A 144,179-nucleotide genomic window follows, 5' to 3' on the forward strand; every position below is an offset into this window, starting at 1 on the left:
AACTTTTCTCTTACATTTCATCAATTTTCTTGTATAGTTTCATTTGCACCTTTGAATCTGTCTTCGTAATATCTTCATTAAACAAAAACGGCTTTTTTCAGGGCCAAAATATTTATTCTGTAATGTTTAAGAGGAAGAAATTAAAAGGAAATAAATTTAGAATTTTTATTTATTTATAAAATTCTCCTTTTCATTATTGTGAAAAGACGACACACAAGTTCGTTATTGTTAAATCTAAATAATTTATTTTAAGATTATCTTTAAATATTTTTGAAAACTCTTATTTCCTTCATTTTGTACTTTCACAATTTTCTTTGTTAGCTTAATTCGTCTTTTTAAATGCTTACAAAATAAAAATAAAGATATTCTTCAAAACCAAAATACTTTATTCAATTTTGATTTGAATTAGGCCATTATAAGGAAATGAATTAAGGTGAGTCATAATTGTATTTTAAATAACTGTGCTAGGATGCATTGTTCTAATTGTAAAGAGGGAAATGAGAAAGTCTGAGTAGCAAACCTGGGAGGATTGCTACACAATCTTCCGGCGAGCGTTAGCGAGAGAGGAATTCAATCCTTTAATGGTATATTTCTAATCGCAATTGAAAATTTTCTATGAAAAATCTTTTAGCTCTATATCTTTATAATATTTTGAAGTCTTACTTTGATTAATTTTTTTACCAAAATAGAACAGTGAAAACACGATAATAATAGCAATGCTCTAAATAAATTGGAATTTTAATAGCATATATAATATACTTAACTTTCAAGGCATATCCAATAATTCTTTTCTTATAATTACATTATATCTAAATTTCATAATAAAATGTTTGATTTTCGATAAAAAATATAATTTCCTATTTTTTACTACACTAATAAAGCAGGGGCTAAAAAATTTTTTTATTTTATTATTTTTTAGTTTTCAGTTTATAATATATATTAAAATTTATGATCTCAAATATTATGAAATCTGAAAATAGAAATTTTGAATTTTGAAAATAAACTTAAATTAAATTAATTGGTAGTCAAAAACTGTAAAACAATCCTATACAGTACATTCTCGAGTATCCGGCCTAATGTGTGGGAGTATCCAGCCTAATGTGTGGCCCGGATAACAAAAAGACCTGATAGACCGGGGATCTATAAATTCATTTCTTTGCTCACCAATACCAGAAGACAAAGTTTTTATACCAAAACTCACTGTTATAATATGTATTTTCTTACTTCTTATTGTATACTAAGCCCTCCATTTCTCTCAATGTGAACGCAGCCGTGGCCCGGTAAATCATAGAAGCAGTTGCCGGTAATTTGTCGGGTTAAATTAGAATGCTTTGTACTGGTAGTTTATATATGCTTATATACTGCACACTGTCAGCGGGCTTGTAAAGTGCCATAAGTCACAACAACAACATATACTGCACTGCAAGTTTCAAGAATTTATTATAGAAAAAGTAAGTTAAAGGATATAAACTGCTCATAATTTAACATAAATTCTGTAATGCCCAACTTAAATACTGGAAACATAAACAAAACATTAACGTAAACCTTAGGTCTAATTCTTAAGAAAATTGGTTCAAACTGATTTTATTTTTCACTGATAAATTATTATACGTATATGAAAAGGTAATCCTAAGATAAAGTTTTTAGGTTTTTAATAGATGAATCTTTAATAGAAAAATCTTTAATGGATGACTTAATGGATGCATTGCCTTCCTCATTTAATTACGATAAAAGAAAACTAGGCCGGATACTACGTAAGCCGGATAGTCGCGAACCGTATACTTGGGAGTGTACTGTATTATAATATCAGTGGGAATCAGTAGCTGTACAACATTTAAAAAGTCAAATATAGTATGAGAAAGGGAGTGAGAAATAAATCAGACAATTTTTACAATTATGGGAAATTATAAAAAGCATTTAATAATAAGCAAATAAATTTTGAAATTCGAAACGTGCAAATAATTTGCGAACGTAGTGCCTCTTCAGGGAACTATTGTATAATACTTCTTTGCGGACTTATTTTGAGGTTTGGTCTTTAACCAAATGATTAAACAAAAATAATCCAGAAAAAATAGATATTTCTACAATTCTTCCAAATGGATTTGATAAATTTTTTCTTATAAAAAAAAGTATATGGATTGATTAAAGTCCAGAGCTTCAAAAAGATGATAGTTATAGTCAAAAATGTGGTATCTATGTGCAGTAAAATATCTGCACATAGATATTAAGCTAAGCGATGAGATAATTATAGTGCCCTCTGCATTATTACCTAACATCGAAACTCGGAGTTAGATTCATTGTCAAGAAAATCGTGAGACGAGAAAAAAAAAGATAATTTAGAAACTTATTGAGAAATATCGATTTAACACAAAAAGATATTATGTGCATTTTAAATAGAACGCATAGAATTATAACTGTCTCATATCGTAGTGTATAACCAATTTACTAAGATTTAGGTTTTGCTGCAAAACTGTAGTGCCATATAAGGTTATTTTTAAAAATTGTTCTACCATTTTAAATTTTATATTCTTATTTTTTCTTTCGCAGAATTTTCAATAATCAACGGAAAAAAAAGTAATAAAAATGATAGTGGAATACAGAAAATGAATCAAAAACATTTAACTGGCTCTCTGTGAACAGCGAAATGATAAATAGGAGGATCAATTGTTCGTAGTTAAGTGTTCATGATTACATATATTTATTATATGAATACAAAAATATTTCGAAAGACTGCTTATTGTTAATTTGGACAGTCCGAACTATTTATTAATCTGTATAACATGTATATCTATATCTATTTATCAATCTCTTTCTCTCTTTTTATATATACATATATGTGTAAAATATACCTTGAGAAAACAGTACTGGAATTTTTTATGATTTTTATTTTTCATATTTCAAAAGAAATAATCCAATTTTTATGTATTAGATTCAAGACTTCGTGTTCTAGCCATAGCTTGTACGGTGCAACATACCGAAGGCAGAAATCAGGGAAGAGAGGCGTGAGAAAGTATTCTGAACTTATATGGTTTCAGAAAAGAATTTGTCGATACATCGGTTTGGTTTCCGTGGGAAAAATACAGTCCACTCAGAAGTTAAAAGCAAAGAAGCCGAAGCTGGAGTGATTAGGAAATTAACTTTATATTGTAAATTAATTAAAAATTATTACACACACACAAAATTCAAAATGCAGAAAGATATAGTTTAAGTATTTTAAGTGAGTAAGACTTTTTTTTTTTAACTTGCATTTAGAAAAAAATCAGAATTATATCTTATTTTTGCTAAGTTTTTAAGGTTTTAATTTTCGAAATTTTAGGCTTGAAATTCGCACAATTTTATCTAACTTCAAATCTTTCCTTATTGTCGCTATGCGATTTTCTTATTACATATGAAAATCGTGATATCATGGATACTGTTACTGTTGTTGGCACAACCGTTAATAATAATTTTTTTTTTTGTAAAAATACATTTATTCCTGTGTGAAAACAATTTTGAAATAAATGTGTCAAATAAAGAAAAAGTTAAAAAAAAAAACAGAGTCTAATCTTCGATGATGTTCCATATTTTTAATTACAAATAGCAAACGATTTTTTTCATTCTTATTCAAAATTCAATCAATTGTACGCTATTTTAATATATAATTACATTTTTCAATTTTGATTTTTAATTTATAGAGAATTCATTTTGAAAAATTTTGTCACGTCAATTGTTTCTTGAAATAAATTTTCTCACAGAAACGATTAATATCGAATATAACATATTTTCGCCTCACTCTAATAATGAACACCCCAGTTTTGTGTTGCAATAACAGATTATTACCGTATACTTTTTTTCCCATGAGAAAACGGAACAAATATTGCAATATCTTATCTCCCAATTTAAACGCCAAGCGAAGCAAAAGCATTACCGTGCAATTTTGCAAAAATAAATTAAAATTTACGATTTTCACATCTGAAAAAGTGGTGGAGAACTTGAAGCAATTTACTGCCAGACATGCTCGGAGTTTAATCAAAGACTCGGGAGTGGCTTCACAGTATCTTCTAAAGAAATGCGTGGGCGGAATTTTAATGAGTTTTATGAACTCTGAACCTTTTCGTGATTCCAGAACGTGTCAGTTTTCGAACATGCTCATTACAGCGTGTTCGCTTTCACTTCTCCATTGATTAATCTTTGGCTACAGCTAAATCGTACGGCCCATTCATGTCGATTATCCATGCATGCAAAAGTGGCCGTTGCACGATATTGCTAAAAAATGAGAATACTTGTTATGGCTGAATGATATGAAATGTGTCAAGAGGCAAAGGAAATAGAGTAGCAAGTGTTTTGATAGATACTTTGTTGTGTCTTTTAAAAGTATAAAAGTTACTACTTTTTTTAATCCTTCAAAAGTTGATGTGTTAATACGAAGTAATTTTTTTCATGAAGTAATTTTTTTTATACTTAGAATCTTTGTCTGCTATTTCACGAAGAAAATTTTATTTATTTGCTAATTGATATATCATATTGCCGGGAACTAAAATATTTTCATATCTAACTGTGTTATTTTCTTAAAAAATTAGAGTGGGAATACCAGTTGTATTATAATTTGTTATCCGAATACAGTTGTTAAGATCCAGATACTTTTAAAAATCGAAGAAAACTAATTGTTAAGCAATAAATTACTTTTAAAGAATAAAAGAAATCGAATGAAATACTGAAAGTGGTTCATGGAAAAAAAAAGTAAATAAGATAGTTTAAAATATCAATAATACTCTCTTTAATTAAGGATAGCAATAATAAAGAAAATTTCTTCTATATATGGAAACATATATTTTAATTCACAAAACTAGACTTCTTAATTAATTAATGCGAAACCTTCAGTAAAGAAAGTACATTTTTACAGCATATTAGTTATTTAGGAATTTTCAAATAATTAATATGATGTTTTTATATATACATATTTACTATCATTTTTTCCATGACATACTATATGATGTCTATAGGATATTTTCATATCACAATATATTTTTTAATAATAGAAATATCTTCGTTATGTATGATAAATTCATTTAATATCTAGCGGCCAAAGTTTTTTAACATCACTAGCTGAAATGCCTGGCGTTGCCTGTGATTAGAACCCTTTCATTAGAAATTTTTAATAGAAAAACTAAGACTCTATAAAATATTATAATCTTTCTACTGTCTACATTCTATTTCTCTTGTTCTTCTGTCTTTTTGCGTATTATATCTGTCTGTTTGACATACAATTATAAAAAAATACTTTTATGATACTGAAATATATTTTGATTAACTTTTATTGTCTGAAATAGTTTTAGATTAAAATTAGAATATCAATTGAAGCAGATGATTTAAAAAAACCCCAATAACTGATTTTCTCCACAAATTGAAATGTTTCTTTATTAATTCTGCAAGTTTTTCTCACAAATGCGAAATAATAAGAATGATTTAAAGATCGTTTCGAGATACCAATTAATTAAATAGTTAAGTCTTTATTAATAAAAAAAAAATTAAAAACTCACCAAATTAATAGGTTTTTTTTTTTGCTACAGATTGTTAATCCTCTCTGCTTCTCAAGTTTCCGTTGCAAATTTTGCTCGTGTGTTTTGGGAACAGCTCTTCATATGTATTCTTGTTCATTAACTATAAAAATTATTTCATTTGTTAACGAAATATTTACTTTTCGATTCTTCGTTTCAATTTCAGTGGTGCACTTATACTTTCTTTTGGTCATCGTTAAATCACTACTTTAACCCAAACAAACAAAAATAATACTATCAACAAATATTCGTATATAACATGAAAGAGAAATTTTAAAAAATAATTATAGGAATATTTAAAATCTTAACGTTTTCTAGCAAAGGAATACTTATGAATTTCCTCATTTCAGAATCGACTGTGCTAAATTATTTTGAAAAAACAATTAATATCAATCAAAAAAATTCCATAGAAATTATTTGAAAATTATTGAAAAATTTTGAATTATTTGATATTGTAAAAATATATTATCTAGAATAATTTTCTCCGAAGTTATCATATAAAATAAGCAAATATTTCTCATAACCTAAAATCGCTGCTGTCGTTGAACATCTGTTTCATGTGCTTTCAAAATCTTTACTTTGAATAATTTCTAAAGAAAGGGTAAAATAATATTAATATTCTGACTATCCATAAAGACATACTTCTTCATAATTAATTATATCGTAAAATTTCTGCTTACAAAAAAAAACAAACGAGAAAACATTAAACAATAGAAATTCTTGTTCTACTTTTGCTTTCATAAAACATGAAAATAAAAAATGAATTGCTTCTTTTATACAAATTATGTCCCGCAATAATATTGAAATCACTGCATGACCTTAACTTACCGTGTTCTTCCTTTTAGAAAACAGAAGACAATTTATTCATATTTCACTCCAAATTCCCAGACGGAAGATGCGCCTTATGTCGGCGAGTCTTGCTTTGTTATAAGCGATTCCAATCTACCATCCATTGTTCACAATCATTATCACACCCGTGTTTATTGAAATGCAAATTGAAGGGATATGTCTAATCCTTTCTTTCACCCACAGCTTAGCTGTTTGTACCCAAGAAATGGGTGTTTCAGTCAGTCTTGGGTAAACGAGAATTTCTCAGCATCCATTAGGATAAAGCCATTTGTCAACTCCCTGACGTCATTGATGCTTCCAGACGGAGATTCATAATGTAACAAAACAGGAGATTTGCAAAATACGGTATGTGGAGGAGGTGAAAAGAAATAAATATACTGACACCCAATCTATTGTTTTTGAAATAAAAAAATGAATGGGATTCTAAGGCAAAATACAATGATATCCTGAAGTTACTTTATTGGTGAAAAATGCGTACGTTTGAATATGACTTTGCATATAAAATGTTTTGCATTTGCGAAATTTAATTAATTAAAGCTAAACATTAGAAGAAAAATATACAATACAAAATATAATTTTTATGCATACCATACAAAATAGAAGATACATAAATAAAAATGTATTTTGAAATCAGTGGCGGAGGCAGACATTTTACGACCCTAAGCAGTGCACATTCGAGTTCAGCCTCTCTTCACATTTCAATACATTTATAAATTAATCAACACGTTTTTGACTTACCTTAAACAAACATTTTTATTTAAGTAGTTTTGTAAATTTTATTTTGTTATATTTTTCTTTCTTTGTTTTTATTTAGTTATTAATTATACCTCATGAATACGCGGCATCTACGTTTATATATTTGCATTTATTTAAGAGACACTTTATGTTTAAAAGTAATGTAATAAATAAATATATGTAATGAAAAAAAATCTGACTTATTATATTTGATATATAACTAATATTATTCTAACATATTATAGTTCACAGAATTTGTAATTTTTATAAAGTTATTTGGCAACGAGGTTAATAATATTTTTTTAATTGTCTTGCCTGCGGCCCCTCTCAGCCCATCGGCCTCAGGCAGCTGCCTACTTGGAAATCCGCCACTGTTCAAAACGCAGTTATATCCATGCTTCATGAAATTTAACTAATTCCTTGAAGACTTTACGATTTCTCTTTTCCACACAAAATTTCTCTAAAGCACGTTAATAGGGTTTTTGGCCCTGTGGCCACAATATATAGGAGATTTCATAGCCTCTTAATTTTTTTACTCATTTTTTAAAGCCTAAAACCTCTTGCTAAATTCAGAATTCTCTCTCTCTCTCTCTCTCTTTTTTTTTTGTAGATGTTGGTCTATAGGGCCAGTTTTCACTCAAGTGATTTGTTTAATGCCGCTCTGAATGCAAATTCATAAGCTTTAAAATCTTCGATATATGAATCTAACAGTTCATTGATATTATTATATTAATCAAAGATCAACTTTGAAATATAATTGACTGAAGTGATTGACAACTTATGTAAATGACAGTCTCTGAAATATTTTTAAAAAATTCTAATTTAAATGAATGCTGATAAATTTTTGAAGAAGGCTGGGCAATTTTTTTTCTTCTGAAATCTGTATTTATATCAAACTTTAAAAGTGAAAATATTTGAACTGCAAGAGAAAAATAGAGAATTCAGTAACACTGAATTCACACAATTCGATGCATTACTGCAGTCCAAGTTCACTAAAAACTGATGTAGTAAATAGTTTTAATATTTAATTACAGTCTGATGGGATAAAATGAACAAATGATTTGGTCAGACTTAATCGTAAGGGAAGGAAGTAATAGGCAAAAACCAAAATTATAAATAAATAAAATAATTTTTTTTTTGGAAAAATGGAGATAATTTTAAAAACTGAAAAAAAAACTAAAAAAAGAAGATATAAATTTAATTATGCTTCTCTGTCAGTTTTATTATTTTTACATCGATTCTATCCATTCCTAGGATTTAAATTGAAGTTACCATAATCTATGTATAGAAAAAAAATTGAAAAATCAAAATTCTTGGATGTTGTATATTTTTATAAATTTAAATTTTATTAATTTTTCTGTATGCGAATTAATTAGTGAAGCTATCTGGTAAATAATAAAACTTGTTAGCGCCTGGTCCAATATAAAACATAATGAGCTAAAGAAATGGTTGATTGAATGACAAATGATTATTATAATTTCTCAAAAAAAAATTGTAAAGATAAAGCAAACTACTTAAGTGATGAAAAGATACAAATCATAAAAAAATATCCGCAATTAAGGTAAAATTTTAAATACAACGGAAGAAAACCTAATAACTTTAAGAAATTCTGTTAATTTAGGATGGAATTTTTCGCTCATGAAGTCTTTAAGATTTAAAATTAACATAAGAAAAATACGTTGAACGTAATTAAAGCTGTGGTATTTAGTTAAAATATAAACAATTAAGTTGGCAGATGGAGACTGCCTTCCCATAAAGGAGGTATAGTCTTTGCGTGTGATTGATTGATGAGGACAAATGAACTTGATATCAAAGTTCCGCCAGTATGAATTAGTGAAGCTTAATAACATTTTACAAGTTTCAAAATCTCTTGCCATTTCAAATAAAAGAACCATTTGATGTGGTTACAAGTATTAGTTACAGGAGAAGTGAATGGGAAAGACAAAAGGCCAAAAAGCATGAGATACCAACTTTGCCATGTTATCGAAGCTTGATATCAAGCTCATTACTGTATGTTGAGTATCAAAACTGTTTAAGATTCCCTTGTCGTTTAATACATTCTATAAAATTAGCGGAAAAAAGAGAAAGGGTTTATTTATAAGAAGAAAGTAATCGTCAAAATCGTCTATCAGAATATTTTTACTGTGTGGGAAGCGGATTGCCATTTCGTTCGATGAATATTCGGCGAATCTTAATTCGTGATCTCTAATACGACTTGTAACCCAACATAAAATTTTTTTGAAAACCTTTTTCCCTCAGTAGCAACCGTTGTTGAATGATACATGAAAAACAATACGAGAATAAATGAAATTAGATATCGTAAAACGTTCATATTATCTGCGCACGTTTTACGGGACTCTTGAAAATATATTGGAAACAGTGGCAGATTTCTGACAAGGTAGCAGACGAAGCTGCTGTGAAAAGGCAGCGGTAGGTTGGTGAATTAAAAAGATGTTATTTACATAAATAAATTTGTAAAAAAAAAATAAATACAAATTCTATGAATGATAAAATAATGTGACGAATCAATTAATTAAAATTTTAACATCAATCATTTCGAAGCATATTATTGCAACAAAAAAACATCTTCAATCTGTTTGAAATTCAAAGAATAAGCTTTTTAGTTATTACATTTTTTTCATATAATCTTCTTTTAATTTTAATAAATCGTTAAATTTAAGTGTTATTTACAACCATAGTTTTCACTATTTCGTGGCATTTTACACACGCGTAGCGATAACATTAAACACTATTGAGCAGAAATTACCTTCTGCTATATATTTGAGAACGAATTTTAAGAACAAAGTAAAGATGGTCAAATGAAGTTCCAAACATCATAATGCTACGATATTCTGGACTTGAAAAATGAAGCTCATATCCTGTTTTTCTCGAATCTCTTTTATAAATCTTACAACATAACGCATATCTCATTATAAATCAGATTCCCTGAATCAAATTAATAAATGATAATTCTTTATAGTATGATTTGTATTCCAGAGTCAGTCATAAAAATGGAGTTTTGATCCGTTCTATCATCGTAAATTAGTATTGTCCTTGGAATTAGAGTTTGGAATAATATCTACCATTTTTTTAAGAAATGTGTAAACATACTATGGGCAATCTCAATAAGTACTACCGAATTTATGAACTTGTCTTTTTTTCCACCTAAATTGCTTTCTAAGAGATAGCATGTAATTTCAAAATGCTTAAAACAGAATTTTTTTAATGCAGCTAATTTTGGAGTTTTCTTTGATTTTTCATTATTTGAGAAACATATTGGGTGATAATGAGGACAATCGGCAAAGGTTTTAGAGCTTAGAGACTACATATAAGTTAATTTCGAAACTATTACACCTTCAAACCAGGATTGTTATATTTAAATAGGGCATTTCAAGATTTCATCAAAACAGAGATTAACTAATTATTTGTAATATGTTGCAAACATATATTTATCCTTTAGACCGGAATGAAAATATAAAGAATTGTGCAAAAATCTTCAAGAAATCCTAATCATAGAAGCCAAAATATTGATTATATTAACAAAAACAAAAACGCCTTTCTGAGAAAAGATACAAAATAAATAATTTCTAAGCTATAATTCAAATAGAAAAAAATCTTATATTCTTGATGAGATCTACTTTCCTGAAACACCTCTGTTAAAAGAATGATTTGCTAGCCAACCAAAATAGATATGCCATCATAAAATAACGAATCCTTAATGAATGACCTCATAATTTATCTATATATAAATTAAATGTTTGAACCTTATGCAATTCTATATCGATTCAAACGAAATTTAGTACGTTTCATAGCACCTAGAAAGATTAACTGAACTGTTAAAAGGTTCTACGTCTTTTAAAGGTTTTACGTATAAAAGTTCTACGTATATTCTGTTAAAGGTTCTACGTATTTAATTCTTTTCTGTTATAGCTTCTGAACAAAGCATGAACAATTTTTTTACACCATCCTAAATTTTTAAAAAATAAATTTATATTGACAGTATTTTTATTATCATAAATTTTTATCTGACTTATAGTCTATTTTTCAAAATTAATTTATCTTTTATCTATTTTATTTTGTTGTACGTCTGTAAATTGTAAACTTAAACTTTGTTTCAAGTACATTCGTTTTGACTTTTCTTACATTACATTAAAAATAAACAAGTCCAGACAAAGTTACAAGTACAGCCGCTAATAAATCATAAAATAGGGTCCATCACTCATTTTGAAATTGATCTTGTTTTCAAAGGCTTTAAACTAATAAAGTTGATTTCTAAAAATCTCTATTAATACGTAAAGATGATTATGAATATAGCATTAAAATTATTAATTTTAATATTATATTACGTTCTCTTAATCAGTTAATGAATAACTAATATTTCATTATATTACAAATAAATAATTAATTACATTTTATTTAATGGTGGTTTTAATTATTCAATTTAAGCCTAAATTTTCTCCCTGTTTTTGGAACTCCTAATATTTTATAATTCTTTGCATTTTTTTTTGGTGCAGTTATTATTTTGGCAACCAGATTAGTAAGATTTTTTACTCAACCTTCTTGAGTCTCTTTCGCTTCCGATTGCAGAGGTCTTAGGCAGCTTCCTAGTCTACTTGTTGAAATTCATCACTACATGGTGTCTAAGATTTTATACAAAGGTGTAAGCTGATTTAAACTGTAGCGAAAATATCTAAAGCTGTTTTTAATTTTGGCACATCTTATTACATGGATTAAAAAGAAACAGGCGCAATGTAATTTGGATCAAAATATTTTAATAATAATAAAAACTACTTCTGTTTTAAGATATCTGATTGGGTTGCCAAGTCAGTTTTGTCTATGAATCACAATTTTGTTTTATTGATTTCTTTGAAAGATCAGTTATTTACATTTTCAAATCTGTGTTTGTTTTGTTTCTACGATTATTATATCAGAAAATATAGATGTTTCTTTAAGTCAACATTTAAGAAAACGAAACCGGAAGTAGCTCGAAAATAATCGGAAGTTAGTTTTTTTGCACTTTAATATCATTAATATTCACTGATTAAAACTCACTAAAGGTTCTGTTGTAAAATGTGAAAATCAAATGGCCATGTTCAAAAGCGAGTAGTCACTCAATAGATAGCTTTAAAATATCTATTAAAAGTCTCGGGTGTAAAGGAAAGCTTACAGACAATGTCATAATTAAATTACAAAACTATTGGCATTGCAATAAGATCCTATGTTGGTAATTTATAGTAGATTCAAAGTGCAACACTTGCTGCATTTGCTCATGTTTGTTCCAGTGTGGTGAATAGCTTATAAGCCAGTTAACAGCTACGATGCACGAGCAATTGCACCTGAGCAATTGCTTTTGTATCGTGGTCATGTTACTGGGCTGCGAACCACAAGGTCCCAGATTCTATCCTCGTTCATACCAATACACCACATTGGTAACCCGGACGTGATCCTTCAGCCGTCGTACAGCTGTTGTGGAGCCATCTAGCCACACCAAACCAAAGTCGTCAGACTCACTTGACGCAGCAACAGCATCAGCAACCACCACTCACCCACACACGCTCGCCATAATGCTTGGCGCTACTCAAATGGGTACAGGCGCATTAGAATCAACAGCTAAATACATCACCACTCAACAGCCATATCGTTCGTCTCACCTCCGACTCACTGGAGGGAGAGTTTGTGGTGAATAGCTTATAAGCCAGTTAACAAAGACGCTACCTGAGCAATTGCTTTTGTATTGTGGTCATGTTACTGGGTTACCCAGGTTCTATCCACGCTCATTCCAATAGGCCACACCAGTAATAAAAAGCCAATGCGTAGACAACGCCCAAAGGAAAAGGATTCTTGGTGTAAATATCAACGTGTACTTTGAGAAGGCAAAAAAATATAAAGACTCAAGTACAGGACTCCCAAAAAATATTATGAATATTAGTAAGCCTACTTATATTAAATTATGTGACCAAAACCTTGTGAAAAAAGACTTTCAAGGGAAAACACAAAATGTTAATGGAAGTTTCAACAATCTATTATGGACGATTATTCCCAACAATACGTTTAGTGAGTTAAAAACTTTGCGTTTAGGGACTAATATAGCTGTAATATTATTCAATTATGGGTTTTTTTTTGCATAACAGAAATTTTTAATGAATTTGGTATTATTCCAAGTCATTACATGCTAACACAATACAAAAGCTTCGACAAGGAGCGAGTTGTTGCTGCAAGAAGACATTATTTGCTTGTTACAAAATTATCTAGAAAAATAAAATGGGCTATTAGAAAGAAAAAAAATGAATCAAACGGAGAATAAGGAAGGTATTTTCTACAAAAGTGGTGAATTTTAAGTGTTTAAAATGAGATATTACTTTAGATGTATACTAGTAAAATCTTTAAATGCATTTTTAAAAAAATGTGTTTTTTGTCAAAATTTTACTATGTAAAACATAGTTACACAAAAATTTAGGGATATATTTTCTTGAAATTTTGTCTATATATTACCGTAAGTGTTATGAAGGCAATGAACTACGGATTTAAGTCTAATATTAATAGTCTTTGATTTTTAGCACTTTATTGCCAATAGTATTTTTTCACAGTATTTTTACCATAAAAATGCTCGAACACCCATAACTTTTTTCATTTGTATATTTTTCTTAGTTTTTAGTTCATTGCCTTTATAAGTACAATAACTATTTTGTGTAGAAAAATAATTCAAATTGGAAAATTTGAATTTAATGTAGAGTGTTTTTGCGTTTGGCTCGAATTTCATCAAATTTTACCTAAAATACCTCATTTTAATTAATTAAATTATTTTTAAATTTTTCTAATTAATGTTATTCATTGTTTTGAGTCATAATCATCAAGAAAATCTACTAAAATTGATAATCAAAAGATTTTTTTTAAAATGTGCCTCATAAACCAGGCAGATACCTTAAGAGAACGAAATTATGACTTTTGGATGAATTTTTCCAAGCAGAAAGATCTTACGCAGTGAATAAGATGAACACATTTTTAGATTTATCTGTTTGGTCTTGGCCTGCATCCTGTTAGAAGAATTCTATTGCAATTCTTTTTTTTTAACCGTTTGTCATTTTGAACCGCAATACTTTAATTTGAAACTTGAGCATATATTGTTCTCATGATTAGCTCAATTTTTTTATTACATTATCCGTGGTTAACTATGCCATTTAATTTCGCTAATAATCAAGGTTTGCTTCATTGTTGAAAATAATGTAAACTGTATCTCTCATGTCACCCCTACTCAGAGCCTGACTAATGCAGGGGCATACGGGGCAATTGCCCTGAGCCCCCACATCAGAGGGGGTCCCCAAATCGAATAGAAAGTTTATTTTACATTTTCTTCTTCTTCAGTAATGAATCGGCTTTTCATTACTAAAGTAGTGAAGCAGAGGGGGACCGTGAAAGTAGCTTTTGCCCTGGGCCCCAGTTAGGCTAAGTCGGGCCCTGCCCCTACTTAGGCGAAATCAACGCTTCCTGGCGCATGCGCAACAATACAGACATTTCCTTATTTGAGAAATACAACATATAATAAGATAATAGATAAAGTTCAGCAAGAAGTATTTGCAACACATTCTTTAAACGAATTTTAAAATCTAACTTCAACTCACATTTCAACTTAATTAGCAACTTAAGACAGTCTCACCATCAAACATACAGTAAAATATTTCTTGAGACTGGAATGAAACAATAAGATTGTAATAATATAGTAATAGATAATAGCTTAAACTTTATACTGTTTAGAATATTAACCCTTTATTTGGCATGGTTGCTGAGAAACAATGTTTCGCTGTTGTAGGATCTACAACTCGAAATGCTATACATGGGTATTATAAGCATGCATAAGTTAGATTAAAATAAATAAACATAAATTTCCAAGAACTGATTAAATAATTAATTTTAAAAAATTCAATGAACACATGAATATATTATACTATCTTTTATGCGCTTCCGAAAGATGTTTTAGACAACTTTTCGTCATTGCTAGACAACTTTTCGTTAATTTATTGAGATATTTAGTACTGACCATGAACTGTAACTAACGTTTTATGATGTCAGGGAACTTTCAAGGAAAGTATGATATTTTTTCAGTAGAATTCTTTAAAGCTCTGCTTTTTTTTTTCCTTCTTGAAAATAGTTTGCTTATATAGCATGCAATAGTATATGTTTAATATTGAATTAATGGAAATAACTTAAAAGCAAACAAACTAGCTTTTCCCAATGTAAAGGTAATTTTGATGTGATGTTCCGCTAAAAATTTGTTATTTTTTCTGTTCCGCAATTTTGATTCTTTTCAGTGGTTATCAGTAGAAAAACTAGAAAATTCTTAAAATTATTTTTACAATGTTCGCTGTTTGAAGATTATTTTTTTCTTATTTTTATTTAATTTAAATTTATTAAATTTATTTTTCATTTATCTTTTAAGGTAATTTAGTTCAATTAATTTTCAAGACTTTATCTGAATTTTAAAGAAAAGCATTTTTTCCTAAATTAAAGAAAATTAATTTATTATAATTATTTATTTAAAAAATATGTGATTATGAAAAAATACCTCTCGGCGCTGATACATAAAATTTTGGTGTAAAGGATATTATATCTCACTCTATACTTTTATCTTTGCTTTAATTAAATTGAGTATTTCTGGAATGACTACAAAAAAGATAGAAGTTAAAGATGATAGGATAAAAGGTTGGATAAGAACTTGAGAATAATAATTAATAAATTATAAAAAGTTGAAGAGGAATTGTTTATTGAGAACGTTTGTTAAATTCTATGCATTTATCTTGATTTATAAAATCCAGACAAATAGACATATCTACTAACAACCGAAAGATCTAAATTCTGATTCTGAACTTTGATTCTGATCAATTTTAGCATTAAAGCCATATATCAAATTTAATGAATTATTTCGTTCCTTTTTTGATTTATCGAGTTCGTATACAAAGAAAAGGACCACCATCTGTTTTCTTGCCACTCTTTCCTATTCTTTTTATTTCCGTAATTGGGGTGTTGAAAATGATATTTATCAAAAAAAAAAAAAAATCGACACTTTTGATGAATTATTTTGTTTATACAGAATTTTTGAAAGGATAGGAGTAGAATTAAAATATTTATTTTTACTGAACGATAATAGAGATACCATACATTACATCACTGGATTAAGAAAAGGTTGAAGTTTTATCCCAAATATTCTACACTTAAATGACAAATATTGAAGTCCATTTATTATTAAATGTCAAATAACTGATCCTTGATTAGTGAATTTACTGTTAAATCATATCGATCTTGCAGATCCTAAAAAGTAGCAGACATACCTTTAAGCAACACCATGCTGACATTCTAAGCCATTCCTTTGCCTAATGAATTTCCAAAAGTTACATTCGAATGGAATTCGAATACGCTCAATATTTTCATTCCAGAACTTTTAATTTGCACATGCAGTCATCTGCGAATTTCTTATAAAATATAACTCACAACTTACAACAATACACGCTGCAAAGCAACAATGAATTCACCTTTTGCATACTGTAAAAGTGAATTCATTGTTGTGCATACAATTATTTTGGTGTATGCAAAATACTCAAAAGTGCACTTTTTTTGCATATAGAAAACAATTTTTCCTGGGGTCATCATTTTCTCGTAAACGAACAATACCTACAGCTTTTACAGAGATTATCCAAATGCTAAAAAATGAAGCTTTCAGATTTCCTGCAACTTCCATGTATCGTGTCCATCTACTTTGTCTCTTATCTATTGTCGTCTATTAGATACAAATACTTTAAATCTGCACCTATTTTTTCAATAACTTTATATATGCTTCATATGCAAGAAGATAAAAATGCAAACTTCATAATAAAAAGTATGTTTGACAAAAAATGAAAGAAATTGTGAATTTACAGTTGCATTCGAAGGGTAAAAAAACCACACAAATAATAAAATAAATTACATTTCTACATTTAATTGTAACTTTGATTGTTATGTATTAAAATAAGGTTAAGAGTTCACCACCAAATCGTGTTAAACCGACATACCGTACGACACAGTAATATTTCTGTGTTCTGCTACAGATAAAGCATATTTTATGGAATAATTGTGAAATGATGTCAGTATGTCGAACATCGATAAACCAAAATGGTAATTCTTAAACAATGCAATATCGAGCAATTCGAAGCGTACAAAACGCAGGGAGTAGCACTTTTTCTCGGGTTTTTGGCTCTTACAATACTTCCATTGTTCTTCTGAAAGGAAATTCTAGAAGGTTTTGTGAAATTTCGAAAGTCGGGACACTTCCTTGCGGAAAATGATTTATTCCAGGTTTTGTAGCTTGCCTCGACCTCATACGGAGGGGATGAGTAACTTATTCGCGTTGAAAATTCAGATGCTGCGGCAAAAAAGAAAAATACGTGTTGTACGTTTTTACTGCAGTTCGGAAAGTGTTCGGGTCAAGGTTTTTTAACTTTCCAGATATCTTATTCAGTTTTACGTCTTATTATACGCAACTCGATGCGTTCCATATCCATTTTTCACTGGAATAATCAGTTTTACAGATTTTTAAATTAAAATATAAAAATCTCATTCAGATTTAAGTAAAAAAATGGCTGCGTATTCCATATGTTATTTAAGTTTTTAGTTATGCCTGATTAATTATGTAATGATTAATCGTTTCGTTTGAGTATACTAGTGAAGTGAAATTAATAGAATTTCTATTCCCTCACAAATGGAGTATAAATACGATTAATTGGTGAGTGTTTTTGATAATCAATTACTTCTGCAAACTGTCTAATTTCTTTTTCTGCGGTACATTACATAACTTTAAAATCTGAAAATATTGACCTGGAAAGGGAAATTTAAATTTCAATCTTGGATTGTGGATAGGAGGAATATAGGCGAAATCCAAATTGTTTCTGAAAATCTAAGACAATAAAGAAATTATTTGTGAAAATTTCAAAAAAAAAAAAAAAAAAGAAAGGAAAATACAAAATAAAGTATCATAAAATATTTTTATTATTATTTTATTTTTTCATTAATATTTTCTTTTCTTCAAGATTATATATAATTTATTTACTTTGATAACACTAATTATTCTAATTGTAGTAAAAACCGAAAGGCCTAATTCTTCAGAAGCTAACACTATAAAGTTTAAATTTTCTTTATATACCATTTTTGGCCAAAAAGTTGCATCTCTTATATTTATCCTTGCTTTTAGCTTTTTTGCTATTTATAATTAAAAGAAGATCTTCTATTCTCTAGCTGTCAACGATGCATTGTGTATATCAATATGACAACTCTCATGTGCACATCAAAAAATATCTTTGTAACTTTGTTTTAGTTAAACTTCCTTCCTTCAGTTTTATGTATTTTCATACTTTAACTGTAACTAAATAGAATTACTATTAATTTTAATAAATTAAAATGTTTTCGTATTTCCCGAAAAATTATTTTCACCACATACATTCTTTTTCAATACAATTCTTATTCTTTTTTAATATGAATAATTTCTTGGAAAAAAAACTTGGGACAATCTTAGATATTTAATTCTAATTCCTGGATAAGAACTGAGAATCGGGATTATATCGGCGAATTCGTAACATCTGGGCACGATATTTGTATAACAAAAGTTAGGAAGGAAAATTGAATACATCTATTTTTAAAATACTAACCATTTTTAAAATGAAATCTCTAGTATATATATATATATATATATATATATATATATATATATATATATATATATATATATATATATATATATATATATATATATATATATATATATATATATATATAAACTGATAACTTAGGTTAATATATGAATTATTGAAATTCAGGCATTTTTCAATTCAAGACTGTTCTAACCAATCCTAATTCTAGTTATCTTAAATTTTATTTTAAAAGTTAAAACTGAAAATTTTTAAACTCAAATTGAATTTATAATTATTTTCAGCACAAACACTATGTCATAGGATTTCGCGAACTTCTAAACATCCACTTTTTATAAATCGAATCCGTAGCGATCCTCTTCAAACTTAAATGCATTGGATTTTTACTGATGATATGAACATCATAGATGCGTTTTAAAAGAGGTTTTAAGGGCAAAAAAAGCTTTTTAAAAAACATATATTATTAAATATAAGAAATATCTGCCCAAGTGATAATTAACCACTTCTAAATGAGTGGGTACACAAACTGAATTTAACCATCATCGCGAAAAAGAGTTCTGATTAGGCGGTTGTGATCTGATATACAGCATGAAAACGGAAAATGAGGCCGCAGATAAAAGCAACGCGACCGATGTATTTTGTGTAAAAAGATGGTTCTCTATGTAAGTCGCTGCACTTTGGAAAGGCATTTGTTTGGTATCTATGTTTATTATTATTTGAGGTGAGTTGCTTGTTTGCGTAATGTGCTATTTTTTTGTCGTATTGCATGATGAAGATTTTAATTCCACATCATATTACTGCAAATTCTTAAAAACGCATATATATTTAAGATCTTATCACAATTCGTCAAACATCGCCTCGCGATCTACAGTTTCAAAAACCCTGCTCTATAATTATTGCAGAGGAATTAATTCACGAAACTTTAACATCATGATTATCATAACTACTTATGTCATCCAACATCACTATCCCCTGACACAAAATTGCGTAATGTTTAATTTGGACAGAAATTTATCTTCTTCATATTGCCACTTAGATGAAGTTAGAGTAACGTATGTTAGCTAAATACACCTCGCTAATCTCAACTAGAGACTTTATTCAAGGAACTAAACCTTAAATCTGTTTTTATTCACAAGACAAAATAACTCGAATCTTCTAAATTTCACAAGATACAGAAATTAAAAGAACATTCTAGAACAAACGAGAAATAACAGAATGTAAATTAATAACAAAACAATTTTTAGGCAACTTGCCTGCACTCAGATACGAAATTGTCGCTTTCAGTTCATAGCATTCTACCACTGAGCTATTCAGTCCGCGCCAAGTTAGAACAAGTTTCGTTACAATATTGAAGATTTCGTGTGTATTTCTTTTAAATCAGATAAAATAATTTTATAAAAAAATCGGAATTCCAAAGTTTATGAAATGACAAGGAAATGGAATTTATGTTCGAGAAATATATCGGTGATGAATTTCTTACAGATTGCATAACAATATTTTGTTTAGAAAAGTTTAAGTTTGTTAATGAAATTTTACAATTTTATGTGAAAGGTATTTTTTTATCAACTTTTCAATAACACAGTATTGTGATTACCGGATGCAAAAACTGCGGCATGACGTCTGAAACATAGCAATTAAAACACGCCTTTTTTATAGCCCTGATTAATAAATAGAATGTTCTTACTGTATCTTGAAATTCAGCGTTACAATTATTTATCTCCCCATATTATTTTTCTAGAAAACTCGGAAGATTAGTGAAGTATAAAAAAAATATAAATTGAATATTATAAAAAAAATAATAAATAAATTTCTTGAGGAAAAAAGGTGTCAAGTCAAATTAACTGATTAGTAAAGGATCTTTAACTAATCAATTAATCAGAAAGATTTCAATTCATTCAAGAAAAAAGAAGTAAGTTCATTTGTATTTTTAATTTTCAGTACAAAGAGGAAGTAAAATCATTTGCAACTCATCAGTCAACATTTGACAAATGTATTTTTATTCATAAAATATAAAAACGGAAGTAATTATGGTATAATTCACGTAGAAATAATGAATAAAGGCTGTAAAATTTTATAAATACTAAGAAAAAAAGTATAAAATGCCAAATTATTATTCATATCATTCAAATGAAATTTGATAAGTTCGAATAATTAATTTTATATTTTGTTTGACTTCAAAATCTGGTTCAGCAATTCGAAAAAACTTTTGCTTTTATTTCCTGAAGCAACCGAAAACAAGAATACCATTTCCTGCATTAATTTGTCTAAATGTGATTTAGGTGCAATCTCCGTGAAAAGAGTTTCGGATGAGAGAAAGGAAATGGAGAAGTTAGTCATTCCTGTTAAGTAAACAAACAGCAGACTGATTCTCTCATTTTTTTTTCTCTTTTTTTTTCTCAAAAGTACATTAGAACTTGGTTAATTCGAAAGTTAACGGCAGCATGGTCAATTTATCCAAAGAGTCAAATTAAGGAAAATATCGAATAACATTGGTGCACGAAATAACATTTTTTTAAAAAAAATTCATTTCTTTATTATTTCAGTTCATTTTAAGGAAAACTTTTGATACCTTCTACTAAACACACAGAACACCATTTCTGTGTGTTGTCGCTAGATAGTATAGACTGGTAAATCTATTATTACCTAACATGGAATAAATAAACTTGGATGGGTCAAACTACGCATTAAAACCAATTTTTTTTTAAAATTTAGTTAAAATTTAATAGATTAATAAGTGAAATTCTAATTTTTTTCCCATGATAATTCACTGAAATAATATTGCATTCAACTGATTTTAATTCTAATTTAAAATTAAAAAATCGAATGATATCCATTTTGGTTCATGTAATAAAAGTATTTTTAAGCATAAGTTACCAGATAATTTTTTACTATTATAATGAAATTGAAATTATTTATTCGTTTTCATTGCCATTTCATCAAATCCTGGATTTTTCTTCAATAGTTATTAAACTGGGCATAAAGGTTGTTTATTTTTTTGTTGATGAGAGTATTTCTCTTTGAAATATGCATTTAATAACAATTTTTAGTTAATTAATTTTTTTTACTGATTCTCTAGTAATGACAATCAAACTTTAACTTCAGAAATAAGCAAAGATGATGAATAATTTTTTTAATGTCCTTCAATTTTTAAACATAGCTACTCTTTCTTGCAATACAATTGACTTTATAAAAATATATTTCCATTTTTTCGGTTTGTATATTTGCTTTCTTATTGTAGTACATTGATATTTTTAATGAATCTGAATCAATGATTTTTTTTATTGAAAAATCATTTCAAATATTATTGATATTATGATACATATTCTGTTGTATACTCAAAACTACAAACGATTCTATATTTAATTCTTATATTTTTGTACGAAAATGTTTCGATTCAGCAGACATGTTATTAATTTAATAGAAGTTAAAATATTTCCCCTTTCTTATTAAAACTAAAATTTTAGATGAGATAGAAAATTATTGAGGCATATAATACAATAAATAAAATTTGTAAAGCTTCTAAAAAATTGAATTGCAAATTTATCAAAAGTTGCAAATTAAAAATACCGTGCTGAGGAGACCAAGACTATGTTACATTTAAATGTTCCAAATGAATTTTTTGCAAGAACGGCGGACTAGCTAATAAATAAACAGAGACTAATTTAAACTAATAAGGCATTCACAATTTTTTAAAATCAAATATTTTTGAAAATACTTTTAATAAATAATTAATTTTTCACTTTTACTAATACTTTTAATAAATAATTAATATGAAAATAGTCTTATTTTCATTTCCAGCGAAAAAAACATTTATAATTATATGGAAATTTATAATGAATAAAGTAAAAATAATGTGAAGCTTTTTTTTTGCTATGAAATATTGTTTTTCTTTATGAGATAATAATATCAAGTAATTTAAGAGTATATGAAAATGGAATTTTTTTTAAGGGAAACGAAATATTTCTATTTTTTTATCTAGAAATATTTCGCTAAATTAAAAATAACTACTTTAAAATAAAACTTGCAAAATTTTTTGATTAGTTAACTTTTCGAAAAGCTTATATAAATCAAAATAATAAGATTCTGATAGCATCAAATATCTCTTTCATAATAAAAGATTTTCACAGAAAGTGTTATTTTTAAAGTTATTATCCGCAAAGCAAGTCATAAAATGAGTTCAAAGTTTTGAAATCACCAAGTTGAATATAAATTATTACCAATTAAAACACTTCAAAACATTTTCGAGACAAGTAATTAGAAGTAGAAAGACGTATACTTTTTATAAACATAAAAGTGAATTTCTGATTTTATCATTTAACTCTTCTAATTTAAATATCTTGAAAAGAATTACACAAATAGCTCTTCTAGTTTCATAAATATCATTAATATGTCCTTTGTTCCCAACACCTAATTTTTTAATGTTTTGTTTCAAAATGTGAAATTGGTGTTTTAATAGGTTACACGCAAAGATCACCGTCATATTTTATCTTCACAAAATGTTTCAGTTTTTCTCATTCATAAAAACATTTACAAACAAAATAATATACAATAGGTCATTGCTAATTAAGTATATTTTAACTGGTCAAATGTCATACACACAGCGATTTCATCCATCTTGGCAAAATAAATGTCTCATTTGGGCTCAAGAGTTCATACAGAAATGGCAAATTAGCTATTCAACTTTTGTTTCTTCCATTGCAAGGCAGAAAAGAGTGGAAAGAAAAAATAAAAAGAAAAGAGAAAGGAAGAGAGAGAGAGAGAAAGAGAACAACAACAACAACAACAAAAAAAATACTACGCCAAGCGAGTAAAGACAGCAGCAAAAGAGAAATTCCCATTCAGAACTTGAAGACAACACGCCCATCATCAAAAGTTAATGACTTTCGGTGCTTGATTCCGGAAAGGTTGACTCGTGACGGAAAAACAAAGCCTACGGTGGAGAGAGAGAGAAAAAAGAAATCGAGAAGGCAGAGAAAATAAAAAAGAACGAAAAAGACTAGGCTAAATGTGATCCGCAAGACGAAGAACACTCATTTTTCAACCTGCAAGAGAGTTCACCAAGTCGTTTAACTCGGTGTTGTGAATTGAATGTCGATTCGTTTAATGCATTATCTATAAAAAAGGCTAAGAATCATTGGCAGCTGTTTAAACATTTAATTAAATATTCATTCAGCTGGTTTCATTTCGAAACGACATAATTTAATATATAATGTATCAAAATGATTTCTAAACATAATTGTGTATTCATATACAATAGATTAATCTTAGTTTAAATACATGATATCTGTGGATTAGAACAGAATTAAAAGAATCTTTACAATCATTAGAATGCTGCTTCATCATATTCGAACAGAAACTGAAAATTAATAACAATTTAGCTGGGATTAATAAATGTTCTTTCTGTAATAAAAGGAAGATCGCTTTTGAAGAAAATTTTGCTCAATCATTTTTTTGGAATGCTCGTCTATTTGATTTTCTGTTGCCTTCTGCTGCTACATTCAGCCACAGCATTTCATTCAGGAGCACCGGTAGAAGCATGCGAGTCGACTCTTCCAAGACATCTCCATACCTCTCCTAAACCTGCTTCTGAATCTCCATACATATTTACTGCTTCTGCTCGACATTTTTATCCAGATTCAAAAAGGAGAAAAATTAAAGGTAAGGATTTAATTTTAGGTAACTGGTTTGCTGGACTGTTATTATTTTACTTTTTAAATGGTTTTTTTAGTAATATAATTCTAATTTATAGATGAAGCTTGATCCAACTAAAAATATCTATGCTTTATCAGAGGCTGATAATTTATTTTTTCAATTAAAAAGATTAAATTACAATCCCCCTTTTTCCTTGAAGCTACTAAAAGAAATTTTGATATCAGTACTAAAGAAAACATTTTGAAGGGATTAAGAGATATTGCTTTCTGTGTCTGGGAGAAAAGAACAACATAATTCTGGTTTTTTTTAAAGCAATGATAAAGATATTTTCAGAAGTTTTATATTATTTTTCCAGAAGTATGAAATTAAAAAAATTTTATTTTATCTTATTTGAGTTACTTAAATTTTCCAACATTTTAGCTCATTTCCAAAAAAAATTAAGTTGATTTGCTTCGAAATTGATAGTAAATATTTAAACAAGAATAATCTTACAGAATTACAAAACTTTTTTTTACTTAGATGCATTTCTCTAAGGATTGTTTATAAATAAATATAATAAAATTATTTTTAACATAGAATATATTACGAAAAATATTTGAATATACATTGAATTATTTAGATAAGTTTTGTCTTGACTAGTAATTAGAAATGTTATCTTTCTTCTGCGTTTTACACATTTATGATTACATTAGAAAACTTTTTTTCCCACGACATTCTATTTTATTTTAAAAAATGATAATGATTTAATGATAAAAAATAATTTGATATGATTTACGACATACTTTTTAAAAAAATATTGTAAATTATACAGTTTTCAAAGTAGACCTATTATTGTTTTTCAACATGTTAAAGGACTTTCAATAAAATACTAACTTTCCGATAGTTTATTGAGTATTTTTTGTCTCATATTCATAATTGTAGGAAAATGCAGAAAGATCATGTAATAAAATGTAAATTTAAAATTTTGTAATTCTAAATTAAAACCTTTCCATGAATTCATACATTGATAAGCATCTCTGTTTTAAAAATTATTGAATTTCCTATTGTGATTAAAGCTATAATTTCTGCATCAGAAAAAATATTTCTTTAAATTAATGCACAGATTATTTTAAAATTTCGTGAGATCTTGCACCTTACATTGCTGAATTAAGTTTTTATTTATTGCGCATTTAATTTTTAATTAATTTTTTTACTTAAGAAAAAAAATAATGTATGAAAAATAAATGAAATACTTAAAAATAAATAACAAAGAAAATTTAATACAATAAATTAAAATGCCATAATCAAAGTAAATAAGGGGTACAAATAAAGCAACTAAGGGGTGGCGAAAGAAATTTTTAAAAACCTAAAAATGCTATGGAAAATTAAGGGCTTTTCACCTTTTCGTTCTTTTAACCCTTTCTAGGGCCGTGGGAAGTATGCTTCCCACCAAATTTATCAATCTCTGTATGAAATTATGTAGGTTGGCGTAAGTTCTGACAAATTTTTTTTATTAAGTCAGAAACTTAGATGCTTCAGTTCTTTATCTCAAACAAAATGATGTGTCTTGATTTGTTACTTAATTATTAATTAACCAAATTAATTAATTAATCAAATTAAATTTATGTAATAAGCTAAATGAATCCCTTTTCTTATTCTAATTTCAAGCCTAAAAATATTTTAACATAAATATGACTAGAAAAAAATGGCCCTTTAAAGGGTTAAAGTGATTATTACTTACTTATTGCATAACTTTATTTATGCCAATACAAGACCTTGTCCAGATATTTTATTAAGCAAAAGATAAATTTTCTTTTTTGTTTGTAATCCTAATTAGATTCACCTTCAACTCAAAGGTAGCATATGCAGAACTGATTAAAATTTTAATATTCAATTACTTTACCAGAAATTGATCAAATATTTTTCCAAAAAGAAATTTTAAATTGCTTATAAAACGCGACTACATCCTTTTTAGACGGAAAATGGTGGTATCATATGAATTAAAATTCTTTAAAATTTTTAATGAATTGAATTCTTTTTGTATTTTATTGAGCTGGAATAATAATAGTGAATACAGAGCCTGAACAATAATTTAAATTTTTTTTTTCAGATTATACATACGCATCTATTTGTTCATCAAAACATAATTATGATTGAAATTTTATTTGTGGCTTTTAGCCTAAAATTGCATTAGTCAACACATTTTGATCAAAAGTAGGCGATGAAGTAAGGTTATTTTTCTTAAGAACGAATTCGAATTTTATTTTCTCATATACGAACAAAAAATGAGAGAGACACACAGAAAGAAAGCAGTTTAGTTCTTAAAAAGCTAAAAAAAGAAGAAAAAAGATTTCAGGTTTTAATAAATACTCACAGTTAAATCTTTCACAGACGTAAAGCACATTTTTTTGAATTAGTCTGCGAAAATAATAAATAAATCTTCATTAGTTATCTCTCCTGGATTTTCACATATAATTAGAAATCAATACCTTCTTTTCTATCCTTCTATTCTTTGTCGTCACAAGTATCGTCGCAAGTATCGTCACAAGTATCGTCACATCGTCACAAGTATCGTCGCAGCAGTTCATAAACATGACTGCTTAGCTATGTCTTCCGTATGTAGTAACAGCATTATGGTGTATTTCGTGTTTTGTAATGTAATAAAGAAAACTGAGTATGCATTTCGAAAACTTCCTTTCCACCAATGGGAATCAAAATTTGAAACAGATGTACAAAAATCGTCGAAAGCATCAACACAGCAACTCATAAACATGAATGCCCAATTCTGACTTTAGTATGTAATAACAGCATTAAGGTGTGTTTCGTAATGTAATAGAGAAAACTGAGTATGCAATTCGGAAAGCTTCCTATCCACCAATGAGATTCAAATTTGAAACAAATTTACAATTTTAGCAAGGAAATTGCATATTAATTCTTTTTCTATCAACATCGTTGCGTTCTTGAAATAACAAACTCAAATATACTCGAACATATAGAGTAGCAAATGGGTCCCTCTTCCAAAAGTTTGGTCCAAAATTTAATACATTTTTACAATTCTGATGCTAAATCTATATACCAAATTCCATCCTTATAGATCTTTCTGTTATTCAGTTATCGTGATCCCATCACATGCATATGAACAGAAAGACTGACTGCCAAACAATAAATTTCATTCGAATTTCGATGGAAGTCTGCAAATTTGATGCTAAGACTATATACTAATTTTCATCGCTTTAATTCGATGCATTTCTGAGATATCGTGATAATATTGTAGTTTAGTTGTATTAACGTCCCGTTTTAAAGCAAAATTAGAGCTACTTTGGGACGAATCTCACAATTTTGAACCGCGGTCAGATGTTGAGGCCGATACCTGAGCTGCACGCTTATACGACGGTTCTTCGGTGGAACCGGGTACCGAAGATGAGATTTTATCATCAAGTCACCGTTGCCCTTATCGTGCTGCCCTTATCACCGATGTCTACTTAACGTGACAGGCTTAATTCCCAAAACGTGTTTCAGAAAGGTTCAAATTACGTTTCAGAGAGGTTTGAAATATGGGGGGGGGGTCGTCAAAATCTCCTGGTCGATTGATTGCTTTGACGATTGTAACACTTTCTCTCTGCATATTTCGTATATGAAAAGTAAAAAAAAGGACAATCAGGGAGATTATAAATACGGTCTTTTGCGTGTAAATTTTAATTCTATATGAAATCCGTTCAATCGATTAAGCTTCTGCGGGGCAGTCTATTTTTGTGCGATTGAAAGCGATAATTAAAGGTTACTCCAAGTCAAAAAACTTCTTCTCGTATTATCTAATAAATTACGTCTTTATTGTATGCCACTGGCGAAAGAGCCTATTTGAAGCCATTTTCGCGTGTCTTTTTTTTTTTTTTTTTGGCGATTAATCGCTAGGTTGCAGTTTATGTATAAGTACCAGAAAACCTAATGCGCATTTTGAAAAAAAATTCTGATTTATTGAAAACAAATTTTGGCACAGAATTACAATTGTAGTCACAATATCAGATGCCAAATCGCACATATTTTAGTCGCTACTTCTTTTTTTTATTTATTGTTATTTTTGTATATATTCGATTATTCTGTTTACATTCTTGTGAAAATAAATACTGACTGATGATCAGAACTTTGAAGGATTTGGTTTCAAATTAGTGCACAAATTTTATATCTACACTTTAAATGTTAAATTTGTGTACTAAATTCAATCCATTTAGCTTTTTCCACTTTGTAGTTATCATCTTAATTTGCGCACCGACCAAATCTCTATGATTTGATTTCATTCAAAATTTGACAGGAATCTATAAATTTCATGGAAAGAACCACATACCAAATTTCATTCATCTACTTCAAATTTATCGTATTTACGGACAAGCAAATAGAGAAAAAACCGAATGAAATTCGAAAAAATAATTTTTTGAGATTGTAGCGGTTTTGAAACGTGTTCATCAAAATCGTGATCGAATTTTGTGATAATACTTTCTTTTTGTATATTTCATATAGCAGAAAGTAAAAATAGTACACAATAAATTTCGCATCATTAAACAAATATTTTTACAAATTTTAAGATGGTTTGAAAAATATTTTTAGCAATACATTTCCGAAGTAACAATAGGAAACCTTTAAAAAACAATTTGTTAATGAAAAATATAATCTCGGATATTCTAAAAGAGCTTTTATATCTGTAACAAGCATATGAGAATCTCAACGAGAAAAAAAAATATTATCCTGGTTCCTGATTTTTTAAAAAGAATTTATTTGTCTACAGTGAATAGAGGGATATAAAAGAAATCAAAACTATTATTCTACTTATTGATTTACGTGATATTTTGAGCAAAACTTTCACGCTTTCGATAGAAAACTAAGATTTTTCGGGGTGCATCTTGGTTATTTACTTTCAAGTATGTGAACTGAAAAACCCATTCCTACTTACAATAACGACATAAATTTTGAACTTAAGTGAGGGCATACTTCCAGTTTTATTGTTCTCGAAAGTAAACACTAGTATTTTGAGGCAATGACATTTTGTAAGCTTATCACAATGGAATATAAAATTCGTTTACTATTCCTTAGATGATTAATGGAAGCGTGTCGTGTGTAGTGAATTGTTCAGAATTTTATTTGAGAAATCTCTTAAAAAACTATGCGATAAGATTCAAAGGGACCCTGTTTATCTTTCGTACGAATGCGATATGTTTTTACATAGAACTTCGTATTTAAGGTATCCGACTAGGTTGAAAACATGAATTTGGATGAAAATTCGCATTTTTATTATTTTACAGTTTTAAAAAATAGGTACGTTTATCTTTTTTATGTCTATGTCAATTAGAAGCCAATTTATAGCAAACTATTGACATGTAAGGGATGCTTTTTTGGTAAAATCCTAGATGGACCCACTTCTTGGCGACTTATTTGAAATCTCGCCAAGTTGACTACTAATTGAATATTTATTATTATTATTATTTTTCAATTAAAAGCGATACTTGAAGGCCAGAAATAATAATAAAAAATAAATATAATAAATAATAATAATAAAATAAAATAAATATAATAAAAAATAAAATAAAATAAAATAAAATAAAAATATAATAAAAAAATGAAATAAATATAATAAAAAATAAAATAAAAAATAAATAAATAAAATAAATATAATGAAAAAATAAAATAAAATAAATAAAATAAAAATAAATAAAAAAAAATCCGTCTAGATTGCCACATTTCAAAAAATACTCAAGATATCTGAATGAAATTTATAATTAGTGCTCTTTATCTTATGAAGTATGTAATAAACTATAGATTTGATATTGAATGTTCTTGAAGTGGATTTATAATTGTTTGATGTAAATATTGTTGGAAAAAAATCCAAAATTTCATAGATAATTTCATATATTACATACAGAAATTTTTTTTGAATATGTTTCTCAGATAATAGTTACATTCTGAGGTAAATTATTATTTATTTAATTTTACTTATTTAATGTTACAAAGAAAAAGGAAAAACTGTAACAAATTTTTTCCTAAGAACAATCCTAGTTTTTGTAAATAAATATTAAAATTTACATCAAAATATTCCTTTTCTTCAGAAGTTACGTATATATTTTATTTCCTTTTTATTTATCCTTTTATTAATAAAAAGATCATAAACATTAAATTAAATATTTTTTTTGAAAATTCTTCTCCTATCCTAGTCGGATTTCTTAAATTTCTCTTTTTGAATATCCATAATCAAATTAATAATTTTTATATTTTATTAGTTAGGATTGATTTTTGATTCAATTAGAAATAAGATATCTATGCAAATTTTACCATGTACTGTAATCTATATGTATTAAGATAAACGTTTGTTTGAATGTTTTTTTTTAATATACATTTTTTTTGTTCGAACATGATGAAATTTATCGTGTATGCTTCTAAAGGCAAGAAAAATGTCATTATGAATTTTTTGACTTCATTAAAATATAGATTAATTAAAAAAATAAAGAAATACTTGGTGCTTTGTAGCTGTATTTTTTCAAAATATTATCTCTCATTTATATTGTCTAGGAAAGATTAATATTTTAATACAATCAGTTTCATTTCCGTAAAATTTATCATCTGATTTTAATAAATTTTTGAAATATAATTTCATACACGATCGATAACAATGTTCTTTTCGTTATTCCGATAAAATTACGATTAATTTCATGATTCTGTAAACCATTCAATCATGTACATTTGCCAACATTATGATTGAGATAAAGAAATTTTTTTCTATGAAAATTAATTTCGAATTAATATTTTTACTTCTTTTTTTTTATGGTATGCATATAATAAGCTCAACTTGAGGTGAATCCTTGACATAATGACTTTTTACGAAAAAAAAAATAAAGAAGTAGAAGAAAAAGGAGACGGAAAAATATAAATATATAGAATTGTCAAGATTTAATTTTGTTTGTTATGTTGAAAATGATCGATATGCTTGCTCGATTCTTTAAATCGGACAATAATGAATTAATTTTTTTTACATATAAACTAACGCCAACTATAATTATGAACGAATTATCATTTTAAACTATAACTTCTTTGAAAAAGAAATTAAAATAAAATACCAACCCAAAATTAAATATTACTAAGCGAAGTGAACAATCGTAGCCTGAATAATCCCATTTTTCAATTTCTTTTCGGGATTAAAAAGTTTTCCAGATTTATCCCTGTTTGCAATGAAACACATCACCTCATTCATTGATTATTAATCAATGGATTCAATTGCCGGCGTCCTGGCATAGGGGTAGCGCGTCTTCCCCGTGATCTGGGCGTCCCGGGTTCGAGTCCCGGTTTGGGCATGGTTGTTCTTCTGTTGTTCTACCTGTGAGATGTGTGAGTGTGCCCTCCTGTAAAAAGGGGTTGTGCAAGCGAATGAGTGATGCGTGAGTAGCAAAGTCGTACTCTTCGCCCTAGTTGGCGCTGCTATAAAAAATAAGAGACGTCCCCCTCAGGCTTAAATCGCTGTCTTCGTAACAGCGGGCTTGTCAGTGGCAAGTGCCATAAGAAAACAAACAAAAACAACAATGGATTCAATTGATTATTAATCAATAAATAGGTCATAAGGAAATTTACTAGATGTAACATTTTTTTTTAAAATCAACTAGATTCGATTCAAATCTAGTTGATCAATTTTCTCAACTAGTTGCTATAGATGAAAATTAATAAAAAAGAATTAATTTAATATTATTTCGGTTATTATTATTATTATTTCGGTATTATTACTGTTATTTTGGATAGTAAAATATTTTAGAAATTTAATAGTTTATTGCAATCGAATATATTTCCTTGAAAATGAATTAAATTATTATTATTTTTTAAAATTTCGTTCCGTATTTTTTCTGTTCAGAGCCTTTACCAGAATCCCCGTTGTATAACTTCCCAAGATGAAATTCAGAAAATGTAGTCAATTTATGTTAATTGCTATGCTTTAATTTACTAATTTATATTTTAAATGTCAAATTATTTTATTAAATATACCTTTTCTAAAAAGTTATTGGGCAATTTATGGCATTCAAAGAATAAATTTATTTTAATAGCGTTCCAGAACAAATGGCTTCTATTTCATTATGAAGCAACCATTATTTGCAATAGCCAATTCATTATTAGACTGAAGATGGAAACAATTATTTTCATAATTACGCCTTGAAGCTTTCAGCGAAAAGGAAGCAATCTTCCATATGGAAATTTTTAATGATTGATTAGTAGCAATTACAGCAGCAGAGAGTTGTTGATGACCTCGTAATTATCAGTGTAAGGAATGTATACTAATTTAAATACCTGACAGGAAAATTTCGCCAGACTTTCTTTTGACTTGTTAAAATACACTGGAATATTTTAATACCTCCATTCGTCATCTGAATATCTTTCACCTTTAACATATCTTTATGATCTTCTAATCTAAGGTATCGCTTCATTTAGAAGTGAGCAAAAATATTTTCTGAAAATGTAGCTTTTTAGTTTGTTTAAATGATTACTTTTTATAAATGTTTCATAAAAATATGAATTATATTTAATTAAGAATTAATCTGTCTAGGTTAGTTCTAATCTAATGGGAACGACAGATAGAAAACTCAACTATAAAAAACTCTACATTTTTAGGTTGTTCCTTTATATTAAAAGTCGTTATCAAAAGAGAGTATGACTTTAAGAGAGCCCTTTAAATAAAATTTAAGAGCTAAAATCATGTATATAATGTTACAGTCGATTAGGTAGTGAAATTTTGTTTTGTATATATCAGAAATTTTTGATAAGATGGATTCCTACGGTGGCTTCGGAAGCAGAGGGCTTCAGGTTCCAGACCCAATTCCCTTAAAGAACCATCGTGTAAGTGGATCTGGTGCACGCTAAATACATCGGGGCCAAACGTCCTCCAGCTAGTGTGGTGTGGAAGTTGGGGGAGGGGGTTCCAGCTCAGGTGTCGTGCTTGTCCTCTGACCGCTGTTCAAAATTACAAAGTCCGTCCCAAAATTGCACTTATGTTGATTTAAAATGGGACTTTAATATGACTAAACTAAACTTTGATAGGATAGAATGACTAGATAGTGAAAAGTTGATATGTATTTTACATAAATATTAATAAGATAAAATTTTTGTGTAAAGAATCCATTAAAAATGTAATAAAACTATCAATACATAAGAATAACAGTCAATTCCAATTGTACATGTTCAGAATGCAGATAAATGCTTCTTTATAATGTCTGAAACATAGGATTTTAATTCAGCTAAACACCTTTTGATGATGATGTATTTATATTCCTAGTGAAAATCCGAGGAGCTCCATTTAAAGGATTCTTTGTCGTGGCTCTTGATGCTGACACCCATGAAAGAATTGGCTCATTTTTGGACGCTACTGGAATGGAAGCAGTGCCATGTTCTGCAGTTACGCACACGGATGGGAGACCGAAAATAATGGCTACGATGCTATGGCAACCTCCCACAGACAGAAAAAGAGGAGAAGTCTTATTCATGTGAGTATATTGACACTTTCAAATAAACTCACCCCATCTCTTGCAAATTTTTAGAATTTAGCCCTCATTTCTTTCCCTGTATATTAAAGTAATTCCTTCCTTATTCTGTAAATTACTGTTGTTTGTTATCATGCAACCAATACTGATACAAGATCCTGATCTGGCAATAACATTACTTCGTCTTTTGGTGAGTTCCATTGGTCGTATAAATTAAAATCTTCTCTTATGTGTTTAATACATTCACACCTGCTATCTAATTAGTTCATGCCTACTATCTAATTAGATGATCTTTCCTCTGCAGTAATTAAGATATATCAAAGAAAGGATCATCGCGGTTTTATTTAGATACTATACGGTTCGAATTACTTGAGACAAGTAAAAAAAAACAATTTTTTTTTCTAAAACCTGTTTTTAATCATTACATACCTTAAGTTGAATGATAAATTCCTATGTTAGTACGGAATATGTCCTCCTTCAGCAGAAATGACCTCTTCAACACGTCTTGGCATTGACTTCATTAGTGTAGCGTACATATTCTTGACTTCATCTACGTGAAACCCCATTTGTATAGAACTTTTTATCATTTGTTCTGTTGTCGTGAAATTCATCTTAGCTAAACGATTCTTGAGGATATGCCATAAATTCTCAATGGGATTTATCTCTGGGGAATTACCAGGCCAATCAAACACTTTTATTTTATTTTCCCGCTCCAAAGTCTGGACCAGTTTCGAAGTCTGACAAGGGACCAAGTCATTTAGAAATGTTGCGTCAAATATTTTCGTGAATGGAACAATCCTACTGCGTAATATCTCTATATATTTGACAAAATCATCATGCCTTTAAGAGGAACTAAGCTTCCAATGCCATTTGTTGTGACCCCCCCCCAAAAAAAAATATCTGTTTAGAAGGGTGTTTTACAGTCTACTAGATATGATCTGGTAGCAGAGTTTCATTTTCATTGAATCAGTACATAGTGTATCCATATATGTGTTATTGTAAATAAACTGTTTTCTTTATCAAATTAATCTATAACATTCATTTCGTATTCATCACAAATATTTTATTTTCATTAACGGAAAATAACGGACTTAAATTTTCCTCTGAAGAAATCAATAACTTTACTTTTTTTCTTTTATATTCAATTAATTCACAAATATTTTCTATTTTGTGAGTCAAATGTCTTCACCATTCCATGATAATTTTATAGAAACTCGCATTTTAGTTGAGTGTTTCTATTTCCCATTTTTATTACAAGAAATTTTTATAATTTATCTTCTTTAAACATATGAGATTAAACATCAATAACATGATTGCTAATGTTCTTTCTACTTACTGAATTTTATGCAGTCATTGCAGCTTATAAATACTTCTTTATATAATGGTTCATTAAAGGTCATTATTCTTTTTCACACTTTCACATCTCATGAATTAAAATATTATCTCCCTTAATAATTATATTTCACGATTTCATTATAATTTCAAATGAATTGCATCCATTTTGATCATCTTTACGTTGAACAAAATTTTATTTGACCTTTTTTTTGTTACAAATAGTGGCTTCTGCGACTTTTTTCTTATCTTAATCGAATCTGGAAAATGTCCTACACTTTTTAAATGTAATTTTTCAAGTAAACAAAAGTATTAGCAAATAAAGAATTGATCATAAAAGACCGAGATTTTGCATGAATTATTTACCTTCGTATGATTATCAAATTATAAAAAAAGGAACTGGGCTTATGAATTATTGCAATGGTTAACAGTCAGTGACGAGTTTCTGTCTAGACAGCCTCCAGACAGTCTGATCTTACGCACACAAGTCAATTAAAAATGTTACTAGCCCAGTTGTCAAATAAATAAAATTTCTGAAAATATAAATTCTTTGGATTGTAAGATATTAGAATAATTATAACATTTTGCATGTATAATTCATCTGGCTCCTATATACATTTCATTACGTTCACTTAGTTATTATAGGATTTATAAAATCAAAATAACATTTGTGCAAATGTGAATAGACGTAGAATGTCATGAAATCAAAAATCATAATAAATAAAAAATATATATACGCAAAATATATTCAGAAAATTATTAAAAAATAACTAACGTGTTGATAAAACTAAAATTATATTAAAATTTCGAATTAAATTTAACAGTTTATTAACAATAAATATCTACCAATATATATTCTGTCTTATGCCGCGAATCGTTTAAATCCCTCACTGTTTGTAACATAACTGATAGAAATATATTAAAAGTTATAAATTTATTCAGTAGTCACAAAAAAGTTTTGAAAGGTGCAGATTTATCCTTGGGATTGTCTTTGACCCATTGCCTTAGATTTATTGAATATTACAGAACAGTTCTCGATGTCTGCAAGGTTAGGTTTGCGATCTATGACCTATGGATTGTCACTCGGATTTTTGATGCGAGTTTAGTTTAATGGTCCTTACATCTTCCCGAATAAATCTTCGTTTCGAGGACAAGTAAGACAGAAGAAAGACTCTGTTTGAACTTATGAGGATTTTTTTCTTTTCTTTTTTTTTTAAATATACGGTTTACATTGTCATAGTAAAGATGATAGAGAAACAGATTGCTATTTTATTAAGGTTGTATACACGATCATATTATAAATTTAAAACTTATTTATATGGCATGCTTGCTTCACGGTGGCATCTTTTGAACCTTAGAAAATAATTTAGCTATCAATGGGCACCTAACTTACTTTAACAAATCATGAATGATCTCCAGTTTTTTCTATGTAATATTCGAATTTAAAATTAAGTAAATCACTATGACACATTTCTGATTTAATCAGAGATGATGATTCAGATCCTAATGAATCGCATCATATTTCAAGGAAGTTTTACTCACTAATGGTACAGAGTGATAAGAGAAAACTAAATCTTGTTTGCAATCAGATATTTTATTTATAATCAATTATTACAATCAATGTATGTCGATTCTAGCTGCCGTCTGATCGCATTCTGATTGTGATTGCTATATGACCTTGATTACCTTCGATTCATCTCGGTGTAATACAAATTCTTATATTAACAAGATTATTATCGTGTGAAAACATGACGTTGTTTGGTTTGGGGTTTTTGAAGAATCAAAATGCACGGGCAGAAAATTGGCGATTTATCGCTATTGAGGCATCAATTTTTGGCTTTTGGGGTCACTAAAAATGAAAAAGAAGGTTGTCATATTTGGCAACTTATTACCAACAAAAAGTACAATTTCGAACGAATTGTTCGCCATATACCTGATTCTCCTGTCTGGCCAATAAAGGGCAAGATCATAAGAAGTTATCGCCCGAAGAAGTACATAGAAAAAATAGAGATGAACGTAAAACAGCGGGGCGAAGTATCGAAAGTTATATTATATATTATATAGATGTGGTAATGACTATGATGACATTACACACTATATTTTCCATTGCCCTATTCTTCATCATTTAAGAAAAATTATTAAACCTCATCTAAATATTTATCAAATTCTATTAAATAATAAATTGACTTTAGAAGCTCCAACTATCTTGGATTTCCTATATCATAATGAAAGTAAGATTTTCCAAATTGAATAATAATTTAACCTAGTTGTCAACCAAGTCATAACCAAGCACTGTTAAAAGTGGGTAGTATCTTGTGAGTATAAGAAAAAAATTCAAAAATAACTCTATTTGGCTTTTTGTTCCTGATCAAGGACTCTACCTGACTGAGCCACTGTATATATTTATTTTTATGTGTTATTTATTTTTTCATTTATTTACTTATTTTTTCATTTGTTTATTTATATTTTTTCATTTATTTTTTTGTTTTCAAAGCTTAAACTGCCTATTTTCGGTAAATTTTATTATTTACTGATTATATTTCAATGATACTGTTGCTATGGGATAATATGTAGGCTCTTCTGCTTGAGCCATTTAGACCTTTCCCACATTTTCTTTTTATGCCTGCTACTTTTTTTTTAATTACAGTTTTTTTTTGTCTGGCTGATTTTAGCTTCTAGTACACAAGCATATGAAAGATTTTTTGGAATAGCTAGTCCTTTGATAGCTATTTAAATTCTATTTTTTTTTATTTTAAGCTTTTTACCGGTGTAACGTCACTTTTGGCACACACCTAATCAACAAAAGCAGAAGTGAGAAAAAACGAAATAAATTATCCCTGGTCTTATATAATATCAGATTTCTGACACGCGTCGATTATGATTGGAATGTCTCACACGTGGCGACCTTGATAAGAGAAACAGAGGGTTCCATTAGAAGAATCTGTTTACATCAGCGCTTCTCTATGCCTTCACTCGGCACGTGGGAATAGCTCAAGCAATAATTTTTACAAAGCTTCAGTTGAATTAATTAGAAAGAAAAAGTGGAATAGGATCAGGAAATAAGAGAATATTTAGAATTTGAAATGGGTTGAAGTAGGCTAAAAATTTAGGAAATTAATTAGGATTAAATTAAGTTTTAAAATATCATTATATATATATATATATATATATATATATATATATATATATATTCTTTTTTCATCTCCCTATTTGATGCTTCTACTTATTTTCAAAAGCAATGGTGAAATTAAAGTCAAATCATGTATAGCGAAATCATGTATTAAATTAAATATACCATATAAATTTGCATTTTTAAATACTAAATACTTTTGATTGCCTTAAATTTAATTTATGATCGAAAATTTTTAATTTGCAATAGCCCCATTTGAATGAAAAATATATTAAAAAGTCATAAATTTATAGTATTCATATATAAGAAAGAGAATTTTCATAAGAAGAGGTTTAATTTTATTGCTTTTAGAACGGAATCAGTTTCGAACTATTTTATTGACATTTTAATATATTATAACTTATTAAATCATAATTTCTATTTTCAGGGGAACAATATTGGAATCATTTTCTTCTTATTATAGTGGACAGATTGCAACTCTCCGAAGAATGAAAAACAGAAAGCCACAAGTTGATTGCAATGATTTTTCTTCGTGTGCGAATTCAACTATAACGAGGAATAAAATAACGTAGAATAACATGGACAAGACCTGTAAATATTTATAAGAAAGCCATATTTTAAAATGAAGAATATTTTATTTTTAGCAATGGTATATGATTAATTAATTGATGCTTCTTCAAAAGGAGAGAAAACGAGATTCACTGAAATTAAATTTTATATCAGTATATGGAGCATTGTTTCTATCTATTGTTTCATACAATCTTTTCTATGTATAGATTTCTATATCATAAATATAAAAGTCTTTCATGTTTTAAAGTATAATTTTCTAATGTGATTTATCAAGGTGTTAGAAGATAAGTAATTAAATTATTTGAAAAAGAAATGTGGTTATAGCATTTCAATGAAAATGATCAGTCGAATAAACGATAAGTACAGAAACACTACTAAGTATAAACTGGAAAATTAGAATTAAAATAAAATTTAAAACGTGATGATAACAATCGATGATAATACACATATAAATTTAAAAAAAATTTATATGTGTATTATCATCGATTATTATAACTTTAAATGAATAATATCACAAATAAGAATAATATAAATTTTCAAACATAATGAGAAAAACGTTTGAATAAGAGATATTAACAACAATTACTTCAATTATTGAACCTCTTTTAATGATTGATTATCAATAAAATTATCTGAAATAATTCAGAATCTTTCTGCTTAAAATAAATGAAATAAAAATCTTTTGAATTTTTTTTAATTAATGAAGACATTTATTATGCATGTATTTTATTGCATTATGAATTGCACAACAATACATGATATATCATTTTTTATACATAATATAAAATGTATAATACATATATGATTCCATTTTTGATACAAATGATATGTGATATATATATGTCGATACAAAAATTGACATGGTGTAAAATTTTAAAAAATGCAATGTATTTATACAACCATTTTACATACCTATTTCAAAAATTGCAATACAAACATAGAAAGTTTGAAACCTAGTAAAAAATAATTACATTTTAATACTTAATAAAATAATTATATTCTTAACATACATTTCAATACATAAGATGTTTTAATATATGTATTATTTTTTACAAAGAAAAATACACTGAAAAGGAATTATTTACAAAAAGTAGCCTTCAGATTAGTTTAAAGAAATTCGTTTTAAAGATGGAAATTTGCATAATATTTCCATGCATCTAGTTATTAATTCAAAAATCATTAATAAAAATCTATGTTTATGATATCGTTCAATGTTTATTTTATATTATATCACCAAAAATATAGTATTCATTGAATAGCTGTTTATTATATAAGCATATATTTAATATAGTTAGCATATACAGTTTGAAATAATGAAAATTATGAAGTATAAAATTACTAGACATTTGTGAGAAGTATTATTGACTAAATATTATTTGTCTGAAAATTCGATTTTTTTCATCTGCCAAAAGAAGATTTTCCAGGCACGAAGTCTGTCGAAGTCTGAATGTTGTACTAAGTGTAGAAACTGTTTTCAGACACTGAAAGACTTCACGCTCTTTCACATGTGTCAATCGATTTTGTTTTTACCAAAATAGGACCAATTTCTTTAATTCATTACCGATCATGCTTCCTAGAACCAAAACCACCCTTCAAACAATATATATTTTGATATATAACGCTTAATGCAAAGCGTAAAACGCTTTGCCCTCGTTATCTCATGAACAGGATAACTAAAGTAATTTTGTTTGGGTTTTAACTGGCTTGAAATATATTGTTAGAAATGTAAAAATATCAGACGAGTTCGTAAATGGACCATCTAGCTCAAACGGTGTACGAATGGTAGGGGGTTGAAATTTTCATTTCGCTATACCTTTCTTAATATTGAAGATATAAAAATAAATGCAATTAGCCAAATTAGGGCCTCATTAAGACGAACAACTTTAGTTTTTCTATAACTGCAATATCTTAGAAATTATGGGGTGAAAATTGATTTTCAAGCCCTAATTTTGACTGTTTCTAACATCAACAATTTATGTTGCCAGATAGTAACTTACATGTTAAGGAATGTACGTTTGCCTTCCAATTTACCTAGAGGAAATTTTATTCTTCATATTTCCCCTATGATGAGTAAAATTGTCCAAAAATGATAGGCAAGGGATTTCGAAAGGTACAGCAAATGATTTCTCATCATGAATATTTGTTTATAAGGCGTCTTGTACAACGATAAAAAAATTCAGCTTAATCCAAACAAGTGGTTATAGAATAACAACCAATTTCGTTCATGATATGATCTTTTTCCTTTGATGTGATATCTTTTTCTTTTCATGGTATGATCTTTTTTCTGTATTGACGAACACAAAATAGAACGCATTGTGCCATCACTGGAACGGTTCTCGTGTAAAACCAAAAACAGATTTCATGCAATATCGAATTTAGTTTTATGGTCCCGACATTTTACCAGATGCCATAATAATATGAAAATCATTATAGAAATAATGCAATTTTTCTTAAAAACAGGAAATATTCTTAACAGTTCAATGTAGATATATATGACAGAAGACTCAAAGGGTATTAATATTTTCAAAAATTGTTATTTTCAATTTGTTTCATAATTATTAAATTAAAATAATGATTACTTACATCTAAGAAAGGATAAAACAGTTTCTTCATGGTTAAATTCAAAATGTTTCTAAAATAATAATTCTAAATTTAAAATCTGCTAAGTATAATTAATTTTCAGGTTTAAAACAGGCTGGTTTGTGATTTAAATATCCTCTGATCCAGTTATTTCAATTTCCTCTATTTACAATTTATTAAAAACTATTTAAAATGATGAATTTATTTCAAAAGTTATTTTCTACCTCTTAATAATTTTAAATATAGATGTAATCTCCTATCTTTCAGACAGTTAAGTACACTTTAAGTAAGTTGTTCTTAAAAATATTGCTTGATCATTTTTTTAAGTAAGTGGACTATTATTGACATTTTTATTTAATAAAATGAATGATTATATTTCTTACATTTAATAGAAAAAAATAGTAATAATAATTTATTATTATTAATTATGATAAAAAAATTCTTGCTTTCATAATCAAATTCTTTAACAACAATTCTTATTTTAATAGTACTTAATCAAAACTAAATGGGATTTTCTACGTTATGCTTTTATTGCTTTTCATATGTTGAACAGTGCAGGAAATTACAACTATTACTTCTAGAATCTAAATATATTCTTCTTTTAATGGTAAATTCTTGATTAATACTACGTGAAATTTCTACTTTATGATGATATTCTGTTGTATTTTTATTGGCGTTATCATTACGATAAATAATTCAATGGACAAATAACTCTTAATGCTACTTGGAATTATTTACTTAAATACTTATATTCTGTTCAGCTACACCACAATTCATAAATCACATAATGCTGCCAATTTCTTCATCTAAATAGCATTTTCCTACACTTAAAATACATGATTCTAATTAATATATTTTTATACAATACTAAAAATCTTTGTTCGCACAAATACAATAAAACGAATATACCTGTTTCAAGATACGAATATATCTCTTACTCAAGAATGTGCATTTGATTTATAAGAGTGCAAAAACATAGCTTCACAAGACAGATATCAGAAAACCACTCTTGTGATCATCGCTTCATTCTTTGGATCCTTTTAAACGGCTTATTGCAGTAGTTAATGTTGAGATTTGCAATTTCATGGATTCTACAGCATGTTCTATTAGCTCAAGTGAATCCATTTCTTTCACAGATTCTGTATAGGGATCGTATACTATGTTATACTCTCGGTGAAAATGGGAATTCACAAAATTTCTGCAAAAGAAGTATGATATGTAGATTATTTAAAGATGAAATTATGGATTCAATATTATATCATATGATATTAAACTCTGTATTGAATTTTTTGTATGGCTATGTTTGGATTTGTATTTTACAGATTTGTATTTTTTAATTATGTTGTATAGTGATTTTATATGATGTGTCTTGTGAAATAAATTTATTTTTGCATACAAGTGTTGTTATTTTACAGTTTTATTCGAAGATTATCCTGCATAGTTCACATCAATTACTGAAAAACACAATTAAATGGTTTTTTTATTCAAAAAAATAAATAAATAAAATTCATTCAATGTAACTTAAATATAATTTCTTCAACGATCGTATAGCTGGTTTTGCAAACTATATTTTTCACCAAAATTAGTGGGTATTATAAATTGAAATAATAGAAAAACAATCGAAGTGTCGAAAAGTTTTAAGCTAATTGCTATTTTTTAGCTATTTGCTATATACAAATTTAATCAACGTGATTGTGTTGCGAGTAACATATTAGTAATAGGGAAACATATTCCAAAGTGAGTAAGTGTGCCATGGTTTAGTTTCTCAGTATGATCACACAATACTATCTTTTCATTGAGAATGATAGAACTAGGATAGGATTAGATTACCCAGAATTTCTTGTGTGATCTTTAGCATTCTTATTACAGGGTAACTGCAAGGTATATTGATGCACGCTTTGGATGGTTTTTCTAGATATCTTCCAAGGGCATAACCGAGGAATCTTTCTCCACTTTCTTTTAATTTGTAGCGAATTGGAATAAGCGAGGATAGAACCTGGGACCTTGTGGTTTGCAGTCCAGTAACATGACCATGACACAAAAGCAACTGCTCGGGTTAGCTGGCTTATAAGCTTTCACCACAAATTTTCTGATATTTTCATTCAAGGTATGATAATACCTTAAAGTTTTGCTGAAAAGTTTCGGAATTTGTTTTATTTGCTTTTTTATGGACCATATATTTTGACGTCCAAAATTACTTAATTTTTGTTTTTCAGATTACAAGAAGTAAAGTTATAAGTAATTAAACGAATGTGAAAATTTTGATGTCAGAAGTGGTCATTTAAAGGGCAATAAAATTGCAAAAATTTAATTTGAATAAACATTTTTTAATTTTATTAAACATTTAACATTAACTTTATTAAAATTTTTATTTCTTGAACGACCCGCCGCTGTTAGGGAAAACAAATGTTTGTCAGGGTATGATACTGATCCATAATATTTATATTCCATAATGATATTATATATATATATATATATATTCCATAATGATATTTCTTATTCGATTTCAATGATTTTGGTGTTTTATATGATAATCAACATCTACGGTTGACCGTGTGAATGTGATATTTAAAAGCATAATTGAGCATCCAAAAGCCTGCATTATATGTGTTTTTCTTTATAACTAGTAAATGCTCTTTTACCAGTCAATAAATTCAGATAAACATCAGTATGACTTATATATTCGAGTTTCATGAGACAGGAAATATTTGTCCCTTGTTCAGGAGACATCGAGTCGATAATAGAATCATGGAAAGTCAGTGGCAAAAGAGATCCATAACAATGTCCACTGAAATGGGCTCTGAAACATTTTTGGTTCACTGAACATTAAATTCTATGGCCATTTGAACGATGCGACGTTATTGGTTTTACTTAACTAAATATCATATATTATTCTGTAGTGTATTGTCTTTGATGGATGGAGGATCATTGCCAAGGTACCTACTATCGTTTCATTTTTATTAATTTACTTTCTGCTAATACCAGCATGTTAAGAGCAGTCGAGCAGTTTTAACTGTTTTCAGTAATAATTCTTAAACTATGAGTTATGCCATTCTGCTTTTTTTAAAACACTTAAATATAAGTCTTTACTCAGCCATCGTTTCGAGAAGAGAAACATTCCAATTACAAGTCTTTGCCTTAATATTTTACATTTCCGTCCACGACACGTACACTTTAAAGAACAAAATTACTTCAAAATGTCGAAGATTGGAATGATCATAATAGTTTTAGTCTTCAGTATGTTATTTTTATCAATTTCTTCATTTGATTTATAGCCAAAACAATAAAGAAATCGAACAGTGCAGATACTTCAAAGCTTGCATATTACAATGTAAAATTACATGGCATGTTGTAATTGAGTTATTCTTAATTCTGAATGATAAGTAAGTTAATTATAGAATATAAATCTTGTAATATCTTTTATAATTTATAACATTCAAGAAATTTATTAAGCTGGTTGAAAAGACAATACAGATTTAACAAAAGAGTTTGACTACCTTTTCTTATGATTCCTATCAGATATACGATGAATTTCATTTCATGTTGCTTATTTGATGCATTAACCTAATTTCTGATGCAAGTTACGCCTAAATTTAGTTAAAGCTCCGCATGGAGATGATTTTAAATCGAATGAGAAATAACATTTTTATTATATTTAACTTTTTTCTTTTCATAAAAAAAGGGAATGCTGTCGATAATCGCAAAAGGTATTTGGAGCTTATGACTTTGATAACTAAGCCCACGCACTTTTCAGAACTAGTTTACAAGATATATTTCTGGTGATTTTTTCAATAAAATTTGACCGACATTTCGACCAACCAACCAAGATGCTAACGACCAGATGATTATCATATTCATTTCCGATTGCTATATTTCAGTGCTCCAAAGTAAGCTATGTTTCAGTGTGCCAATTAAAAGGAATGCAAATCTGCAATTTAGATTCCATATATTATGAAATCAATCCACTTTTAAAACTAATAATAATAGGCAATAAAATTTGCCATAATATCATTTAAAATATTCTTGTGCAAGCATGAAGTGCCAGCACAATCCAGACCGAAGGATAAAAATTTTCAAAGAAAGTTTATGTTATTAGCGTATTGAAATTAAAAAGATATTTTGTATTTTAAATTGCTTTCAAATTATCAGAGAAACTAAATAAATTGATTAAAAATGTTCAAAACTGGATAATTGTTTAGGAACCATGTTTGTCCACCACAGTAGAAGACCAGGCACACATTCTGTGAGTTAAAAATTGTTTTAAATTTTAGTTGATATGTATTATTGCTTGTATCATGAAACTCGAAATTTGTGATCGCAAATTAATTATTATTTAAGACACATCAAATTATTAATTATTAGGTTACGATTTAGTGGGATCGAAATTGACTTATTTTTGTTGAAAAGGATTAGAAATTCTATGATCGCGAGAAAATAAATTGGCAATAGAAATGCTCGCTATAAATTCATTTAACGATGCTGATGTGTTTCATTTTCACCAAATTTTGAATTATTGCCAAAGATAAATGTCTTTAGACATCTTTTTTCATAAACAAAGCACATAATATAAATAATAAATTGCATTACTATAAATTTGTTTAAGTATCTTTCTTTTTTCGGAATGGAATGCATTATTTTATTTTACATGGATTCTTATGGAAAAAATTGTTTTGCTTGCTATGTGTTTCGCATTATTCCACTTGTCCGCAAAATTGTTTCGACATGGGTTGTGCTTGTTAAGTGAGGCTAGACTAAATCTTCCCGATAATATATTATATTCATAATATAGAACATCGTAGATATATAGTACAATATCTTTTGCGACGTGTTTGCAAAATTATTTCGACATGGATTGCGCTCGTTAAGTGAGGCTCCACTAAATCTTCCCGATAATATAATATATCCATAATATAGAACATCGTAGATATATAGTACAATATCTTTTGCGACGTGTTTTCAAAATTATTTCGACATGGATTGCGCTCGTTAAGTGAGGCTCCACTAAATCTTCCCGATAATATAATATATTCATAATATAGAACATCGTAGATATATAGTACAATATCTTTTGCTACGTGTTTGCAAAATTATTTCGACATGGGTTGCGCTCGTTAAGTGAGGCTCCACTAAATCTTCCCGATAATATAATATATTCATAATATAGAACATCGTAGATATATAGTACAATATCTTTTGCTACGTGTTTGCAAAATTATTTCGACATGGGTTGCGCTCGTTAAGTGAGGCTCCACTAAATCTTCCCGATAATATAATATATTCATAATATAGAACATCGTAGATATATAGTACAATATCTTTTGCTACGTGTCCGCAAAATTATTTCGACATGGGTTGCGCTCGTTAAGTGAGGCTCCACTAAATCTTCCCGGTAATATACAATATTCATAATATAGAACATCGTAGATATATAGTACAATATCTTTTGCTACGTGTCCGCAAAATTATTTCGACATGGGTTGCGCTCGTTAAGTGAGGCTCCACTAAATCTTCCCGATAATATAATATATTCATAATATAGAACATCGTAGATATATAGTACAATATCTTTTGCTACGTGTCCGCAAAATTATTTCGACATGGGTTGCGCTCGTTAAGTGAGGCTCCACTAAATCTTCCCGGTAATATACAATATTCATAATATAGAACATAGTAGATATATAGTACAATATCTTTTGCTACGTGTTTGCAAAATTATTTCGACATGGGTTGCGCTCGTTAAGTGAGGCTCAACTAAATCTTCCCGATAATATAATATATTCATAATATAGAACATCGTAGATATATAGTACAATATCTTTTGCTACGTGTCCGCAAAATTATTTTGACATGGGTTGCGCTCGTTAAGTGAGGCTCCACTAAATCTTCCCGATAATATAATATATTCATAATATAGAACATCGTAGATATATAGTACAATATCTTGTGCTAATAGAAGTCAGGCAGACAGAGCTTCTAAAATGTTTTTACGAACAGGGCAGGTTTTAGACATGGAAATTTTTCATAATCTGGATTTTGATATTTTATGATTACAATGCTTTTTTTGTATATTAGAAATACTATCACACTTCGTATACGAGAAAATAAAAAATCATTTATTAAGCGAGGCTCCACTATGTCTGCGCGATACTATACAGTATTCATAAAATCAAATATCGCGGGTATATCGTACAATATCTTGTATTAATAGAAGTCAGACAAATAGATATACATAGCTCCGAAAATGTTTTTATCAAACTCGGGATAATTTAGACATGGAGATTTGTCATAATCTGGAAGTTTTTTTTTTATGATTACTATGTTTTTCCTTTTGTATATTAGAAATACTTTTATATTTCGTAAACGGGAAAGTAAAGATTCATTAATTTTAAGTTACTATGAAGAAATATATTTGAAATTTAAAATATGAATTCATTTGCTAAAGTAGTTGCTGAGATATTATAAACGAAAGTAACAAACTTCCTGAAATTAACAAAAACCTTTATTCATAGATTTTCTAAAGGCAAATAGATACACACCCGGATATTCCCTCATCTTTTGCAAATGATTCTCGGAAAAACCATAATACTGACATTAAATACTACAAAATAACAATGAAGCACTAAAACAGAAAATTAGGAATAATAATTAGTAAGTGAAATAAAAACGCCCATGTATTGAGTTAAATATTCTCAAAAAGCGCTAGTTAAAACTTTATTTTTACCTGACTTTTTCTTTAGCCTCATTAAAACTGTCTGCGACGAAATACAGATTTTGGTAGGTCGAATCATCATAAGGCGTGACAGCTGTAATTTCTGGTTCGAAGCGACGTAGTTTTGGTTTTTCTGAAAGCGCATGCTGAAAAGGAACATAAATAACGATTTTGAAATGCAATGCAATTAAATGTTTAATACTGAGCTTAGAGTTGGATAAATTTAATTAAATACATGCTGTGAAATAAATAGAGTGAATTATCATAAAACGTGATAAAATTGTTGGCTCGAAGCTACATAATTTCGAATTTTTTTGTAAGTGTAAGTTTGAAAGAAGAGTAAATAAAATATATTAAAATGAAGAGTTTGAAATGTAGTGACATGATAAGGAATCCGAATTTCTCGTGCATCGAATTTGTTTAATTAAACATAAATTCGCTTAACTTTCACTAATAATGAGAGGACACGAGTTGGAAAATTGAGTTTCGGATGAGACAATATAATGGTAATATACCTTTAAGATGTCCATCCATTAAAACATTAAAGCTCATCAACCAATCAATTTCGAGAAAATAATCTCTAAACTTCTAGCATGCCATATATGTTAGAACTTTCGGCCACATTCAGTAGCCCAACGGCGTGGTTGTAAAGTTGAGCGTTTCGCCATTAAAAAGACAAAACATTTACTTTTTTTGAATTTTTAATTTAATTTAAAACTTTAATTTTTTAACTTTTATTTAAATTAATAATTTAATAATTGTGTTTTTTAAAACTATTCGATTTAAGTTAACAATTTAAAAATAGTTTTAATCAATATGCCTTTCAATTTGTAAGCTAAAATAAATGTTTATTTTCCTCATACCGGGATTATGATTTAATTTTTAAAAGAAAAATAATTATAAGCGTAATTTTAATGGCTATATCCTCTTAAAGCAATTAAAAATGTTAAATTTTTGGGTTTTAATAGGGGCAAAATACTTATTCTAACTGAACCATATTGTATTTATAGCGAAAATTAAAGACAGCAGCTGATAATTCATTAAATATATAAGCAAAAGTTCTCGATATCAATAATCGAAAAAAAATAGTAAAAATCAGGTGTTGATTGATTGAATGCTTAGGTGGATTATCCAAAATTTCAATGATTTTTCCAATTCGAACAAAGCTAGGAAAGTAAAACTTTTTAGAGTGTTTTATATCATCCTTTAATTGATTAAATATAATATAGATAAAATATCCTGAAATTCGATATTATGTTCGATATTAATCTTTAATGTCTTTAAAAATTAAATTATAATTCAAGTGTTAGAAGAATAGAAATTTACATAGCAAAATGAGTACGGCAAAATTTCAATTATCCTCCTACCAGTTTCGGTTAATCGAGTATGCACTAGAAAAATGAACTGTATTTTGTATCCTTTAATAGTTATTGAATTTTCAGAAAAAGACAATAAAATTGCCATTGAAGCCAATTTTCACATTACGAAGACTAGTAAAATATCATTATCAGGAGATTATCGTATGTAATTCAACAAACTGTTTAGAGCTAAAATAAAAGCTATATTTCATTTTTAAAAACTTCAATAGTTATATAAGTAAATTACATGCATTTTCATTAAAAGATATGAAAATATTTTTTCAGATCTCTTTTGAAGAATAACTGAAAAAAAAAAATGCAAACGAAATAGAAAAAAAAATCATTAATATTCATGACTCTTCTTATCAGAAACTCATCTTTTGACATTTCTTATCAGAGATTGATACTTTAACAGCCTTTTTGATGAATCATTTTTTTTTCTTCTCGTAATTCCAAGAAATAATACTCAGTGAATGACTGAACTAATACGTTATATAATGTTTTAAGATTTATTTTCATAATTTCGATTAAGCAATTTTGGAAAACCTTGAAAAAAAACAAGTCATGATTTAAAATTTAGTTTTTATTAGTGACGTTTTCAACTATTCGAGGTGATAATGTTCGTAATAGTTCTGATAATTGAAGTTTCACTATGTTTGATCGATACTTGATTTCAGTATTGTGAAAATAGATAACAATTTATGGGATCTGTTGAATTACATATAGGATATTTTCAGAACAAAAAAGGAAATATTTTTGAAAAAAAAATGAGCTTCTTATATTTCCTTATTCTCCAATCATATGTATAACCATATCTAGCTGTATAAGGACGTATAATAAATTGTTTTTCCCAAAATATGTTTAACACGCATTTCTATACATTTAAAATAATTAAGAAAACCAAAGAACCAATCGTTCGACCATTCATACGATTTTTTCAATTTTTTTTATATATGCAATTTTATGATTGTTTAATTTGTCATCAATTATCGTTTGACTCCCCAACACCCATTTATGAAAGAAATTTCAAAAATACTTATTGAGTGGACATTTTTGTAAAAAAAATGAATGGTGATACAGTCTTGCAATCATAACCATCATGATTTGGTTTATTTTATATGGGTACTCATAGTTCCTAAACACACCATCCAATGGAAATAAATACCCATTCATTTTCTAGAGATTGGAAAGAACCCCTAATTTCAACAACTGCAACGATTTCAGCAATTTTCTTCACCGGTTATTTCGCGACTTCGCATGCATACTTACTTCACAATACTTTGTTGCGCAAATATAATTTAAAATAAAACTTTCACTTGTTCTAATAAGATATAGTTAATCAAATTGATTTATGCGATTATGTCAACTGCTAGTCCTTGAAGGCTGCTAATATGTATATAAAAGCAGACTTACAAAGTAAAAAAGGAACAACAGAACTTAAAGTATGAGATACATATCAGTGTCAGCTCTATATTTATTTCACAATATGTTTAAATTAATCACGAATTATTTAATAAAGTGCTTCCATTTATTTATTTAAGAAAGAAATTGTAATTGAGTTAGTAAACTTTTTTAGTCAATACAAATTTAATGAAAATGTTAGAACTAACTATAAATGCTAATAGTAAATTCTATATATTTAAATCAATAAATTCAGTCTATCTTTAAATGCTAATAAAAATACAGTTAATTTCATATAATATCAATTATTTATTTTTAATCGCTTTTCTTTGTTTCTATACGAGTAAATGTACACCGTTGGTGTTGAAAAAATTTTCATTTCTAAGGTAAATTACAAAAATAAAATGAAAAGCAGCTAATGAATATAAGAAAAATACCTTATTATTTATCATACTATATGGTTATAAGTTATATTTGAAACTAAAAAGAATAAATATATAACTCTACCTGAAGTTCCCCATAAGATGACAAAAGCGCGGCTCCATAAGCTTTTATACTGTTGTCTTCATTACACAAACCAAATTCAACTGTGTAAAAATATATCTACATAAAGGGAAAAAAAGGATTTTTCATTATTATAATATGTTTTTCAAATTTCAGCGTCAAATGCTTTGATATAAGTATTATATGGACTATATTTTTCAACATAATACACAGTCTGGAAGAACAGACGATTTTACAAAGTGACATAGCTGCGTTGCAAGTACATTATACAAAATATTTCAAACATGTTTTCGAGTGCGAAATATTTCGTTTTTAAGAAATTCCACAGATATAAAGCAAACAAGGTAATCAATAAGAAAGTCAATAATGAGACGCATAAATAATCAAGTCAATTTTTATGTGTATTTAAAAATATATGGTATATGCTAATCATACGCATTAATAAATGCCTTTTTACTTAAGAAATATTTTAACGGTTACAAGGAGTTAAGTCAGGCGATTAAAAGATAGAATTATTAAAATGGAACCATTGGAGTTGAACTTCACATAACTTCGTGTATACTCTCTAATAAAGGTGTTATTGCACTCTTATAAATTATGGCCCTTGGATTTAGTATATATATATATATATATATACCAAATTTCCTCCGTCTAGCTCAAAATGATTTTTTTAGTTATTGTGTTCAAAGAAGCACAGACTAACAGACGTACATAACGCCAGAAAATTGTTTTCTAAACTCACGGAATTATAAAACGTAGAGATTCGTCCAAATCTCGAATTTGAATTTTTTGGTGATTGCAATACTTTCATGCTGATTGCAATACTTTACTAATATTTATATGACAAAATAAAACTAATTTGCCTTGATTTTCAAAACTCCATTTCAATTTGTAGGTTTTAATTATTGTTTGGATTTTCTTTAAGTTGTTTTACAGAATTTCATTCAGTATAAAGAAATGTAGTACATTAAATGTATTAAAATTTCTTTGAAGTTGATATTTAAAGTAAAAGTTTGCGATGGTGAGGAGATGAAGGATCTTTTTTGTAAGCGTTTGTATATATCATAACTTATAAAATAAATACTTATGTATATTTCAATAATCTGTTTAGTGGGAGAGTATTTTATTGTGCCGTATAATTAACGATATAACGCGGGGGTTTTTTTTGTACTGTAGTGAAGAAATTCGAGTTGGCGCTTTAGAATTATTTCTATAGATCATCTGAAATCAATATTTGAAAAAGACGTACAATCCTGGTATCAAGACTACACATTGACAGTCAATGTATCGAAGGATATGGTTAAAAATTTGATACCAATTTACAGTTTTAGGACTACAAACCAAATCTGTTAGTCTCCCGCCTCTTTTGTTTTTGAAGCATAGTATTCCCAAATAGATAGATATTATTCAAATAATATTTGGAGGTGGGAGGGGGGAGAAAGGGCGAATTGAAAATCTCACAAAAACATAATGATCCATCAAATCTCGAGTTCGGATGTTTTATTAATTATAACTCTTTATTCTTTCTATATTTTGAATGCAAAATAATATACCTATATATACTATGCTTAGTTTATCATGGAGAAAACTTAAAAAAGCAAGATGAATTTTAAAATTTGATTTATAAGATTAGCCATTGTCATATTCATGATTCGAACCAATTGCTTTGTAAGTTCTTAGAATCATGTTATGTCTGTGGTTTAAAAAGAAATACTATCGAAAGTAAAATATTACTCATTGTCATTCAAATTCTTTCATTGAATTTTAAGATTCATTTATATAGACTACTATCCAATACAGCTGTCGATAAGCAGGCTTAAATTAATCTAATTTTTTATATTTTTATTGCAAAAACTATTTTTGTATAAAATGTTGAAACAAACGACAACCTTTTATTGTATGAAATATTTTCTTAAAATCGCCGATAGTTGAATATCTTCATAAATTATAAATATTTATTAAATAAGTTATTTCTAATTTTATTCACAAGTATTGAAAGTTAAGAAAGATTTTAAAGCAATAATTAAAAAGTTGAAATTTCATTAAAATCATAAAAATAAACCAAATAATAGTATTCGTAATATTATTTGGCTTTATAAATTATTACTGATAGGCTTACAATTTCTTAAATCTTTCATTTACTAGCAAAAGCTTTGTTTCTTTGCTTCTTTTAAATTTAACAAATAAAGTTATGTTTTTAAAATAATTTTTAATGCATCGTTAAATTCTTACTCAGTATTTCTCAGTATTCAAAGTTTTATATACTTTTCAATTAAAATATTACTTACGTATTACTTTTTAAAAGATGCAAGCAAAGATAGATCTTAACGACATATTTTATAAAACTTATTAAATAAACCGTAAAATTATTTTAAAAATATTTAAAAATTATCCTAAAATATTTTGATAAAGTAAAACGGAAATATAAAAAATATAATAATTCAAAAATCATATATATAATTATATATTCTAATATATAATTTATATTATTAATTAATTCATAAATCTAATATATAATTATATATAGCCTAATATATAATTATATATTATTAATTAACAATTATATATAATAGTATAATTCTAAATATAATAAGTAGTCTTATTGCTACCTAGCAAAGGAGTATCTATAAATTTTCTTTAGATACACTTTGTCTGCGCTTTCTAATTATTTATTAAATTTAAAAAAAAATAATGAAAAATTAAGGTAAATTTCTTAAGGAAATCAATGCAACTAGCATTACTGAAAAAAAAATGAATTTTAATATAACGCGAAATTATTTGTTGGATAATTTATTACGAAATTCTTGCGAAGAATGTTAAAATTTTGATTACTTTCTACTTAATTGAATATATGATTAACAATTGTAATTAAAAAAATTTATAGCATTGTTTCAATAATAAATGCTCAAAATTTCGTTGAATTTGGCCCAATTGCTAAGAAAAAAGAAATGGAAAATACATGCTTCACCATAATGCCTTTTATTTACATTAATATAACTACTTCTCTTTCGTTTCTACATTAAATTGTTGCACTTCTTATATAAAGCTGGAAAATTATAAATTCTATTAGGTCCTGATTATTAATGCATTATTCAATTAAATATCACTACTAACATTTGTCCTATATATTTACCTGAGTAAAATAGATGGTTATGTAGTGTTTTTATAACATCGGCTTTCTTTATGATGCAATCAGTTATAAATTATCGCGTGTTTCATAAAAGGAGTTGCAGTTTTATAATGCTTGTTTTGATCTACGTAATAGATAAAATTCATCGAGGAACTTATTTAGGTAAATAAAGTTTTAAAATATTACACACAAAAGGTTATGATTTGAATATTAAGCGTAATAATGAGGGTTGTTGAGCAAACTTTATTGTTAAAAATTAACTGCCTGTGAATGGAAGTCAAAGAGGTTAACACACCTTTTTATTTCAACCTAGCCATTAATGCAACAGGTTTTCGCAACTGTTGTTGCGTCAAATATGGATTAATATTTAATGGCTGTTTCATCTATTATTCTTTGAAAACAATATCTTGTGAGAAAATGATTTCGTCCGCCATTTACATTTATTATAGTGTGATTAATTAAAACAGCTTACACAATAAAAGTGAGGAAAAATAATATATCCTTTCATTGATAAGAACAAAAATGTATAGAACTTTTACAAATTACAACATCATCATGCGAAAATTTGGGTGTAAAATTATATTAAGGATAAATAAATAGATTTTTCTTTTCTGCGTTTGTGAAATAACTGCATTTTGTTAAGTGCATGAAAATATCATTTTAGGTTTTTCAGCACATAATGGGCTTCAAATTAAATGAATTTCCTTAAGAAAGAATATTCAATTAATATATATCTATATATTATTGTTATAATAGATTCTTTGCTTTACAAAAATTCCATATTCACAAAAATTTTATATAATTTTCAGTAACTTTCAGTCATTTCTTGAAATGCTTGTAAATGTTGTTGAGCAAAAACACTGAAATCATGATTATTTCTGTAGTAAAAATTAGTTCTATGAAAGAAAGCAACTAATTAATAATATTACAAATTAAGTTGTTCTAATAGAATAATAATTAATAATTTATATTATATATTATATTATATATGCATATGATAAATACACAAACAGCCATTTTGAAAGTTTGCCTAAAATAATTCTTTTATTACATGTTAACATTATCACGCGTTCTTGTAGTTAAAAATTAAAGGATCTTGTTTATTAACTTACCACCTGCAGGACTTTACAGCAACAAATGATAGTAAAATTCAGAAAAATATTATGAAATACGTCATTTTAAAATTTAATTTAGTGACATTTTAGAAAATTCTGAAGAATTCAATAAAGTAACGGTAATCCTTAAATAAAAATGAGTGTGTGTTATTTTATAAATTACCGGTCAGGACGAGTGGTTTGTTTGTATAATATTCTGATCTTAACGAGTCTCATTATAAATAAATTTAGTTTATCATTTAATTTTATTGAATTATTTTAAAGACTTCGTTTTGTGTAAACTGTGTTAAGATTATTGATGAACTTTATTTCGCGATAAATTGCATGATTCGTTGCAACATTAAATATTAAATCTAAAATTTAGTGAAGATTAATTGGATCTTCAAATTAACATTTTGCATATAAACATATTTGTTAATTCAATAACAATACACGCTTATTTTATGAATTTATTGAAATCATTCTTCAGAAAGTCAATTATTCATAAACCTGGAATATCAAATGCACATGAATTATGAAGTTATTTATCTTACATATATATATATTTGCCCACATATTCTATATTGTAGCTATTAGAGAAAAAATGTAGCATTTTTGGAGAAATTTGAAAGTCATTCTATAGCATTTCACACAAACCGTTGCTAGCTTTTCGATGTCTTCATCAGATGCACCCAAGGAGGCCAGTCCGATTTCCTGGGAAAAGTCGGCGAAAGAAGGATCCGCAAACATCGGCACATGCCCTAAGTATTCATGAATACAATCCCTGAAAAGGAAGATATCATTGTATTTTGTACTAATTAAGATTATGATTATTTTCATGTTACAGGTTATGGTTTAAAAAAATTCATTAAAATTAAATTGGCCTGATGGCTTAGCTTTTACTTTTTACAATTTTTACAATATTGATCCGTACTTATTTTATACTATTTCTCCGAATATTAAGATTGCTTTCTGAAAATCCCTTTCTTCATCTCCATTACTTATACTTCAAAAACGGTTTGGACTCTAGTAAATTTTAGCTGTGGGGGGATCAAGAGGTGTGCAATGCAGGCACGTAGGAAAATGGCAGATTTAAATTTTCTGTAGTCCTATATAGTTTATATTATAAACTATATAGATTATTTATTACCTCTTAAAATAAATTGGAGATTTCATTTAATATTTTAATACATTTTTGAATTTAATAAGCATGCGAATAAATAATTTTGGATTGAATTTTAATAATTTTTTGTAATATTGGTTATAATTTATTTTTTCTTTTGCCTAATTGCGCATCATCCGTGCTTGTACACACTGCTGTTTATTTAAGCAGATACTCGGTATTGATAATTACTATGATTAAAAAATATAGATTTAATGAAATAGATAAAAACATAATCAATTATGTAAGACAAATTATTAATATGATCCAAATATTTTATTATTTACTAACTTGTAATTTTTACATAATTATTTATTTGACAATTAGGTCAATAACATTTTTAATCGATCTGCATGCGATTCTCCGTTTCAATCCAGTGGCCCTGAGAATCTATCTGGAGTCTTAAGTGAGAAACCCATTAACGTGGAACGAGGTAAGGGGAGTTGGTTTGAATGCCTATGTTGCAGAGCCGTACTTGCTAAAATCATTGTGACAGATACTAAATTGTGGGCTTATCTTGGTGAAAAAGTATATATTTGCCCTTTTAAAGGTTATTCCGTTTCCCTGTACTAGCTTACATTGAAAAATTTTGTTGTTGTTTCTAATGGCACTTGCCATGGACAAGCTCGCTGACGAAAGCAGCGATTTTAAGCCGAAGGGGCGTCTCTTGTTTTTTAGTAGCGCCAACTACGGCCAATAGTACGTCTTAGCTACTCACAGATGTACGTCACGCATCACATTCGCTTGCACAGCCCCTTTTTACAGGGGGGGGGGCACATTCACACATCTCGCAGATAGAAATATGAAGAACAACCATGCTCGATCCGGGACTCGAACCCAGGACGCCCAAGTCACGGGGAAGACGCGCTACCCCTATGCCAGGACGCCGGCGGAAAATTTTGTAATATAATTGGTTGACAATTAGACTTCAATGTTCGGCACATCAAAAACGTTTGTTGAACTTGATCAAATACCATAAACTTCTCCGCTTTCTTTAAAGCATTTAAACCAATCAAAATAATGTGTGCCGACAAGCACTTATCTCCATACACCTGCTGCGATCGTGAATAACTTTTGTCGTGAAGTTCGATAATTTAAAAATTAATTTGATATTAACAGTTTGCACTCCTTGAACCATGAGAAATCTTTCTTGTGTGGCTTCTATAAATGAATCATGTCTAATTAAGGGTATAAATGAATGGAATGATATGCAAATTGGAAATTTCATTCATTTTTAACTTAACATCATATGAATATTTAAGTTAATTTTTCATTTTAATAACTTTGCATTCTTTACTTATTTTTTATGATTCATGTATATCTGAGTTTACAAACAATATTATTTAAGCATTTGCACAGTGCTTCTAAATGTTGTAATAAAAAAGATGAATATAATGAAATGTAAAAGAACCTGGCCGTTTTTATTTGATAAAGCATTCATAAATTTATCCCATTATTCTATAATTTTTCATTTTTCATTTTCATACTCATCGGATTTATTATTTATTTTTGGAAATTATGTTAATAAAATATTTAAGTCAATCCGGCTGATGCCTTCACCCTCAGAAGAACGTCCCTAGGGGAATTGCTTAAATCGGAAATTCGGTGATGATGATGATGATGATGATGTCATGTCCGCGTTACCACGGAAAGATGGGTGCAGTGGCCTCTGAGGGAAAAGACCCCTGAGCACCCGAGGGCAGAAGTCTGACTTCTAGCTCATATGAAGATGAAACTCACACATTCGCTTGCACAACCCCTTTTTACAGGGGGGCACATTTACACACCTCACAGATGAAGAACAACAAGGCCCAAACCGGGATTCGAACCCGGGGCGCCCAGATCACGGGGAAGATGCGCTACTCCTATGCAAGGACGCCGGCATCGGAAATTCGGTACTGGATAAAATGTGCTGTCAGACTTCCCAGTCGACATTTAATTTTATTTTTTATTTAAGAACTAATAAGAATAAATGAAGCAATTTATAGATCAGTCGAAAGTTAACAAGAAACGGCTACTCAGACTCCTTCGAAAGCATACAGAAAATTTGAACGCCATTCAGCATAGGTAGAAATTACAATAGAGTCCTAAGGGCCATCACTATCTCGTTATTACTAAAGTGTAGCCAATACCACGCTATTTTTGTACTCTAACACGGAAGCGAGAATCAACCACAATACCAGAAGCTTCTCATTTCCATATCAGAGGGATAAAAGGGTCAATAGAAAATAAAAGTACATACGGTTCAGGAGTGTGGTCTGGCTTGGAACTATGCCTCACGTACTGTGTGCACTGAAAAACGCGGAAGGCTAAACTCGCAAGGAAATCTCGAGCCGTCACTAAACCAGAGGCTGGACGAAGAGCAAATCCAGTTTTTCCTGATAAAAGAATCATGTTAACTTTATATAAAAGAGAATTAATAATAATATGTTAAAATATTTCTATAGAAATGTGTAACATTTATGTAATCGATGAATGCATTTTAATATAAAACGTAATATATATTTTAATATAAACAACAATTAGAAATCATTATTAAAATTTATTATATGAAATTAATTAATGAAAGGTATTAAATATTAATTAGAAATCAATCATCATTATAAATTAGATTTTTACTAAAATCATGCAAAATTCTAAATTCTGCAAGATACTGAATCAGAGGATAAATTGAAAGTAGCTATAGCAGAAAAATGCTACAATCGGCGAACCGAAAAAGAGTCTTTTTTCCCCACCGCAAAACTACATGAAATTGTAAGAGAAAAATTGTTACAATTTGATTAAAATGTTCTACTTCATTCTACATATTCTCCAGATCTTGCTCCATCTGACTATTAATTATTCCTATCTATCAAAAATTATCTCCATGATAAATAGTTCCAAACTGTGAGAAAACAAAAACGCACCTCGAGAAATATTTCGAAAGTAACGAAAGATGGAAGCAACAATTTTGCAAAACGCACATAACGAGGCTTCAGGAAAAATTGAAAAAGATGATAAGACAGACAGTTTCTTATATAACGCAATAATTGAAGATTAAATAGGAAATTTCATGTATTCCCTGAAACACATATCTTTGCTCATGAAAAATTTCAGTAAAGGACTAGATCGTGCCAAAGTTAATATTTTCAACATACAAAACTTTTCTTGAATTTCAATTGCTGAAAGTTACAGTTGTTTCCGCTTTTCAAACTATTTAAATTTGAAAATAATTTGATAAATCTCTAGACACTACTTAAAATTTCCCCCCTATATAATGAGACTGTTTTAAGAAGATTAAGAAAGCGAAATGAAAATATTGGCTAGCGAGAATTTCATTTCATGCTCTCAAAAACATGTCTTCGCACATGGAATTTTTTTCATTATTATGAAAAATAGTACTGAAACTCAGCTGCTCATGAAACGATGGTTATCGTATGAACACAAATTGAAAAAATTTTCTGCAACTTTCTAATACTTGAGGTAATTATCATATCATAGATTACAATGGCACATAATCCATTAGTTACATATATTTAGTATATGAATTATCTGATTTAAAAGTGTGATGAAGGACACGCTTTTGTCGTCTGGAAAACGTGTCAGAGGATTTCCACACGTGTCCCGCTCCATGAGCTGTCTCTGTGTTTACACAAAGCCTAGCATAAAGCTTAATCTTCTACAAATAACATTCACAGCATGCGAACATACACGCGCTTTGGGGTTTTATGACATCTTGAGCACATTTGTTGACGCACATGACGTTTCGTTTACATATTTCTCTGGAGAACTAATTTGCTTAGAAGTGCATGGCTTACTTAAAGATTTTTTTAGAATATTTCGAATCAAACTGTAAAATTATTTATTAGAATAAACACATTTACTTAGTGTAATAATTTGTTTAGAGTTAAGCAATTAAAAATTGGCGCATTCTTTCGAAACAAATTCGTAAATCATCATTTATCTGTTACCAGTTATTCCCACAATGAATCTAGATACGGACTGGTTATGTGATTTCATTATTTGTCGATATTCAACCCCAATTACCAGATCATATATTGCAATTCTTGTTTAGAATATAATTTCAAGAGAAGAAATGAGCGGTTTGATATTGGAATAAATTACGAAAATTAGGAATTAATTCAATATTTAAAATTATTTACTATTGACATTTTTTACTTGGGACAAAAAATGTGTAACACAGAAATTGTATATTCTTAATTTCTTAATGCGTCTCGTTAGTTTCTTTCTCACCATGCTAGGAATGACTTTAACAAAGTTTAGTTATACTTCTAGAGTATCTTTTTCGACTTCGGTTTGTTGGTGACAAAGTCTCTTTTAAAACTTTTTTCTACACTGTTAAATATAGACAGCCAAAGGAATCATTTACGGCATATGTTAAGCTTCATTGCTTTAAAAAGGGCAATAGTTCAAAGCCTATCGCAGACGAGATTTGAACTTCTTACGTGAGTAGTGCTACAACTGTTGTGATCGTCCACAATTGATTTAAAAGACCTAGAGATGACAATTTTAAAAGATGAAGGCACATGTGGCCTTTATCAAACAAACGAATCCTGAAAAATCTTGATATTGTATGCATTAAATGGCAGAAGCTGTTGACATTTTTAGAACAACATTACGTAATTATATGATCAAGATAGAATATGTCAATCATTGTAAAATTTGTGTTTAATATTTATTGAATAAAACCGGCATTATGAACCGCGTTTCGATTTGCTTCTGTATCGTTATAAAACAAAGCGTTTCCTAAAGAGGCTGAAGGCGAGGATTGGATCTTGTATCAAAATGTACACCAAAAATGCACTTGTTCTACGGACAATAGATCTTTGTCAAAAAGCCTGGACTTTATCCAAACATTTTGTTGGGCTGTTGGATTGAGACAGTTTCTTTTCATGTCCTCAAACACATTTTTTTGCTACTGAAGTTTGCTTATAATACTGAAGTTCATATTTCCATGGGATAAAAACCTTTTGTAACTCATAAATTTTAGAAAGTGTGTCGAGTTTTTTGTTTGACCCTTTCTAGGGCCGTGGGAAGTATGCTTCCCAAAATTTATCAATCTTTGTATGAAATTATGTAGGTTGGCATAAGTTCTGACAAATTTTTTAATAGTCAGAATGATTTAGATGCTTCCGTTCTTTATCTCAGACAAAATGACGTGTCTTGATTTGTTACTTAATTATTAATTAACCAAATTAATTCATTAATCAAATTAAATTTATCTAATAAGCCAAATGAATCCCTTTTCTTATTCTAATTTCAAGCTTAAAAATATTTTGACATAATATGACTAGAAAAAAATGGCCCTTTAAAGGGTTAAAATCATTATGAAGTCATGAATTACGATAACACAAAATCTATTGAATACACATATTTTGAGTATGAAGTATCTGATATAAACGGGAGACCAAAGACACGTTTCTATCGTCTGGAAAACATGAAGAAAAATTTCCACACGTGCTCCCTCTCCGAGCTGTTCTAGTGTTTGAACAGATTACTATGAAGCTGGATCATTCATAAATATTCACTGTTTAGGAACATATCCGTGCTTTAGGCTTTATACGACATCACGAGCACATTTTGAGTTAAAACTAATTTGTAAATCATATCTATAAGAATTTTTACCCTATTTATCTTCTAGCGCACGCACATGACGTACCGTCTACATATTTCTGTGGAGAATATAACTATTTATTTAAAGAGTGTTGCAAATATTTCGAATCAAGCTATATAATTATTCATTGAATTAAAACCCATTTGTTTACAGTAAACGCTTGTTTAGTGTTACTCAATTTAAAATTTGTGAATTCTTTTTTAAACACATCCGTAAATCATGATCTGTCTGTCGGTACTTGTTCCCACAATGGTTCTAGACTCATAGAATGAGTCTAGGCTCGATCGGTGTGGTATTTACAGTATTATTATACCACTAAGAGATGCTGTGTTATTAAGAATTCGAAATAGATAATTAATTTATAATTGGTATATATACAACTACTAATTTAATATCTGTCATTTATATCTATAACAACATAATCAACAGTCTTACTTTTCAGAAACATAGATATATCTTGCATCTGAGGAATAGAATCCGCTGTAAAATAGCCTTCTTCCTGAAGCATTCGAAAGCAATTTCTATACTTCGAACATGTGTATTTTCCATGGAGATCGATTAATTTCTTGAAAACAGTTCTCCTAGTAACGATAGACGTGAAATCAGGATAAAGGCAATTTTGCTAAAATTTTAGTTCAAAAATAAGCATATAGAAAAATATTATCCACAAGGGTATCAAAATTTCATTGTTATATACGTCATCAACCATCAAGTAAGAAAGAAACTAACGAAAATTACGTTAATTGATGAATTTTAACATATTTTAATATGAAAATAATACTTGGAAAAATTTAAATAATTTAGAAGTAAGTCATATCACTGACTCTCCGACCCGCCCGAAGGCACACGGATAAAAAATACTGAATGACCGGACCTCCGGAACAGCAACACTGGTGGGAACGGTGGTTGAGTCCTAAGGACCATCACCGGCCACGGTACAACTCTTCCCTAAAGAAATACGTCCCGTCATCGATAGGAGGAATCAACCCCCCCCCCCCACCTTTTCGTGTATCTTCCCGGTTTGTTTATCCACCATGCCAGAAGCCTCTCATCCTCATTTTGAGGTGCCACCCGGAGGGGATATAATTTGGAAGTACGTCATATCACTGACTCTCCGAGCCGCCTGAAAGCACATGGATAAAGAAAACTGAATAATCGGACTGCCGCAACAGCAACATTGGCGGGAATTGTGGTTGAGTCCTAAGGACCATCACCGGCCACAGTACAACCCTTCCCGAAGGGTTGTACTGTGTCCTGTCATCGATGGGAGGAGCATCCCCCCTCCACCTATTTATGTACCCAGTATGTTGAAGAGATCCAACCACCATACCGAAAGCATCTCCTCCTTCTTTCGAGGTGCCCCCGGCGGGGGGTATAATTTGGATGTAGAAAACCATTTTCATTGCTTAAATAAAAGCTTAGTTTTTGCAAGGCTACTGTCAATACGGAGCAATTTAACGCCTGCAATGATTTTTATCCACGTATTTTTCAATTTGAGAGGAATTTACGTCATCAATTAACGTAACACAGGCCTCACTCGCCTTGTGTTACACTCGCCTTGATAACAAATTCTAAAACATCCCCAAAGCTTCTTGGATCTTAAAATTAGGGCGCTAAACGTTTGTAAAGAGAGTTGGAAGGCATTAAATTTGTGTCTCAGAGATCAGTCTTGAAGATATGGCACGATGAAATAAAATAGTAGGCGCTTTTGCAGTAAAATTCAGTGATTATTTCTTCTCCATGCAATAAGTTCATATTAGTTAAAATTTAGTCACCCATGAAAGAGAAATGAATCATAATCTTTTATGGAGAACTAATTTTACTTGTGGTCTAATGCCAATCACCCAAATGTACCTTCAAAATATTACATTACTATTCTAGACTTGCATTGATCTCTGCACGCAGTTCGAATGATGCACCTTTCTTGCCTTGATGGCACCACAATGCGTTTCATTGCAGCATCAGTGAAATGCTGTTCGCCAGTCCACACTGTCTGCTACCACTCATACACTCTCTGATGTTAATCTGATATAACAGGTATTTGTAAATGAGATATCGCAATCCCAATCACCTAAATACACCTTCAAAATATTAACACTCCTATTCTAGACCTGCACTGATCTCTGCACACAGTTCGAATGATGCACTTTTCTTGCCTTCTGATGGCGCAACAATGCATTGCATTGCAGCACCAGTTAAATATAGTTCGCCAGTCCAAACTGCCTGCTAGTATTCATACACTATCTAATGTTCATGTGATATACCAAGTGTTTGTAATTGAAGTATCGCAATCCTAAGAACCCCTCTCAATTGAAAAAGCTAAATATTTTCATTTAGTGCATCTCTCAGCAAATGAGTGTTCTAAAATAGATGGATCTAGTCTAGCATTTGCCTGTTGCATCAGTCATTTCTTGCTTTTGAAGAAATTAGTGGTAGCCAAGTATCTTGCTTGTTTATAATTTTGAAGCAAAGTATTTCCGTGAATAGTTTGTAAACATCATTGAATATATATTATAATTAAATGCCAACAGCAAACTTAATATTTAAATCGCGATTGGTCTTAATTCATGACCAAAAGCGCCAAAAGATTTATAATGTTTTAGCAAATTGCCCAACCAAATACTGGTTTCTTTCTACCAAACGTTGATATTTTGTTTTTGACCTGTTTACAAATTTAAAAAGTCAATGCAAATCGACGTCAAAGTTTCTAACACATTATGAATACCTTCTACGGTTATTTAATTCTTATTTGCACTCACAAAAAGAGATGAAGAAAAGTGTTTTTATTGAGCACGCTTACTATAGTTGCTGATTTTGGAGAATCATGGCCAGAATGTTTAATAGCTAGTTCAAATGATATTTTCAGAAATATAAAATTATTTATTTACTTTTAAACTCATATTATCTGAATTTCAATACAGATTCCTGCATTTTTATTACTAACACGGTAACTTCCAAACACTTAATGACTCATCATAATAAGATTTCTTTAAATTGTCCGTCATTATTTGCACAAATATTAAGTAAATTAAACTCAAAATACATTTATCTCTTTTGATGAAATAAATATTTTGTAGTAAAAAAAAGCTATATTGTTATCATTTTTCACGAAATAGTAAATAATTGAGAAAAATACTGGAAAACTCACCAAGTTTTAATTTCTTCTTGTGTGTAATCAATGGTAGGAATAGATTGGCCACTAAAAAATATACACATCGAATTAATATTACATTTCTGGAAACTGGAAAAAAAACTAATTTAAGGAACAAAAAATCAATGTATTACAATATATTACAGCTTAATTCAAAATTCGGAATTTATGAACAATTATTGGCAAAATTTGTTGATTTTACACAATATTTGAATAAATTGTTTAAATTAAGGAATAGAGTAGTATCTGGATATACAGTGCTTTAGAATCTATGCATTCAATAACTTTTGACAGCACCCATAAACAATTAACCAAATTAATTCATCCAAGTTTCATCACTTGAAATTTTTCATACACATTTAGAAAAATTCAGTTATCACAAATTTTCGAATTATTCGCATATATTATCCAGGTACTGTTAGTTATACTGACTAGAGGAAGCGCAAATATTCATAATCACCTGGGATTTATGTGTACACTTTTTCGTAATTTTCGTGTACACTGTGTCGTATTTTTTTCTTACTGCGCATGCGTTTGTATAATTTGGCGGTTTCTTTGGCGTGAAAAAATTGATCACTTATGGATTAATTCCAACATTTTTTACTCTTTATTATTTGTGATAAGAAGGTTTTTTTTTCATTTTATTTGCCACTTCTTTTCTATAGTGTTCCAAATTTAAATATGGTGTTCTTTTTTTTTATTTTACCATGTTTCTTTGTGTAAATATCCATCATTTTAATATGATATGTAGTGAAAAAAAATTCAGTGACGCCAAAACGGCAATATGTAGCCAAGCATGGGATGCCTGAAGAAATAAAGGTATTATATATACCTGAAGAAAATATAGGTATTAAGGAGATAAAGAAAAAAATAGGAAGCAATAAAAAATCTGATAAAGCATATTACTCTTTGATTTACGATTGTGCTTAATCCAAATTAAACTGATTATTCGTGGCTTGAATTTTTATTTTTCAACACGATCTTTATTAAACCAAGCAACAGAAATTGTATATGAAACCCAAAAAAAAAAAACATAAGTTATGTACATATATTAATCATATACTATTTTGAAGTACGAAATTCATTTTTTGTGATTATAAGTGGTATAGTTGTCGTAAATTGCATATTTCGCCAGTCGAAGTGAAGGTGTACACAATTTACACATAATAACTTCGCATGCTGTTTTACAATCAAACGAACTAGTAGCTCAGTAGCTACAACTAGAACTAGTCGCTGTTACCTATTAGCAAATTAGTAACGTAATTATGATTATAAACAGAAAACAGTTTCTCTTATTAAAAATATTTCTTATCTATAAAAGTGTTATTATATAAAACTTGAAATGTCATTACTTTATTTGTCTGAAATTATCTTTGATGCACGTTATTGTTTGTTTATATAATTGAAAATGTTCCTATATATCAGAGGCAGTTTGTGTAAATGCAGTACATTATTTGTAAAAGCTTTAAATATATTTTTATAGCGCTGGGATTTCAGATTTTTATTTTGATTATATATTGTTCAGCAATTTAGTTCATTTAATATTAATCCTGTAAACGAAGTTTAATTCTTTAAATCTGACAGATGTAAAATTCATTGAAATGCTTTCATTCTATCCCAAATATTATACTAAAAATTGTTCAAGATTTTATGGAATATATATTGTTTGGATGCTTAATATTTAAAACATTTTAATGTATTGATATTGATTTTTTTATTGAAAGTGTAGGGAATTATACTTACTATTTATATTTGAAAGCAATTTCTGCTATTTCTTGCCTTCGAGCTCTATAAACGGCATCACTAAATCCCTAATAAATAAAAAATAAACATGTTTGTTCATATCAATATTTGATTCTCCAAGGATATATTATATAATCAGTTGCTTTATAATTATTTAATCAAAGGTAAAAGTATGATAAATAATAATGTGAAATAATTATATATATATTTAATGCTGAATGCAGATTCCAAATTTTTGAAAAATGTTTTTAATTTATTCTTGTGGAGAATATTTATAAAGGTGTCATTAACATTATGGAAGCACCTAATTAGTAAAACAAGTAATGATATTAATGTTTTACTATTTAGGTTTAGATATTCTTTTAATTGCCTTTTTTCGCAATTATACTGCTTAAATGACATTATAATTTCTAATAAAAAAAAGGAATTTTATTCCAGTCTTTCTGTAGCAGTTCCTAAATATTGTAGGCCAAATACTCATATGTTTTTAAACACACACACTGACACATATTATATATGTTTGTCAGACATATTCATGTTAGATTTTAGGATTTGGAAGAGATATCTATAAATGGAATTATCTTAATTCTATTTTCTTAATTGATTTATGTATTTGCTTTGACGATATTCTTTTTTGTAAAGCAATTAGAATAAAAATTTGGGTTAATTTCGTATTCTAATATTTAGAGTTAATTTTTAAGCGTGCATAGCCTTGATGGCAATAAACTATCTCAATAATCTTCAAACTGAACTTGTCACTTTTCTGCATGTTTTTTTTTTTTTTTAATTTGGAAGTAATTTTACCTCTAGTACTTTTTACAATGTATCATAGTAATAATTAAATCATGTTCCATTTTCTTTCATGCTTTTGCACATAAACTTCTTTCAAAATTGATTTAATAATGTATTTTTTTAATGAAGTGTGCCTAAATAACATACAATGAAAAGAGAATAAATTTATTTAATTTAAAATCTTTTATTTAATTAATTTAAAATAAGTGTAATTTATGCATTTTTGCCCTGTAGGTTTGTTGGGACAAGATATATATCAGCAGATCTCATGACTATTCCATTTAGTACATGTTTTCAAACATTAATGACAATATTTTGCTCTTTTTCTTTCTAGTCAAAGACAACTATTCTTTTACGTTGCTAGATATAAATATGATGTATTCTTTTTAAAGATTTTTATCTGCTATTACTCAGTGAAAATAATTCAATTAACGAAGGATGATTTTTTATTGCTAACAAAACATATGAGCTGCAAGTAGAGGCGCAATGTTTGTCTGTTTGAGTCAAAAGTGTAGACTCCAACAGAATAATTTGACTATACTTGAAAGAAAAACTATTTTATAAAACATGTAAATTTTTTTATATAAACGTTTCTTATCACTATGATATGCTATTTATTTCAATAAATTTTCTAAATTAAAATTAAGGAAATTTATAAGTTAAATTGCAAGAAAATGTATATACTTTAGTCACGTTATAATATTTATTACATTTATTATTTTTTACTTATTAGTTACAAAATTTATATATTTAGTTAAAAAAATTATGCTTTAGTTATTAGTTCGCGAAAAACGTGAAAGCTCAAAGACAATTCAATAAAATTTTGTGCTCCACAAATTTTTTAAAATTGTAATAAACACTCGGAGTTTAAGATAGCTTTATTTAGAATTCTTTTATGGTCATTTTCAATTCAAAGCATAGAATAATTTTGAGAAAACATCATTAACGACAAATTCGAATGCTTATAAAATAATTATACATTTAAATAATTTTTACCGGGTGGCCTTTAAAAGTATAATTTATTTGAGAAGTATATATATAAGACAATGGAAGTTAAATATTCCTATAGCCTTTTAATTATACTTTTTTCCAATTATTGAAAATGTTGACAAAATTTCATTAGCCAAGCAGATTTTTTTCAAAATTCAATAATAATATAAATTTTTTTTCCTGCTAGTTGCTGTCTTGCAATACTATTTCAGCAATTTTGCACTATGACAATCATTTATATATTTTTTTTTTAATTAGTCACCGAAATTAGACAAATACCTTAATTTACTTTAATTTCACAACCTAATTGAGTCTAAAGAAAACAATTTTTTAAATCTGAAAATTTAGTTATAAACATTTGGAAATTAATCGAATTAATCTGAATCGAATTACAAAGAAAAAAAAAATCAAATACAATCTTACCGGATGACCAGTATCAAGGTATGATTCAAGCTGTGTTAAAACGTGAGTGCATTTATCTAGGTCACTTACATGCTTTGGAAACCAGATAGCTGAAATGAAATTGAGAACCATGCTTAAAATTATCTCACAAAATATACAGAGCAATTCGCACCCGCATGTAAAAACTTCTTCGAAGGATAGGTTCGTAAGATCGAATCGAGATCAGACATCAATAGAGAGATTAATCGCAGTCAGAGGATTTTATAAAGGAGTCCCAAAAAAATACCGACTCAAGAAAACATTGAGTCAATTACTACCTTCATAGGTAACTGAGTGGAAAATTTCACAAGTACGGATTTAATAGATATGAATCTGGTATAAGGAATTGATGAGGGTAAAGGTAGAATCTCTTCGCACCTGTGCTGTCGTCAACAATAAAATGGTTACCTCTGTAATTGGTGTATTTATTATTGAATTGTCATAAAATAGGTGTCGATGAAAATAACTCGTGAGACAGTTTATTTTGATTGACGAACTGATTAACCACGTTAATTAGTATAGTTAATTAACTGCTACAGTACTTACCGCTTAATGTGATGTAATCATTTTTAGCACCCTAAGAGTAAAATGAGTAAATATATATACCTCAGGGATATTTATAATTTATTTCAAAATTAATAATTAAAAATCATTAATTGTTGCTTGTAGTTATTTTTGTTATTCATTAACATTGTAGTTGTTTGTTGTTATTCATTAACAGTTCATTTATATATTGTTTGTACTTGTACTATTATTTAAAAATTTGTAGAATGATGCTTCATACCACATTTCAAAATATCAAAAGCTTAGCATTTGGATTCATTGTTCGTTGGAGGAGTTTCTGCAGCTCATTCCTTCTTGTCACAATTATCAATAATAATTCTTGGTTTTGTTTATAAAAAGCTAATGATTTCAAAATTTTAAAAGAGGAGGTTGTGAAATTTTGACTGCTTTTAGGTGAATTTTCATTCCTGTTTAAAATTTCAATTTTGTTTTTGATCTTCAAATAAATTCTTTTTTATCCATTTTGATATCATAATTCGGTCATAGTTAGCTGTTGGTTATGGCTTTTCAGATTTCAATCAGCAGTTTAGAATATAGCTGTCCTTTTAAATTGATATAGATAAATCTAGTGTAGATAAGGGGATATAAATTCCATTCCATGGGGAAAATGAGAGTTAGATTTTTCTTTACAAATGGAGCGAGACGTTTCACAAATGACAATCGTTATTGTTTGTTGAAAACAAAGGATCTATCCATTCTTTAAATCAAAACACAACATTAAACAATTGACACATTAAATTAATTTTTAAATACGTTTGGATACATTGGATTGTGAACAAAAGATATGATAACATTTACCACGATCATATTAAGCGGAGTACACTGTATCTTGAACTTTTTCCATTATATATATCAATTTATATCACTGAATTATATCTAATCATGAAGTTAGAGCCCCCAAAAGCATTTTATGGAGTTTTTATGAACATTTCGAGCATTGTAGAGTTTTAAAAAATAGAACTTCCAATGTTATATGATCAGTTAATTTTGATGAGCTCTAAAAATTACTATCTGCTTTTGAAATTTCTTGCTGTAATAAGAAAAATTTATAAAATAAATTCATTAATAAAAATATTAATATATTGTTAAGCATTTTTAAACATGATTCTGAAAAAAAGTGAGCTGTTTTGATAGTAAAACTTTTACTTCAAAGTAACACTGAGATGCAAAAATTTCGAAATTAAAAAAAAAAAAAAAAAACGAAGGAAAGAACAAAAATATGTCCATATTTATATCACATACACAGGGTGGTTATAATTAAACTTCGCCAATAAACAGCATCCTACAAAGCAAATGGGTGAACGGATTACAACGAAATTTGGTATACAAACTATACACGAGATGCGCTCACGGAATTTCGAAAAAACATTTTTTTAGTTCCAAAATGTCCACCAAGGGTCACCTTTTCCGGAAAAACATTAAATTTAAAACAATAAACGACTAAAACGTAATACAAAAGCTTACGAGAAAAAATATAAAATATTAACAATCCAGAATAAGAATTGTGAGTAATAAAATGAAAAACCGGGTAAAAAAACTAAAAACTCCATAACAATTCGTGTGCGAAGCATCAGAACTGATCAGTTACGATCTGCAGCTGAGCACAAAGTCCTTCGACTTGAAATTTTGCAGGTGAATGAGGGTGGTCACATGGAGCACCTTTCCTTACATCGTCCTGGACACGATTAAAAACTGCTCCTCTTACACAATTTCGTCCTAGTCTTGTTTCTGCAAACTGAATTTTTTTTCCCCTCTCAAACAGCTTATGATTTTTTTTCCTCCTTACCTTTACTTACCCTCTTTAATGTGCTTCGATGACAAGGTTATCAGAAACTATTCAATAAATGTTAATATTGTTTCTGTATTCCGTTTTGATCGATTATTGTGTTAAATTTAATGTTTTTCAGGAAAAGGCGCCCTCTGGTGAACATTTTGGAACTATTTTTTTCCTCCGAAATTCCGTGAGCGCATCTCATGTATAGCCTATATACCAAATTTCGTTGCAATCCGTTCACCCGTTTGCGTTGTATGATGATGTTTATAGGCGAAGTTTAATTATAACCATCCTGTATATATATTTCGAAATATTTATGAAAAAGTATAAAATTTCTATTGCGAACATGTAACGACCATTTATCTATGGACAGTCTTTATTATATTTGTTTATTATTTATAAATCTGCTTTTCGTGAAAGAGGAAATTTAAAGGCCACTATAAAACGGCATTTGCATAAATAATAATTTTATTTTAAGATCAGACAATTTTAATATGATTTTGATTTTTTTTAACAAATGAAATATTTTCCTCTTAGATAAAGTAAAATTTGTAGTATTTAATCAAATAGAGTTTCGCCTTGGACGAAATAAATAATTATAAGTGCAATTTTTAACAAATCACTTGTTTCATTTCCTTACTTATTTTTCAAAACTTACTAACTAATAAATGGATACTTGTATAATATTTATGAATTTATAAAATAAAATTTAAATGTCAGTCATATATTTTTAATATTTCAAATTTCATTTAATTATTCAAATAAAAGTGTTGAACCCTGCTCTAGATACAGATGGAAATATAATTACGTTGTTGGCATTTAGTACAAATCGCAACGAAAGGCAAGGACTCCGGGAATGGAAGCGATGGCGGCTCGTTATGAAAAATAAAATAAACACATAATCAATTACTATTGATTGCAATATTCCACACAACTCCTCAGAATTATCTTGATGGCGGCTTGCGATGTGTAATGATGGTTTAAATGAACTCAAACCACTTTCACACATATAATGAGTAGTACAAGCAGTTACTGCACTTTTATATTTGTTTACCCATGGAGAAATGCTTTAGGTCAATGGTGGAAACCTCCTCTTATCACTTTCAAATTTGTAGAAGAGTCATAATTTATTAGATAAAGTTGCTACAATGCACAATTATTCGTATTTATAAAACCTCAAACCTTACGATTTCTATGGGTGATTGTTAAATGACTACTTTGCTGCACGTACGTTTATTGGTTCTCTAACAACACTCTATAAAGAAGCACTTACATTTGACAAAAATTGCAATCACACTAAAAAAAAAAAACTGTCCAGATGATAACAAAGTTTTCATTCTATCAGAACAACTATAACCAATCTGCCTCTTTTTCTCTTTCTGCGTATTCGTAATCTTATTCACGCGATAATATATATTTAATATAAAATCACAATTATATTAAGTTTGCACTGCCATCTGAACCTAATTTGTCTTCGAGTAACTTACCCTTTTTGAAGTCAGTGCATGCGATAATAAACCATTATACATACTATTTTACATTCAAAATACAATTTCTTGCAAATACACGTATTATATAACACCTTTCATAAATAAAAATATATTACATCTAATTCAAAAACACGATCTTACATTTTACAGTATATTTTAAGAAGGAAGTGACCATTTTAATTCCAATTGTATTATCAACAGTTAAACCAATTGAACATAAATTTTAAAATGAATTCTCATCCAATTATAAATTCAATAGGAAAAATATTTCTCCTTCTATCTTTATTAAATGGAATTTTTTATATTGCAGACATCATACAAGGCGGATTCAAATAAAGTGGCCAATTTCATAACAAATTTTATAATTTTTATTTTGTAAGGTATTAACTCATTGATAGAATAATTGTACTCTAATAGTTTAGAGTCTGCTGACAGAAAGCTCTAGGTATTTTAAATTAATACATATTTTTAAAAAAATGCTGTGTGTCACTATCTGAAAACTATGCGCAATGCCATGTTTGGCTATATAATTACATATAATATGAAAAACCTTTTGTCCAACCAACTTGTATCCTTATTAAGAGTATTAAGATTTGCATACCTAAAACCTTTAGGTATGCAGATATTAATAATTGACTCTATATCGATTGGTGAAAGTTAAATTAAATCTGCCGGCGTCCTGGCATAGGGGTAGTGCGTCTTCCCCGTGACCTGAGCGGCCTGGGTTCGAGTCTCGGTTCGGGCATGGTTGTTCTTCATCTGTTCTATCTGTGAGATGTATGAATGTGCCCCCCCCCCCGTAAAAAGGGGTTGTGCAAGCGAATGTGATGTGTGGGTAGCTAAGATGTACTCTTGGCCCCAGTTGGCGTTACTAAAACATCCCTTGGCGTAAAATGGCTCGTCCATGGCAAGTGCCATTATAAACAACAATAAATTAAGTCTATTCAGGCGTCTATATGGGGAAAAAAATACTAGAAGACGTCCATACCATTTTTGCATGCATATTTTATTAGTTGATTCTATATCGATTGGTGAAAGTTAAATTATCTTCATTCAAGTGTTTATATCGGAAAAAAAAATTATAAGATTTAAAAACGATAATTCTCTAAACCGTGGTTTATAGAACCTTTAAAAATGAATGACGTGGGAAGCTCATAAAATAAACGACAGGCGATGAAACGAAAATAAAATTTCTAAAATAAACGCAATTATTCGCTTGATAAATAGAAATAGTAGGAGTGTTTAAAAAATAGGCTATAAACACCCGGATGTGAATTTAATGAGCACATATAAAGTCATTTAGGGACAATAATTCTACTGGAGAGAGAATATCTTCATTTCAATTCTACATATTTTCTCGTTTCCCCACGTTTTGAAATGGGAACAACATTCATAGATTTAGCATTTATATGACGAATACATTTACTCTCAATGGTGCTATGAAGTGAGATAGCGTAATTAACATTTATTTATAATATAATTTAGTAAATAATTTATAATATAATTTAGTAAATAATTTATAATATAATTATAATACAATAATTTATAATATAATTTAATAAATTTATAATATGTTTAGTAAATAACATTTATTTACTAAACATAACTGATGACAATATAAATATTATATTGAGAATGAGTGAAATATTACTCACATTTTTCAAATGATATTGATTGACACCAAATAAAGTTTCTCCCCAAGTCACTTTCGGCGTTATGAAATATTGGTATTTTAACTTTTCTCCATGCTCCATAATTATGGCGCCTTATTTTAACAATTTCTAATTCATAATAGTATTAATCCCTAATAAAATTTATGCTGTAACACTCTATTCATTAAATATCCTTTGTTTGATCAAATTTCAGATTGTAGCAAGTAATAAAGTGAAATATATGAACTGAAGCATTAAAAATTTGTTTGCAAACATCGGAAGTAGAATAAAATTTCAACAGTTTTGATAATTCATTCCGTAAATTTCACCTTCCGGGCTCCATATTTCCTTTTATCTAGTATTATCATAAAGGTAAAGAAAAAGACAAAAAAGGAAAAAAATCAGTATATATAGAATTGGTGGTACAAATATTTCGCCAAACTGTTAGCGAAATTTAAACTACTAGTACATGATCTAGTACCATCACGAAGGTAAAGAAAAAGAGAAAAAAGGTGAAAAATCTGTAGATATAGAATTGATGGTATGAAAATAATCCTTAAGAACACAAGTATTTCGCTAAACTATTACCTAAATTTAAATTTAAACAACTTAGATAAAATAATTTTTCCTCTTCTCCACTTCCATTGTGAGATGTGGAAAAGCATCAGGAGAATTAAAGATCAGGGATACAAATATAGCCCGCTTTTAGTAGTAGGTACTTCAAAAAACTGTCATCTAAGACTTAAATTTAAATTTCTTATGTGCAGCTTACCTTTATGATTTTGTCTATTTTTAGGAGGTATTCCACGTAGAATGACGTCACCAATTTGTCTCAGCGAAGCAATAATATTCAGCAGCTCATTCTTTGTAAGTGCAACTGTTATCAAAATATCAAATGAGAATTTGATTCTCTTGGATGGTCGTGTCTCCAAATGCTCGATATGACCATTTTGATTCTATAATGGAAAATAAAGATATTCAAAAACAATTTTTAAAAAATAGGTATTATTAGAGATTGCAATAATTAATTATATCAAAAATATTTTTTCATTAGATAAATAAGTTATCAGAATTATTTTTAAATGGATAAAAGTGACAGAAAAGCACTCAAAAGATTTCAAAAGTAACTTTCTGCCTATAGATTTTAAAATATTTTTCCTATATATATATAGGTGTGTGGGCTTCCTATATGTTATATCACCTATATATTACATAACATATAGGAAACATATCTTTTATATAAAATATATAACATATAATTTCAGCCTATATGTTATATAATATCCCTAGTAGCACTCATATATTGTACGTGTAGTATTGTATTACATTAAACAATATTCGCAATATTGTATAATATTGTATTTTATTAAATATAATATATTATTGAACAATAATGTATAATATTAAACAATATTCGCAATCTTGTATAATATTGTATTTTATTAAATGTAATATATTATTGAACAATAATGTATAATATTAAACAATATTCGCAATCTTGTATAATATTGTATTTTATTAAATATAATATATTATTGAACAATAATGGATAATATTAAACAATATTCACAATCTTGTATAGTATTGTATTATATTAAGATATAATATATTATTGAACAATAATGTGTAATATTGTGCAACAGGATGTGCTACCTGGGTTATGAATATGAAAGTTTTAAGGCTTTTATTAATGCTTATTCCTACTTTGTCTAAATAGAAATTAAGGTAAACTGAGATCTCGATAACGTTGTATATTCTGAAAATAATTTTAAATTTCTCTCTAAATTATTTCATTTGCAGGATTTTCAAATACTCTTTCAACAGAAAAAAGCGGAAACAATATATAGCAATAAAAACTATGTATCCATAGACTGCAAAGCATCGGTTATATATCTATACTATTGTCAAACCCACTTGCGGAATTAAGTATTTTTCGGCCCTAGGCAAAGCAGATAATGACGGACTTCCTTTAATAAATCGGTTAATTTAATTACACATTTCTTCACATTTTAAACTTAATCAGCCAAGTTAATGTTATATTTTTAGTTTCTTTTTTATTTTAGTAATTTTATGGAATATTTTTTATTCATTTATTAAATATCATTCATGACTGTGTGGCATTCAGGTTTCCACATATAATGACATTGCTGCTGTTAAATATTGTAATAAGAAAGTGAATGATGGGACAGATAGGAAACGTGCCTGACAAAATATTAATATTATCTCAATATTTTTAATTCATATGATTTCTATTATTTTTTATTTTTTATTAATCTGCCAAATTAGTAATTAATATTTACTAATCAAATTCTGTTATTTACTAATTATTAATTAATTTGGCAAATAGACTAATAGCGTTTTAAAACAACCTACTTGCGACCCTGAGTAGTTGAGCAGTTTGACAATTAGAAAATTCGCCCATGATCGAATCTTATTCATGGTTAGAAGAAGAAAACATAGAAGAAGAAAAGTAATCTAAAAAATACTTCTCTTTCTCTGTGATTACAACTACAAAAGCTTTCAGCTGCTTTATATCAATGTAATATTGCTGCGCAGCAGATTGGAGATTTAATTCTTGGGCAACTTGCCAACACCAACTTGTCAGTAAATTGGATCTTATATTATAATCGTAAGAGAAAAGATTTCCATAACACCCTTGTCTGAAGCACGTGCATTTTTAAGAATATCCAATGCTACATTTTGCACTGTGTGACTTAGTGTGCATTATGTAATAAAATCAGCAGCAATAAATATTTTTTTAATTTGAAGTATTTCTAACTTATTCCTCGTAACTTATCTAACTAATCCTTTAACTAACTTATCCTTAAGCCTAACTTATTCTATAAGCCTAACTTATCCTTTTGTTTACTTCTTCAGTGATTTTATCTAAGCATACTGGATATTTTCTGAGAATAAATAGAACTATTGCCAGTGGGCCTATCGAAAATAATATTGTACGAATTTTTATTCTTGTGCTCAAGACGAATGCTTCAGTAATATTTTAAAAAGAACAAAAATTATTTCTTTTGGAAGTGTGGAATAAGCAAAAACGCTCACTATGCAATTTAGAACAATTCTCTTGATATTTCTGCTCTATAAATAACAGTGAGATGCGGTACATTAATTATTGTTCCGTCCATTCTTTAATAAAGGATCAACATAAATAAGAAGAATTTCTTTTTAAACTAAAAAGAATAGATTCCAATCGTTTATTCTATAAGTCAAATATCGTTCATTTTGCTGTGTGCTATTAACTTTTATTTTGCTACAAGAATTTTGAAATATTTTTTATATTGTTAATAAATATATATTCGGTCAAAATCCAAGATATTATTGTGAATTTTGCAACAAAGAATTTACCAAACTTGGACGCTCTGACATAAAAAAAAAAAAAAAAAAAACATAAGATCAATTAATCATCAGTTTGAACATAAAAAGAGTAAATACTTTCTATAATAGTAAGCAGAATAAAGAAACGAAGGCGGAACATGGATTTCATAAAATACTTGATTACCAAGTGTCTTTTTGTTGAGTACGAAGTGATTATCCAAAATATAACTATTTGTAATAATGTAGGTAGACATCGTCAATCTAACTAGAATTCGGAACTGCTTCAGTAAAAATATAATTATAAAGTTTTGCTATAGAAATATAAAGTGCTGTTAATGATATAACAATTTAGTAGTAAATTATTTAGAAACACCTAAAAAAACAACCCATTTTTGTTGAATAAATCGCTAATAAAATTTGTTGAAAGAAGGTGTATTACAGAGAGAAAAATTCTTTCTGAAGAATGAGATATATTCTCTGAAATGCTATATAGATGTTTTAAAAAATAAAATAAGAGATTTTAAATAAGTAAGAGGTAAGTACCATAAAGGTTTAGGAGGTATATGGTGGTTTGATCATTTAAATATAAGGTGTACTTTCTAGTTTCTAAACAAATCATAAATAAATAGCTATTTTTAAAGCCCCCTTCAAATAAATATGTTTATATGTTAAAGTTATTAAATATTCTAAATAACAAAGAATAAATTGCTTAATAAAAACAAGAAGTTTGTGTGAGACGTTGTGTATGGATTTGTAATTATTTTTGAGAAACAAACAAAACAATGAGTTTTAGTTTACACTAGATACAATAGACCCAATTAAGAATGAATTTTCGAGAAATCAAACTTAATTTTGATCGACGTTTTCTTTTATATGAAAGGTCTAACTTTTCAAAACCATTTTAATTAGATTTTCCTGAGAAGTTTTTTTGCCGAATTAAAATTCGGAAAATATTTGAATTTAAAGCACTTAATCTCAAAAACAGTATTAACTTATTTATTGAGCTCTTATAATTTAGATACCATTGCCATTCTATCTTTTTTATAATATACGGTTTTCATATTTCCGTTTCAATAAACATTTTAATTTTTGTTTCTCTTTATTTATTTACTTTATTTACCTATCCAAATGACGACGCTTAAATAATAAAAATTACTGACATCAATTATTTATTCATATTATGTGAATAACATTATTGGAATAAAGATAAATGCGAAAATTTTTATGGAACTTATGATAAGCGATACCGATTCAGAAAGTAGAAAAGTGACATTTATATTTCTAATCACCCCTCTGCCCCAGAAGAAATATGACTGTAATGATAATATACATAATATAAATCTTTAATTTTTCAGTTTAATTGTAAAAAGAAATATTCAGTTTAATTGTAAAAAGAATAGTTATAAAGTTGAAATTTTTCATAAAATTTACTAATATATTTTTAAACAGTGATTTTTGAAAATTGAAGAACGTACATAAGTAAGGCCATATGTTATAATCTATAGTAAATATTCTACGAGTAAATAGGAGTAGAAAACTTGAGACAGGCAATAAAAAAATTTTAGATATTAGATGAAAAATTAGATAAACTTTGAAAATAATAATGAAATTGGGAATTTTTTTTTTTTGAATTTAATATTTCTGCTTTTTAATCTGATTTTTTTCTTATTAAACAAAGGAAAAAAATCTTACCTCGATGCATTTTATAATAAATGGCAATGATGTTGGCAAATTTTTTACAGAAAATATTAGACTGTTAAGAGTCCTACAATTTGAATCATCTTTTGGAAACTGGCTTAAAAGATGCACCTAAATTTTGAAAAGAAAAAAAATTATAAATTAAAATGAAATCTACAATCGCTAATTTCAAGTCATCATGTGAGAACATTATTATTTTTGAAGTCATTATTTGTCTTAATTAATTTAAGTCATTAACCAGTTTAAACTGGTTTGAGACAATCACGAGACTTCTCTATCCCCACCCCCCCTCTCTCTCTTATATATATAATTTTTTTAAATTTTCATTTTCAATTCTTCTAGCTGGCAAACAAAGTTTTGGAGCTCGACCGATTTTGAGATGAAATAACAGCTATGATGTCATAGTTCTGCTTCTACCTTTTAAAAACGCATCTGCTGTCAAAGAAGCATACGTAATAATAAAGCAATACTGGTAAAAGCAGATCAACCTTTTAAAAACGCATCTGCTTTCAAAGAAGCATACGTAATAATAATGCAATACTGGTAAAAGCACGTAAAAAAATATACGCGATTAAAAGATGATGATGAAAATTACCATTTATGCTTTATTTATTGCCTACGCCATTTCGAGCTTCAATATTCATTGGCCACGCGATTTTGAGATTCAAAACCTCCTAACCAAAACAACATCATATTCTCACATGATAAAAAAAGATTTTATTTAGAAAATTAATTTTACTGTTAAGTTCTCATATAAATTAAAGAAACGAGATGAATAATTACAAATAGAAATGTGATATCCTTTTAGGCAATAATTGATGACGATAGGAAATAATTAAATTGTAAAATTTTATTTCTTCAGTGTTTTTACTAAAAGTACTCATAAAAAACAATAATGCAGTTGATTTTCAATTATCAGATGTAAAAACCATTTGACAACATCAGGCAATAGGAGAGGGGTCTCTTTTCATGTAAAAATCTATGCAATAAATACCCTGCATGAAAGTTAATGATTTTCATGACGTGCTGTATTTCAGGATTTCAAAAAAAAAGAAGTTAAAAGCAAATAAACCGAAACATTTGAGAGACTTTTAGTGAAAAAGTGGAAAATAATTGAATGATTCTATAATGCCAAGCTTTATTTATTTTATTTATTCATTCATTATTATTATTATTATTTTACCAAATTTGTGACAATTGCTCTCCTGCAGGTGATTGAGTTCAAGATAATGTTTCATGCTCTCTCGTGAAAGCGCTACTTCTGTACTAGAATTTCTTTCTAATTTTCATTTAATTTCGGGGTTGATTTATTAGAAATCATTTAAACTGCGGTACTTTTCAATTTCCGAAGGCCGTAAAAAATCGCCAAACTGTTGGCGATTGGCGAAAATTATTTAATTGTCGCCAATGGCCTTTGGAAACGGAAAAGTACCAGGATTGCTACCAAATGATTGTTCATGCTTGTAGAACTATTTTTTCTTTTAGTTGTCATAATACAATAGTCGTATAGAAAAGTACTGGTGACTCTCTGAATTATTTTTTAAAAAAGAAAAAGCTTAACTAAATAATTATAGCGGCATTTGCTACCACAATAATCTAATAGACTTGGAGTCTTCAACAACACAAAATGTGTGGATGACTTATTTATAAAAACTTGATCACCAAAAAAACCAATATCACTTAATTTTGGTGCTATACAAATATCAAAGCAAACACCCATATAACAATTAGCTGACTACTGGCGTCGGATAAAAGGCTTATGAAAGATTTTACGATTTTTGTTCTTACTTAATTTATGATCAATGCACTGTCTGTCAAGCGGATCGTCGGATAATTTAATGTCACCTAACAAAAATCTTATTATACTATGATAGATGCTCAAAAACTTTAATAGAAATATTGATACAAGTACAGTATTCAAGCTGCATATACGTGATCAAAATTTCTAAGTGTGATTCGTAGGTATTTTATTGCCGTTGAGGTTTTTTCTACAATTTCAGAGTGAAGAGGACCCCAATGAAAATATTATATGATGCCAAACTACGCAGGCTTACTTTGTTTACTGAAAGTTGTCGCTATGATCTATTCTGTACAAAATTTCCAAGCATGATTCCGGTGCTTTTAACTGCCATAAAAACATGACCAATTAAGTTAAAGAAGCTGGGGGAGAACTCCAATGAAAATAATATACAGATTCAAATGAAGAAATCTTACTAAGCTTAGTGACGTTTTCACAATAATTTATGTTCCGCAAAACTTCCAGGTGTAACTCGAGTGCATTCTACTGCTACTAAGAAATTTCCTACTAAGTCACGGGGGAGATGGGGGAGAAGACTAAAATGAAAATAAAATATGACTTCAAATTACGCAGATTGAAAAAGTTGGCGTAACAATCCATTATGCAAAAGTTAGTTAACGTTGTGACCATGAATTCTTAAGCGCTCTTTTTCGTATTATTTTACTTTATCTGCATTATTTTTAATCATTCTATTTAGAAAATTCGTAACAAAACTTTTTCAAAAAATGTGAGAATCAAATTTTATATCAGTGATTTACCTCTTCCTCAGTTGGATCCAAATTTGTCGCCTTTTCATTTTCCAGATGCTCAAGTGCAGCTCTGTTTATAAGGGTTTCGAATTTAGCACAGGATACCAAAGAGAGTCTCCTAGGGCGGTGTCCATTTTCTTGATCTCCTTTCTATTAGATATTAAAAAATGAAAATAATTTAAAATTAAATTCAAATGAAATTAATTTGTAATAATATTTCTTGGATATATTTCTTGGATTTTCATCGATAGATACCGCTATTGATAATTTTATTTTTATGTTTAAAAAGCTATGTTTAGCCAGTGCAGTTGGGTGTCAGTGGTCATATGCATTGTTGACCTTTCCCGCTACCTTATTTGGTTGATCCAATTTCATCATATTAATTACATATATTTTCCTTGTATGTCATTATTTTAATAAATCACCATTAAAATAGCAATATCGTTTATTGATTTGCCATTTTTCCTCAAGTCAAATCCACATCGTTCCAAATTTAAGTTTTCAGAAATTGTTTCTTGCTAAATTCATGAAACATATTATAGATGCTGTTTTTGTGTATCCTCATATTTATGTTAAATCACTCTCTCTCTCCTCTTTTTCTCTCTGTATAGTCTTTTCAGTGCTACATCAGTGATGTTATAAAAATGACGCCCGTTGTTTTATTAGTTGCGTACAAATGGTCTAGACACAAACAAAAAGTCCAATGGCCCAGTTTTCTAGACTATTAATTATTTAAATATTCAACAGTGCCAAAAGTCTTGGGATAACAATACGTACATGAACAGATAGAAGTAGTATCTAATTAAATTAGGTAAATGGGGTACATAGTCAGGGTTTTCATTTGCTCTCAAAAGATTTGTATGAAAAGTTTTCTGACATGTTTATGGCCATACGACAGGAGTCCAGATTTCAGACGAGAATCTTTAGTTCAAGCCAGGGGCATGGGACAATTAAATTAGAAAAGTATAGGGTGGACAAAAAGTCCATAAAGACTTTAAAAATTTATAAAATCCAGAAAATTGAGCAGAATAAAAAACGGTCTGCAGGTTTAGCATCGATAAGTCACGGGATTGTTTTTAGATAAGAAAAAAAATAATTTAAAAAAAACACCCGATAGTTGGCGTTTTGTACAAATATGAAAGAAAAGACAGGCACATAACAAAAATAACGTTACATATCATTTATTGCAGCAATGTGTGTTCCACATTTAGACATTCCCACATTTATATTCTGACGATGTTTCGATTTCGGCTGCAACGCGCGCTGAACGTGTCTGCCTTAGACTTGGTTGTCCGGACCTTACACGATCCTCCAACGGTCTAATTTTCCTCAAATCGCTGAACAAGCTTTATGAAGCGTGCTTCAAGGAGGAACAAGCTTTAAAGGCCCTTTTCCAGTTTTCACATTTTTCTGAAGTCGAAATTTACGCAGTACAACAGTATCTTTGCCACCAGCATCCCTGTTCACATATATGATAGCATGTAACGGAGAACTAGGTCTGGATCAAGAGAGTTCGCATTTTCATACATCCTGTCTCATTTGCATACATCCACGTCGTTCGTACCAGCGCCATCTGCCGGCTGTTTTTTGAATTTTTTTCTTATCCTTCTTATTTTAAAAAAATCCAGCTAAAAAAATCCATCAATGCTAAACCTGCAAATCGTATTTTATTTTGGTAATTTTTTCGGGATTTATGAATTTTTAAAGTTTTTTATGGACTTTTTGCCCACCATGTATTAGGGAATCTAAATATGTCGGCCCATAAGGCAAAGAGTGGAATGAACGTACAAAAGTTTCAGATATTATCTTCAACTACGGACAACAAAGCGATTGATCCCATTTACTTAATGATTATGACCAGCGATATGTGTGCGTAGAGTAGTCAAAGTTAACAGGCAAATTATATTATATAGAATAATAGAACAATCAATATGGGATGTACAACAAATGTTTCTGTCAAGGCAATTCAGTAAAATTCGGCATTGATGAAATATGGTTTAATTTAATACACCATCAGTTGCACCTTTTCAATGCCCGTGGCCATACTGATTGAACTTTACATGACTGGAAAAATGCTGATTGGTCAGATGATTCACGATTCCAGTTTTTAAGAGCTGATTGTAGAGTTCGAGTGTGCCAAACAGCCAACATGAAGTCATTGATCCATTACTGATTGACTTTTAGAAGGCATTATGAAAGCTGGTAACTCTGTAGTAGTATGAGTTGTTTTTACATGACCTGAACTATGTCTTCTGGTCAAATTCAACTGAGAATTGTCTTCAAATTTTTGACAATTCAACTGAGAATTGTCAAAAATGTTTATCTATCTGGAAACCATTGCAACAATTTACGGGCTTCTTATACTGAAATGACAATGAAATATCATAACCTTAAAAAAATGCAGTTTGGAGAAGTGCCCAACTTTTGTTGATTTTCGAAGCAGAAAAGTAACAAAAAAGCAAATAATGTTTGAAAAACAATGTTTAACCAAATATATTTCGCAAATTCGCAATATAATGCAAATACTCTATAATGTGCACATAATTCGCAAGTTCGAAATATAATACTTCGATGTTAAAATATCTAGCAATCGTGATTCAGTGAGAACTTTGACAAAGTTTGTCTTCTATAATCTTATCCTACAATCTTGGCGTTCCAAAACTCTATCAAGATAGAAACTAGGTCAGATAAATTTTAAATGCCTAGTCATTAGCATTAACATCCTGTCAATCTGTAAATTCGTCAATGAGGCTAAAGTGAGAAGGATATAAGTTTCGAGAATATTTAAATAGGAAAGAAAAAAACAAACAAACAAATTAAATGAAAAATGATCAAGCAGAAAAAAAGTAACTTTTAGATGGAAATCTAAAGAAATGTCAAATCTGTGTGAAATCAGAACTTGCAATTATTTTTGAAACTAAGTAGTTTTACACAAAATATTAAGACAAATTCTGCTGAAGTTAAAAAATTTAATTTCAAAATTAAGTTAAAAATTTATTTGTTTATTTATGAGCTTCGCCGACCTTACAAGATAAAAGGGTACAAGACTAGAAACTATCAAAAGAATAATTTTTTTTTATTTTATACAAATTATTATATAATGTACATAAAATTAATAATAAGTAATAAACATAATAACAAAATAATACAAAAGGAACATAATGGAATGGAATGAAGCGATAGATCTATTACTTAATTAAGCAGGCGCATTTTTATTCCACAGTAAGTACAAAATTAACCACACAAGTATTTGTATCAGTTTCACACCCTTTGGATAGATTAGATCGGAGTGGGAAATAATAAATAATTAATCTCTATCTCTATTGGTAGTAAAGAAGAGTTCTACAGGTTTAATGCTGCGAAATTCGGCACAAGTATATATAGATGGATGAGAATATGCATCTCAGAGGAATTCTTTTTGAAACTTTAATAAGAATTTTAATTAATAAAAAATATTGAGATTTTGAGATTCCTCTTTATTTTTCAAAAATATAATTGCGCAAATTTGATTTTTCATTATATTTTAAAATTTAAATGGCAGCAGAACCTCTTTAGACATTCAAAGTTGGAGACACTAATAGCAAAAAAAAAAAAGAAAGAAAAGAAAAGAAATCGTTATTTTCTAATTTGATGGCAATTATCAAATGTAAATATATCTTCAAACTGCGACATATTATTAGAATTATTCTGGGAAGGGTGCGCCTATGACATAAACATCGATTCAGTTAGAGGGAAGATCATGTAATAAAACCAAGAAACAGACATAAAACAGAAAGATTATTGAGCGGGAATTTTGAAGTACTTTAAGTAGACTGATAAAATTAAAGTTTTTCAGTTTTATCAAACAGGTAAATTTTCTTCTAAAAATGCATTTGATATTTGTAATTTAACTGCCTAAAATTAATAATCATTGCAAAAGACGGTTCATTTAATTTATTTCAGCATAGTTTCAATTCGTACGTTTATTTTCTCGCTACGCATTTTACGTCAGCTCTGAAAAGATCATTGAAATCAAAAGTAGAAAGATATTACATAATGTGAAAAGTCAATGGAATTAACAGCCAGGTGGCAAGCTGGAAAATAAACATCACATGCTTGTTTTAAACTTTAAATACGTATTTCTTAAACCTCGCATCACTATCGGCATTAGAATAAAAAAAAAACTTTTGAAAAAAAGAATAATTTTGGAGAATGTTATCATCGATATGAAGAGCTGTGGTCTAAATCGAATTCAAAGTTCCAATTTATTTCATAGACATTTTATAGAATTGCGATTTGAAATCTGGTCAGTCAAATTCCTGGTTACTTTTGAGATGAATTGGAACTTAGACCACAACGTCTCACATCAGTGACAAGGTTCACCAGTTATCTTTTGCAAGAATGATGTACTTGTAGAAGCATTCTAAAAATCAGAGGGATATCCTTTCTCATATGGTAGTATCCATCATTGCAGCAAACAGTTTCACCATCGCATATTGGAAATTGTCACATTTGCATGGTAAACAAAGTATAAAAGTGGCTTCGGAGGCTTTTAATTATATTGTAAATCCTATTACAAAATATTAGAAGTCAAATGTTTATGCAAATAATTATGAATATCATGAAAAATTGCTTTATTATTTATAATACCCAATTTACAGCAATTTATATAATATATTTATGATAACTTTTCGAGGACTTAAGTTTAAAGAATACCAATTTATAGAAAATACACTTATCATGAACTTGTTTTAAAAAAATAATAGAAAGTTAGTTGACCACAATGCCGATCTCTTTTGGAATCTTAATAGTTTTCAACTGGAATCTCTATATAAATTTCCCTATACATATGGCATAGAAATTCTGAAACCTAAAATATGTTATATTTCGAGCATGCTCAGAGAAAATTTATTAACTAGAAATATTCACATTTCATTGAATATTAAGAATATTTTTGATTTACAAACTTTTATGTAAAAATTTCACGATACTTTTTCACATATTTGTAAGCTTCGTATAATCAAGTTCAAAATTTTTCATTTTATATACAAATTGCTTTCTAAGAAAATTGGAATTTAAAAAGAAAAAAAATGATGTCTTCCTATATGTACCTAATGTTTTTGATGATAATGCGAGTATATAATATAAACAACATCGAATAAATTCATTGTTGAAAATTTCAAATTATTATGTGCTGTCAATAAAATGGTGCTGTAAAATGTTTTTCAACTTCATCAATTTCTTTTAAGCTAACTTATCAATGGCAGATTTCCAAATAGGCAGATTAATTTTTTTTATTGGGCTCTTGGGCTGAAGGGGCCACAAGTAGGAAACAAAATAAAGAGTTTATTATTGCAAATAAATAAATAATTTATTATTAAATAAATTATTTATTATTGCAAAACAAATAAATTTATAAAGAATACAAATTATGTGAAAAATTATTCTTGACAAAGTATAAATATTATTCTATATGCTTCATTATGTTTATTTTTGCTATTACATTATTTATAAATATCTCTATCTACTTCAATAATAATGTATTAAGAAGGACGACATATTGATTACTGTGTAGAATCAAAAAATGGCTCTCAATGAGATTATGCAAAAATTATAGTTTTAGAGTGATAATATAAATGTATATAAATAATTATAGTAATAATAAAAAACGAAATTATGCTAATTATTATTATATTTAATAATTAACCTCATTATTAACACCCTTCCTTATTCGAAGTTCAAAAATTTCCCACAATAATTGAAAATGAGAAATGTATTTCTTTCAAATTAATTTAAATTATTAGAATATTTTTAATAATTTGAAAAAAAAAATTGGAAACAGTTTTTTTCATTATGAGCTGTACATTCTTGGAACATAAATATTAATGAAAAAAAGCAGATTATATCGTTTAGAAATGGCAACAATGATAAATAATAATTATAACAATAAAGATAATTGAGATATGATAACAATTATTTTACTAAATAGCTTAGTTAAATAACAATTATTTTATCTCCACTCGAATATTGGTTATTTCTTAAAACAATTTAAAACGGTTAATATATTTTTCCCATTACATGATGCTTATGGTTATCTGAAACATAAAACAAACTTGGAACAATGATCTTTTTTAAAAATGGAAGTTCTTAATATTAACTCTCAATAAAAAATATAACTAAGAATGATAACTAATAAGTCTAATCTCGTCTAAGAATGATAACAAAGATGAAAAAAGAAAATAACCGTAACAATGAAAAAGAGATTATTGTTATAAATGAGATGCAATATATATATATATATATATATATATATATATATATATATATTTGGTATATAATATTTTAACAAAGCATTGTTATATCGAATACTGGTTATTTCTTAAAACAATTTAAAACGGTTAATATATTTTTCCCATTACATGATGCCTATGGTTATCTGAAACATAAAACAAACTTGGAACAATTATCTTTTTTTAAAATGGAAGTTCTTAATATTAACTCGCAATAAAAAATATAACTAAGAATGATAACCAAATCTCGTCTAAGAATGATAACAAAGATAAAAAGAAAATAACCGTAACAATGAAAAACAGATTACTGTTATAAATGAGATGCAAAAAAGATTTTTTTTTCTTTTTTGTTATATAATATTTTAACAAAGCATCATTATATCTCTGTTAGAATTCCAGATATTTCTTTCAAAAATTTAAGATGACTAATGTATTTTTAACATTGCATGTTATTTATAATTACTTGAAAAAATAATCAACCTTGAAGCTATGCTTATCATGATGAAATCAAAATTCTTCTAAAAAGAGCTTCCACAGAGAGTGTGCATACATTCTCGTTTAAGAGTGACTAGTGAAAAGTGGAAGAATAAAAGATAATGAATGCTTAAGGATATCATTATCTTACGCTGTTGCACTGCTTTGCAAAAAAGGATAATCACCCCTTCTCAGAATGTTGGATCTTTTATTTTTTTATAGCTATCTGAAAGGCAAAATGTATAAAAGAAATGCGGCTGAAAAGGCTTATGTGATCACAAAAGCTGAACTTAAGCCTTTAAAAGCCTTATACTAGTATGATAAAAGCAGTATTGTTCATTTGCACATGCAACACTAAAAGGGTTTCGCTTTTTTAAAGGAACATTTTGTGAAAAAGTGTCTTTGTATGAGCAAAATATTTTTTTTTCTTAATTGTACATTTTGGAAAAGGCAAAATGAATAAAGGAATAAATAATTTTTTCGTGGTTATTTTTGCAGAAAATCGTATTTACAAAGAATGCTTCACTTCAGAGATTTGTACACGGGTAAAATCAGTAAGAATTCACGCGTTGTAGTTTAACGGGTGCAATAAATTGTATCCTTCCACAGCGCAATCGTACTTATTTGTACCCTTTTATCAATTGAAACCATTGCAGTTGGCTGTAAACAATTTTGATCCCCGTACAGTCCCCGAATATTTAAACTCAATAATACTTTTAGGCTTGATTCAAATCGGTTAGGGAAACCGAGACTGAATTTCACAAATGCTGCCATATTTTTGAATCTAAAATGATAGTATGAAGAAGTTTATATTTTTTGTGAGTGCAAAATTTTATGTACCGAGAACTTTATTAAGCATTGCCTTTTTATCCAAAATAATTTATTAAGGTGTATGTACACACTTGAAACTTTGAAAATCATTCAAAATATCGAATAATTTTTTTATTGCTTAATAATGTTCTCTGATTCTTTAGCTTTCAAACGATACCAAGATGTTGCCAATATTCCAAATATTTCTCGAGTTATAATTATTTTTCTTGAGGTGCTTTCATTGAAAACTCTAGTTACGGTGTTTTTAAAACTCATTTTATGAAGAATGATATTTTTCAACTATGTTGCTTCATTCAAACAATCATAACTCAACAAGAAATGAACCAAAATCAGTTATTTATATATCAAATTAATCTGTATGAAATAGCGGATGTTTTGTGTCTCAATCAAAGTTATATTTATAGAAATAAATTTTTAATATCTGTTTAAAAGTTAAAATTACAGAAAAAATCTCGCTTTTTCTATTCATCTTTGATGAAAAAATTGTAAAAAAAACTATATATTTTTATAACTTGATTGAGGCAGACAACATGAAGACTAATATTAGGCATCATTTCCACCTAGAATTGTGTGTCTGTACAAATTAGAATTTAAGATATCATGTTTCAAAAAATAGGCTAATTAGCTCATTAAATATTATTTAATTAATTAATAATTAGTGTAATATGGTTTTTTTCTCACTGAAATGAGTTTAAGCATATATTAATAACCTACTGTAAAAGAAATGGATTTCTAAAGTTAAAATTTAAAAAAAATCTTCAAGTGTGTACGTACACCTTAAGTAATCAGCCTCTTTTAATGAAGCACTCTCGATTACCTCAGGGGAATTCTTGTAATTTGGATTATGCGTTTCAACTTTCAATTGCAGTAAAAATTTAAGTCTTTGGAATATGTTTGAAATAATGATTCTGTATCTTGTATCAGGCTGCATTTGAATGACTTTTCTCAATTGTCCCAAATTATAATTTTTCAACAATAAATAACTTATTTTTCATGGAATATCGCGCATAAACTAACTACTTAATTTCTCCATCTTAAATTATCTTATAATTATTCTATCCCGTCCCCCTCCCCCTTCAGTTTCATCTGGTAAATTTGAGAAATTAACCTTTATCGCAACAAAAATGACTGAATTTTATGACATACAAAAAGGACATATTTAGAAAGAAATACTTTTTTAAATCAATATAAAGAATAGTAGTTCTAGTATTAGAAAGAAGTTTATCGGCCCATCACTAAAAATAAAGTGTTCAATCCATATTTCAACTTTTTTTTAGCATTTACTTTACTTGAAAAAGACAAATATTTCTAGGTACTTATGTACTATCGCAACCATATTGGCGACATTGAATTTTATTTAATGTCGCCAACATTTAAATTCCTAGTTCCGCACCATAGACAAGTGCGAAATCGGGGTTGCTAATTTGATTAGTTATCCTAAAAGTTGGCATGTTGCAATTGTACGTAAGTACTTATTTCTCTTCTACCATTTGTTTCTAATATAGGAATTTTGGAAAATATTTTCATCTGATTTGCAGAAACTTTAAACTGGCCATTTACCATCAAAACTAATTCTGATTTATTAAAATTGGGACTCTTTAAATCTATCATATCCAGTTCAATGCTATCATCTCCATCAATCTTGAAAATATACGAATAATGACACTTAATTCTAATACCTTCAACGTTATAAACTTAAAAAATATATATTTCTTGAGAAATCAACTATGGATGATTCGAAATAAGTTACTTTTTCTATGTCTGAAATTATCATTATTTTATTCAAAAGAGTCAAAATCATCATTGTCAACCGTAATATAAAATTCTTATTATTATTTACAAGATTACAATCGTTTTTTTAAAAATTATTTGATGATTCTAGAATTTTTAGTTTGAATGAAACTAAAAAAGAAAGAGAAGAAAAAAGATAGAATAAATCAATATATTTACTTGGAAAAAAAGCTGAAAGCATATGCATGTGAGAAACATAATACTGCTATCTTTTCAGTGGGGAGGGTCTCAAAGTAAATATTTGATTTCGCTTTTTTTTTTTTTTTTTTGTCGTTAGGGGGATATTTGTCTGAAGCAAGGTATATTTTTTCATTTCGTTTGAAAAAATAGAAATAAAAGGAGAAAATCCCGATTTTTTGTTATCTAAAAATTTGTAAAATGTTTTAATTCCAAATATGGCAGTAAACACTATTTTAATAACAAAAGTAATAATTAGTTTGCTTATATAATAGCGCATTTCGGTACTAAGAATGTTGTATAAATTTTGGAAATTATGTTTTCACAGTGTTCCTGTCTTTGAGACATTCACAAATACTTCGTTTGTATGTATATATTCCACAAGATTTATAAATGATTATATATTTCTTACAATTTCTATTAATATAATTTTTCATATTTATCTTTCATTCTTTGCATATACGGAATTTCTTATAATCCCTTGTTTATGACTGTGACGTGAAATAAACTTGCCAAAAACGTACTTAGGCTCTAGATTATCTATGTAAATAATTTACAAAATCGTTATTTTAAAGTTGTTTAGTTACTATACTGACAGATTGTTATAGAAGGCTTTGTCTGTATATGACTAGACACAAAATAATTCACGAGAGATTTAAAAAAGAGCGAAAAGACACAAAAAATATAAACAAATTTTGTTCTTATTAGTAAATATATCCAGAGCTAAAATATTTTTCGATTAAAAAAATTCTACCAAAGATTAAAATTTGGGAAAACAACATTTAAAGATGTAAAATAGTATTACAACTAGAAATGTATAAATGCAAATATGAAAATCAGTGTAGAATCCAAAAAAAAATGTACTTATAAGTAAAATTCATACAATTTTACAAAAAATTTTAATAAAATATAAAAACAAAGAATTTTAATAAAATTTATAAAAATTTTAAATAAAAATATTTTTTTTCTAAAAAATAAACGATTTTTTATCGTAGTCATCTACCTTAAAATAATCATTTCGAAATCTATTAAGCTATTTTTAGGTGACCCACAGAGAACGGTACGGTCTAAATAAACATCCGAAATGTTATTTTTTATGTTCATGTGCATGTGTGTATAGTTCCAGCACTCATTCCTCTCCGGAATTCATGAAGCATTCATTACATGTCGAAATTTAATCTTTTCATTGCCCATTTTTAAATATTTATCATACTTAAAAAATCGTCTCATTTTATCAATATTCAACATTGTAGGGTAAAAGGCATTTATATTTTTAGGAACACAGCCAAAACATGGGAATTTTTTAAAAAATTTCCTTTTGAAGCCATCTATGAAAATGAGGCCCGAGTTTTTTACTGATATGATACCTCTCTTATTATTATTGGGGTAAAACAAAAACTGGTAAATTTTGTAAATATTGAAAAGACCGACATATGTTTTTCAACCGTTTCAAGAGAAGGGAAAATATTTTTTGGATTCCAGCCTTCTCTACTTTAGGTTGGCAAATTACTATTCTGTTATGTTGTAATCTCATACTTTCGGAATGATTAATTGGCTGATAGCTAAAAAGCTGCGAAATCTTTTTGTAACCACAGAGAGTCAAGTCTCAACCATTGATGAGTAAGATGGTTATTAATGTAAATAATGGAGCAGAGCGGTTATGATTAAAAATTACTTCTCTAGTAGGTAACTTATTACATATTTTCATTTAACATGGATTATTTATTTGTAGGCTGGCGTCCTGGTAGCGCTTCTTTCCAGTGATCTGGACATCCCGAGGTAGAATCCCAGTTCAGGCTTGGTTGTTCTTCTTCTGTGTTCTATCTGTGAGATGTGTGAATGTGTACAAGCGAATGTGACGCATGAAATATCTAAGTCGTCCTCTTAATCCTAGTTGGCGCTACTGAAAAACAATAGACGCTCACTCGGCTTAAATCGCTGACAGATAACTGTCAGCGGGCTTGTAAAGTGCCATAAGTCACAACAACAATTTATTTGTAGAGATAGAGTTTCTCCTCACTTTTTGATGTGTTAAAATTCCGAAATTTTGTGTATTTGTCTTAGAAAACCCCTTTTATTAAGCTCTATTTTCTGAACATATTAAACAATTAATTTAAATGATCGTTAATTAATTACTGATACTGGTGCAAGTATTTTGGCGTTATTACCAGTGGCATTACCTAATGATATATTTAAAGAAAAATATGATAGCATAATTCCATATTTTTTATACCTAACCGCTTTTAGCGACCAGCTTGTTCTACAGGATTATTTAAAATACGTAATCTCAATGAAATACAGGGTTTATTCATAGTTCCCTCAACAAAATACAGATTTTGTCCTTCCTTGATAACAAAAAATTATTATAAAAACCAATTCTATTGTGACATACATTTGTTTCGATATATTGTAAAGATGTTATAAAATTTTTAATAAAATCTTTTATGCCGGTAAATTCTAATGTGAGCCCATTTGATAGTTTAAAAAATTTCAAGACGGTGTTTTGTTTACCATTTTAACTGTCACTCTACACAAGCATTTGTAATACTAACTTTTTGTGTATTAATAATTATCACTAACTTACAGTTGCATATAATTTATCCTTTATGTAATCCCGAAGCTGATACTGAACAGTAATGGCTGATTTGAATTTTTGGATAAGAACCCACTGAACTTTTTCCTTCGTTGGCATCATTTGAACAACATTCGAATATAAAATCACTATCTTTGCTTTAGTTGTGTTATATGTTGGATTTAAAAAATTAAGAATACCATAATAAAAATTTTACAGTATTATATAAGAAATGTTTTTTTCGCAATGATTTTTTTGAAATCAGGGATTTTTTTTTTTGATGATGATAATGCATTATAAGACATCAAAAGCAAAAGTGATTGACATGAAACACTCTTAATTTAATAGTTTTATACCTGTTTGTTCATTATAAACTCATACACCTGAACTTTCTCAGTGGATAAAAAATGTGAAAGATTTGAATTTCGTTGCATTTATGAAAACTGTTGTTGCACAAACATATTTATAAAAAATTTTCAAATAATCAGTAGCAATTAAGTTAATGTCAATAAAAAAAGATAATTTGTTGAATTTCAAAGCGATGTTAAACTTATTTTTGAAATTAATATGTTCTGAAGTCATTTCAGGGAAAATACTAAATACTCACTTAAATTTAAACTAATAATTAAAATTTCAAAAAAAATCACTTTATTGTGTACATTTTTACTTTTTGAAGTATATCTGTGACATAGATAGTAATTCTGTTCAAAAGGTTTGGCCTGCAAAGAGGCCAGAACACAGACAGACACACACGGGTTCTCAATATTATTAGTAGAGATACGAAGAATTATAAATCAAGGATTAAAGGATAGAAAAAGGGAGAAATTCAAATGCATTTTCTCAACCAAAAATTTCGAAGAAACGTGAAAGTATGTGCATATTTCTACCAAAAGCTGATTTAGTAGAATTTGATTAGCATAATCTTATCTAATCACTTACCAATAGCAACTACACTTAGCTATTGTATGAAAAATTGCTGCATCATCAAATATAATTAAACAAACAATAATTACCATTTGAAATTACGCAAAAAATTTATTTTGCTGTTTTTATAATTTAATAATAACGATTTATTAGTCTGAAATATGCTCTGTATATTTTCCATTACGCAAGTAAAAGTTTTAAGAAATAGACAGCTATTTTAGAATATTTTCGCTAAATTTCATTATTTTGATAAGCCTTTTTCTTGCAAATTTTTAGAAACATTTTAGTTAATATTCTAATGATTCTGATATTCTCTATGCGTTTATTTAATTGTTTCATATGTAACTTTATTTACCACTTTTGGCTATCAGCTGGTTCACTATGGATGTTGGTTTATATAATTTCAATTTAATCTCTCAAACATAACTTCATTTTCATAATTAGGTTAACAAACTGATTTTAAACATCGAATTTCATAGACATAAAAATCGTGTTATTTTAATTGTACTGTTACTGCACTACAACAACACAATCTCTTGCAAAAAAAATCTTTCTTTTTTTAAAAAAAATTGTCAGATTTTAGGAGAATTAGGAGAAATTATAAGATTAGGAGAAAAAAATTGTCAGATTTAATAATTCCACAATTATTAAATTGGTAATATTAAAGGTTTTTTTTTTTAATTTTGAAAAAAAATATACATAAATTATTTTTATGTTCTAATATTTTCAAGAATTATTTTGAAAAAAAAACTAAAATTTTGTTTAACACTTAATCCATAAAAATGTCTAGAAACTCGTTCCAAACTACACATTCCCATTCTCCAAATGTATATTTATGCTGATTAGGTAGTTCTATGTCAAACAGTTTGTCGTGTAGGGTCTATCAGACACATATACACGCACAATCTATTATTAGTAGACATAGAAATGAAATATTTTGTGATTCTTCGTTCGTTGTTGTTTCATGTAATTTTGGACTTTTTGTGTATTATTATTTTTTGTGCATTATCATTTGTGTGTGTGTGTAATCACGTGGCATTGCAATATTTTCTTCTGTGCAGATTCTCAAATAACTGTAATTAATCGCTTCATTACGAGTTTTATACAAAATAAATGAAAATTTCGAATCAATGAAATATGCGTATCCTTAATGACATTTAAAAAAGAATTTTAAAAAAAATTAATAACAAGATTCTGGTATTTTTATAATGATGAGATACAATTAAAAAACTAAAATGAATTAGAAAAAAAAATGAACGCCTTTACTAGTGTATTAAAATTGGAATAGTTTTTAATCAAAAAGGTGAATAAGATTCATGCTGTTCATAAGAACATGAAAGAGTGAAAATACATTGGTTGTAATGACATTATGGTACGGCATTTCTCAGTGATTTTTTTTTTTAAATATTACAGGAAAAGAAAATCCCAAGTACTCATTTGAGCATCATTATCGGGTATGGTCTTCCGAAACTTTCCCGCATGCTCCACAATAAAGTTCTTATCCCAATTTCACTACAAATAATTGTGGACATTGTCTAAGGCTGCGAATTCCTTGCATTTAATTGATGAACGATAATTACGAAATGTAGATCTTTGACGTGGATCTAGTATTTTTACTGACTAGCTAGAGAATATGTAGTTTGGATGTTTTTTTCAGGCAATTGATACCAAAATTTGGCACAAAATTGCAGTTGTCGCAAAATAACAAATTTCATTAATTTAAGCCATTGTATTTACGAGTTATTGACCTTACATTCATGAAAAAGTACAGATAGACAGACGATCCATTGTTTAAAGAATTTGGTACAAAATTTAATAAATATCTATATTTTAGATACAAGCTTGTGTACGTTTTCGAGTTATCTAGTTCTTTTGTAATAGAACAACTAGACAGATAGAACTTTCTGAAAATGGATTTCGTTCAAAATTTGATAGAAGGATACAAATTTAGTTGTAATTCCACATACGAAATTTAAGCAATCTTGTTCAAAGTGTTTTTGTGTTATCGTGTTCACAGACGGACAGACTTGACGACAAAAACTTTCGACAGAGGACAAAAACTTTTTTCGATCTAGGGAGATCTGAACTGTGGAATTTCCTCAAAATCTCGAGTTCGAATTTTTCGACGATTAAAAATTTTTCTCTATATTTACTTCATATATGAGAACGCAACAATAATTATGAATATGAATAAAATGAAATGATTAAATAATTATGAATATGATTACTTAAGGAATCCTTATCAATGCTTCATATTTTTGAATTTCTGTTATCATCAACTCAGATTTTTGACAAAATTAAGAATATGTTTTTAGTGAACCATTAGTTTAAACATTTTCAACTTTTAAAAACTTTTATTAATTTTCATTTATTTTTCACCACTTATTGATAGTGATCGCCTCACTATTAAGCTGACCCTATGCCTTCCAAATCTTGTTAGTGAAATTTGGTTTAATCCTAATTAGACTAAATTAAATTTTATCAATTTCAGCTGCATATGCCTTTAATCAGAGAAAATTAGTTTATTTCCTCATTGCATTTAAAGTAACGGTTGCAGTTTCTACCCGTGGTATGATAAATGACATCAATATCCTAACCACAATAACACAAAATGAACTTATGAAAATAAAGTAAAGATTTAATGTTGGTTTTATCCACTTATATTTCCTAGTAACAATGACATCGTCTGTTGAATTGCAGACGATACCAAACAACTAAGAATGAAGTAACAAATAACTAAGAACGAATGAAATAACTAAAAGAGAGAATGGAAATGGAAATCATGCCGAAAACATACTATTTGTATTTAAATTATATAAATATAATTTTCAGAATTCTTGATCTTTTTTTAAATTTGACACTATGCCAAATCAATGAAGAAATAAAATTTCTCCATATCGATCTGCGTTTCCACTGTGAATAAACAAAAAAAGTCTTTTAAATCATCGAGAGTATAATTATTTGAAATCAATGAACAAAGGTATTGTGTTTATTCTTCACTGTGTTAATAATGACATCATAAAATTTAGAAGTAATGATTAGAATGTGTAATGCGGGAATTTTAGTTATAATTTTTTTTAAATAATTCTAAAAAAAACGTATATTTTTCAAAAATTTCTCAACATTCAATACAGGCAAAATTCATAGTTCTGAATTTTTTTTCGATATTCAGAACTTTATTTTGCACCAGAATTCTTCTTGTTGTTCTTTATAATGGCACTTGCCATCGACAAGTCTGGACGGACGTCTTCTAGTATTTTTTCCCAATAGACGCCTGAATAGATTTAATTTATTGTTGTTGTTGTTGTTTATAATGGCACTTGTTATGATGGACAAGCTCGCTGACGAAGTCGTCGATTTTATGCCAAGGGAGCGTCTCTTGTTTTAGTAGCGCCAACTAGGGCCAAGGGTACGTCTTAGCTACTCACGCTTCACATTCGCTTGCACAGCCCCTTTTTACAGGGGGGGGGGGCATATTCACACATCTCACAGATAGAACCGAGAGTCGAACCCAGGACGCCCAAGTCACGGGGAAGACGCGCTACCCCTATGCCCGGACGCCGGCACCAGAGTATTTTAAAGCGATAATTATTTATTATCTTCACAAGAGTATTGGTTGCTTTTCTACAATCTATAGAAACTATATTACAGGCAAATATCTGCGAAAATCATCCAAAACAATTCTAAATACTTAATTTTAAAACATCTGAGTTAAATATTTAATTTTAAAATTCAGGCTTTAAAGTTATAGATTTATATAGATACCACAAACACACATACGAATTTTTATTTTTTAAAGTTTAGATTTCTATTATCTCCACAAAATCTTATTCTTTTTAGAATTTTAAAAATAAAATAAATAAATATTCCTATCCGTATTATAAATTCTCTAGTGATTGGAAATTCAATATAGAACTTATAACTTATTTCATATTTATTACATTTATAAATTCAGAAAAGAGGTTTTTCAGGTTTTAAAAATGAATGTATTTAATTCCCACCTTTATATCAAAGGAATTAAAACTTGGTCAAGTATGCGATGAAGCGTTTTATAAATGATTTATTCAAAAATGTATGAAAAGGCCTGTTTTCGTGTTAAAATCATGTATTGTGACTTATTCAATAATTTTTATAAATCCTGCCAAACATTTCAGCAAACATGAAACATATCACCGAATCATAAAACGAACTAATACACTTATTTCAACACAGCAAACATGAGAAGACTGTCAGAAATTAAATATTAAGAAGTTACGTTCAGTAACTCAAACAATTGAGAGTGCAGCTTACCTTTACTTGATAAATCCGACTTTCAATATAAATAACACATTACCGAGAAATGCAAATATATTTTTATCTTTACACATAACAAATGGTTTAATTTAAAGGAGAAATAAAGAAGAATGAACGAATAACTTCTAAATTAAAATATTTCAGAAGCATTTTAAGTAAACATATGAACATTTTTGCCTCAAAAAACTGAGAACACACCAATGAAATTTTGTAATATCTCGCATACAAAGATATTTAGTTGCATGTCCTTTGGATTTATTTTCCAAAGCATTATAATGGCCTCTAAACGTCCTTGTACCGATTGGACCAATTTTTGATGGTATCTGAAGATATTTTACCCCATTCTTCTTGCAACACTTGTTTTAAATGGGTTTTGTTTCTAATTTTGAGTTGTTTAATCACTGTTTTGAGTGTGACCCAGAGATATTCAACGGCATTGTTATCAGGGTACTGTGGTGATATGTATAGCTGCAGTTTTCAATGAAAAAGACACCACATTTTAACGTCAAGTGCAGTGTGTTTGGGGTCATTGTCCTGCAAGAAAATGAAATTTCTATCTAAATCCAAATTTTTAGCACTTTTCTTTAGATTGCTCCGACCATACGGTTTCGAGTTTTCAACTTATTTAAGCTTTTTAAATCTTAAGTATTTGATAAAACTATGTGTACAATAAGCATTCAGCTTCTTATTTTTTTTTATTCAAGGTATAAAATGAGGTAGTGATAAATTCACATTTTTTTACTCTACATAATAGTAAAAATGTTAATTTGTCATAATATTCGATGTATACATTTCCATCAAAATTTTGTAAACATATTTTAATAAATTTGCAAGTACAACTTGTACAACAAATATAACAAAAATATATGTAGTTTAAAAAAAATGGAAATTCAAAAAAGTGAATTTAAAAAAAATTAATTATTAGTAAAAGAGGTAGATTAAAATGATTTTTTTTTAAATTTTCAAGATGATTTCTTTAATAGTATAAAATATTTTCAGTAATTCTTTTAAATGATTCCCACGACAATGTATTGCAATGTATCCCCATGACAGCAGTAACTATTGAAATATAGTTTCAGTTAATATGTCTTTAGAAAGTGTGTAAATATTTTAAGTGGTAATCGCTCAATATTTCCAAAAACAGTATGATTTAATCTGAAATGAAATTAAAACATTTGCAAACTTTAGACAAAGTTAAAATTCTAAAAATTCAATAGTTTTTGATTATTAAAAAAATAAAGATATGTATCTAAACAAAAAGAACAATTATACATTGATAAAGGATTCTTGATAAAATTTGCACTATCTTCCAGAAACTTTAAAAGTAATTTAATCCGAGAATATTAAATTTTCAATTTCAAGTTTTGTTTTTTAAACATTATATTAATTTTATTTCACCTAAAAACTTTTAATTAAAATGAGTTTTATAACTTAGTAAAGGAATATTTACAAATATTTGCACAATATTTTAAGATTTTTTTATTCATTCGCTAAGATACGCATAGTTTAATAATAAGTAAATTCTTAAATATTCATACCTCTAAGCTAAATGTTCCGTTTTGAGATTCGTGCACCGTGGAACTCATCTTCCCTGTCTCAGCTAATCAATATTAAGAGAAAGATTCCGGGTGACAAATTCTCGGATATACTGAGGCGGGAGGAGCAAATCTCCTCGAGGATTGGATGATTGCAAGGTATTTGAGTCATGCGTAGATGCAATTTTATTATCAAAATATTAAAGCTTTCTCTATAATCTTTAAATCAGAGTTTTTTTTTCTTTTGCTAATATTGCCTGGTTTATCGTCTTTCTCTTACTAATATCGTCTGATCAATTATTATATGTTTGGATTTAATACTTTTTTAAAAAATATTTTTGATGTTTTGCATAATATAATTAAAAAAAACTACTAAGCAATATGTATCAATGAAAATTCAAACATGCTTTGAAAAACTGGCAGAAGTGCGATAGATTTTGTCTTAGGAAAGAGATATAGAGCAAAATTCATCTGCTACAGAACTTTATCAAATGATTTTTTCGAAATTTTGCAGGTGATTATAAAGTACTCAGATTTTACTGATAAATAATATGAAAGGTTCAATGTCTTCACATTAGGCAAAACTAAAATAACTATAAAATATTTTTAAAAGAATAGATTGCTTATTCTGCTGCATAGTTACTTTAGAACATATTGAGAAATCTTTACATAAAATTTGATTTTTAAAATTAGCTTTTAGATTTTTATTTATGATGAGCTTTTTTCATAAAAAACGATTATCCAAAAATTCAGATTTTGAGAAAATAGCTTTAAAGATATAAAAATGCGTTAAAACGTATATTATGCTATTCTAAAATCTATGTAGTTTATCAAAAGTGAATATAGAAATAAAGGTCAGATGGCTTTATTAAGAAAACAGTTCAGAAGAGTATCGAATTAAAAAAAAAAATATTTTTCGCTCAAAATCCATTTTTCCACGTAAATGTCATCTTTATTATAGTGAAGCCACTATATCTTGAAATTCCATACATTACTACTATTTACATATCTAACTTTATCCAAGAATCTTCGATTTTCATTAACGTACGAAAATGCTCCTCGGTTTTTCTTTTTCCAACAATAAAGGAAAATTAATGAATGTGTTGGCATTCTACAGGTTAGATCGTCTGTCCTATATAAACCCAAATTGTTGTATATGTTTTGAAAAGTAAAAACATCTTTTTTTACAATAATATGTTTTAATATGTAAATACGTTTTGAAGAGTAAAAATTTGTTACTGGGTGTAATTATTCGAAATTAAAAAATAATTAAAAGTTTAATTGATTTGATTGTGATGATTTTCAGAATATCTTCAAAAAATAATATTCACAAAAATAATTTTTACATCATTTTAAAATTTAAAAAATTGCCTTTTTAATCAAAAAAAGACAATTTTTTACCTAGATTTTGATACTTTTCCAAAAAAAAACTTTTTTTTTCATTATTTTTAACAATTAGCTCCATTGTTTCAGTGAAATTCAAACTATTAAACACATAACCGTATGATTTTCTTCTATTGTTGAAATTAAGGAAAGAATTTATTTAATATCTACGAAGTATATATTATGAATTATAAAGTGAAGTTACAGAGCTGTGAAAGACGGCGTGTAATTAGAAAACAGATTATCCAGACTATCATATTTTTTACTGAACTATAATAACATGGGACTTGATTTCATTAGGAAGGTTCGTTTGCACAATAATTGGTATAAGTGTATGGCTATTAAAATCAATGACACTTTCTGATGAATTTTGTCTCACATTTCTTTGCAATCAGGTTCATATTCATAGCTCTAGTGCACATATATGGAAATTTGATGTCGCTATATATGTCTAGTGTCTTTCTTTAATTATATTGTTAACCACTTACAAAATTGAATATTTCTGTATGTATGTGTATTTATTTAGAGTTGCTTTTAAAATATCTGCTTTGAGAAATAACATGCTTTATAACTATCTCAATTTGAGATAAGTCATTACATTTGCCTATAATAAAACGTGTTTATGGATTCTTTATATCTGCCCTGTTCACTATTAGCTTCCACTTTTCATAATTTCGAGCACGACTCTTTTCGGCATGAAATATAACAGGGTTTTGGGCCATAACCAGCAATAAATGCAGAATTATTTTAAATTAAATTTAAAATGTATAACTGACGAAGAGGGTTAAGTTGGATTATTCAACGACATAACAATTTGACGAATTTAATTATAATACTTGATATGATGATGTTCGAGTAATCTACATGGAAAAGATTTTTGGAGTATTGTGCAAGAAACGGAAACTCCGCCGGACGATCTACATGAGAAAAGATTTTTGGAGTATTGTGCAAGAAACGGAAACTCCGCCGGTCGATCTACATAAGAAAAGATTTTTGGAGTATTGTGCAAGAAACGGAAACTCCACCGGAAGATCTACATGAGAAAAGATTTTTGGAGTATTGTGCAAGAAACGGAAACTCAGCCGGACGATCTACATGAGAAAAGATTTTTGGAGCATAGTGCAAGGAACGGAAATTTTACCCGATGATCTACATTGAAAAGGATTGTTGGAGTATTGGAAAGGAACAGAAACTCCACTTGATGAAGAAGCTAAGTTAAAGAAGTCTACAGGTTCAGGAAGAATCGAGTATTATCTATTTGAATACACATACATCTCATCGATCTTTAATATCTGATACTAAGGATACCAATCAAACCTGGGAAATATTGAAACAATATTTTTGTTCGTTATCTCGTAACGGAGCTTCCGCCTTATACAGTGCCCGAAAAAATTATAAGGACACGCGAAAAATCTCCAAATCTAAAAGCATTGTTTACAGAATCGTAAGCAAATTTTTGCAGCAAAAATAGAAGTAAAACTAAAATATTTTATGCTTAAAGTAATTAAAATTTTCAATTTTAAATCTGATAAAATTTAAATTTTGATTTTTAAACCCAAATAAAAACGGAAAAAAGTATAAGGACATTGCTTTTTCTCCAGTAATTATTTAAAAATTTGCATATTTGAAAGCATAAAATGACAATTCCGAGTTAAAAGATTCATTTGCGAAAAGAATTTCCCACACGGCGACTTTCAGTGTGAATTTTTAAACGATGCCGAAAGGAACTCAACTTTCTGACTCTGAAAAAGGAAAAATTGTTGCTTTTCGAGAATGTGGATTAAGTGGATGGGAAATTTCAAAAAGAATCAAGAGATCTAAAACGGTGGTTTATAATTTTCTAAAAAGTCCTGGGATGTATGGTATGAAAAAGCGAACTGGGAGACCAGAAATTCTCACTCGTCGACAAAAAAGAATGATTGTAAGGAGAGCTTGCGAGAAAAGAGAAACCGCAAATGAAGTTAGACAAAATTTGAGTTTACCATGCTCAACAAGGATTGTTCAAAATGTTTTGAGTAAACATCCTCAAGTTTCTTATGGGAAATTAGTGTCACGCCTCTTACAAATCATCATAAGAAAAGAAGAGTTTACTTTGCCAAAAAATACATTTCTCTTGGTCAAAAGTGGGCTGATGTAATTTTTTCGGACGAAAAAAAGTTCAATCTTGATGGACCTGATGGTTTTCGTTATTTTTGATATGATCTGCGAAAGACCAAGGAAGTGTTTTCCAGGCGTCAATATGGTGGTGGCTCGGTTATGGTATGGGGCGCTTTTGCGGCAAATGGAACCACTCCAATTGTATTTATCAACCATAAAATGAATTCGGAGAGGTATGTTGATATGTTAGGAGAAAGTTTGTTACCTGAAGCGCCACTAATTACTTTAGGGGACTATATTTTTCAGCAGGATAATGCTTCGATACACGTTTCTACGAGTGCAAAACTCTGGTTTGAAGCTAATTCTGTAAATTTACTTGATTGGCCGGCGAGAAGTCCCTATCTTAATCCAATCGAAAACTTATGGGGACTTCTAGCCCGAGAAGTTTATAAAAACGGCACACAGTATCAATGTACACAAGATCTTGTCGTCGCTATCAAAGACGCTTGGGAAAAAATATCTGTGGACATTTTAAAAGATCTTTCAGGATCTATGACCTCTCGGCTTATTCAAGTGATTGAAAAAAAAGGTAGTTTTCTTGATTATTGAAACAATTTTTAAGTATTTTACAACATGTCCTTATAATTTTTTCCGTATTTCCTTTAATGTTAAATTTTGTAAAATTAATATTTTGAAGCTAAATTATGTTTTTTATGTGGTATAAGTGTTATCACAAAATTATGCAGCAGAAGTAAGAAATATAAAAAAGTTCATTTAGGTGAAATGGAAATAAAGCATATTTTCATGCAATTACATGTTGTCCTTATACTTTTTTCGCGCACTGTATTAATTTTTCTCACGTGGGATAGAATACAAGGAGAAAGTATTGAATTGTATGCTGCTTGTCTACGCCAGCTTGAGAATCCATCAAAAGATGACAAAGCATCTATTGCTGAATTGTACTAGTGTTTCGAAATTATACGTTATCTCCCAATGAAATTTTTTAGGCGTAGTTCAAAGTATTTATCGATATTTTACTTTTGATAATGTTGCAAATGAATTAATAGCTGAGAAATCTAAATTAAAACAATGTCAAAATAACCGTGATTTTATAGCATTAGACAGCAAACTGGACAGGCCTTGGGCAGAAAAGTTATTTCAAACTGCTATGTTAAATTTAAAGGAAATAAAAGAAAAAATTTAAATTTAAACAAAATTGTGAAAATAATAGTACATTCTTAGTTAAGTGTACGCCTTATTTCGCCAAAGATGCCAACAGTACAAAGTACAAAGTCACCAATCAAGATGGCTGACCGTATAAACAATATTGTGAAACAGTTACATTTACCCACCATTTTTGTTAAAATTATGAGAATTATTGATCAGATTAGTTTATCTGGATAACACTTTTTTTTTAACTTTAATTAATCACAAATGCGGAGTTTCCTTCGAATTTTGAAATAACCTACTACTTTGAAAGTCTGACTTTAGACTATAAAATTCGAACGTGCAATATCTTCGGCATCTGAAAAAGGCACCAGATAATATTTTTAAAATAAAAAAAATTATCTTACTGCTTAGCTAGCAACTGGAACTAGAACCTAGTACTTTCGCTAGCTCATTAAATTTAAGGATTCCGAGAATAACAAAAACAGCACAAGAACAAAAAGGAAAGCATTTGCACCTAATAGCTTCGCTACTAGAGGATGAATCTTTTCTGATGAAATTTGAAAGAATAAATATGTTTTTTTAAACTAATTCTTCATTTGAGCAGAAAGAAATTTCTATAAAAAAGGAATCAGAACTTTTCAGTGATGCAAACGTCATTCTGTCAGTTCCATATATATTTCGGAATGTAGATATCGAATTCGCAAATAAAATGTCCCTCACAATATTTGTGATTATAATACACTCATGTCCATAAATTAAGAATAATACAAGAAAGATTCAGAAGCAAAACAAATGTGACTTATTTGTAAAGCCTACTTATTAAACAAAAGGTAAAGAGCAAAAAAGATGCTATATGTTTGCTATTATTAGTAAAAATTGCGATTTCTTGCTCCCTAGAACAAATTACAAAAAAAAAAAAAAAAACTCTATTTACCAAAAAAAACAAACAGTATTACATGATGACAATATTGGTATGATGGTTAATACATAGCATGTCTCCCAAACGATGTAATACAGCCCGTACAACGCCTAGGCATGCTGAGTATCAAATTATCGATCTGATATTGGGGAATATTACACCACTCATGTAGGAGGTGGTTGACGGGCTGCACCTCGTCGGCCAAGCATGTCCCACACATGCTATACTGGATTCAAGTCCGGTGAAAATGCTGGTCAGTCCATACAGGTGATATCCTTTGATCGAAGGCATTCGTTTACGATGTTTGCACTGTGAGGGAGGGCATTGTCATCCATAAACACAAATTCTACGCCCATGGCGCCCCGAAACAAATGTACATGTTGTTCCAGAATGACATCCAGATAGATTTGACCTGTCAGGATTCCAATTTGAACATGCAGGTGAGTTCTGGAATCCAGAATAATTCCTACCAAAACGAGCAATCCTGTACCACCGTAACGGTGTCGTTCAATGGTGTTTTCTTGGTGGTAACGGGTACCTGGCGCTCTTCATATGAAAGTCCGGGGAGAATTAGCTAAACCTGGACTCGTCGGGAAACATCACACAAGCCCACTATTGTGGTGTCCACAGTGCATGCTCTCTACTCCAGGCTAAGTACAGGCGACAGTGAGTTGTAGTAAGTGGAACACATCTGATAGGCCTAAGGAGCATATAGACCAATCTGCCCTAAGAGTCTGTACACGGTCTGCCTTGAAAACTGTCGTATTAGTGGCTGAAGAGAGCTGAAGAAACAAAGTCAGATGCTGTGCTCCGTCTGTTTCTTTTGGCATTAATTGCCAAATACCGGTCCTTATTCGGCGTTGTAACTCGGGTACGACCTGTTCTGTAACGTCTACTCACATTACCATCATCTTGGAATCGTTGCGAAAGCCTGGAGATAACACTCTGATCGATTCCATTTTCCTCAGATATTTCCAGCTGGGTACGCCCACATTCCAGACGACCGATAATTCTACCAAGTAAAAAAACATCCAAATGCCTCCTTTGTGTCATAACTATGCGGTTATTGCACTGAAAGACTTATAAAGCGCTTGCGAACAATTTTACTTTTTTGCCTGTATTCCTTATACATCACTCTCTTACACTCTCGTCATTGTGATGTACTATCGGTGTCATTTGGTGGCTTCCTGCAATCTGCATATGAGGTTTGAAGATGTGTGTAGTCATTTTACGGGTGATATATGTATTTTAGAGTTCGATTTCCACGTGACTCTGAATTATCCTTAATTTATGGACATGAGTGTATTTCTGATTATCCCAATAATCAGACATCGGACATCATTTATTGAACACTCACAGACCTATCGAATAATCACGGGAAATCCACAAACAGAACAACAAATCGCAAAGAATTCTGTTAGAATGGTAAGATAATACTAAAATAAAAAACTGTAAAATAAAGATAAACGACTCAATAATATCAAGCAGATGTTTTTTTTTATATATTTTTTTTATTTTCCCTTCTGATAAAATTCATAAACAGACGATTTTAATTAGAATAACATGATTTGTTAAGAATTGCAAAATTATAAATATTATCTGTTCTTAGTTCACTCTAAAAATAACACTGAATCTTTTATTAGCAGTAATAATTTTAAAATTTCCATTATAAAACGTAATATAATTAAATTCTTTAATGGATATTTATTTGGCGATTATTTTTAATTTTCATTTCTAATAAAATTGCTGTAGTATATGTGCAACTCAACAAGCGAAAAAAATTGTAAATTAATCAGTATTATGGCTACTAGTATAAATATTCACTAAAATTTTTTGGGTTACCATATTGGCGACAAACTTGGAGTACACTAAACTAGGATTTAACCAAAACAGCTTAATATTAGAAGGAAAGCGAAAGCTTTTATTTGATACCGCTGCCAGTACACATTTTCTCATAACTAAGAACTTTTTAGTGATTAACCTATTGATAATAATAAAATGTATTTAGCAGTAAAAAATGCAACTTGTTTCTATATATGGTATTATTACTGTTAAAATATTTCTTAAAACAAATGGAAAAACGGAATTTATAAATTTATGAAATGTTATGTACTCGCCAAATTTAAGATGTAATTTGATGTTACCCTATTACTGATAAAGGAAAAGCACTTTTTGCTCATGTTTTCTTTTAAATAATAGTAGAAAACTATTTATTGAATATTAGGAAAATAGATTATACTTATTAGACAATATTCCGAGCAATATTAGGATGTTTTCATGATATTATACAGCATTCGAAATATCATCGTGAAAACATCGTACGATATCTAGTGCTAATAGGGTTCTTAACTCTTCTTTGCATGATTTTTTTTGTGAAATAAATTAGTGTGATGCAAATCATGCTCTAGATTAAAGAAGAAATGTTTTAAAAAATCCTGGTGTAAATATATGATATAAAATAACCACCAAAAACAACAACAGTATGATGGAAATATCCATCACCATGCAAATTTACATGTTAAAGTCAATACAAAATCTTCAATGTCCCTCTCTTCTAAATTTCTCAACTCATGCTATTATTAGCAAAAAAAAATATCAGATTAGTTATAAAAAAATAGACATCGCATGTTTTTTCCAACCATAACAAACAGCGGAATGACGTTCAAACCAGCTATAATGTTTGTGGCATTTGATTTTTTTTTCACAGTTACTTTCCTTTTTTCGCAACAGTCGTGAAAAAGGTTGCTAGCTATAACCAATTTTCATCATACCTGTTTGGGGTATAATTTTTTGTTCGCTAAATGTTATGACGTAAATTTCCATCATCATGTAAGGAAGAGTTAACCGAATTACTCAGCTAAAAGTCGTAATAAGAATATTGGTGGTTTGTTCAGTTTCTAGTAATGATAATTTAAAAATATGGCATCTGAAATACAATCATGTAAATCCTTATTACATGGCTGAGCACTAAATAATGATAGGGCAAGAGAATAGCCTCATTTAAGAAACTAAGCCATGACTCATGAACCATGTCTGTTAGCAAAATCTAAGATATTCATTTAAACCTGTCGTTAAAATAAAACCTATAAAACCACTTAAATTGTTATATTTAGATATGTACTGACATTTACCCTCAAACTGAATTCTGGATCAGTGTTATTTTCTGTCTATTGTAGATCCTTATTCTATAAAAGTAATAATTTTTTTCGATTAAAAAAAAAAAACTGAAGTTTTCTTTTCTTTTAGAAAATACAAGAAGAGGAATGTAAGATTTACGAATTCTAAAATTATTAATATAAATACAATAATGAAATGGAATTATGTTCTACAAAATTTAACAAATTTTTAGAATACCAGATGATTTATGCTGGACGTATTAATTTCTATTCACTTGAAAAGAGTGGAGTTAGTGAGAGTTTTAACTATACAGGCAATCGTTTCAGTAAAAACAACGCTTAAAGATAGTCATCTCGGAAATGGGTTTTGGGTTGAAAGATTTTAGTATTTCTTTGGTGTTTGGAACAAAGTGCATAAACATCGAATGAAAACCAATCCCTTATGAACTATCAGACGGCAGGAAAACTTCTTCCTTCGGTGTTCCAAAGCAACCTAGGATGGATTAAATTCCAAACGCGTGCCCAAAAGGGACAATGGTAGGTTATGCCTTACAAACGCAGGGCTTAGGATTCCTAGGGAAAGAGTCGTAGAAACCATAAATGTAAATTTTGATGAAAACGGAATATGCAACGGAACTATGCTGGACCTAAAATTAAAAATTTGGATTATTGTCCTTCGTATTTAGAAACAGATAGTGAAGTAGATACTGAAACTTTCAAATCGAGAAAGTACTGATAAAGTAAAAAAGGAGATAGAAACAAAAATAATAAAGAAAGTAACAGGCAATTTTGATAGAACAGGTAATATTCGAAACCCACTTAGTTGAAGTTGTATGGACGAGAAGAGAAATCAGATTTGATATCTTTTATAAGGTCGAAGGAATCAATTCAAGATTCAATTCAAAGAAAGCTGTAGAATCTTACAGTGAATTGAATATTAAATATGACCCAACATTTTTAAATTTCAGTTGGAAAAACATATTTCTTAACTGCCATAAAGGAAACTGAAGGCAGTTCTGAAACTTTATGCGAAGTAAATAAAAATATAGAAGCATGATTAGATAATATAGATATTCCATATAACTATAAATCTGCTACAAAATTCCCAAAAGAAAAATTTGGCTGGCGGTCACAGAAGAAAAAATTAATACAGTTAGTGTAAAAAGTATTCGTACAGTAAGGGCATAATATTTCAACTATTATCTTGTAGGGTATCCTTTAGTGAGAATAACTGCCTTGAATCTCCTTGACACAGACTCCACCAAATTTGCTGTTACCGAGCTAGATACGGAGTACCATTCTTGATTCAGAGCTAATACCAAGTCATTTTTATTGGAAAGGTGCCTGGATCTAACATTTTTATAAAGAATGTCACATAAATTTTCAGTGGGGTTAAGGGATGGAGACTGACGAGGAAACTCTGGGGTGTTATATAATATCCGGAACCTTGTATTTAAATTGGATTTGGATTTAGATTTCTGGCGCAAGATCCTGATGCAGAATATGCTGCGCCGAAGTAGCTTACAATTTTCACAGCAAGATAAAAAGTAGTTTATCGTTGCAAGAAGTGCAACTGACAGTGTTCAAACTCAAAAGTTAAGGAAAGAAGGTTTAAAACTATAAGTCAAATTTCATGGATGACACCAACATCTTTAATGTACGAAAAAACGTTTGGATGATGCGACTGACACAATAAAAAATCTAAGGTAAAATTGTTGGACTTAAAATGTTTCCAACGAAGATCGGTAAAACTTGCGCATTCTATTAAAATGTGTCGAATTGGTAAAATATATTGTAAGGTATATTGTAAACATACCTTGTATTTAGAGCTGTATGCTTGGGGTCATTATCATGCAGGAAAGCGTAATCACCATTCAATCCATTTTTGTTGCACTAGGTCCTTTTTTTTCCATAATGTTAATATGAAGTTGACGATTCATTATATCTTTAATAAAGACTAATTTACCTACCCCGGAAGCACTCACATGCCCCAAACAAGCAGACTTCCACCTCTATGTTTCACTGTTGGCTATGAAATTTTTAGGATTCATTTCTATATTACGCTTCCTCCATAGCATTCGTCTCCCATCCGATCTAAAGATAATGAATTTATTTTTGTCTGAAAAAATAAATTTTTTCCAGAAATCTCGGCTTTCATTCACGTATTTCTTGGCGAAAGCTAATCGCAGCTTGAGATTCTTCTCATTCAAAAAGGATTTTCGTCTCGCAACACGGCCATAGAAACGCCATTTCCTGCATGCATTTCGAACAGTACTTGGGGAAACTGCGGTTCCCATGTTTTTTAATTCTGAAGTTAGCTTAGGAACACTTACTTTGGGATCCTTAAACAAGGAGCGTGCCAGAAACCTTCTGTCAGAATGTGTCAGAAGCTTTGGTCTGGGGCACTGTTTTCAATTGTTCCAATAGTGGCAAACTTTTGCTTGATTGATTACACAGTTGAACGAGGTCTACCGATCAGAACAGAAATTTCGTTGTATGATTTACCATTATTAACACGTTTTAAAATTCGTTCTCTTTCGGATATACACGTTTCTTTACTTTTTACGACCCATTACGGAGTTTCCAATTTCTTATTGCATTAAAAATTCTGCCAAAGTGATTTTAATTAACTCGCACGATGACGTCAGTCATTATAAAAATAAACCAATCACAAAGTACCTACAAAAAATTGTATTTCTTTCAGTGTACGATTTTTTTTTTTTACACTGTGATAATTTGTCAGTTTTTAGTTTATTTAGATAATTTGTCAGTAAATATTGCCACTATTGTACATTTTTTTTCTGATTTTTATAAGCATTTGCATTTAATAAAAGATATCTTGTAAGTTTATGCTAACTTTATGTTAATTTCGGCAAAAAGTTACCGTAGCAAAAACTAGCGTCATTCAAGAAAGGATCTTCTGTAGGAATACTTTCTATACTAACTGTATGTATAATAGAAAAATGTGGAACTAGCTTCCAAATCAGAGAATTCAAAAATATTAAGTAATATTTTCGTTTTCATAATTAAAAGGGATGAAAATAGCAAAATAGTGAAACATAAAGAAAGTCTTGTGGCGCAAAGTTTCAGTCAGCAAAAAGGGAACATTGTGATAATGTATTCAACCCTATTGCAAAATTTGCTATGCTATTCTCAGTTTTAATAAGTTTACATAAATGGAAGCATTGTCATGGATATCAAATGTGCTTATTTGTACTCAGTAATTCAAGAAACTGTTTTTATGAAGCAACTGCAATGTTTTATTAATTTCAATAAGTCAAATCATGTATGCTTACTTAAGCGTGCACTTTATGGTCAACATCAAAGTGGCCGAGATTGGTTTTATGAAATTCATTCAGTTTTAGATATTAATTTAAAAAGTAAAGTAAATGCTATATGTGACTGAGTAAATAGAATATGTGTGTCTAAAAATAATATAGAATTTAATATAGAATTACTATTGTATTACAAACCAGTAAATACAAATTCGTTTCTGTAAATAAAGTAATCTGTTTGAATAATTATATATTGACCAGCTGCTGAGCTATATTAGTTTAAAAGTATTTTATCTAACTTCAACTCCTATTTGGCATAATATTTTGGGGGGCAGTTAAGTTTTTATAGTATAGGAAGCAGTTTTTTGGTAAGGATTGTAGTTAAAAGATTGAGATGGAGCATTGTTTCGAAATTTTTCCTGAGCAACATTTTCTATAGTTACATTTCTATATGAACCATTTTTCGGAAAAAAAAGGAGGAAATCAATGAAAAAATCTTCAAATCCACAAGCAGAGAACTGCAAGTTTAGTATCAAGATCACAAAGTAAATTACTTTAATTTTCTGAGACTTTACATTTTTGTTTCAAATGCATGCGAATGCATGAACCAGTAGACCTCATTTATACAAATCTAAACATTAGTTGCTTGTCGGGAGTAGTTCCCCTTCCTAACCATAGATGGCAGCACATTCCCGTTGTCTTGAAACTTATGCAAAAAAAAAAAAAATTCTTGTTTGCTTGGCAATCAAGAAAAGTAGATGTTCACATGGAATGTGAGCGACCAGTAGCTCGCGAGGAAAAGCAAAGCAAATTTATTTTAATGATCACGCGGAAACCCAGTGAGTTTCTTGTGAAATGTGTTTATGAAGAAAATAATTTTTATTGTCTTTAAGAAATATTCATAACCGTGATATGGAATTGCTTATCAGAAATTGTATAAAAATAAGGAGTGACTCGATGTGAATAAATAGATGACTAGTCAAGAAAACTGTTTCCTGAGTTTTCTTTCCTAGAATCTTCTATTTTTTGCAAACAGGAGCACAAGGTATGTGCTCACGAACAGTGCAGAAATACTTCGTTAGGGAAATGTCCCCTCTATTCGACACTGCTAAACTTGCATATCAAAATTTATTTATCTAGCCCTTTACGCTTTCTATTTAACACGTTCACTTTTACGTGGATATACAGATGGACAAAATTCCTCTAAGTGAATTTCGTTCACTTAGAGGACAATTACAAATTTGGTGCCAATATCACATTCTAAATTTCACCCAGCTAGCTCAAAAAATTTTTGAACTATTATATTCAGACACAAACAGATATAATTCTAAAAATTAGTTTTTCGAATTCAGGTAGATCTGTAATCTCGGGATTTGTCAGAGTCTCTAGGTCAAATTTCTTTATGTTACAATATTTTTTCTTTGTAAATTTAGTATACGACAAAGTAAAAAAAAAATGATACAAAGTTAATTAAAACTTTAAAAATAATATGGTAGAACGTAGATTACTATAAAATCAGGAAAATCAATAAAAATATAATTTTTTTATATAATGTTTTTAAAAGAAAAATTCCTTGCGAAATTCAGCTTGATCTTATAAACATAATCGGAAAAATTGTGCATGAAGCAAACTTGGATTATAAATTGACGTTTCATTTTCATTTCCAAATCTATTTAATTTTAAATGGATATATCAAACTGTACATTTATCGAACAATGCGATAATTAAAAAACAATGATACTATGAACTCAATTCATAGTGTATTTTTTTATATATTTATAATATATTTATTCAATATATTATCATTTCTATAATAACATATAGAAATTTCGGAAGTTGTTTACGCTCAACATTTTCGTCTATATTACAAACAAAACACACCTTCATGAAGAAAGATGCCAACTAGAAACCAAGTAGCCAGGATTCAGTAAATGATCGCCAAAATGTTCCTGACTGAGAAGTCTCAGAAAGAAAAGGGGGATATACGTAAAAAAAAAAATCATTTTTTCATTAGATTTAACAGTCGTTTTGTTTCAATTTCGAAATTTAAATTTTTTTGTTGAAATTTAACACCGAGTAGGATTTATTATTGTGAAGTTCTTACTTAATTCCCAAACGATTTATTAATCATTGTTAGCAATTAATTATGAGAAATGATGGCAATGAAAAAAAATGGATGACTATGCAGATATAAAGAGTATATTGCAATGTTTAATGTGAGTATTTTTAAGATTAAATAAACATCTCATATTTTCATAATAATTTATCATATTACACATTTATACAATTGACTGCTCATCATTTATAGCCCTAAATCTTTTATCTATTAGGTCCTTATTTGGAGCAATTCCTTTGCTCTTTTTCCATATATAACAATTTTTGAATTACAATTTCACTAATAAAAATAAATAATAAATAAATAATAAAATAAATAAATAAAATAAATAAATAAAATAATAAATAAATAAAAATAAAATAAATATTAACGATCTAATTAATATTTTTGCAAAGGTTAGTTTTCAACTTTGTTTTCATTTAAATCAATAATTGTAAATTTCAAGTTGTTAGGATATAACTATGCATAATGATATGTTTACTATACACAGGAAAAAGATTTTTAAAAATTTGAGACACTGGCAACGAATAGTAGATGAAGAGTTTGGGACTTGTAGAGTAAAATCTGATATAATATATGGTTAAACTTTTATTGCTTTAATCTTCCCGTCAAGATCTGCCTTAACTATCCAAAGTTATTTCTCTTTTATGACAGAAAAATAAGTTCTTAGTTAGGGAAGTCTATTTTTTTCCCCCTTTCCTCACTTTTCCCCAGATGACTCGAAAACTATACATTTAATCTTTAAAAGGTCTTGCATTGAATTTGTAGAATACAAATTGTCGCTAAAAATGAATATCTATGTAATGTATTGTTACAAAAATTTTATCTACAAATACCGCCGATAAATCGTAATGACGCAGCACATTTAATCGGTATAGTTGAACAGCTTGCTTGCTGTCTAATCTTCCAAATTTTTACTTGTCGGCGACTCCGACTCCTCTCACACATCACTTCTGACGATCCACACGACTTCTGCCCAGCTTCAGAGTGCTCGTCTTTTATAGAGATGGGGCTAGAATCTTCAGACCAATCAGGGCGTACCTCGGTGTATCTCGGTAATTACTGGATGGATCGTGAAACTTCTCGAAATTTCCGGTATTATCCATTTAGTCGCCAAACTCGCTAAATTCATCACCAAGTCGCCAAATGGTCGCCAAACTCAGCACGTACAGTACAGATCTTACAAAGGTTTTAACGGTTTTTCCAGGATGACACTATTCGCGCCGGATAGCAAAATTACAGATTTGTAACAGTATTTTAGTGCCATAGTATCAGTACAAGCGTTTTTTCAAAATAGTGAAGATTCTCCAACTTTCGGAAAATAAAATTGTTTCTGAAGAATGATTCTACAATCAAAGAAGTTATCAAATAAAAGTTTTATTCAAGAAATATTCATTTTTGTATGCATATATACACACTTCTGGACAATCACTGGAAGTCGGATTACAAACTGTAATGCAACATAACATTAAACAGGGATAGGGGCCTAGATAAATATTTGGTCATTGCAATGAAGATCATTTGTTGTTTTGCAAAATACGAATGAATTAGAAGCATCTGAGAAAAAAACAGTATTCAATTGATTCTATGCTCAAAGAAATGGAAAAATGCATATAAATCATGGCAGACACATTTGAGAAAGGTATCAACACGAGATATATGCACTATAAAATAATACTTTTCACACGTTGGATAATATGCACATTATTTAGCAGCTGATGAAACAAATTATCCGTCTGCTGTGTAAATTTATGGATGAGGGTGACCTTACTGGAAGTCGGAAGATTCATATTTTTCTTATAAATTTTCTTAATTAAAAAGTAGAGATTGGGATTTGTACGGGTTACAAAAGAAATTCATGTAATTACTGTGATTATAGTGAAGTAATTTATAAATTAAATTCAACTCAAGTTTTAAAGATAATTATGACTTAAAATAGTCAATGCAATGTTTCTAAAATTTATTTAACAGGAATTAGAATGAAAAAATAAAGAAGATAATTTAATTTAAAAAAAAACAATTTCATCACGTTGTTTTCATCTGAAAGCATCAAAAATGCTCTTGTTTTATTTATTTATTTTTTAAAAAAGAGATAAAATAAAAGAAAAGAAATTATTTGAATATTCACCATATTAAATTTTTTTGTACGAAATGTCTAAAAAAATTAGCGACAATAATTTAACTTTTTTTCAAACATCACCACATAGTGATTCATTCCTAAAATATAATAAATAAATGCGTTTTTTTTTTTTTTTTTTTTTTTTTTTTTTTGTAAATTAACAATTTTGAGAAAATAAGAGTTTAAAAATATTAAAAAGACAGAAAATTTAAGTGATAAATGAAATTTCAGTCTTCTTTGTAATCATTTTAATTAAAGATTTTTAAAAAAGTAATCAAGGAAATAGTGTAATTTCCATATTTATCATAATAAAATTCTCATCCTTTAAAACGTTGAAAGAAGAGCAAAGGTTTAATTACTTCATTGTTCACAACAGATGTCGCCACGTCCGAAGTAGTAGAAATGATTTAGGAAAAAGGAAAAACTTTTTACGAATTTGATTTTCATGATTTAATATGTACACACGGTTAAAGAAATACCAATTATAATGTAGTACATTATTGAAAGAAATTCCTTGCCATATATTATCTATTATAAAAAATATCAGAATTTTCAGGGAGTTATTTTTAAATTTGTTTATTTTCACTGCTAAGTGAAAATAAACAAATTATTCTAACATTCATTATTTTATTTGAGTTAAAGGATGCGCTAAAAAATGAAGAATGTTTTCTTTTTCAATTATCAAGGATTGAAACTTCAATGTTTGAGTTTATTTGACTGAGTAATTACTAAACAAAAATTCTTTAATAAGTATTTAAGTCATTTACCAAACCAACCAATAAAAGGGAAGCAAATTTTGAAATAAAAATTCAGAAGGTAAATTGATTATTTTTAAAATTGCATTAGTTGAATAATTTTTTATAAAAGTTTAAAAAATTATTGTAAATATTTTTTAACTTAAATCATTCGATTACAAGAAAGCAGTTATTAAAAGTAGAACTTGGGTTTACAACCCTATTGTTTATATAATATATAGCATTCAGGTTTAATCTTAATTTTTCTGTATATCATGAATATTAGTTAGTTAATTTTAATTTTTAATTACTTATTTATCGTGAAACAAATAATATTATTTAATTCAAGCAGTACTAATTTATTACACACACATTATATATATATATATATATATATATATATATATATATATATATATATATATATATATATATATATATATATATATATATATTAGGATTTTTTTCATTGTAATAAAAAAAAAACAGCAACAGAGGACTTTGAATCATAATTCTCTTTTTCATAGAACTTTCTCTTTAAATTCACTTAAACAAAATAAAAATAAAAAGAGTTGTTGTGATTGAAAATATTAAAATGCTTTCAATTTCAAAGGGGGTCATTTTAAAATTTAATATACCATGATTTAATTGTTCGTTGTTAACTCTCCTTAGCTAGCTAATTTAATTAATTAATTGAAGTATTAACTGTTTTAGCAATCCATAAATTTATGTTTCGGCTATTTTTTTAATCCTTTTTTTTATTTACAGTCCTACATTTTGGAACTGGAGAGGGAGGGGGGGATTCGAATAGATTGTACATCGAAATTATTCTACAGCTAAGACGGGATCTCAAAAACGTTTTAGAAGTCTAAATGTAAAGGATAAAAAATGTATATGTCTTTTTATTTTTATTTTATAGATTTCTGAATTTCAAATTTCTATCATCGCTTAAAATTGGTTCTTAATTTTTAAACGATAACGAACTGATATCGCTCTTTAAAATGTAAAACAAAAATAATAATTATTATGTATATATATATATATATATATTAAAGATCGAATTATAGCATTAAAAAAGAATTATTTGGAAAAGTTGTTAGAAAATTAGTTGGTGCAGAAATCATTAAATGAAGATACGTCTCCTTAATAATGTCAGTTTATTTTTGTTTATTTACTATTTGTCTGAAGATGAAAATGTTGTTTAAGAAAATTCAAACCTTTTGTTGCAAAAAAAAAAGAGAGAGAGAGAGAAATGAGGCACACACTTCAGGATCATTAAATGTATTGTGGCGACATCTATTTTCAACTTTAAGCATCAATTTAAATACTAAAAAAAATTATAAATGGGTGCAAAAATAGCTTTATTAATAATTTTAAAATGCTGAATGGTTTAAATCAGCTGTGCATGAAAAGTTTTATAATATGAAACAGGTATACCGGTGCAGAATATAAATTATTTTCAGGTAATGTATATTACACTGGGTGCCTAAAACAAAACGCCATCTAAATACGAATTTAATTAAATTCATACTTCACCAATATGTCAGATGCCGAGTAACGATTGTAACGTTGCAGATCGTCAGAGTTTCTAACCATAGGGTCTAAGGTTCGAAAGCCGATTTTACGAAGATCGGTCAAGTATATGGGACCAGCGCCTGTTTAAAGTTAAGGGTGGAACGTACTCCCGCAGGAGAAGAGCAGTAATTTGAAGAATATTTTTTCTTCTTACTGGTGACGTTCTAGTCAATTTAAAACAGTTCAAATTTACAAGGTACGTCTCATCCTGATAGCGGGATGTTAATATAACAAAATTTAAACTTATAGTATCTCATTTTTAAAAGTGCTGAAGCTACGTTTATTAGAACTAAACGCTTGGTTAAATATTTTAACTAAATCATTATATTACATTTAGAATCAATTATGAACATAATATCATAAGATCACAAAATTCAAATATTCACTTCCATATGAAAGTGCAAAAAAAAAAAAAAATTACTGAAAACAAATTTTGTAAATTCTATAAAATTAAGAAGAAAAAAAAATTAACTAATTAGTTAGATATTATCATAACAGACTACGATTCAAATTAAATATCCCGACACTTTTATTCAGACACTAACATTTGTTCAATTGTTGAACTATATTTCAGCTATAAATGGAAAATAAAAGAACTCTGAATCTAAATACTTGCCAAAGTTCTCCTTCTCAATTGAAAAAGATTTTGTCCTTTGTTTTCTTTAAGACACTCGCCTGAACTTCATAGCAAGATCTAACATCGATACTGGAGGATTGAAGTCGTGTGTAGATTCATCATAATTCTGAGCCAAATAAGTTAAATTTGCCAGAAGAAAATACCAGTTTGATGGTTGCGAATCGGAAATTTGGCAAGAAAGCTAATCCTCCCAAGCGATCATAAATGAAAGTTCCAAGGGTTTTTTTTCCCCCCAAATCACTCTAGCCTGAATAATAACAATGCCCTGCAATACTGTAAGAATATTGTAAGATTTTATATGGCAAAATATCTAATAACGTCTTGGAGTATTTTACACCAGTGAGTTAAAGCAACTTTTAAACTCAAGTCTTTTCAATTAATTTAAATTAAATTTTTATTTAAAAATATATTGAATATTCTATTAACTCAAAGTATGTAAATACTATTAATAATCCATATTCATACATTGGTTTTTTTCTGTATTTTCTCTTTTATAGATCTTAACCGATTTTAATGGTTCAAGATATTTAGAAGCCACAACGACTAAAAATTTCGAGGTTAACCCACAATAATCTTAGTATAGTTTCAAAATGGGATTTATCAACTATAAACATTAACAAGAATACTTTTAAAACTGCTGCATGATGATAAAGGGCGAACCTGGTTAAATTCATAGATCACAAGAAGATTCCTGAACCTACAGCGGATTCTATTTTCTAGTTTTAAATAAAAGAGAACATGTTTGCACCTCCATATAATTAACTTATATTGATCACAAAATCTGAAACACATTTAATGGTATCAAAGTTGGAATTTCTAATTTTATGACTGTTCCTAAATCATCAAAATAAAATAGAATATATTCAATATTTACTACTTGGAACAGCTTAATCCTTTCATTATTCACTTTCATTGTATCAAGAGATAGTTTAAATGTATAATCTATTTACATAAAGATGTATCCACAAATATACGCTTCGATTTAAAACACAGTCATTGTCCTCGGCATTTGATCATAATTCAAAGTTACGAAATCAATTCCAAAATAGTCTTAGTGTTGCTTCAAAATTGGAACGTTACGTCTACACTAAACTTAACTAGACTCTGTTTGAAACTGTTTAATCCAATTTTAAATCCTCTTTATTGTTAGATTTCTGGACGTACTGGACGTAAGCAGGTTGAGTACTAATATTTTACAAATATCAGTAAAGATAAATGTTTTTTAGTCTTATCCTAACTGAGTATTATATATATATATATATATATATATATATATATATATATATATATATATATATATATATATATATATACTGAGTATACTCAATTTTTTACTATATATGAATTAATAAGTTATTTTTTGCTCTATAAGTTGCGTCAAATTTACCATTATAAGTAATATAAAGGGATTTATGAAATGATGTAGTTAGTTTAAATAAAATATGCAATTTATGCATGATTGAAATTTCGTTTTATTTTTATTTATTTTTATTTGATTGAAATTTCGTTTTTTATGGGTTTAATTAAATGAATACTAAAATTTAATTACAGCTGTACAAAATACTTAATTTAATCTGTACAATTTACTAGCTGTGAATTTTCCATTTGTAGCCCAAAAGACTAACCAGAACTTATTTTAATAGAACATGAACTTGAAATAGATTTATTCTTTAGGAAAAAAATTTCAAAATCTATATTTTATAGCAATTCTGAATTTTTTGTCCCTAGTTATTATTATTGTAATAATAATTCGTGAATACAAATTCATTTTCTCCTAAACATGTATTTTACACGTATTTCAAAAATATTTTCAAAATAAATTTAATATAAACAAAAAGGAAAGTTTTAAAGATTTTAAAGCATACATTTATTAAAAAAATATAAATAAATTTCTTATTGCAATTATTCCCAAATTACTAGTTTTCAATTTATATTTCACTGTTAAATATATCTGGAACTCAATTTTATGATATTCACTATTAGCCAATAACACTAAGATGTATTATTTCATAATTAAGTTCTGAAAATTCTAAGGCAGAATACTGCAATCAATAATAAGCAAGTGCCAAAAATTGAATAATTTCAGAACATTAGGAAGGGAGTTAAGACCAATTACAAAATTCAATCTTTACAGATGTAAAACAAATTAAATTTGATAAAAGAGTTTAGAAATGCAGCAATCGATGAACCTCATACGAATATAAACAAAATACACTAATTTTCTGAAATTTAATTGCGAACATTATTGGAAATATTTTAATAGTTCTTTTAATATTATTTAATTACTATCAAAAGTACCGAAATATTCTGTTGAGTTGGTTCATATCATCTTGGAATACGCCAAATTAATTTTTTTCTTTGTGTATTCGATTTAATTTTGCATAAAAACAAGAACTACACTGTGGATGATGAAATTGTTACACACTTCTATTTGCAATCCATTATACAAATATTCATATTCATTATATATATATATATATATATATATATATATATATATATATATATATATATATATTCATTGCAATTATACAAATATTATTTCAATTTGTGCCTATGAAAATTTTCATATCATTGATAAGCACTGGGATAAGAGTATTTTCAGATTATTAATTGATTTAAAACACGTAATTTGAAAATAACATAAATTTCAATATTTCCCGGTATTTTTTATATGAAAATAAGCGTCATATTCTGCTTATACATTTGGCAGTTGTCAAATTTCAACAAAAATAGAAACTCATTATAAAACGGTGACTGTGTGGTTGAAGTTTATTTTTGTAAATTACCATCTATCTCCAAGCATTTATAATAATAAGGTACCAATTTTATCAAATTTATCAACTTGTGATAGTAGGAATACTAACTTCAATAAGTTCCCTTAACAGCGGAGTCGAGAATCCATAAGGACATGGGCATCTTTGGTACTATGATGCAAACTTTTCTTTGCCGCCTATGCACGCACGCACCGACACACCATTCTACCATGTAAGATTCATTCTACCCATGTCTCCATTTTCTGATTCTTTTATTCATGCTTTTTCAAATACGAAATATACAAAAAGATAGAAATTTAAACTTAAAAAAACGATTGTGAAATTAAGATGGTTTTTCACATCTCGGAGCTTCCCGACTCCCCTGGGAACGAGATTATTTCGAGAACACCTTATCCCTGGAATGGAGGGAGGGTTATGTAGTCTCCATGGAATTGTCGAACCTAAAGAGTTGGCAAGTAATGCTACTGGTTGGTAGTAGGGATTGCAATTTCGGACCAAAATTTAAATACCTTTATTCGGTATTTTTTAGATCTTAATACCGGAATACCGGTTTTAATACTGGTATTAGAAATTTAAAAAAAAAGAAAACACATGTATTTCTTTGTTTTATTTGCCAGTTTTATTAGAGAGTGTAAATATCACAAAAAATAATTTGTAACCTATAAATTATAACAGTATATAAAGAATCACAAAAAAGTAAAGGAACATCTTATTTATTTAAGTCACAAAAAAGTGCAAATATCACTATTCAGTCTGTGGTACTATTATAAATTTTTGAAAAGTGATCTTAAAAAACATAATGCATCCATTGTACTGTCATTAAGCCTGAAAAGTAATTTTGTACAAAAATAGCTGTCGAAAACGCTTTTTTGGCATCTACGCTAGTTGGTGGTACTGTTAGCAATGCGCGATATACTTTTTCCAAGTATTTACCTCTAAGTCCTTCATCTTCAAATAAATCGATTTCTCATCGGATGGTTTTGGATATAACTGATTTCTGTATTGTATTTTGATTCATTGAAATTTTTGTTTTTTTTTTATCGCTAATTCTAATGTTTGTTCAAGAGTCAATTCCTTTTCACTATCGACATTAGTGTCATCATAATCTTCAATAACTGAACCGAATTCTTTTGAATGTGGATAGGTTTGTGAGTAAAAAATTTTAAGAAAATTTACTATAAACTTGATCAGATTTGAATTATTTAATCTCTTTTAATTAATTGTTTTTTGTTATTTTTAAAATCATTATAATTATGTAAATAATGTAAGACATTTTTTATTTCGGCATGCCTTTCTTCTATATGATTTTTCAATATATAATTAATTCTTCAGAGAGTGATGTGTGCTGTTCTTTCAGTGACTGCAACATGAAATTTATTGTTGCATTAGCTGTTAATAAATTAGAATCTCCCCGACATAATGCCTCAACAGCCAGTTTTATTGGAAGTAAAGCTGATACATTTCTGGATATTAAGTCGAATTCACTATCTGAAAAATTAATTTACAAGTTTAAGTCGATTATTGCTTTTTGAATTGAATTTCCCAGTTTCAAAAATCGTTCCATTATTATTAGTAAACTGTTCCAACGTGTTTTAGAATCTAATGTTAACATATATTCTGTTTTATTTTCAGTTAGTATATATTTTTGTAATATTGAATTTTTTTTCAGGCGAACATTTAAATATCTTACCAATTTTTCGAACTTTATAAATTATAGGAATCAATTCTTAATGGGTTAATATTTAATCCTCATTAGCAATATCTTCTTCAACAATTACATTGTCTTCATCTTGATTGTCAATATCACTCCCACTCTTACTATCTTCAAAGTTGGAATCCGAAGTTTCTATATCCACAGTATTTGGATTGTTCTGTTCTTTGTTTTTTTGGTATAATACATCTATTACTCCTAATTCCATGATCATAGCACAATTGCTGATTTGCACCAATCAACTTTCCAAATTTTTTCATAACTGTTGTTCAATCAGTCGTTATGTATACAATATCTTCTTTCAGGGATAATACATCTTTCGCTAATTTAGATTTAAGCAATTAATTAAGCAGTTAATTAGCTAATTAATTCGGAGACATAAAAACAAAAGCGTATACTATTTTGCTATGCTGGCGATCCCTGAACATATACTGGAGACAATTTTAGAAATGTCTAGTAAATACCGAAAAACCGGTATTTAAACTTGTGAATACCGGTATTACAAAATTGTACAAATGGCTCAAAATACCGGTATTCGGTATCCCGGTATTGCAATCCCTAGTTTATAGTAAATATAACAGTCGACCACACCAATCTCGCTTCTATTACGCAACTTAATGGTGCGGAATACGTCCTAATGTATATCATATTCTGTTCCTATCAGCGCAAGACATTATACAGATCTTCCCGACTCTCTCTGTCACTAGACTATTTCGAGTATAACCTTATCCTTGGAATGGAGGGAGGACTATGTAGTCTCCATGGAATTGTAGAACCTAAAGATAAGGTTAGCAAGAGCATACGAGTCATAAGAGTTGGCAAGTAATGCTACTGGTTGGTAGTATATATAACAGTCGACCACACCAATCTCGCTTCTATTACGCAACTTAATGGTGCGGAATACGTCCTAATGTATATCATATTCTGTTCCTATCAGCGCAAGACATTATACAGATCTTCCCGACTCTCTCTGTCACTAGACTATTTCGAGTATAACCTTATCCTTGGAATGGAGGGAGGACTATGTAGTCTCCATGGAATTGTAGAACCTAAAGATAAGGTTAGCAAGAGCATACGAGTCATAAGAGTTGGCAAGTAATGCTACTGGTTGGTAGTATATATAACAGTCGACCACACCAATCTCGCTTCTATTACGCAACTTAATGGTGCGGAATACGTCCTAATGTATATCATATTCTGTTCCTATCAGCGCAAGACATTATGCAGATCTTCCCGACTCTCTCTGTCACTAGACTATTTCGAGTATAACCTTATCCTTGGAATGGAGGGAGGACTATGTAGTCTCCATGGAATTGTAGAACCTAAAGATAAGGTTAGCAAGAGCATACGAGTCATAAGAGTTGGCAAGTAATGCTACTGGTTGGTAGTATATATAACAGTCGACCACACCAATCTCGCTTCTATTACGCAACTTAATGGTGCGGAATACGTCCTAATGTATATCATATTCTGTTCCTATCAGCGCAAGACATTATACAGATCTTCCCGACTCTCTCTGTCACTAGACTATTTCGAGTATAACCTTATCCTTGGAATGGAGGGAGGACTATGTAGTCTCCATGGAATTGTAGAACCTAAAGATAAGGTTAGCAAGAGCATACGAGTCATAAGAGTTGGCAAGTAATGCTACTGGTTGGTAGTATATATAACAGTCGACCACACCAATCTCGCTTCTATTACGCAACTTAATGGTGCGGAATACGTCCTAATGTATATCATATTCTGTTCCTATCAGCGCAAGTTATTATACAGATCTTCCCAACCCTCTCTGGCACTAGACTATTTCGAGTATAACCTTGTCCAGGGAATCGGGAGGGGGCATCCAGCGTCTCCATGGAACTGTCGAACCTGAAGAGTTAGCACGTGGTGTTGGTACTGGATGGTAGTATATATAAAGGTGGACATACCAATATTGCTATGCGGTGCAACTTAGAGATCGACAGTATATTCTGTTCCTGTCAACGTAACAAATTATAAAATAGATTCACGATGTTTTTCGATATTTTGAATTCTGTACAAAGTCATGAAGACATCTAACAGTGTTTTGATAATTTTATGAAAAGCTCAAATACTTAGATAAATGAAATTTAGCATGTAGTCTTGTGACCGAAAGTGTAAATCTATACCGAATTGTGAATCCAGTCAATTGAAAAAAAATATTTCCAAAGTGTACATTTAATTTTAGGTAAAATTTTAAATTTAAATTTGATATCGAATTCAATTTCGTGCCTTTTTTCATTTTATACCTATAAAATGTTTAGTAAAATCAAATGATACACCGAACCCTTTTCACCAAGATTTTTATTCACGGTGTTAATTCCGGTTCTTTATTTTAGGTCTTGTGGATTTTGAAAAAGACTGGGGAATGCATTTTAAGAGTTTTATTTGTCATCCTCGTAATCATTTTCCAACTGCATCTCAGATGCTTGGATTTCCTAAAGACACAACTGCATCAAATCATGATGTACATTCAAATGACCATCTACAACTTTTCCATGCTGTCAACTTTAGAATTTTCATTACAGGATGCATATCTTTTCTTAGAGCATTCCATACTGACGTTATTAAATTAAGAGGTCAGTCCCAAAATAGCCCTAGTGTTGCTTTACAATGGGGCGTTAATGTAACTAAACTAAACTTCATTATACGTAATCTCAGTTTGTATTCAATTATTCACAGTGTTAATGTAGTACAAATAATATTGAAAGAAAGGGTTGAAATTTAAGCAATACTATCTTCAAAAAATGCACAGGAAAATAATCAGTGATTTCAGAAAACTTTGGTGCGGATTTCAGAAGATGGATAAACGAATATCACAACAAAATTCTGAAAATGAACAATAAAGAAAGGCAGATGAATTCTCTTTTGTACAAATATGAGAACTGCATTTTCAGCAAGATTTGTTTTAAAATAAAAAACCTAGTAAGTGAAAAAAAAGTATTTACTTTCTGAGGTACAGACGATCCTCTATTCTTGTTCATAATTTCCTGGATAATTTTTGTTCAGAATTTTAAATCTTTATCATAAACAATAACTAGTCGTTCGGTAATCTCTACCTTTATCTCTACCGCATGTAATATTAGGTAACTCATAGTCGTTTTTGCTTTTTTTATCAGTGTTTTAATGCCTTCCAATTAGTAAAGTCTTTAAAGAAGGTCTCAAGGCGCAAGTACTGGGCTGCATGATGCACTATCCAATTCCTCCCAATCAAAAGATGTAACCAAATTTTGAGTTTGAGCAGAAAAATACAGTCCATCTCCATCCATGCATCCCCTTCATGATAGCATTCAATTTCTTAATTACTGCCACTCATTATATGGCTATTGTCTTGCCGATGAATACCGTTATATTATGAAGAACTGTATGACTGATTCTATTTCAAAGTCGATGTGCGCTCGGTTTTGTTAAAAAGTTTTGTCTCACATTACAAAGCATACTGACAAGTCATGTGACGGGAGGTAGAGTACGATTATGTGCAAAGAATGTGAGTATACTATTTTTAAGTATGTACGAAATTTCAGATAGTATCTTTAAACAGAACTTACATAAAAAAATAACTCCCATTTAATTCAGTTGCTGTCATTTAAAAATGCAAACATAATACATATTAATTGTTATTAATAAGACATGTGAATCAGCAATGGATAATGTCAAATTGCCCAATTTAAATTATGCATTAAAGCAAATAGTAGAAGATTTAATCAAGTATTTTTGTCAAATATATTTATTAACGGGACAGTGGACTTTGAAATAAACAAAATATTACGAAAATTGTTATTTTTTTTCTTTTGTTCCATCATTAGAATATATATTCATATAAAATAATGTTATAAAATGCATAGTTACTTAAAGTAACTATTTGAAGAGCTTAGAGAAATAAATATATTTTAAATGACTTTTCTCAAAATGGCGTTCTAATTAGATTTAAATATCTTTTAAATGTCCGTCTTGATTTTTAAGGAAATTACATAAAATTGAAGCTGAATATTTTGATTAAACATTGAAAGAAAACTGCATGTGCAGTTAGTTTCGAGTTTCTTTAGATACGTAAAAGGCGATCTTAGTACAGGAAAATAGAAATTAATCGCATGTACATAAAAATTTATGTAAAAAATGAACTTTTAATCAACCTGAACAATGAACAAATCAACCTAGTTTTGCCCCAAATAAATTTGCATATACGGAAAAAATAATAGAAAAAACTAAAAATTTAGTATATTTTAGTTTTTAAAAATATTATATTTCATTTTAAGAAGCCTTTCTAAACATACTTGACATTTTTATATTTTAATACATATTCATAAAAATTGTCATAACTGTTAAGTGAATAATTCCCAAAAATGCTAAATACATTCCCTTGTTTTCTTAATTAAAATTTTTTTTTTAATTTTTTGTATAATGAATACGAGGAATGATGCTTTTATTATTATTCTTTTATACGAATCGTGATTTAACAAACATTCATAAGTTTGAATTACTTTATTTATCATTTCTCTGAAATTTTTTAAGCATGACTTAATAGTTCATCTTTTGTTAAAGTAAAGATATTTTACCTAAAAATGACTGAGGTCTTTTCCTTTCCATAAAGAGCAATTATGATGTAAATTGAAATCATTTTGTGACATATCAATGCGTTTTAATTAACGTGAATTCTTAAGAGCTCGCGGAATTTCTTATAGTATTTGCGATATACTTTTTAAAAAGTCTATTGAAGATGTGTATTAAAAATTTTGATGAAGGCCTAATAAGTTTTTATCATTATATTGCACTTAGTTTCTGATAAATATGGAATATTTTTTATAGCAATCTATTGTCATATATTCAAATTAAGTTTTTTAGTAAATTCTAAAATATACAGTGTTTAGTATTTTTTAGAAAAAAGACTGATTCCAATATATACTAGGAAATAAATGAATGCATCATAAAAAATACGTACTTATAAGAAATAGATCTTGAGGAAATGAAATGTTATATCAAGAATGAAGAAATGGATTTGAAAAAAGTTCTTTTTGATGTGAAAATATTTACTTACAAGAATATTTAAGTCCCATATTTGGATGATCAACATTCATTTAATGTCATTTTCTTTTATTTCCCATTCAAGTCTTTTTTTTTACTTTCTTTGTTAACTAGACAAATAATTAATTTTAATAAAGCTCTTTACTGAAGTGTTCCATTGCATTTTTCTTATTATCTCCAAGATATATGCTTTCGGGTTTTTTTCCGTTTCAGGTTTTTACTTCTTCTTTCTCTCCCTTTTTTGTAAATTTAAGAAATAATTCATTTCTGTAATGGTTCCTTAATTCGGTTTTCCGTTTCATTTTTTCTTATAATCTTCATACGTTAATGTTTTTTTCTTTTACTTTGCTTCTGTTAAATGGTGACACCCACACCTCAGTGACTTTTCGATCACGACATGATTGAATTTAGAAAATAGATTAACATTAGAATGACAATGCTATTGACCTTCTGATTTCATTCTAATTTTATATTTTTTGATTAATATACAAAGAAACATTCAAGTTTGAATTTTATTTTTTTTAAAAAAAATGTAATTTGGAATTTTTGAAGTAATTCTTTTGCTCTTTGATTTTTTATTCGGATTATATTAATGGGAACAAAATTTATATGTAAAAAATTTTTTTCAGAAGAATTCTCATATCCAATGTAAGCGATGACCTTACCACACTCCATTCTATCTAATTACAGGATTATATTAATTCACTTATACAAGATTGAAAAAACTTGAAGTCGGCAAATATTAAAAACCTATCTTTGACTAGCTCTATGATATGATGAATACAAAAGAGCCACTCCCACCATTGCTTAGAATCCGGAGTAAACTGAATGATAATCATCATCGTGACAGCACACTAGCGGAAACTAAGGTCGAGTCCTAATATAGCAAGGACCAACCACTATCTTGGAACTTAATAATCTCCGTTTTGGTGATGCCTTCGATGAGGAGGGGAAAGAATCTATAGTATTATAATAACGAATGCAACTTCTTTTACTTCAGGTCAGAAATATAAGAAATGTCGGAAGAGCAGAGATGGTAATGCATTATCGAATGTTTGTAACGTTGTAAAGATATTTTTGAACGTTACAGAATAGATAATAGTGCATGAAACCAAGACTAACTTAAGTACTAATGGAAACGACTTACTATTGAAGTATATAATAAAAGGGTTTCACTGTATCGCAAACACAAACATAACGGCGGAATTCGTGCCATATGTGGGATAAAAGTTTATTAAAAGTTGTTGGGATGCCATGTTAATTCGAAACTTACAGTATATGACTCAAATATTTATTTCTGTTGGAACACAGCAAATACAATTGAATTTAATTGAAAATGTTCCCAAAGGAAAATACGTTATTTATATAAATCCAGTGTTATAATAGGCGTAATAATAGCCGAATACTTAAAAATAAATCGGATTAGATGCTAAGAATGCTTTTGAAATGTTAGTCGTACAAAAAATTAAATAGCTAATTTATAATATTCCAATCTTATTCGTAATATTCCTCTTTAACCTTAACATGCTACCATTGGAATATAAAGACTTTCGACCACTTCCGCTACAACACCATTTTTGATTATATGCGGGTGCACGTCCTAATCAGAACCTTCCGTGTCACCCGCATTAAAATTGGAGGGTTTGTCAATTGCATCCAGTTTATTAGTCGATTATTATCACGACTGAATACATAAGGTGGACTAATATACTTACAAATTTAATAAGTTTCTCAGTTGCACGGACTACCAAATATTACCTCTTGTTTGGGTTCACATGAATTTATGTAAATTAAATTATATGTATAATGTAGATTGCAAAAATAAAATCCATTTTTCTGTAACACATAAGTATTTTTCGCAATTGTGAAACAAAAATTTCAAATTTGTGATATTTAAAAAAAAAACAACAACATTTGGATAAACAATTACAGAAGGCTGAACTTAGTTGCACGAAAGCACTTGAAGAAATTAAATAAATAATAATAAAATCAGTTAAATATCCAAAAAAAATTGGCTGTTATTTTTATATAAATTTATTTTACACTTCCTTCAAATGAAAATTTGTATTATTTAGATTTTGAAATTGGTTGTTGGTTAGCCATCGATATCATTTTTCTGCACATTTTATATTTTCATGAAATACGTTTCCCATTCAGAACACCAAGATTTTCAGAGCTCAAGATCGGAGAGCAAAAAGTTTATTTTTAAGACCATGCTATAAATATGTTTTTAAAAGCTTGACTTTACAATGCATCGTGTAACCATTTGGCTACATATTTTAGTGCAACGGATAATGCAGATGAGATTTGTATCATTTATAGGAGTGATTCTATGCATATTGTGACTATCCGTAATAAGGTTAAAAGGTTTAGAGCTAATAATTTTGACTTGAACGAGATGATTGTAGCAATCAACCAATTTCCGAGAAAAGTAATTTTTTTTTATCTGGAGTAATTTTATTTTTATAAAATATATAATTAAAAACTTATATAGTTGTCAGTGTCTTCAATCTTTTCGATTGTTGTTAGATTAATGTGTCAGTTTGAAGCTATATGATGGCCATTTTGGTACCAATTTACTGAGTTTGAAACTTTATTAAACGATAGGTAAGAAATTGAATGGATACTCTTGCCTCCAAAATCTCCACCCTACATCAAAGGGAAGACATTTAGCATTCAAATAATTTAATGTGCACTAGACTAGTTAGAGTCTAATTATTCGGTAGAGTCAGCTCTTAAACTTGCGCCCTTTTAGTCATAAAGCATGAGGTTACATTAAAATAAGTTAAAGCGCGCTCGCGTGAGTTTATTTCTGTGTGTGTGTGTATGTGTGAGTGTTCGCGCTCTACAAGAAAGACCGTTCAAACGGCAGACACCAAATTTAGCACAAATATAATTTTGTGAGTGGGAATGTGCATTTAGGGATTTATTCTAGATTTTAATTAGAAATTCAATTGATTCAATTTAAGGAAAATTTTGCCAGTTTCCCTTGACAACATCAGAAAATATTTGCAATACAAAAATATTTTTTTCGCTATCTTAAAATACAATATATATATATATATATATATATATATATATATATATATATATATATATATATATATATATATATATATATATATATATATATAATTTTAATGATATCAATTTAGTAATCGAGCAAATTACTTTTTGAATTTCGACAATTTTTTAAAATTAATTTGTCTCTAATTTTCAACAATAGCATATATTGATGCTCTGAAATTTAAGCAATTTTCAAAGCTTCATATAATATTTAATGGCGTGATTTTCTCTCATTGTTGAAAGCTAAAGAAAAATGTGTCTACTTAACATCAATATAAATTACGTGAACAAACAAGAAAATGAAGTTACAGCATCGCGATAATTAAGAGACAAACGGGACAATTACGATTTTAAGAATCATGATGTCATGGAGCATGACTCTATTAGGATGGTTCATATGCAAAAGGAACAAGACAGGTAATTTAAAAAAAATATAACAGCTTTAAAAATGAACAAAACAAGTTTTTAAAACGAATACGTCTTTAATTTCTCTCACAGTTTCGAGGCTTAAAATTTCTTCTAGAGAAAAGTATGAATATTAAGTTTTGCGTAAGAGATTTAATTGAAAATATATACAATTGAAATTCAAGGCGAGCCAGCTGATCGTCAAAGGCGGCCAGTTATTGATAAAGCAATATTTCATGGGGTTACAAAATTCTTGGAGCCTTTCCAGTTGTCCTTTGTTTAAATTCAAAACATGGCTAATCCAACTCAACTTAACTATACATTTAAATTACATTAATCCACATAGAATGTCCATTGTTTCAGTTAATGAATTATTACCAGCGACGAACCAGTAAAGCAGAACCAATTTTTCATAAATCCCAGCTTGAGAATTTGCTTCGATCTATTGTCCAGAGGATGTTGATAATTAGACAACTCTCCCTTTTTCGCTGAAAAACTCTGAAACTCCACACCCAGTCTGCACATCCGTTGCCTTTTGTCAATAAAAACCACAGAGCCGCTTAAATACTGAAAGGTACCTTCACTTCAGAATGAATGTCAGGACTCAAAGGTCAAGACAGAAGTGCGAGTGGTTACAACATCTTGCAAGTAAAAACAAAACCAGCTGACTTGCCTAACAATGACTTATTAAGAATTGGGTTCTTCTGCACGAACTCATTTATCCCAATGTTGTGAATGAAGCGGAAACAAGCTCCGCGGGCATGGAGAAGCGAATTTGTTACGCTAGAATGACACGCAACAAATAAGTCTCTTATATTCAGCTTTTCTTTCATTTTTGACATATTCTCTTGCATGCTCGCCACTTGCAAAGGGCATCCGCCAGTTTGTCTGGTTGTGCCCGGTTATTGTGCAAAACTGGATAAAGCGGGATCTATATTGTAATAACAAAAAACTGTTGACAGAAGGCGATTGTGGTGAATCCACAGTTAAATTTTTTTCTGTTTCTTTTCAAAAGTTGAATGAATTACGTTTACCGTTCAAATTAATTGAACACTAGCGATTTGTATTGTAAAATAGTGTCATACTTTTAGCCTTCCTGTGAATTGCAAATTATGTAGCATTTCAAGGATGCGGCATTCAATCTCGAACAAATGAAAGAAAGACCAATAATAGTTTATAATTTATCAAAAAGTGTTCAGTAATAAGGTTTTATTGTTAGGCAAAATTTTGCAATGTTGTAAAATTTCATTAATTAAAATCACTAGGCATTATTTGCCAAATTGAATATTTAAATCTTTTGCTGGTATAATCCGTTTCCTAAATATAAAGGTAAAATTCAATCTCTAGTCGTATAATTAAAGTTTATAAGACCACTTCTGTGAAACATCTCTTAATTGTTTGAAATTAAAAGTATGTGGTTATGTTCAGGATAATTTTTTGAAAAACGTTCGAAAAGGGTTGTATTTTTAAATATTTACATAAATAAGATTGAAAAAATATCTAAGAAGCCAAACTGTACCAGTTAAGCGGCAAAAGCTTTATAAAAATTGGGAAAAAGGGCTGTGTTTGGCTAAAACGTGGTATAAAGCAAAAATCTTTTAGTTTAGAGATTTAGATAAATCTTCTAATATAGGTAATCTTCTAGCTAGAGGTCTTCAAATGATTTGCTTAAAATTTTGCAGATAGCTTAAGAAATTTACTATCTATTTCCTGAACTAAAAAAGGGCTGCATTTTCATTTATTGTTTACATATTGGGGTTCGACTGATAAATAACAAGAAATTCTCGATATTTTTCACGTTTTGAGGCAGTGTAACAGTTGTAAAATTTTTCGAAAAATAACAAATTGCTTATTCTCCAATTCAAAAACTACAGAACACATTGAGAAATTATATCAAATTTGAACAAAAAATTATGCATTAGATTTAAATTTATGGGTTTTTAATTAAAAAAATTCTATTAAAGATTAAAATTTTAGAAAATAGCTTCTAAAGATTTAAAATAGCATTAAAACGTATGTAAACGAAAGTATAAAAATCCGTGTAACTTTCCAAAATATAGATTTAGAAACAAAATTCTGACAGTTTTATAAAGAAACCTGTTCAAACATTTAGAGTATGAAATAAAAATAATTCATAATTTATAAAAAAATTGTCTTTTCAATGTAGTGACCTACCTTAACTGAAATGACCAACTTTTCTGAAGTGAAAAGAGGAATTAAACAGATCTGATAGAAGACGCCAGCTCAGTCCGGAACATGGAAAAGGATAATGATTAATACCTATATAAAATAATAAAAATGAAGATACAGGAATATTATAATAATAGACTATTAATAAATAAAGGGTAGAGCTAAACAAGTACAGTCGTTATATATATTTTTATCCATACCATTTTTCTTTCAGGTTGGTTTATAAACATAAATTTATCAATATTTCTATCTGATAAATTCATTTTATATGCGCATTTAAAATAAAATTCAAAACTCTTCTTAATTTTTGAAAGTATGTCCACTTCTACTTTAACGAAAGTATTTCTATTTAACTTATGAATCACACAAATCTATAATTTTTTCCTACGACTCAAAATTTAATGATGTATACTTCTTACGGTCTTTGTCTTACCCATCAGCATTGTTAGCTTCATTAAAAAAATTTTTTTTACTTCAACTTTCTAAATATAAGGAAAGTTGGTAAAAGCCGCGAATGTGTTACCATAGCGCTCTTTCTTCAATTTCATATTAATCATTGAACACGCGTAGTGCGTTATCGTAAAAATGATCTTGATTTAGCCACCTTTTCTACTTTATGAGTTGCTAAAATTTATTATCCTTACTTTTTAATTGGTCAAGATAACGATAAACTAATTTTTGGATTTCAACGATTGCCATCTCATTTTAAATGTGTATTTTATGCCATAATATATTCTACGTTTTATCTATGTATTATATCAAAAATTGAGAAGAAGCATTTTATAGAATACTAGATGGTACCTGCACGTTGCTGCCGCAGATGAAATAATTTTGGAAATATTGTTTGAAATTTGAAAAAAAAAAAACTATGTTGTTTAATTAGGAATCATAAAAAGAATTATATTTATTTTCTTGTCGACAATGAATACATTCATTGAAATTGAATGATATATAAAGGAGAAGTATAAATATTATTTATTCTACTTTTTTTTTACTTTATTGTTCAATTGCTTTAGAGTAGACAATATTTTTGGGTACAATTCGGCTCTTTAACGGGAACAAAAAAGCGCCAAGAATAAATTTCGCCAAATTATAAAAATGTACTCAAGCACATAAATATGAATAAATAAGTATCAAATCACGTGCGAATCACATACCATATAATTTGACGATTAAAATCGCCAAATTGATGAAATTTTTTTCTTGGCGTTTTTGGTCGCCATTACAACCGACAAGTGCCATTTTTTGTTTATCCGTCTTCCTCAAAAACAAATAAATTTTTCGGCTGTCCCAATCGAGAGAATCCAACATACAACACCATATGAAAAACATCGATTTTCTAGGTTCAAAGAAATAAGTTGGCCAAGTTTTATTGCCACCGGATGAACAGTGCGACAGCACATAAAATACGAATAAACAAACATTCATCTTTATATATTAGACTATATTTTTTTAAAATGAATCTAATTTATGTTTTTTGCTTTAAACGAATGACTGTGACGAGTAATCTAGTCACTTGACTTAATTATGTTTTCTGCGTATACTTAGAATAAATGAAGGCTATTAATTCAAGTTTATAAATTTAATTCATTTTATGAGGTTTAATCATTGCAAAAGTTAAATCTTCTGAAAATACGCAGAATTCTTTTGATTGTCAGTTAAACACGAATATCTAAAGCAAAATATGTTTTTCATTCAATCCCATTTGATGGTGCATCACTGTTTCAATCAACGCAAAATATTTGGGATAAATTACCATAATTATGGGAGAAATGTCTTAGAGTGTTAATGATTGAAGAAAAATGATGACAGCAAGCATGAAAATAAATAATATGAAGGATGATAATAAATCAACAATATCGTAACTAAAATTACGTGTTTATCTGCTCAAGAATTTCTAAATGTCCAGAACAAACTTTTGCTTTGCTAGTCATATCGCGATATTAAATAATCGAACAAGAATTTATAAAAGATTAAATTAAATAACTAAGAAGTTTCCAAAGAATTATATTTGAAAATATAGATTAGAAATTTATTTATTCAGTTTTAAAATGAAATTAAATTTCCAAATTCACTCCAGAAATTCGAAAAGTTAAATTTTAAGAATCAAAATAAAAGCAATTTTATATTGATAATCAATCATAATTCATCCACAAAAAATTATTTTATTTGCTATATCTCTAATATTTTCACTTCCATAATCACGAAGAAAATATTTTGCACAATATTTTACTAAAACAAAAATAAATTTTTATTTTCGTGTTTACTTTGTCGAATAGGAAATATGCAAAGAGAAAGTATTTCTGAATCAAAAAAAGAAAAATTTTTGCCTGTGAATTCGATAATTCTATGATGTCATGAACTGGAGGAATAGATTTTACTATGCTGATACCATATAATGCAATACATGAAATATATATAGACTTTAGTATTGAAGAATATACTTGAATAAATATTGCACATTTATTTACACTCTAGTGGCAGTTCTTTTTTCCCACTCAATCTGTATTAGAAGCACAAAAAGTTTTTGAGTTTGAATTCCAATAGATTTAAGGAATTTTTTATATATATATTTGCTTTAAAATACTCATTGAATGTGGTAAAAATCGGCGAAAACATTTTAATGGAATCGCATGAATTTTAATAAATAAATTATTCAAGTTGGTTTTCAAATAAGTCTTCGATAACAAAATATTTAAATCGTCTGGTATTTTTCTTTCATATTTAATCCGAAACACAGGCAAAGAATTAAAAAATAGTTGGTAATTCGCATATTGTGCTCTTATGTATTAGACAATAACATTGAAATATTTTATTTCTAAAGCCTCCTTTTCAATATATTGATTGTTGTCATAAACCTGAAGGTAATTCGCGGATTGTGCTCTTATGTCCTAAACTACAGCATTGAAATATTTTATTTCCAGCGCCTTCTTTTCAATAATTGAATGTTGTCATAAAGCTAAAGTTGGTAATTCGAATACTGTGCTCTTATGTCCTAAAGTATAGCACTGAAATATTTTATTTCCAGTGCCTTCTTTTCAATGCATTGAATGTTGTCATAAAACTAAAATTGGTAATTCGCATATTGTGCTCTTATGTATTAGACTATAACATTGAAATATTTTATTTCCATCACCTCCTTTTCAATATAATGAAAAGGTTGTCATAAAACTAAAGTTAATAATTCGCATATTGTGCTCTTATGTCCTAAATTTCAACATTGAAATATTTTATTTCCATCGCCTCATTTTCAATACATTGAATGTTATCATAAAGAAAAATTACTTAAGTTCAGTTTTTATAGAGATAATTCCGTCATGAGGTCAGATAAAAAAGAATACCTAAATATTTTCCAAGGATGCCGTTTCAAAATAAACAATATAAAAAAATAGGTTTACTATATTCACAACTTTTCTTATCTTAAACAAATGATTATGTAGGATTTATGTAAGATAGGAAAATCAGAAAACTTTTAATACTTCCCTTGTGTATAACTGCTATTTTGTGAGGAGATAGTTTTGTTTAGAAGAAAAATACTAAAATTCACTGAAATAGTGCACCGAAAAAAATATTTTCATAAGTATCACAACAGTCTAAATAACAAAAGAAACAATGAGGATTTGAAAATAATAAAAACTACTCATTGTCTTATCTTTATTCTAAGTTTTATCGTAAAAATAAAAACTCAAATTCAGCCCTATTTCCAAACAAGACAATGACACTGAAAAGTGAAACTGGTATTGACATAATTCGTTTTAGCTTTATAAAGAAAAAAAATGCTTTGCTTTGTTTTTATTGTAAAATAATGGATTGACTATTGATTAATCATGAAATATTATCGAAATTCCAAATAAAACTATTCTAGAATTGAAGATATTATTTGATTTTAAGTACTTGTCACGCAGTAGAATATTACAATAGTACGAAATGTTATCATCAAGTGATTCTAGCAAGTACTTGTGAAGGCGTATTTCCGAATGATAAACTTTTGCTTAAATTTTTTGACACTTTATCGGATACTGTCGCCTAGCTTATCTTTGAAGCATGTTTTCTTAAGTAAAAAAAATGAAGATTTTGATATCAGTATATACTTCTCATAATGCAAACTTCAAGGACCCTGTTCCTGAAGATTCTTCCTACGCAAAATCTTAAAAGAAATGCTCTCAGTTTTGACATTTTATTTCGGAAGTATAGAGGCGAGAAACGAGAAGTAAATTTATTCGCATCAAGATAAAATAGTCATAAAATTTGATGTAGTGGGTTAATTTCTCATGTGTGAGCAAGCTTTTCCTCCTACGCATAATCGGATTTTAAATAATATGTTTCAACACAAAACTGTAATTTTGTCTGTTGAGTAATGGAGTTACATTTTATATGGTAAAAAGAAACTAATGATAAAATTAATATATAATTATCTATGTATAATGTATATAAATTACATACATCATTGCATAGATAATAAAAATTAATGTATGAAAAATATATACAGCATTGCATAGTTAATAAAATTAATGTGTGTAAAATATATATTATGAATGTATGAATACATCATTGCTTTTTGAACTCATATGCTGATTGAAGAATATGAAAAATCAAGAAATATTTCATAAAAATCATCTATATGGTCTAGTTATTTTCTTACTATTTCACCCACTAGTTTTTCAAACAGAACCCTGAAGCCAATTTCTATTCCAGAATTTAATTTTTTTTTCTATTAATATAGAAAAAAAATTAATTAATAATCTGAATTCAATACCTATTCTTCAATGCTAGAAAAGAATTTTTTTAAAAATTTAAAACAATTCTATGTAGATATGTCATATCAAATTCTGAAATTTACTGAGATTGTGATATGTTTAAGAAAAGAATATTAATAGTGGTTTCCGAATTATGGGTTTGTAACTAAGTGATTGCGGATTTTAAATGAGAAGGGAAACTTTATTCAGTGAGGCATTGTTTGTCTTTGTCGATGACCTTTTGCCACCTTTCTTGACAGTGTCATAATTCCATGTTCATAAAACTTCCGATTTTTGCGAACAAAAAATTGAATTAAATGTGATTTTACATCATGAACGTTATTAAAAAATTTTACCATGTAAACAGTTCTGCATGGAACTAAATAGATAGTAATCTGAAGGTCCAAGGTCAGGGCTATGGGGTAGATGTTGCAACATATCCCAACATGGTTCAAATAATTTTTGGGAGTGACCAAAGATGTGGGGGCTTTGCATTATTATACTGGAAAACAACACCTTTAAGATTTGTCAATTCTACCCGCTTTGCTTGAACTGCGCAGCTCAGTTTGGCGGGTTGTTGAATGTAATGTTTGAATTAATCGTTTGATTTCTTGGTAAAAGTTTAAAGTGCAAAATTCTTTTATAATCCCATCAAATTGACAGCATAATCTTTTTTTGGTGAATCTCAGCTTTTTGGTAACGTTTTAGCTGGTTCATCTTGCATCATTCACGATCTTTTTCGATTAACATTGTTAATCGGAAAAGATCCATTTTTCGTCACCAGCAATCAGTCGTTTCAGAAATGAATCAATTTCTTTCTGTTGCAGAAGCGAATAACAGATGCTATTGCGTTGCATCAAATGAATCTTCTTAAGCTCAAGAGGCATCCATAAATGAGTTTCTTGACGTAGTCAAGCTGTTTAAATATTTTTTAATGCCTATGTGCAATACATCGAGCTTTTCTGCAATCTCACGGGTTGTGCTATGACGATATGAACCGATAATAGGCTTGAATATGGGTCTCAAACTTCAACTGGGCGGCCAGATCCTTGCACATTTTTCAGTGAAAAATCACCGGAATGAAATTTGGCAAACCCGTTTTGACACTGCCTTTCTTCAAGTCTTCATTTCCTTATACGTCAAATAACTTCTCATAAGCTTGGGATGGGTTTTGACTTTTCGGAAATAATACAATAAAATATGTCTGAAAGACGCGTCTTGTTCTTTTATTTTAAAATTAGAATAAAAGCGAAACTAAATAACTGGTCGATACACTTTTTTTTTTTATTAAATATAAGGTGAAAGTCCAAACAAGAAGAAAATAATATAAATTGGGTGCTTTGAACATGTTCACAAAACAAAAGACTGTGCTAAAACTATCTATCGACAAAATCCGCAATGACTTAGATGCCAACCCAATATTTTCCTGAACAGAACGGTTTTGAAACTTGAATTTTACAGTAGTGAAACTAAGTTTGAATTAATTTATTTATTTATCTATCATGACCCAGAGACTTAAAGTAATGATCCATAACGTAAAATGTTGCCATAAATACCAATTTCGAAAAGAAAGTTTAATCAAATAATCTTACTACAAAACACGTACTTTCTTATGTTTACATATTATTAGAATGTTTCAATAAAATCTCTGGCATTTCAATAATCTCTTTAAAAAAAATCTAAAATTCCTTATGCAAATATTTCTAATTCAAAATAATCCGAAATCAAATTCAATTTACTACGGTAAAAATTACGAATGAAAGCAGTTTTTACATAAAAAGATTATTTCATAAATCTTCTTCTGAAACTTCTAATCAAAAAACAAGGGTTCAACATAAACTTAAGAATATAAAAACTATTTAGTAAAACACAAAAACAGAATGATGAGAAACGCAAAAAAAAAAAAAAAAAAAAAAAAAAAAAAAATTAGATGCAAAGAAATCAAGAAAAAAAGGAACGCTTCGTTTCGGATCAGCGGCAACTTAAACTCACATTCCAACCCAATTATTACCATTCATTCTAATACTTTCCACCTGTTGATTCTATCTTCTTATTTCTCTTGAAGCACTTTAGAAGTTCTATATTTTTTCCTCCATTTTTCGCCCACATTTGAGCAGAATCTGCGTCCATCTGTGGCTGCTGAATGTCTGGTGATGATGACTACGCATAACCGAAATTCCGGCCGTGTACAGACATGTTTACGGTGTTGAGATTTTTTTTTGGAATAACGTCTGTTATTTGTGATCGTTCAACTTTCGCTTGCCTGTTTGTCAGTGCCTGTGTTAAAAATGATTTAGGAAATCATGTTGGTGATGGAGTGCTGTTAATAAAGTTTTTAGCTGAACCGTTGCGTCGTCTGAATACGTCTATTGCCAGCTTAGTTGAATCGTTGTATCATCGGAATAATTCTATTGCCTGTTTAACTGAACCGTTATGCCATATGAGTAATACTTTTGCCACTTTAAATGATTAGATTGGTAATGGGATTTGGATGTTAAAAAAATAAAGGTAAGTACATGTTTTTTTTTTTCTTTACACTTTCAGAGAAATTTTATTTCCATTTTCGAATAATACTATATTTACTATAGTCTTTTTGCTAAAAAAAATTGAGTAATTATCTTGTAAATTATCTAATTATCTATTGTATGCATTTTCAAAGAATGCTGGATTCATGACAGACTTTTTAGTTATTCTTCTGTAAATTTTTGAGTGCTTATGAGTTTTCTAAAAAGAAATGCTACATTTATAATAGCCTTTCCGGGAAAGAATCCATTTATTTTGTATTTATTTTGTTAATTATTGGAACGTTTTTATATGGATTTTCAAGGAATCTTATACATATGATAATCTTTCCAGAAGAGAATTGTGTTATTGTTTAGCAAATTATCGAAGTATGTAATCGTTCTAACTGATCATGCATATATTCATTATAAGTAAGTTTCACGATTACACAGCAACAAAATTTGCTTTCATTTAAACAAAGATTTTTGTTTTGACCTTTTGGCTGCAAGATAATAAAAAACAAAAAGCCGTAATATAACCGCTAAAAGATTGACGAATTTCTTCTCCTTGAATAAAAGCCTTTTTTTTTTGGTATTGCGTCAATCTTTCTGTTTTTTTTATGAAGACGACAACATAAAAATGAAACTAGCTAGGCAAATGAAATTAATGATATGATGTTTACAAAAAAAATTTAGTTTCGCATTTAATTTTGAATGAAATTCTTCTATGAGAAATCTGATTTTCCAATCTGTCCGAATGAATGTCAAAAAATACCTCAAAAGCGCAATGAGTTAAGTGGATGAAATGTGGCATGTGCTTTTGATCAACATAAATATATATGCCTGTCTAAATTTAGTTATTCTAATAGTTGATTGCCTATCACTCTGTTATTCGTTTGTAGGCTATTTTAATATTTCTAAATTGCAGCAGTTTGAATAGATGAAATTTGGTATGTGGCACGGACACCAAATAATAGCTATATATCAAATTTTAGATCTAATCAGCCAAATTGTTCATTTTTATTGATAAATATAGCACATCCTAACAAAAAACGGTAAAATCCTAGAT

General features: G+C 28.7%; 2 protein-coding genes across 2 annotated transcripts; one reads left to right on the forward strand and one right to left on the reverse strand.

The window, feature by feature from the left end:
• Window positions 1–24,178: 24,178 nt before the first annotated feature.
• On the forward strand, window positions 24,179–39,100 carry LOC129966796 (reelin domain-containing protein 1-like). The gene is made up of 3 exons (XM_056081359.1): window positions 24,179–24,448; window positions 33,717–33,924; window positions 38,811–39,100. Exons 1-3 carry the CDS (start codon window positions 24,247–24,249, stop codon window positions 38,953–38,955), a joined length of 555 nt encoding a protein of 184 aa, XP_055937334.1. The 5' UTR covers window positions 24,179–24,246; the 3' UTR covers window positions 38,956–39,100.
• Window positions 39,101–41,984: 2,884 nt separating this feature from the next.
• On the reverse strand, window positions 41,985–101,594 carry LOC129965778 (tyrosine 3-monooxygenase-like). The gene is made up of 13 exons (XM_056079954.1): window positions 101,547–101,594; window positions 82,687–82,827; window positions 80,125–80,241; window positions 75,875–76,058; window positions 69,605–69,693; window positions 67,400–67,467; window positions 65,654–65,704; window positions 62,941–63,086; window positions 59,134–59,269; window positions 56,387–56,513; window positions 51,509–51,604; window positions 48,255–48,388; window positions 41,985–42,731 (listed from the first exon to the last, which is right to left on the reverse strand). Exons 1-13 carry the CDS (start codon window positions 101,592–101,594, stop codon window positions 42,557–42,559), a joined length of 1,512 nt encoding a protein of 503 aa, XP_055935929.1. The 3' UTR covers window positions 41,985–42,556.
• Window positions 101,595–144,179: the final 42,585 nt, after the last annotated feature.

Source organism: Argiope bruennichi, chromosome 4 (genome assembly GCF_947563725.1).
Source record: "Argiope bruennichi chromosome 4, qqArgBrue1.1, whole genome shotgun sequence".
Classification (NCBI taxonomy): Eukaryota; Metazoa; Arthropoda; class Arachnida; order Araneae; family Araneidae; genus Argiope; species Argiope bruennichi.

Excerpts from the sequence above, each read along its gene's own strand:
- LOC129966796 (XM_056081359.1), top strand. The coding sequence starts at position 24,247 with ATGCTCGTCTATTTGATTTTCTGTTGCCTTCTGCTGCTACATTCAGCC. Across the intron at positions 24,449-33,716 it reads AAAAAGGAGAAAAATTAAAG|TGAAAATCCGAGGAGCTCCA; the intron begins GTAAGGATTTAA and ends TTATATTCCTAG. Across the intron at positions 33,925-38,810 it reads AGAGGAGAAGTCTTATTCAT|GGGAACAATATTGGAATCAT; the intron begins GTGAGTATATTG and ends TTCTATTTTCAG.
- LOC129965778 (XM_056079954.1), bottom strand. The coding sequence starts at position 101,594 with ATGAGTTCCACGGTGCACGAATCTCAAAACGGAACATTTAGCTTAGAG. Across the intron at positions 63,087-65,653 it reads CAAGAAGAAATTAAAACTTG|GAGAACTGTTTTCAAGAAAT; the intron begins GTGAGTTTTCCA and ends TATCGTTACTAG. Across the intron at positions 48,389-51,508 it reads CATCTTATGGGGAACTTCAG|CATGCGCTTTCAGAAAAACC; the intron begins GTAGAGTTATAT and ends GTTCCTTTTCAG.